This window comes from Cyanistes caeruleus, chromosome 5, assembly GCF_971803275.1.
Source record: "Cyanistes caeruleus chromosome 5, bCyaCae1.hap1.1, whole genome shotgun sequence".
NCBI classification, from domain to species: Eukaryota; Metazoa; Chordata; class Aves; order Passeriformes; family Paridae; genus Cyanistes; species Cyanistes caeruleus.
Window position 1 is genome coordinate 27,128,896 of NC_141705.1, and position 134,423 is coordinate 27,263,318.

General features: G+C 41.4%; 1 protein-coding gene across 3 annotated transcripts; it reads left to right on the forward strand.

Moving 5' to 3' along the window:
* Positions 1–31,374: 31,374 nt before the first annotated feature.
* On the forward strand, positions 31,375–85,693 carry KIT (KIT proto-oncogene, receptor tyrosine kinase). 3 transcript variants are annotated; one of them, XM_086888440.1, is made up of 21 exons: positions 31,375–31,571; positions 49,580–49,819; positions 53,398–53,676; positions 56,163–56,299; positions 58,974–59,133; positions 61,954–62,143; positions 62,814–62,929; positions 68,114–68,228; positions 69,400–69,593; positions 70,683–70,789; positions 70,882–71,008; positions 71,267–71,371; positions 71,456–71,566; positions 73,207–73,357; positions 75,147–75,235; positions 75,590–75,717; positions 77,614–77,736; positions 81,330–81,441; positions 81,535–81,634; positions 82,276–82,381; positions 83,492–85,693. In XM_086888440.1, exons 1-21 carry the CDS (start codon positions 31,490–31,492, stop codon positions 83,615–83,617), a joined length of 2,898 nt encoding a protein of 965 aa, XP_086744566.1. In that variant the 5' UTR covers positions 31,375–31,489; the 3' UTR covers positions 83,618–85,693. The 3 variants fall into 3 exon arrangements, with proteins under 3 accessions (XP_086744566.1, XP_086744567.1, XP_086744565.1); XM_086888441.1 differs by lacking the exon at positions 31,375–31,571 and adding an exon at positions 46,947–47,137; XM_086888439.1 differs by lacking the exon at positions 31,375–31,571 and adding an exon at positions 47,218–47,532.
* Positions 85,694–134,423: the final 48,730 nt, after the last annotated feature.

Consider the following 134,423-nt stretch of genomic DNA (forward strand, 5'->3'; position numbering starts at 1 on the left):
CTTCAATGGTCTTTGAGCCAAAGAACCCTCCAGACTTTGGGGTTTAGGTAAAGAAAGGTATCCCTGTATTGATGCTCTAAATAAGCGAGGCTGCTCTTTTTGGTTAGTTATTCCATCATTGACAAAGACTTTCTTGCCAACAAAATGTTGAGCTTTCCTTTTTGCCTGTATTATTTTAAAAAGCAAATGCAGGATACACTGGGAAGCTGACACTGTCACTTAGTCACAACAGGCTCATTTTAAAAACCTTAGCAAATTTGCTTCCTTACTCCAATCAGATAGGGCATTAGAGGATGAAAATTCACTTTTAATTCCCATTCCAAATTGTTCATTGTCACTTTCCTCTCATTTGTCCTTGTGCCAGTGTTGTCATCTTACTTAAATAACTTAATTCTTTAATGACTACCTGGTGATTAGCCATTTAACAGATTTATACAGAGCGATCGTAACTCTGTATTCTAGTCTAAACCACCCACGCTCTTTTTTTTTTGTTCTGGTGAAATGAGAGCTCTACTTCTCCGTTCTTTTTAATGACCCTTTTTTGCCCTTCTTCCACCTGGAATTCACACTTTTGAGTATGAGCTTGTACAGAGTAGATGGGGTTCTAACAGTCCCTTTGTGGCATGTGCACACCTCCCAGCTACAAGAAACACCAAGATGATGTACTTCACAATTATGTCTTTATTTTCATGACTGCATTACATTGATTGATTGATTGATATCATCCTGTGATTGCTTAAATACCCAGGACCGTTTTTCTGTCTCTTTACCCTGAAAGTTTTGTTTTCTCATGGCCGGGCATTTAATCAGGAATGACATGAGGTGTAAGCACACAGTGTGCAGTCAGTGAATTAGATCCTTTCACACACATCACCTGCCAGTAATCTAAGTCTTGAGAGTTGAACCCAGCCTCAGAAGAAGCTCACCATGGAATATGGTGTTTCTGTATTGCGGCTTCATCTCTCACAAAGATCAAACACAGTTTCCATTTCCTGGAGATGCACATGGAGGAATCATACACACAACAGAAGAAAGTTTCTGTGATGTTCTTCCGGACACTGCAGTGGTGTTTCCTGATGCTTTTTTTTTTTTTTTGGATTGCACAGCAAGTGTTGTCTGGGGTGCTTCTTTGCAAGTTTTCCTCAATTATTTTGGCTCCTACTGTGCTAGACACGTAGCTCCACCAGAAGAACATCCATCTCTTGCACTTGCAAGCATCCTTTTCCAGTGAAAACCTCCTGTCCATCTAGCTTTGAGTAGTCTTGTCCCTCACCTGTAGCTTTGGGTCCTAATATGAGTCCAAGAGGAGTTTCTTTCATGACTGAAAAATACCTGATATGGGAAACTGTAGAGGTCAAGCAGGTTTCACTTAACTTTCTCAAGGGGAATTGCAAACTCATGGGAAGAACCAGAATCCCTTTCCTCAGAATGCTCTATCAAGCCACGTGTACCTAGACAGGTTTCAACACAAGACCATGAAGAACTGAACAGGATGTAGTATCAGGGTCTGCTGGTTAATTTAGAAGTTGTGCTTACATTCAACCTGCCATTGTGGAAGCCTGTGGGGGACTTTGTAGATGAATTCTATCCTTAGACTAAGAAACAGGAGGAGGTTCTTGACTGCAAGACACTAGCAATGAGGACACTGTTTGTGTGGATGTCTCTAAGTCCTGCTGCCTCAGAGAGGCTTCCTCTGTTCACGGAGGTTGACCAAGTGCCTCATTTACTTTGGGAGTGATCACATTGTTTGAAAACCCCATGCATGTAGCTTCTGCATGCTGTGCCTGTTAAAATCCCATGGCAGTGCCCCAGGGGCTGCAAGTGATAGATACTTGGTTGCTTAAATATGTTTGAGAAGATTTCTTGTTATCATCCTCCCTTGCTCCTGCTGTTTTGCTACCATGTTCTTAAGACACAAGATGTCTCAGTTCTTAAAAATTTAAGGAAACCGTTATTAAACTTTGGAAAATGTCCAGCATTGCTTCTATGAATGTTATTTAGAACAAACCTTGGGAATCCAGTCCAGTCCTAGTGTAAGTCAAGGGAAAGTCAGATCTAGCTGATGTACCAATGCAAAAACAAGATGGCAACTTGTAGTTAATGGCACACATGGTGAAGGTTGCAAAACATTGATGAAAAAGATAAGCTTGAGTTTCTTCAGCATAAATCTCAGTAAATGACAATCTAGGCAGCCACAGTCCAAAGTACAAATCTCAAATGAATAGCTGCTGTTTTTTATAATATCTTTTATTTAGCCAGCCATTAAATGGACAGTAATGACAAAACAGAAATGATAATGCCTTCCACCTGAAGCAATGGCGAGCTTTAGCTAATGATAATGAATTTGATGGGAAGGCATTTTGAAAGGAGGTTGTGGATGGAAAGGCCCATCTATGGGGTCTAGAGTACCTTCCAGATCAGAAATGGAAAGAAATCAGAAATCTAGAAAAATCCACTGGTTTGGATTTTATGTGATCAGATGTAGATGGCTACAGTGAAAACACCCATGGCTGAGCTGGTTGCTGGAAGAAAAGAATTTTGGGTATACAATTTTAAAAAATATTTAAGCAGATGTATACAATGTTTCTGATTAATTACTCCTAAAAATCCCTTATTTCCCCAGTTGACTCTTAGGGGTTCCTAGACTGGTGTCCAGAGGGAACAAACACACCTGTACTGTAGATGTAAAAACACGTGTGATCAGCTCAACCTGGTGCCTGCAGCTGAATAACCTGAAAGAGTTATTGCTGTTCTACAGGCAATCTGTGCTGTCTGCTTAGTGAATAGTATGACCACAGGACGTGTGCAAGCTCCTTCCACTGTTTCTGCTTCTCCTGCCAAAGGACTGCTGAGCTACAAGTCATCACGTACCATGACCTAATTTATTAGTGCATTGTATCCAACACACTTTTCCATCACTCATTAAGGCAGTAATGTAAATTTTGCATTGGGGCAAAAGGAACAGACAATATGGGAAAGGCAAAAAGTTCAAATTCTGCTTGAAATCAAACCAGATCAACAGTATTTTGCATTTAAGACGTGCGTTTTTTAAAAGGATCTCATGCTTTTTTAAAACAGCATATTAGGTGCAATTTAACTGAAGGAAGCTGAGGTTAAAGATGTGTTTCCACAGTATGTCAGATTGAGTACTGCATGGAGAGGAACTGGGGTCACAGAAGCATGTTCCTGGGTTGTGGTGTCAGTGCAAATCCACCATAAAACTTGCAGGGAAGGATCAAGTTACTCTCCTGCAGCAGAAATGACAGAAATAGTTACACTCTTCAGCAGGCCGCTGTCAGCTGTTACACTGAAGTCCAAAAACACAAGTATCACAACTTGTGACACTTGTAGTGCCTCTCTCCTTAAAGCAGAAGAGCGAAAAAGAACACACATAAAAAGCAATGCCATGAAGTGCTAATGGGAAAAGCAACTCACCGCAAGAGAAATCCATATGGAAAATACTGTCTACAGCTGAGCAAGGATCCAAATGGTACCTACACATACCTGATCTGGGCACATCTGGGGTAAAGGAAGCTACTATACTGTGAATAAAGCTAAGGGAAAACAAAAGTTTTTGTTTCTCATTTGTGACAGATGCAGCAGGTACTGAAAGAGACTTGTCTTTGAGCATGTAGTCTCCTTTCCTTCCCTCGTTTTCCTTTTCCCCTGGATTTCCACCACATTTCATGGTATATTTCTTCAAACCACAGTGATATTGGAGAAGTGCCCCTTGAATCTTTAAGTGTAGAAAGAGAAGTGGGATTTTTCCTACAGGTGGGATGGCACCACCTGAAAGTCAGACCACCAGTTAGAAGAGAGATGCTGCCCTTGCAAGAGCAACATTGCCAGGGAGTCATGGCCAAACTCGCTTCAGATGGTGAAAAAACAGGTCTCCTATCAGCTGAACACCACTTGCTTACTTGTCAGGAAAAAACCAGCAGCAGAAGCAGGTGCGTGCAAACAGTGAGTATGGTGCCAAATCTTACCACAAAAAAAATAAAAATAAAAAAAATTATAAAAATCCACATACTGTGAGAAAAAACGTTTGCTATAAAGAAACAGAAAAAAGAGGTGGTGTTGAGAGGATGCTATCTTTGCATCACTGGTACCAGCAAAGCAGTGACATGTTTTTGACCACCGGTGTGCTAGGTTACACAGGACAAACACTACCTATTCCCAGTGCTACGGAGACATGAGGACCAGACTCCAGCAGCCTTTACCCCAGAAGGAGGGGTTCACTCACATGCCCATAGGCAGGACTGAGGACCCACCTGGGGTACTTCTCCAGTTGTTGCATCAGCCCCAGAAGGTGAGAATGACCTCATTTTCTGTGCTGTATGTGCTGAGGAAGCAACCCCCAAACTGAGGGGTCACAAATAATCAGCTAAAAAATGACAAGCAAACACTGATCTACCAGGAGCTATAAAATTAGGGCTCCTGTTTGTTATCCTCTTCTTTTCTATTCTTTGAGGATTACTGTATATGCACAGCCCATATCTGAGCTTTTATCTACAGCCATTAGGACTGGAACTTTTTTAATGAAGGCTGAGATTCTCACATAATGACAAGAGCTGTGGAAAGCATCAAATATCATGAGACATGTGAAAAACATCTTAAGTTGGCAGTACTGCACATAAAAAGAAACAGCTCTTGTCTTACAGAGCTACAGTCTAAACACAAGACAAAGAGTAGTGGAAAGTAGCAGTACCACAGTTTTACAGAGACAGCAAGATTAAGGAAAAATTTGTCAAAGGGGAAACTGAGGAAAAATCTGACATGGCTGTTTTTAGAGCCCTGGTTATAGGGATACATTTCTTCTTCAACATACAGCCTTAATTTTCATGGGGAAAATAAAATATTTTGCATGTTGCCAGAGGATTATGTTTTCCTTCCTAAAACAGGCAAATTAGGCTATTGTTGTGACAAATCATACTAACATATTGCTTCAGCAGGCCGTAAGCTTTGCAAATAGAATTTGCTGTGCTACGGCATATTTGTATTTTTAAGTGAAATGAATAAAAACAATGTTATGGCACCCAGAGAAAACGATTTTGAAATATATTCAGTGAGGATTTCTCGGATTATTTGTGCAAGTGTATGTATGTGTGCAAAAGCAAACAAAATCTCATCCCCTGCAGTTCCTCAAAGCATCAGGAAAGTGACAGACTGTGACACCTCTCCTTGCATTGCTCTGCAGAATATTATCGCAGCACTGACCACGGAATTTCATGTAGTAAACAAATTTTACCCATCAAAGTGACGGCATCAGTTTTACTGCAGGGTTAATTTGCTTCTGTTTGACAGATTATTTTAATCAGAAACCTAGCCAGTTCTCAGCTGTAGCTTATTTTGACAGTCAATGCCAACAAAGTGTTCCTTCAAGTTGTGGGCACATTGATTATGGTGGTTTTGAGATGAACTAAAGCTATATGCTCTTGTTCTCTATTATTTAATGAGTCATTGAAATTAATAACTGCCATCTTCTTATCTTGCATTACAGTTGAGAAACACATTGGTTGTAGCCAAAAATAAGTTGAAAAGCTGGTTGTTTTGTTAATGGATCTGCTGCACTTGTGCACTGTACATTTGTCACTCAGTTCCCAGAATTTTACTGTCCTTGTGTTCTTTAAAAATTTCCCAGTATCCAGAGGCTATTTCATAAATACTAGATCATAGATAATTTCAAGTAATAGAAGTGTATACATCGGTGCTAGTATTAACATAATTCAATTAATCATATTTAAATCTATTTGCTGGTATTTGCATGAAATAATGAATTGATTAACACGGCAGCATATGCCTTACTCATAAATTATTGACTTAAAAATAAAAGCAATACTAAAGTGAGACTTTGAAGCTTTAATTCAGTAAAAATGTCTGAGCATTTTATTGAGCAATGATCTTACAATAAAACTATTGAATCGAACACAACCTAGCAGTAATTATACTGCAGCCCTTCGTGGCACTTGTCATTCTGGCTTTTGTTGCACTCTGACCCTCTTCCACTTAAGCTTTTATTTTAAACATCAAATGATGAGTGTGTGAACTAAAACTGCATAACAGTCACTTTGTGCTGCTTACCTTGTTCACACTGAAAAATTGCCTCTTAGCGTATGGGGTGACTGTGTCAGAGCCTGTGCTGTGGTGTACGAAATGCAGGGAATCTCCACTCCACCAGAAGCTTGGCCTGGGTGACACTAAGTCTGCTTTGATGGGTTCATTCAGGGGAACTCGATATTTTGAAACAGCCCACTGCCATATCATTCCTTGAAGCACTATCCTTCATGAGTAGGACTCAAGGCTCTACTCTAGAGTCTGATAAAAGCATGTAGAGAGAGACTTTCAAAAATGATGGAGCACTTTTAAGTCCTTACTGAAGTTGGTTTTGTCTTTCTTTTTACATTTACTGGGTCAGTACTTCTGAAAACTGTCTCCTCAGTTGCCATAGAAAAGCACCATAAAAAATGCCCCACAGGTAAAGATAAGTTCATACCAGTGTTCACCTGCCCTCTCAATTTGTGCAGCCCATACCTATTCCCTCCTCCCTGTCCCTGTACACACAGCAATACTCTGGTCAGCCAGGAAATCTCATTGCTACAAGCAGGCCAAAGATCTCACTTTCCTCAAATTGTGAATCTGATTGATTTTCCTTTCAGTGTCTACTGATAACAAACCTTAAAGAACATTGCTATTGTCATAGTTGCCTCAACAAGAGAAGATGCAGGGGAGATGCAATAACAACCTTCAGATATGTGAGAAGTAGATGGGAAGAGGACAGAGCAAACTCTTCCTCTCCTCCCAGGTGGACAGAGCAAGAGTTTATGGTTTGAAGAGAAACAGGAATGATTTATGTTAGGCAATAGGAAAACTGTTCTCAGTGATGAAGTGTTAGAATACATTGCTGAAGGAGGCAAGGGATCCCTAAGTGTGTGCTTGGACAATTTACCACTGGTAAATTGTTTAGGGAGAGATATAAGTGTCTAGCACAGAAGAATGGTATAAATGTCCTTTCAGCTTCTTTCCAAGCACTGGTGTCCAGTGGAAGACAGCTTTCATCCTTAGACTCTCCTGAGGTTCCACTACAAGTTAATGTCAAAATGGACGTGATTCACTTTCATCACCTTCAATCAAATTCATTTTACTGAGGTGCCACTACTGATGGCTACAGCAAGCAGCAGCAATGGTGGCAGAGAACATGACATGTGGGAAAGGAGGTGGCTGCAAGAATTTTTACAGGCCCCCCAGCTTCTCCTTGCCTATGGACAACCTGCTCCTTCCACAGCACCTCTGCACTCTATATCGCACCTCCTGCACACCCAAGTGCAGGATCATGACCACTGCCCTGGCTCTAGGCCTTTAACGCAGCCACTCTGCTTCCCATTTTGGTGGGCACTCTGCTACTTTGTCACTGACTTCCATAGACACTGGACGAGGAATCTAGTGGATGTCATCACCTCTGTGGTCTGAAAGACAGAGAAATGCTTTCTGCAGTGGACCATCCCAGCCCTCTGAGGCAGCATGTATGGCACCAGAACCATTTTTCACTCCACTTTACAGCTGGGGAGACCTCAGCACTTCTTCAGCTGATGGCATTGGCACAGCCTCACGGACAGTGCCAGCTGGCAGCCAGGCACCCAGTCCTTTCCTGACTGTGCTTTCCCACACCTGCAGCATCAATGCTAACATTTTTCCATGTTAGACTGCAGGTTGGATGTTTTCATCTTCAAGATGTCCTGGTTCTGGCAGTGAAAGTAGCTTAGACTGGGCTGGTGTAGTGGCTGTTGTCAGATGTCTCCACGCTGTGTGCTGAAATGACATCTCGTCATCACACGCAGACAGGAAGCAGCAAGCAGGCGAGAAAGAAAATACAACAGAAAGTATTTCTCTCTCTGCCAAGGGAACAGTCCGTGCACAAAATCCTGGCTGCTAAAAAGGTAGACAGCAGTGTCAGTAAATGATAGCTTTGGATTTTTAGTGCTATCTTCTTACCTGAATTTTTATTGCATATCTATTAACTAACAACATGTGGTTGAATGCAAATGTCATGTGAATATTTTTCTAGGTTTCCCCCACTTTGTTTTTCTAAACCCTATAATATTTCTACTTCTATTTAGGCATCTAGGTTTTAGTGTACCTCTATCACATTGGAAGTACATTGTAGCTTTTCTCTGTTTTTCAACAGATACATTGTTAAAAAAATAGATACATAAAAAAAAAATCACTCCTTTTTTTACTTTACAAGTGAAATAAAAATTCTCCTCCATTTATGTTTCACCCCTGGATCTAAATTCACACATTCCTCTTCTGCTCTTAAAAAAAAAAAAATTCCATAAATTTATTTTGTGGCAGTTGTAGTAAACTGTAGCACTTTAGAGAAGACCTTCTGTGTTTTCTTTTACCATGGATCCTGTTCCCAGTAAGATTTATGCAGAGGATAAAAAGAAAATCACACTAGGTTTTTTTTGTTAAAATTTCCCTCAGTTTTTAAGCACTAAAGTGTTCATAGCCTGGAAACTTCTGAGAAATGAAAATCTCATGAGTTTTATCCAATTTACAGCCTTCCAAAAAATGCTGGCATTTTTCTTGAAGCAGCCACTTTTGAAAATAAAAAAAAAAAATCTACGTAAAACTCCATTTTCCTGATGAAAAAGACTTGGAAGTTATGCTTTCACATGCTTATCCAGCTCCTCAGGCACATTAGAAAATTACTCCCTTTAGAGAGAAACGCTGAGGGTTTGGGACAGGAATAAGCAATCCCATTGCAGAACACACTCAGTGTGCTGGGGGTCAAGATTTTTCTCTGAGGAATGCTTTGTGGTGTCATGTTGCTGTCTTCTCTATCTCTACTCTGTATCTCCCTCATTTTATTTCAAGATTTATTTGAAGATGATGTTTTAGTCCCAGATATATATATATATATATATAAAATTATTTTATTTTATTTTTTGTGTAATGTGGGCATGCATCTCTTTCAGTTCCAGCCAAAAGACAGAAAATGTCATTTTGTTTAACACAGAGACATTCAGACATGGTGAACACCCTAAGCTAGTGTTTGACCAGGGAATATATCTGCAGCAGCCACTGTGCAGCACAGCAAGAGTGAACTGCAAAGCAAATCAGTGCTGGTGCAGAGGACCCATGTTTGTGATATGCAAGTTTTTGAAGGACTTATTTCAGACTAGCTGTAGTAGTACCATCCCTTTTGCGGATGGAACAGCGCTCCTGATCTGCAGCGTTTGGTTTAGGTTAATCCCAGAAGAACCCGGCTTGTGTTTTCTTGCTTTTTCACAAAGCATGCTAAACTGAGACATGCAGTTGAAAAGAACACTCCTGATCCAAATAGAAACACTAGTGAAGATTCATCCTCAGCTGCCCTGGGTTATACCTCAATGCAGAACTACTGGGGCCACCAGAGGATTCTGGTGGCTAGAGTAGATCATTTTATTCATTTGAGTGACCCTGGTAAAAAGCCCTTTCTCTTCCAAATTAAGCTGTGCTCCTCTTCCTAGAGCTCATTAATGCACATGCTCTGGACGTATAGCTCTGTTAATGGCTGCTTTCTTATGTAAGGAAAGATACTCAGCAAACAGTGTTTTTTCCCCATCTCCAATCTCCAGGGATACCCATGGGAAGCTGATATGAGGTAGGTGCCCAAGCACCTTTGTAGATCTCAGACATGAACCCTTTGGCTGGTGTTAGGTGGTGGCAGGCAGTGGTTAGAGAACTAGAGATGTAACCACCCTAAACCTGGGCTTTTCACACCCATGAAAAGTAAAATAAACTCCACATCTCCCAGCTTCATGGTGGCAACTCTCAGTCATGGAGCAGCACCTTTTTAGACTGTGGTTACTTGATCCTTTGTGTCCATCTGACTGTGGTTGCATTTCATGGAGTCACCCACAGGAAACAAAGGTATCAGCTAGTGAAAACTCTCAGCTGAGACTGAGGGATGATTGCTACACCCACCAGTGAATTAAATACGAATGCAATAAGACTAATTTCATTCCACATAGGAAAGACTACACAGGATGAACTAGAATTCATCTACTTTTCTCAATTTACAGGTCTGGTGAGTTTGAATCAATATAAACCAAACATCTCTATGAATGCATGAACACAGGCTTTCTCCCATCCTCTTCAGTGAGAGTGTGTTCATGCTAATTTCCTCTTTCTCTGGCAGTGGGGAAATGCAGCTATTCTGCCACAAATTAAATGAATCCTTCACAGATAAGATAGTCATTGCAGCTTCCTGCATAGAGCCCAAAATTTTCATCCTGTTTAATAATCAGACACTGTAAAATGGCATTTTAAATGTATTCACAGCTTTCAAACATCTGGTGCATACTGCTGCTGTGCAGCAGACAACTAACTTTTATTTATTTTGTAGCATAATGCCACAGACTATTTAAGAGAGAATATAAGAGAAAGAACATCCCAAAGAAAGGCTTATTGGTGAACTTACCTGCCACTGCCCTTCACTCATTTGTTGAAACAGTATTTGTATATTTGCATAACCTGAGCTGCTCAGCAGCAAAGCCATTGCTATCCTACTATCATTAGTTTTTGCATCATTTATGCAAATATCCATTTGCATGGGTAAGCAATATTGGTCTTACCTTTTCCTGTGTTTCAAAATTATTGGCAGAGGAGAGAAGGTTTTGCCAGAAGTGTTTAGTCTTTTTGAACCCTTTCTATAGGTTTTGGCAATTTCAGTATTTCTTTAAACTTTACAGCCTCAATCTAAACATGAAATTTCTGATGATGTAGAGTTTCTAACCATGTCATCTCCCTTTAATGACTTGTCTCCAGAAATGGTCAGCCTCATTACAAAAATATATTTTAGTTTGACAAGGTTTGTTTTCCATAAACCAGTTTTGACTTGAAACAGCTTTCCTTCTATTCTTAAAATCAAGTCCTAAACTCACAATTCAACATTCTGGTTTGCTTCCAAATAGTTCTGATATGCTTGTAATATGCAAGCTTCCTGCTACAAGTTTTTAAAATACTGACATGCTATTGACTTTCTTCCAGTCTTCTGGACACTGCTGGAAGTTTTCTGGTATGCTGAAAATCACCATTTTTGCTCCTTGGTTAGCTGTCTTAAAAACCACAGGTGCAGGTTATCCAGACCTGCTGATTCAAAATGTTTAATCTCTGTAGCTGCTGTTCAACATCATCTAGATCCATGCTTGGAATGACAGTCTACAGAGGGAGCTGTGATATAATCAGATTTCAAGTAGCACAAATTTGCACACACACTGGCCCAAAAGGCTTTACCAGAGGCAGCCCTGTTTCAAGATAAAAGGCTTAGTGTTATTTCTGAGAGCTTAGACTGGGCTGGTACACTGACCACTGACCTACAGAATATATATATATATATATATATATATATATATATATATATATATATACATCTCAAAATCTAGCTAGTCTTTCATTTTTAAAAATAAGTAAGGCTTTTGCTGTAAGAGCTGAAAATAAATCTTGTGAACACAAAATGGTTGCGTGCCTGAAACGAAAGGAAGCCTTGGACAACTACTTGGAGAAGCCAGAAGTATTTTTCTGTCATAAAATGTGAACTATGATGGTGAGGGACATTAACCCTTATCTCAGCATGTATAATCAACTTGCTCTGGAAGAGGAAAACCTACTTGACCTCTGTCAGAGTATTATTAAGAACTTTTGTGGCAGTACTTTCCATGAAGATAAACCATGTAAGAGTTATGTCCCCAAAGTACCCTGTCTCCCCATACACATTCTCCAGCTGCCTACTGGCAAAGCAGTGACTTTGAGCAGACACAGCTGAACAATTTCAAATGTCTTGATTTGGAGAGGGTACCTCACTGTCATGAACTGTTTTTGATGGTGGTGTGCTCTCACCTTCTCTCTCTCTGTTTGCCTTGGCGGGTTGTCCTAGCTCTGGCCAAGACAGTGCTGATTTTTGCAGCAGGCAGGAGGGGGCATAGGTAGGAGCTGGAGGTTATTCTCTAGCACCTCATCCATTTTCTGGGGACAGGGGACAGGGTACCTGGTGGAAGGAGCAGTCACTTATTGTCAGGGGTGAGAACTCACTTATGAACCGTTCATTTCTTGTACACGTTTTTATTAGTATTGTTGCTGTAACTCTTTATTTTCTTATCTCATTGCTGTTTCCAGTAAATTTTTCTTATCTCAACCCAAGATCTTTACCTTTTGTGCCTCCAATTCCCCTTTTCATCCCACCACAGGAGGCGGGGAAAAGGGAGCAAGTGAGCAGTGCATGGTTTGGAGTGTGTCAGTGGGAACACTAAACTGGGAAGCGCCGCTCCTAAATCAGAATGCAGTTGTATTTTCCTACGAGAGAATGTAGGAAATTGCACATGGCTGTCTTTGCCTCTCCAGGGGCCAGACCTCTATTTCCAACATAAGACAGGAGTCGGCACATGTCCAGAACAAGACATGTCCAGGTTTCTAGAGGGAGGTAAACACACTAACAATCCAGCTATCACCTCACTTCCACCACAAACACACACACACTGTTTTATTTGCAAACAAATACAGGAGGTTAGAAAGTATATGGGTTTAAACACTACTCTAGACAGTCAACACTTTGATGACAACACAGTTTATGATAAGAAAAAAAAAAGATGGCTCTGGGTCACAGTTCAGGCAGTGCTAAATCTTAGATACTGTTGATGCTTTTCTAGTTTAATGTGGTTTACCTCAAATGCTTAACGCTGGGCATTATGAGCTGTGTACAACCCCTCCCCAGAATGACTCCTTTTAACATTCAAGACAAGACATCTGACTTAGAAATTTCCCAGCATGCAGGTCTTTGGCACAGTGTTTGCCTTTGAAGTGAAAGAAAACTGCAGCTGACAGGGAATGCTTTGAAGAAACAGTTTCTCATGAGAAAATGTGGATTCATAAACATGGAAAATTTTCATGGAAACACATGAGGCAAGAAAATAGCTTAGAGTGAGGATACATTCTGGGGTACAGAGAGACTCCCACAATGGTTGAAGTGTTGGCTGGGATGGGAGGGATGAGTGTCTTTCAGGTAGTATTCTCAAGTGTATCTCAGGCTGTAAATATGCTCAGTCAGAGTCAGTGCAGTCAAATACTCATGTAGTGCTTGAAAATGGCAGCTAAAGTATCAGCTGGAAAGTTTTCCAGACACAGAATTGGATTTAGGTGTTGCTGATCAGCAGTGGGTAAATTTGTGGGTCTCACAACTGAAGTCTAGTGAGGGTACTACTGGGTGTTTCCCATGGATAAGTTGTTGTCCCCATGCTCTCTAGAGAAATTTGCCAAATTGTCAAAGAAATATTTGTTACCTGCAACAAAGCAGCAATGCATTCCTTGTCCATCTTTGCAAGTCATTCAATCACACATCATATCAAAAAGGCTGCCTATTATGGAGCTGAAGACCATCAACCAGAATCAGTGGAACATGATTAAGGTGTTCACGGAAAGACCTACAAATTAACAGCACCAAAGATGTCATGGAAAGCAAGGTGGCAAGAAGTGTCTTTGGATTTTGTCCTGCTCATCAAAACAAGCTTCTCCTCCAGCCAGGCAGCTGTCACACATGCTGGATCAGCCCATCAGCTGCACACTTGTAGCCATAGAGGTGGCTGAGCCCCAGAAGCACAGCCAGGACTGCATCAGAGCAAGTGAAACTATTTGAGAGTCTAGCAGACAGCTGAATGACCTCTGTAGCTGAGTTTGGTTCTGTTCTGCCTGCCCTGGGTGCAGACACAGCTAGTGTGTGACTGCCCTCAGCAAGCTGGCAAGCCCACAGGCATCTGTGTAATGAGATCCTTCTGATAAATGCCAGAGCCATGGAAAAGTCCATCTGCAAAGCTCTCCGCCAAGCCTTGTATCAATGAAAACCAAAATAGGAAGCACCCAAGGCTGCACATTTGTGGAATCTCAATTAGAACAAGTCTTAGACTTCACAAAACAGGCATAAAGCATTTTGGTAACTTTTCTCACGGTTGGCTTTTATTCACATGAAATCTCACTGCTGAACAAACTTCAAACGGGTACTAATAAATATCTGTCCACATTTGAAAATCCATTGGTCACAGCAAACTCTCATTTCCTGAGACATGTCTATTCCCTGAGATGTTCATCCCTACGACATTCCCTGCAACATCCCTAATCTAAGCAGCCTGAGTTGGCTCACAGTGAGGTTTCCAGGTGGGCAGAGGAGGTGAATGCAGCTTCACGTCCAGCCCCACCAAACTTGTCCTAGATCTCAATGATGGGCTCTCAGACAAGCTTAAATCACTGAGCTACTTCTAAAGGTCAAAAAGGCAGTCCCCAGACTCAGGAAGAGCTGACCCTTTTACTCTCTGGGCCTTACAATACAAGGGCAAATGTATTGTCCTCCTGACAGCTTCCTTTCCTCTTTTTTTTTTTTTTCCCTAAGAAGATGTTTGTTTAAGAATACAGTTTGTTTTCTCACCTCCCAAGACAGGGCAATTAGCCTTCTCTAGGTAAAGCCTCTTTAATTGGAAGCAGTTAACATCAATCACTGTAAAGCTGTTGGAAGGCACCTGGCCTTTACCTGGCATTGGGAATGTCCATCCTGTTACAGCCTGTGCCAGACTGGAGTGCTCACAATCCACATAACCTCTTGCCTTACTTGTTTACATAACAGAATAATTCTGAAAATATTTCAAAGATGAAAAATATCCCTTTTATTTGCTCAAGCTGTGACTACTGTGCTGCATTCCCTGTCCAAAACAATGACACCTGAAAATGCATATCTAATTTGATATACGTTGAAAATAAAGTGTATTTAACCACAAAGATATATGTGTCTGAAGGTATACTTGCTACTGGAAGATTATCTGAGCCTTACTGCCACAGGCTCCAGAAATGCAGAAAATGCTCAACAGTCCAGTGATATAATACTGATTAATAATAACTGCATTTCTAAAGTACCTTTAACCGATTTCAAAGGGGGTTCCTGCCAAGGCTCTTTTTTTGAAAATTAGGGCTCCTCTTCCATCATGAAGACTGGAATAGAGGGGAGCATTTCTAAACACTTGACACCCTATGCATAAAACATCTATTTATACTAATAATAAATGGTATAAAAAAAATTGTATGCAATTAAAATGGGATCAAGCAAAGGAGTCCGATGTAGTAGATTTTGAAGCAGCAAGGAAAATTAATGAAAAAAAGCTGTGTGTCTGTCAGAGAGCTGAAGACACTCCAAACAACAGAATCCTGGCAAGCCTAGAACTCCCAAGGGGTCAGGCAATATTGATCTGGCCGAATTTCATCATATAGAAAACCAAACTGTGCTTGAACAGTTACAGCGCCTATAGCATTTTCTAAGATGACTTGAGTTCTCATGTCTGGGCCACAGCTCTATGAACAAAGATTTACTGTGTTTTGGAAAGTTTTTCCCATGGAGGACGAAAGGCTTTTTGGTTGTGAAAACTTTATAGAGGTCTGGTTTGGTTATGCTAAAGGCTCACATTTTTCAAATTGCATAGCAATTTTTATGGCCAAGTTATTATAAATTAATTTTAAGAGCAAGACTTTTCAAGGCACTGTATCAAATGTTGTTGCTGTTTTTAATTTAAATTACCCCTACCATGTTTTTTTTCAGTTGCTAATTTATCAAAAGAATTAAGAGCCAAGAAAGAAAAGCTATCAGGTTTCTCAAGCAAGATTTGATCTTTATGAGAAAATGCATGCATAAGTTTCATTCTTATTAAACACTTGCAAGCATCCAAAGATAATGAAAATTAGGCTATGTCTTCCTGATTTCAAATGTGTAACTCAGAGGCGAAAGGCACTTTGAGGAGGTATCACAGAGAGACTGGGTCTGTGAGCTTGACATTAATCGTATTTTTCATGTCATGCTTCACGCCTGCTGTATTGCTACATTATCTGCATTATGCAGTAAGCCTCAGTCATAAACAAATATATCTGAAAATCTGTATTGTGAAGGTTCAAGAATGTCTTGAAGACATAGTTCATACTGCAACACATTGAAAACTGCTGGTAATTGCAGGGAACATTTTGAACTTTTTGGTAATTTCACTTTCCCCCCACCTTTTCCTTGGTAATCCCTTCCCTTTGATTGAAACTTAATATTTCAGAGATGCCTGCAAAAAACATTCTGCAAAACCATATTATGAAGTTTTCCTACCGAACTAGGTCTGCTGGAGACATGCAACATACACAGAGGGAAAGCTGAAATACAATCTGAATCCAAATAAAAAAGATAGTGCCTGAAGAAGCTGTGAATGTCAGCAGGACCTCCCCCAGCACATTATGATGTTTGAATCAGAAGTTCAGTGCCTTTTCCAGAGAAGTGGAGGAGAAAGGTAACTTTAAATTTCTTTAGGAATATTTCTGGAGGAATTAGATGCTGCAGAATCAAGCTGCTCCAGATGTATGATCTCTTAACTGACAGGAAAATACAGGAATTTGGAAGTTAATCAAGCTTTTCTCAGGTCCTGTATTATGCTGGGCTTGGGGCTTGCTGCCTTGCTGACGAGACCCAGGGGGCCAGAGGTCAGCCTTGAATAGCACCACAGCTATCTACCAGAGCTGAAGCTCCAAGAAGGGCTTTTGGAAAGAGTCTCTCCTCACTTTTTCCTATCTAGGAATTATGAAAAGGCTTTCAAAATGTGGCCTTTTTTTGAGCAGGAGCTATTAGAAAAATGAGGGAAGACCCTACATGGTTCACATGTACAAAGTATTGCCACCTTCCCATGTATGCATCTCCATCACTGGCAGCAGCCGCCGCTGAGAGACACTGTAAAACTGAAATCAATTCGAGCAACTGAGATACAAGAAAGGTGCCTGCCCACAGGCTCCACTATTACATCTGGAGAAAAAGATGCAATTATTAGCTTCTTTTATTCCAACCTTTCACCAGGGGTATCAAAGGCCAGGACAAATGATCAGCAAGTCATCTACAGGACAGCACTGCTTTCCAAGCTTGAGTGAGCTTGCAGCAGCTCTTTGCAGGGTCACCAAACCTGGCAGAAACTCAGCTGTTTATGCTAATATTTGGGGTTGCAGCAGGATCCCCACGGGGAAGCTCCCTCAGCTCTGTCATACGATAGTAACAATGAAACAAAAGCTGCTGTAGTGCATCAGCGAGAATAGCAGCTGCTACGAGAGTGATTTTAATAATCTGACATCAGTTTTAGTAAACTTGGTCTGTCTAATGTGACCAGTGGGATTTTATAGAGGTTAAAACCTTCTCACAGAAAACTGCAGCCTTGGGTTTTGCTTGCAATTAAAAAAAGTGGGACCAGTGTAATATTTTTCTTATTAACAGCCTCCTAAACACATGAGCAAAAATTGCACCAGATACAGGTCTGTATAAATATGATTGTAATTTATATTATGACAATAAATTGGTTTTGGTTCTTTTCATCCAATTTGTATGTTACCACTTTAAAATGTGTGTTATTAATATGCAACTTAATCTTTAGCACATTATTCATAAGATTTAAACACAATGCATGCTCTCTTAAGTTTGGTTATATCTTATGTGACATTTATATTTACTTTCCTTTTTTCCTATGCTGATAAGTTAAAGATGCCCTCAAGCATTTTTAGTTTATATCTCTGTATTTGTTTCCATGGAATAACACATTTCATGTTGCACAGAAATACGATTATCTGGAGACTGGCTTTTTGTTTCTTTTTATCTTGCAGATATCAATGAAACCAAATCTCTCTGTTTCTCTTCTAGGTTAATAAAAAAAAAATAATTCTCTTCCCATTAATGAACATTATTAGTGATGTTTTCAGTTTCCCAATTTAATAGTCACCTCCTGTGTTGACAACTCTTTCTTTCTTCACAGAACAAGGGCACAAAGCATCTCATATAGGGAGAGCCTATGACAGATTGCCCCTTCACTAATGGGGGCTCCAGATATATGACTGAAACATTTACATCAGAAATGGATTGCCTAGACCTAAATTTTTCCCACTTCAAAGCCTGAGGGTGACCAGATCAATTCACAAATACATCTTTCTTCTTTCATTTCCTTACTGTGTCATGATCATGTGAAAGTCTTAAAGGGTTAGATCAGAAATAATTAGGAAATTTTTATTTATAATGGAGTATAGAAGCCAAAGGAAAAAAAAAATGTAAAGAAAAGATGAAAGAGACCAAAAGGAAACTGGGGGAAGTCCCAGTAAGTCTGCTTAATAGATAGGAAACAGGTCAAACAAAGAAGGCAATTTGTGTGTGTCTGGGACAGATTTCCTAGGGTTAGCAGAGATGCAGATTTCCTTGGCATATTAGAAAAAGCAGGATTTACTTTCTTCTACTTGGATGTTCACAGTCTGGATGGGGAACAGTCTCCCACATTCAGCTCAGTGTAGCATCCCACCCTGAACACCTGCAGGGATGTTCCTAATTATCAAAAGTTGAAATAACTGCTCACCACTTTGAGCTTTCAAAAGTTGTTATTGCCAATGAGGCAGTGTGACAGGAGAAGGGGCTGGAAAGGTGGATGGAAGGGTAGGAATGAGAAAGGATAGGCTGGAAACAACAGCAAAAAAACCCAATCACAATAACAAGAGGTAGTGGGTGGAAGAGAGAAATTCATAGCTCCTAACCATCAGTGACATGAAAGTCTGAGCTTGGGTCATGCCCCACCATGGAGCATGGCTCTCCATGGCAGATGTGGGAAAAGACATCTTCCTGCAGCAGGAGCTGTGGAGACCCAGTGCAATGCAAGAGGGAGCTGAATGACCTTGTGAGTATTAAAGGTAGAGATCTAAGACCGTAGTTTTAGGCTTTGAATAGCTGATGCTTTCTGCAGCTAACCAAGCGCACTCATATGCCTCTCATTTGGCTTAAAGCAGGACTTTAATCAACACTGACATCAGAGTTCCAGATAGCACAGCCTTCCCCTGGGTCACAGGTAATGCTCCAGTTCTTTATTACCCTCTGGGAGAGGAATCTTACACTTAGTCTTCGTGGACATCAAGGACTAAGAATCATTCTGAAGACAATGCATCTCCAGGGGCTGCAATTCTGTCCTGAGCCATCAGTGGCTAAGAAATCTGCATTATTTCTTGAGGATTTCAGTTAAATGCAGTTTAACCTTTCTGTGCCAGCTGGGTGTAAAAATGGCAGTGCTGGTTTCTTCTGCAAGAGCCACTGGTCAAACGCTATTTCTACATCTAGAAAATTTTTAAAAAAAGTTGCTTTCAAAAACTTCATATTTTGCCATGGGCTTTATTCTCAGGGAACAAAGATATGTTTGAAGAAATGGCAAAGGTATATATAGCATATGTATATATATATATGTGCAGTGTGTGGCTCTGTAAAGGTACACTGTAATGGAATATAGGCCTAGCATGTAGTTGGAGCATTGGTCTATTTACAAACCTAATATTCTAGAAGGAAAAAATACTTGCTGCGTATTTTCTGCATATTGTTTCCATGTGTAAAACTGAATGTCACTTCTGTGCTAGTTCTCTTGGTTTATGCTCCTAATCACAGCATCATCTGGGTCCAAATTTTTTGCTGAAATAATGATGTCAAGGAGGAGTCGATACACAGCTCTCAGAAACGTGGTCATGCTTGCAAATGCTGCTGGGACAGCAAAATTGTTTTTGGTATTGCTGCTTCTGTTCAGAATACTGGAACAAGCTCTAGTGGGAAATCACTTTATTTTGGTGCAAGCAGCGATTCTTCATGAGGGTTTGCCAGGATTTCTTTAGAAATAAAAGCCCTCTTCTAGAGCAGACAAAGACTTTGCAGTTGATTTTTTTTTCTTTTTTGGCAGAGATGTCTTACAATTCCACGTTGTATTTGCATGTCTTGACTCTAATGACATTCTAGTTAAAAGTAAAAACATTTCTTGTTGCCTGGTTTGATTTAGCGCAGAAATTAGATACAGTTTGTTTAAAAAAGAACTTTTAATTGTGGCTCAAAATAGAGTGAAATGGCATAAAAACTGATGTCACGGTCCAAAAATACTATTCTATTTTGAACATCTAAACGATGTCTGGTCTTATAAACGTTCAGATTATCATAAAAGTAAAAGAGGATCAGAAGAAAACTGAAAGTGCTCTTTTATAGATTGGGCAAAATCTGTAATTTGCGTAACAAAAAGATGCCCTCTGAAGATATGCTTGCTGTTAAAACTGAGATACTGTTGTATACTTGTCTAAAAAGGAGTTAGCAAACATTTTCCTTTTTATCCAGCTGCAGTCAATCAAATAGTGCAAGCAGGCTATGAATGAATATGAATTAAAGTTGTTTACGGGAAATGTAACGTGTAAGCTGAGCATTTTCAGAAACACTATACCTGAGGTCTACCAGCAACTTGTGCACAAATAGTTTGTTTCCACGGTCCTTTCAACACTGCCAATGCTGTTTAATGTAGTGACATCAGTGATGTAACATTTATGTCACAAACTGGGGGCATCAGCAAGGGCTAGTACCCCTTGCAAAGGGTGTTATATATAGTGTATATGTGTCCACTTTGTCACATGGACAAGGGACAAGTAGCCCTAATCCACTGCTCCCAGCCTGCCAGAGAGCTGGCACAGGTGAGAGAGCTCTGGGTGTAAGTTGGAGCACACTCAAGAGCTAGTGCCAGGAGGAAATCCCTTTTTGAAACATGAGATTGCAGAGTTTCCTGAGTTCAGACCCTTGCTGCCACTGCAGGAAAGGTAATCCCATACTTTCTCTGACTGCTTGGGGAGCCATCTCCACCCCCTCACCTTCTCTTGCCCCAAAGTGCATACTGCTTGATGATGCTCCACAACTGTGCAGTGGATTCAGTGCAGATGAACTCAGAGCATTCTCTGTCTGTCCTTTAGTTTGTCTGTGAAAAAGGAGATGCAATTTATCTCAAACATCTTCTGTAGAAGGAAATTAAATCTATATGAAACCACAGCCTAGCTAAAGGAACTGAGAACAGAGGCAGTGGCCAGAATTTGCCAGTGCTAGGAAACAACAAAGACCTAGAATACAACTGCTGGGGCTGCAGTCTGCAATGCTCCTCATTGACAGTGATGTAAATTTAATCAACCCTGTCCTCTACCTCCCTTTTTGTGTCACAGTAATACTTCAGCTCAGCTAGTTCCCCGCCTAAATCCACAACGTGGCCCCACAGAGCTCTGCCTAGCACAGTGGAGGGGACATAGCCAAGTAAGTCACAGACAAGCAGCTTACTGACACCCAGCTACACCCTGTCTCACTGGGTTACCAGCACTCCTAGAGAATTGTGACAGTGTGCACCTGAGGAGGATTTTACCCACAAATAGAGTTGCTAGGCTTGCTGCCTCAATCAGGACATTCTCTTCAATCCACATCACTGTTAATGGAAGGACAACTGATCAGGAAAGGTACTTTGGGAAGGACAGTGGGATGTTTCGGTGGGAGAGGGCATCTGCAACCGGCAGTCTTTGTGCTGTGCATAGATGCACAGAAAGCAGAGCAGCTTCAGAGAGGGGTATGTATCACCTGGCTGAAGAAGCCCTCTGGAAATGCCACAGGGTATACTGGAAATGAATGTAGCACACTGCAGATGCTCAAAAACTGTTCTGGGAGACTAATGCCTACATTGCCCTCACCAGCTACAGAACACAAAGAAGGTCAGCACATTTCATAGCTGGATACAGCGTGGCACGCCAGAAACTTCACCAAATTTCTCCAGTGAGGCAGGGCAAATGGGGTCAGAAATCACACTGCCATTTGGCTGCTGCAGGTTCCCTCTTTTCCCCCTGAGCTAGGGGACTTGCAGACCTGTTTTAAGACTGTGCTGGTCACAGCTGAAAAGAGCAAAGGGGTATGAAATGTAGCTGGTAGTGATAAAGATCTGGTCAGATCTGTGCTTGCAGTGAGTCTCTGTGTCCAAATATTTTGTTAGTTTTGCTTTGGATTTATTTACAGGTAAAACTCATTGATTATATCTTCCCACCTATTGTTTTTTAGACATTTAAAGGAAATGCCTGTTAACCTTTGAGACTAAACAGCAACTTCCACATAATTTCAGCTACCTAAAAATTAGATACCTGCTGTCCACTACCTAAACCAGCTGTCCCCATTCCCTTTGAGGAGGAGAAAGACATCTTCAGAGGACAGTTCATCTCACCTGCAACAGGTTGGGTGACTGCCACCCCAGAGGTGCCTGCATTTCTGCACTAGATAGAGACAGCAGCTAGCTGTCAAGCTTAGACACAGGTGAATCTCAGCCTCAGCTGCCTTGTTTCAATAGAGATCCTGTCTTCATTAAGTAAATAAGAGAAGCAAAACTCAATGAGCTTTTAATCAATGACATTTTATCTGCTGTAGCAGACCACAGAGCAATATGACATGAATACAAAAAGAATGTGATGCTGAATTGATTTTTGCCTTTTTTTCTTTTATATATTTTCAATATTCTTTATGCATGTATTTGTTACTCTGTAGCCTATCATAGTATTCATAGCTAGCATTTTACCTACTCTATTAGACAGAAAGACAACATAAATTTCCCAGTGGCTCCAAGCTGTGGGTCCAGTGTTAGATTATCAGGGTAGCCAAGGCTGAAGCTAACTGAGACACATTTTCATAAACAAAGATTAGTTCCTGTCTAAAAGAAAGGGGAATCCAAAGAGGGATGAACTGGGGGGAATTACCTCACCACTTATGTCTCTAATTGGAGATTTTTTGCAGTTATACTAATGTGCTAAACATATAAAAATTGTATATGCTTTATACTACAGGTGCGTCTTCGGCATTTTCCATCCGGTGAATTGTGTACCTAAGGATCCTTATAAAGGCAACCCCTTGTTATCACCTAACTGTCTGGCTCAGGATTTTAGTAGACCAGCAAAAAGACATCAGATGGACAGTTGATTTGCTGTTCCAGGACCCTGTTATTGCTTTGAACACAGGCTGCAGTTTTCTCTTGTTTCAGCGACTGATAGTATAACTTGGGTTAGTTAGCCAAACTAACCCCAGGGCTGTGATGTGCTACCTGGATATACCCAGTGTTTGTTTGCAGGATTTCTGAAGTGATTGGAAGGGAACTTGACATATTAATGTTCTTCCAGGCTTTAAAGGGTCAAAATGACACATCCTTGATCATATGATTATGTTAGAGAAACTGAGAAATCATCTGCTAAAGAAGATGAAAGAAAACTTCTAAATATCGTTTACATATTGTGCATGTTTCTGCTTATCAGCTGAACAGAGGCTGTGCAGTGATGATTATTAACATGGCATCAAAGTTCTACAGATAAAAATGCCCCAAGACTTAACCACAGGTTGAGACTCTGACTCAGATTCAGCTAACAGCACCTCTTAAATTTGCCTTTGAAAGGAGCTACCCTACCGTGTTATTTTGATTTCTTGTCACTGTCATAAATCCAGTGCATGTTGTCATAGACTGTTGAGTGGGCATTGGCCACAGCCACATCCTAATTGCTATACTAATTTCATCTGCAAAGCTCCAAACCAAATGATCCGCTTCTGACACAGGAACTCGAGCAAAATCTGGGAGGCAATTGCTGCCTGCTCTCTGAGGTGTAGCAAGAAAAGCAAGCTGCTCCTGGGCTGACATCTGTGTTAACAATGGGCCATATGCAGGCTGTACAGAGAGAGCTGGTAACACACCCGAGATCATGCATTTCACAGATTGTACCTATTACTGACACCTTGTATAACTTTTAATACAAGGATAAATGGAGGCAGCAGCCACTCGGACTGGGCACAAAACAACCAACCAGCCAACCTGAGGCAAGGGAAACAGCTCTGAGATAACCAAAACAACCACTCCCAGGAGCTGACTGCTGCCTTCCATTGTTTCAAGACCCTGGCTATATAGGTGTGCACCTACAATGGGGAAATCACCTGTAAGTACCTTCACACCTGGCTTCAGATAGAGGCATTATGGCATTTACCCTGGTACTTTGGCTCCCATAGAAAAAAGTGTTTGCTTGTATGACATGCTACCTTTAGCAGCAAGCCAGTGTAATTTCCTTCTCATTGCTTCTTCTCACTGCTTCTCCCCCCCCAGCTTGGCAGTAGACCTGTTCACACAGCCACACAGTAAACCAGATCACAAACTAGATTAGGGTGAAAAGTAGCCTTTTCTGTGGTTCCTCAAAATATCTGTGCCAGCAAAACAAAGAGCTAGCAAGTTGAAGTGCCTCAAAGGGGACAGAAATAGGGCAAGAAGGGTCAGGAACTTCCTAAGCCCATTTCAAAGCCAGTTTCTCACAAACCAATGTAACAAACGCAGGCCTGGATGACACAGGAGTAGTTTGGGATGGACACAGACACAGAAACCATGTTATCAGCTGTGAAAACCCAGTCCCAGCAGATGCACCTTCCCTCACAAGAAAGGCCTAGAGGGGTAATGGGCTCAAAGGATGCAAAGTTGACATTTACATTTGCATTATTTCCAACAAGGAGCAGATGGCAAAGGGATGCTCTATAATTTCCATCTGAACCCTAAAGAATCCATAATCTCCATTTTAGTTGGGCACTTTCAGGTCTTAAATCAGTGCTGTGTGCTGCCAGGTGACAACAGCTCCCTCCTCAAAGGCAGCTGTCTTTCAGCAGGGGATGGCTGTACAAGCAGTTAATTAGGAACCCTGACTTTCAGATATAAATTACTGTAAGATTTATAACAGCCAAAAGCAAAATCACAGCTTTTCCACTGCAGCCACAAAAAGCTGGTGAGTTCTGAAAATGCAACTTAGTACAGATGCTGGAGGTCACTTCCTAATGGGTGAGCATGGGAACCTGTACACAATTTGTAGCCTGGCATGGTGTCCACAACAGGGGTCAGGGGTTTTCCAGCAATGCTCTTGAATTCAGAAGCAGAAACAACACACAATGACCATAAACATAGCATGACAAAAACAGATATGGTCCTTAGATTTTTATTTTTTTTTGCACTAATGAAGTTGTTTATATTGCATATCAGACAGATTTGTAGGGAAAAATGTTTAGAAACATCTAGGTAAATTTCACACCTAAGTAATCATCTTTTTAATATAAGCTCCCTAAAAGAACCAAGATAAAATAGGAAAAGATCACAGAAAACATATCCTGAAACTCATTTGTCTGAATTTGAGAATACTGAACTGATACAGTGAATAAAATTAAACCCAGAAGAGGAGGAGAAAAAATGATGAGTAGCCATCCTATTTAATAGAATATCCAAACTCACAGGTCTTCTAAATCAAGATGATTTCATTAGTACAAACAAGCTTTACAATACCTGTCTCACAGGGACAAATACCATTTTTACTGCTCAGCATCTTCACTTACTGTATTTTTCCTTCTGGTTATCCAGACAAACTAAGTCATCAAAATGGAAATTTAGCAAGATGCAATCTCTTGGTGCAGGCCTTTCCAGTTGTTGGGCAGCAAGCATTCACTGTGGAGGAAAGGGTCTACCAAAGCTCACTTATGCTACATAACGGGCTGCTGACTGTAATTGCCATCTCATTGCACCATCCCATTTTGAAAACTCTCATCAAAAGGACTGAAAAACCTTCTACAGGTGAAAAAAGAGAGGCCTGGATGATAAATGGGATGGGCATGACCTTCTTAATGAGGAGGCATTTTTGACAACCCTTAACTCTTCTTGTGTATGTCTACCAACACTGTGCATTATGTGGTTTATAATATATACTGCATTCCCAAATACACAGAGCTGAAAAAAAAGTAAAAATACCTCAAAGCTTCTGACAGTACAAGATAGCTGTAGGAAAATGAAATAAGACTGATAGGAAAATAATCTCTCAGAGACTTTTGCTTACCAAGAACTGTGAAGCCAGATAGTAATGAAAGCCTAAAGACATACATACCTGCTTTGTGGTCCCCTAAGACACCACAGCACTGCCTTGATAAGGAGCACCTACTCCAGAGAGAGGGGCAACAGCATTTAAAGCATTTAAATTTAATAGGCATTACTCAAAAAGGTTGCAGGATCAGAAGTGAGAGGCAAAGTTGGCTCTGTGGATGCTTCATCCATCTGTAGCAAGCTGCAAGTCCAGCTTTCCCAGTGATGGGAGTTACCCTCTCAAAGATGGAGATGCTAACTAATAAGTGTCTTGCTCTCTAATTAGTTCAGCTGCCCATGGTCATCCTGAGAATTGAACAAAACTGAGCAGAAACTGAGACAAGCTTTGTGGAGAGACAGCCAAGAAGACCAGGCTTCTGGGTCTTTCTATGAAAAATAGTAAATGGGTCACATGTGCAGTCTGTTGACTATTCTAAGAATTGTCTTCTCTCAAATAAATACCTGCTTTTAAGGTGAAAATTTCTGCTTTTAAGGCCAAACACTGATATCCTTGTTCCAGACAAGGTGGTAGCATTGTGACAAATCTACCTTGCTTTGTACAAGGAGGCAGGCAGAGTGGGCACTGCAGATGGGGCCAGGATAGAGCAGGAGGCTCATATGATGCTCTTCTGACAAAGGCTGAAGGCTCCACAACAGACATGTGAGAGCAGCACTAACAGGGGGAGGCTGCTTGCCCATAAAGTACAAACCAAGTTATTAACAAATTTTAAAGCTGAATATGGGGGAACCGAAATATTTCTTCAAACTACACAAAGCTATAAACAAAATGGTACCAAAAGAGCTTTGAAGATACCTTGCAAAGCTAAAAAGGAGCCAAGTAATTTATGATACACCTAAAGAATGCTGAATTAAAATAGGTTAAAGAAAGATACTTTGAGAGGCAAGGTGACAAACAAGACAGGATAAAAAAATCCAAGCTTTTTAGTTCATCTACTCAGGGAACACAGGCAAGAGAAACACCCTCTTCTCCACAACATACTTTTGACATATATTATCTCAATCAAGGAAGTTCCCTTGCTTTTGTTTTAGTTTTCTTCTTATTTGATCCTCAGATTTATAAGAAAATAGTGCAATTTAGCAAATATGTCAAAGGAGTCAACTGGATCTCATGTGGCTTTAATCACCTCAGAGAAAAATGCCTGACAAGCCCCTCTCTAGCCATTTATTTAGATCGCAGATATGGCAAAGTACTGTAAGAAAAAACAGAAGAACTCTTTATAAACTGCAAAGCAAAGTTAGTTCTTGTCACGAGATTCAGAGCCTGGATATGTTTTCAGCAACCAAGGCATTAATATCCTGCTGGGAGCAGGCAGAGAGGGCAAGGATGAGGCTCTCTGGGTCTGCAGCCCGAAGCTGCCGTATACGTGACGGCCAGGGAAGAACGGGTTAGGGCAGCAAGCTGGGAAAGGAGAATGCATTTGAGGAAGCCACATCAGCTGTTTCTCCACAATTATTTTGATATGCTCAACTCATGAAAAGAAAACCCAGCAACAACCCAGCAACAAAATTAAGTAAGACAAAACAACACTTGAAAAGACCTAGGTTGCTGCACGGAGTCAATTCTCAGCAGTGGCCTGTGCAAATAAAGCTGCAAGCGATAAAGGCAAGAACTACACTTGGCAGTTCATAAAGACAAATCCCTTTTCTCAGTAAGATTGCAGGCTATAAACTGACAAAAAAATGCTATCAAGAAGATTAGAGCCTTTATTTTCCACTTAGGCTTAGACTGATAAAACAGTTTTTACAATAGTGTGCTATGCATGTGATAATACAAGATGTCTTCAAAAACAGCATATATTTCAAGCTCCCATGATGACTATATCTAGGCTCTTGACATTCAATGCTGGAAAAATCTTTAATTAACTAGGATGGCAATGCTGGTCTAAGATCACAGGCACAATGGGATTTAGTGAGTATTCTACACAATTGGATTAAAAGGGAATAAAGCACACCTCTCACTTTAGTAATATTGAATGGGTTCAGTTTGAAGATTCATATTCCAGGGAGAATGAGATAAAGGTGTGTCCACTTCATCTGAATTTATTTTTGTGTCATCCCCCTAAAAAAAGCAGACATTTTGTCAGTTAAACTGCATGAAGACATTATAATCCTGCTACCTACAGATGAAGTCTTAAGACATACGCCTATCAAATGCTACCAGTTTTCTCCACTTACCCATCCTAACACATCAGCGTGAAGAGCAGAAGACTAGAGATTAATTAAAAAAATTAAATTGGGAGGTCCCAAAATCTCAAGGTTTCTAGAAAACAGGTCCAGCTGGATTATTACTTTCCTGTACTAAGAGTTTTGACCAGCAAACTTCCCACCCTATTTATTTATTTATTTATATTAATAAAACAAGAAGCTGAGAAAATTCACAGCTACAGTTTTGTTGATTAGGATCAAGATACAGCAGAGTGCTGAGTAAATATTTTTGCACAGTGGTCATATGATATTCCTAACAGCCACTCTTCAGAAATGCTGCTTTAGATGAATGCACAAGGCGGAAATTTAACCACTTTTTACTTTTAAAAAGCTTAACAAACTTTTGTGCCCCTGATTAGATAGGTTTTACAATAACATTGGTAAATCAATATGTGTTTCAAACTCATAATTTCTCAAAGCCTTCAGGAATCACAGAGGAGTTAATTCTGGAGCTGTCTGGCTTGCTGGGGCTGTCAGTTTATAGGAAAGAGCCATGCTCCAGCCTAAAGTCTGTCAATGTGCAATTTAGAAAAAGGAAAGTACAACCTTATAGAAAAAGTTGTTATCATGGGTTATCAGGAAGGATTCTAGCCAGCATTCATTGGCTGTATCAGGAGAGTATTTTCTTCTCTTCTCAATAGATACATTTTGTCATAGATAAAATAGATTCTAAGATTATTTATGCTGTAAAAAAGGTTTTCATAGCTCTGACAAATAAATTGTTTGAAACCATCAAACTCGCTAACTTTCAAATGCATTTCCATTTAGATACAGAAATGATAAGTCCTTCATTAGAGCACCATTTTTTTGGTGACATTAGGTTAATCTTACCAATATTATTGATCTATTCAATGTTTACTTCAGCAAGCAGTCCCATGGATGTCTAAAAGCAATCTTTTGAATTGACTATGCAAAAGGAGCTCATCCACAAATGTTAAGCTTTCAGGCTTTCAAGCTGAAGTGAACTTTTCAAATATAATTTCATGTATTTCTCCAAGCTTATCATTCTTATCTCCAAATCTGTATCGTGTCCAAAGTCTGTAGATCTCTCTTGTCTCTTTCTTCATTCCACACTCCCCCAAATGTGGACCTTCTGCAAGTTGTCTCTGGCAGATGATGAGGAGACATGGCATTACCTGTCCTAACGTACTGCCACAGTACCACAGTGACAGCTGAAGAGAGGAACACGTCAGGCTGGCTGCAAAGCCAAAGAAGAATTTTCTGGTTTATTCTCACATATTTTGGACAAAGGTAGGAAAAAGACCTCAGAGAAACCTCCACTGCTTAAGAAGCTTTCTTTTGCTTCTATAATGCAAACAAGATACAGACAAGAGAATTTACAGCAGTCAGTGCAATACACTGGAAAGGGCAACTGCATTTATCATTATAATTATTAAAAATAAATGAAGGGGCAAGGTTAAAAGCAATTCACCTTTGTTTCCCACTTACTGTTTCTATTTATAGTCAGTCAAAACACGTGGAGAATACTGTTGCCACTTTGATTTTGAAGTCTAACATTGAGCTAATGCTCGTGAAAATGAGGCATATGATCAGAGCCACGCGGAGTTCGGCTTCATGTGATCCGGGATGTGCAGGACCTAAAGGCAGGCCACTAACTGAAAGAGCACTAATCAAGGAGAGCAGGGAAAAACCTGCCACAATAACAACATCACATGTTCCCTGATAATGCTTTAGTAAAAACCTCTTATAGTATACTGTGCCCTGCCTTTGCATCTAAGAAATTAAACACTCCAAGTGTTTACATAAAAAAAATTCCATCTCACTTTTTTTCTCCTACAGAAATAAAATCTAGAGACATCTGGAAAATGGGGAGGGGGACACTAATAAATTAAGTATTTCAGTTATTTTTTCCTCCCTAGGATTAATTTGATGAGGCTAGCACCTAGTAAAAAAATATGATTTTAAAACGTTATTTTATTTTGTAATTGTTGGTGTGCTAACAAAAAAGTATTCCATTTTGCAGCAGAGGAAGGATTCACCTATCAAAAGAGACTGGCTGTCAGAGATGAAAGAGAGTAAAGAAATGGAGAGAGCCATTTTAAACATATAAGACAAGACTTTCATCTCATGCTGGACCATGTGGGACAGCACTATTAACCTTGTGAAAAAATCTGACAGGAGTGAAAAAGAAAGGAAGATGAAGAAAAAAAAAGAAGGAATATGTTACTTTCAATAATTTTTCTGATCTGTACTGACACATTTCAAGAAGTCTACATTTATGCTTTTCCAGGAGTGAAACTTTTGCTATATGTCCTCTACATCTTTCTGTACCGTTGTTATGGGTTTTATGACAGTTTGTGTGTTCTTCACCCTGTTCAGGAGCTGCCTGTGGACACCTTGGGCAGAGCATGGCTGGTGAATGCATGAATGACCCCTTTGCCTGGGTCACCTGTATACCTTTCTTTCACCTCAGCAGCGTGTGCCACTGACTGCCAAGGCAGTGTTAAACATTACATAACATACACAATGTTAGACATTTGTGTAATTTGTGTAATTTCTGCCTGCAGAGCAGCTCCGCTCCAGTTCTGCAGCTACAGAAGTGAGTACTCCCAGATCCTCCTCAGTGGTCTCATCGGTGCTCAAAAAACTCCCTCTGTGGGATTCCACAGCCCCTTTTCGCAGTGCATTTCTAGTCTAAATCCTCCTTGCTCTTTGCAATTGCCTTTCTTACATTTAAGCGATTTTTTTTTTTCCTGAGAACTAAATGGATAACTTTTTATCTTGCCCTTGAGGGACACGAAAAACAATCGCTCACAATCCTTTTCTTAAGGACCCTTTCCATGTTTAAGCTCCCTGTCAGTTTTCTCTTTTCCATACCAAACCAGCCACTTCTTTCAAGTCTTCGCTTTGTGCCACAGCATACACTAACTCTCACTCGAGGTGCTCCGGCCCTTAATAGGTGGTGGCCCACAGTGGGCTCAGTCGATCTCAGCCGTGCAAGCCAGGGCGGAGGCGGTACCTTTGGTGCCTCCAGAATCTGCCGTAACACCTCCAGGAGCGATCAGTGAGGATTTCAAAGCTAGGCAAATGGCTTTGTCCCTGCCCTTTAAGGGATGCTCTCTCCGTTTCCAGCTCCCGTGCCCAGCCCGGCCGCTCCCCCCCCCCCACCTTTCTCCGGTCCACGTTCCACTTGTGCATAGGCAGCCCCGATCCCTGGGGTGCTCGGCATGGCAGAATGCTGCCCGTGAGCAAGGCGAGCTCTCCCGCACGACGCCACGGAGCGCACATTCAGTCACTGGGCTCCGTCCTTTTTTAATTAGATCATTCTGTGGAAAGGCTTTACTGCGAGCCCGGCCGAGGCGCCCCGGGGCGCTGCCCTCCCCCGGGGGCGGGGGAGCCGCTCACCTGCGCCCATCCCCGCGGCGGCGGGGCGGGGGCTGGGGCGGGGCCGCCTCTACTCCGCTCCCTCCCGCGGGGGCTCGGGCATCTCCGCGCCGGGCGCTGCGAGCGGCAGCCGCGCCGGGATGGAGGGCGCGATCCTCGCCCGGGAGCCGGCGCACACCGTGCTGCTGCTGCTGCTGCTGCTGCTGAGCCTCTTCCCCGCAGGTGGGAGCCGCGGGCGCGGGCGGGCGCGGAGCCCCGCGGGGCCGGGGTCGGCGCGGGCGGCGGCGGGGAAAACTTCGGAGCTGGCGGCCCCTTGCCCGGGGCAGCGCCGCGCCGGGGCTCGGGCGGCAGCATCGCGCCCGGCATCGCCCCGCGCTGCCCTTGCGGGACGCCCCGCCGGGGGAAATAAAGTCCTTTGTTTCCCGTGCGCGGCTATCCGGGGCTGGGAGAAGGGCCGGCAGGGAACCCCTCCACCCCCCTCCGCCTCCCCGGCCGGGCTGTTTTGACAATAAACTATCCGGGGATCAGTACAAAATGTCCCCGCCGTTAAGTGCTCGTTGAACAATGGGCAGGAACGAGCGGCCGGTCAGGTGTGGAGCGCTGCGCGGCGGGGTGCAGCCGGCCCCGGCGGGCAGGTGCGGCACCCAGCCCGGCTGGCCGCGGGACAGGGCAGCAGGGCTGCTCTGTTCGCCACTGACGGACCTGCGCCGTGAAGAAGAGGGGCGATAGGTGCCTTTCAGGCCCTCGGGGGCGTGGGTCAGCTGGTGCGAAAACTTTGGTGTGTTGTAGGTTCCCTTCCACTGGTTTTTGAGAAGGGGGTTTACTTGCTTGACCTCACAGCCCTGGAGCATAGGTGTGATGGTTTTAAATACTGCATCTGGCTGCAGGGCTGGGCAACTTCGCACATGGCTTTCAGAGCCGCCGTGCACCTCCTTGCACGGTTTGTAGGTTTAGGAGGCGTTTGGCGATGCCCAGGGGAAGGTGCTGGAAGGAGGTCGCTGATAGACTTGGGGACGAATTTGGCCCTGGGCACTGAAGTCTGAAAGGAGATAACGCGAAAGGTTCTTTCGCTGCTTATCTAAGGACGAGCTGAGGATCCAGGGAAGCGATGCACAGCGATAGGTGTTTAACGTCTGCTGCCACCACCAGAGAGGAGCCTTGCAGAGCACCCTGCCTGACACAGACTGGAGGGGCTTCTACCAGCCTCTGTCCGTGGGGGCAAATACCACTGAAACATCAGAAAACCAGCAATAGTGACGATTTACGCTTCCTCGTGGTAAAACACTTTAGTTTAGGATGAGCTAATGGTTTGTTTAGGTAACTTTTTGTGTTTGCTGCCTTTTGTTTATTGGTAATTTGAGTGTGGTGTCTGGTCATTTGGGCTTCTCTATTTAGAAGTACCCACATAAGGCTGCAAAATGCCGTGGCCACAGGAGTGGGAAAGTCTCCTACCAATGAGTTATTCCTAGAAAGAAATTTTAAAAATGTTGAAATGATTAATACCTGCCAATTTTCTTTACTTCATGTATTTATTGTCTGCAATTTAAGGTTATCCTTTATCATACAGTTAGACTGTTCTTAAGGGAAGCTTGGGAAACAGGTCACACTGGCAGCATGTCCTGGAAGACAAAGGTGCAGTTCCAGAGTTCTGGAGAAGCAAGGAGGAAACCTTTCTCATGATCCTTATTCTCCATCTGGGTTTATACACTTACTTGTGGGAGACTTCAGGGACACATCAGACAAAAACTTGTGTGAACAAAACCACACCGTGTTGTAAGAAATAACTTGCTGCTGCAAAAGACAGCTGTCCTTGGGTATGTATGTGCATCATCTGTGTATCACACAGATGTAGGAGTATTCTGGGCTAGTTTTGTGGTGCTGGGGGAGGTATCAGCGTGATGGTTTGAGTCCTGGCAGCAGCATAGGAACATCAGAAGTGACAGGACAGAGCTGACGTGCTGTTCTGGATTGCTCCAGAGCTAGTTTGACCCTGAGCTACTTTTGGTTTTGCCTCAGTGTAGACACTTGGCTGGGATGATCTCCCACAGTCCATGTTGAGACCTATCCTGTTTATCACTATGCAGATTTATAATAAGTATCTTTTTTTGGCTGTTGATCAAGAGCTTCTTCCTTTGGTTGCAAACCAGGAAGGAGGATGTAGAAAACAGCTTAATGTTGCTTCTCAAAGGGTAAACCATTCATCTTTTCTGTACATAGTCCCTTCCTACTTTTTGTTTTTCTTGCAAACTAGCCTGCTTCTATCCTTCTTTCCATTTGGGACTTGCCTTGTCCTCATTTTGATGCAATATTCTGATCTTTTTTCTCTGCTTCTCCTGTCCTCCCTCAAGGCTCACTTTGTCCCCCACCATCCAGTACTCTGGCAGAGTCTCTTGCATTTCCATCCTGTGGTCATGGAAGACTGGACATGGTTCCTTTCAGCCTCCATCCATCAATTTTATTTTTTTTTTCCAATCAGCTACAGAGTAATAGGAGACTCTCCCTGTGCCCAGAGGGAAGAATGTCTGTTTTCATGATGCTCCCTGCTACCTGTCAGCCATGAGGGAGGAAGCTTGAAGGAGGAAGATTGAATTTGATGAGGATTCTGATTGCTGTCATTCAATCACTGCCTTGACCCCCCTCAAGCCATCTGAGTATCCTGTCCTCCCTACTCCTGTTTCCATCTCTGCTCTCTCCTTCTCCTTCTCTTCCCTCCCCTGTGGCAGTGCAGAGTCTCCTGTGCAGAAATGTGGCCTAAGGCCATTGCCAGGAGCAGAATGGAAATGTCAAAGATTGCTCAATATTCAACTCTTTTTCCTTACTCTCCCTGCAAGTGCGTAAGTGATTTTTGTTCGGGCTTTATAATAAAGAATGTGACAAATTTGGCAAGAAGTGAGGCTGCCATTTACATCCTGTTGAAATACCATTCACAGAGACTGAAGGCATTTCCATGTGCTTATTTTGCCAGAGAGAGCCTCTTGTCAACAGATGACTGCAGCTGTAGTGCTGTTGGGTTGAATTGGCTCTCTGTGGGTTTTCCATCTCCCCTCAGCTCTCCCAGTGATTGTCCAAACAGTAACTCTGCTCTGCAGGTGCCTGAATTAAGCGAAGGATCCTGAGTCACCTCCAGAAGGGACGTGCTGCACCAGGATACAGGTGGAATTGGAAGGGATATGTCTTTAGCACATGTAAACATGAGCTAGGACAGATCTTGGGAGAAACATCTGAGTCATATTCCATTCAGTAGGAGGTTCTCCTAGTGAAGCTTGTCCTTTTCACTCTCTGGTCTGTTCTGAGAGACTTCTGGTATCTTTATAGTATTTGGATTTCTGTCTGAACTACAGTTTGTTGTTACTGCAAGCTATTAGATTTTTAAGGCATATCTGGAGCTGCCAAACTGAATACCAAACACTAGGCATTTGTAGTTTGAAGGACAGCTGCTTTCTAGTCTGAACAGTAAACAACCTGATGGAATCTGAAGGTAAGGAACAACAAATTCTGGATAAAACAAGAACCACACAGCATCAAAGAGTTTAAACAACATATATGTTTATCTACAATACACACTGACTGATATAATCACGTATCAGTCTTGTAGAAGAGAGGCAGTAATTGCTCAAGGTTAAGCCACTTTTCAGCTTTTATTTTTTTTCTCTGTCCATGAAGATGAATAACATTGCAGAGATCAAGTGTTCCACATTGTCTTGGTCTATGGATGTGACACATGATTTTACAGATGTTGTTTTCTTTTTCATCTAGTACAAACATCTTCCAGGATTTTGGCTCATTTCCTTAAGTCTCTTTCAGCTGTTCAGAGAATGGCTAGAGGAAATGAGGTCTGATATCCTAATGCATTGCATTTATTGTAAGTACCCTCTCACTTGAAGTACAAAGCTTTACCTTTTTAAATTTTCCGAATGTCTTTCTGACTGTTCCCGTGCGCAAGAAACAACTTGCAGATGTTTCTGGCCCGTAGAAACTCAGCTTCCCTAGTTGGGGCTTCTCAGCTGTAGCAGAGCTTAAGGTGTTCATTTTAACTTTAGGCAGAAAGGAAGAGCTGATACTGTGGAGTCTAAGGAAAGTGTGTTATATCTTTTGGTCATTTATTTAAAAAAATCAGAAGAGAATGCACACAGAAATGAGACCTTGACATAAAAGGTCAAAATCTCCTAAATTACCATTATTCTTCTATATTACTGTATTCTTTAGTATCATGCTTGGTTTTTCAGTGACTTTTAGGAAACTAGAAGATTTTTTTTTTCCAATTTTTTCCAATAGGACCCTGTTTGACAATGAATCCTGCAAACAGTCATAAATGAATGTAATTTTACGTGTGTGAGCAGTCTCCTTGGCTGGCTGCCAAACCTAATGACAACTGAAGTGTATTGTTTGTCCACTGGCCAAGATTGCTGCCGTTAGTGATAAAAGCGTAAGGAGAGTGTAAACATCTGTGTTTGAGGGGAGAATGTGACTCCTGTTTTCTAGGGGATACCAATTAGAAAGCTCAGTAAATGTTATTCTCTCAGTGGATTTCCTCTTGGGGATTATATTGATTTATTCTGAAAACACAGGTTTTTAGATTTAATGGATTTTTAATGATATTTTTCATGTTGCAAAATATTTATTTTTTTTTTTTACAGCATGTAAGGCTCTTCACTTTAACAATAAAGAGGCATGTAAATAACAGAAATGTTTCTAATGTTGCTACCATGCTATGCAACTTCTGAGCTGCTCCATAGGGATCATTTCTGGAAACTGAACTAAAATGAAGCATCACTGAGTAGCATTAGGAGCTACAAGTGGTTTTTGTCACCGGGAGGGCTGACTGCATTAAAAGATCTATAATTTTAAATGTCATCTTGGCAGTTGAATCTGTGATCATGTAACACAATCAAATATCTGATTTGGAGAAGAATTCTCCAAATACCTGACATGGAGAAGAATTCTCTGGTCAGCTAGGTGCAGGCAGTTACAAATCTAAATCATGAAGAGGATGCATGAGCTGATATAAGTTAAGAGATGAAAACTGTAGCAGGCAAATGTGAAAAGCAGAGGGATGCATCTCTTACAGGTTCTTTGGAAGCATGGCAAATGCCAGGTTACTCCTATATCTCCTATCTTTTCCTATCAGTCATTGTGTTAAGCTAGGCAGTGCTCCTCTGCTCCTACTGGGGTCACACCATGCTCCTGGTGAGGGGCCAGAAGGCTGGAGCAAGTCTCCTGTGAAGACAGGCTGAGAGAGCTGGGGCTCAGTCTGGAGAAGAGAAGGCCAGAGTGGATTTGTTTTAGAGAAAGGCACTGTGCAAAAGCCACGCAGCAAAAATAAATCAAGCTTGTTGGTTATAATGTGTCATTCAGAGCCTGCATGCTTTGAAGGGGTGGAAAATCCCAGTGAGCTGTGCAATAGAAATGTTTTGGGTGTTCATATGCCTAGGCTGTTCAGAACTAACCAGATTCCTGCTGATGGGTATGGTGAGATTTAAAACTTGCACTTGGCTCTCTTACTTAATCTGTTTTTTGTTCAGGAGTTAATGGCTGCACTGGCTGTCATACGTTGAAGGTTTTGTCTGTGGGCCTCAGGACTGGAAACTTCATTCTTTCCTGAATGAAATCTGACTTTCTCATGCATTCATCTTCTTCCTGCAGCTGGGTTTCTAAGAGACATGGCAAGCCTTAGGGAGCTCCCACAGAACTCTGTGAGTAAGGCTGGAGGAGACCTGCAGAGGTCTGGTCTGTCCCCAGCTTTCCTTTGTAGTCAGATGGAGCAGATCTCCCCACTCAGACTTTTGTTCCAACCTGCTCTAAGGCAGATTTGTGCTGCAGACTCTTCCCACCTGTTCTTTCTTGTAAATAGTTATTAAAGGTCAGAAGCTGCTTCTGATACCTAATCTCCCTTGCTGGTTGCTTAATTCCATCCTTTTATTCTCTTGGTCCTTTGGATATAAGTAACTACTCATCACCATCCTTTTTATAATATTTTGCACATCAACAATATAAACCCTTCAGCTTCACTTTTTTATGATGCACCTTTTCCAACATTTTCTGGAGTGTCTTCTGTAACTCCTTGCCCTCCTGCTCTTCTCAGCCCTCTCAGACTTGTTTCCATTTCCTCCAGAGATGATGTGTAAAATTGACATCTGACTGCAGATGAGAAATGCAGTGTTTCCAGGTTCAATAAAATAGTTACCTCCCCCTGTACTATGTGCTTCAATTTGATTCAAAGCATTGTAAATCTGATTTTAATCATGATTTAAATCAGCCAACAGTAAGCCTCATTTTAACTGTTTTGCATTTGTACTTAATCATTTTGCAAAGAAAGGTTTAACCTCCTTTATTACCATTGAGATAGAGTTTTAATTAAATATAGCCTTTGCAGTTAATGTTATACTTACTTTGATTAATCACTGTGCCTGTATTTAAGCAATTATGTGGCTTGTTATATATACACTGATCCTGATTCTTCATGTGTATGTTTTAGTATGAAAATAGAAAATGTTGGCATTTCTTGTATTAGATAATTGATTTTTACTGATGGTTTGCATTGATTACAATGAAGGAAACAAGAATTCTGAAATGTTCTTCCGTTGGATAAAAAATAGCACCACATAGAAGCCAGCCAATTCAGAAGAAAAAACTCATTGAGAAATGTTTTGAAATAAAGAATTAATGCCTGAAAGGCCTATCTGTAGTCAAGACTGATGGCTTCTAATCACTGTGGTACAAAAATTTTAGAACTAGTCCATGTCATTCTCTCCTTGTTCTTAGAGTAGCAATGGAAATAAACATTGATGGGTTTTTTTTTCAGCTCCAAATCAGTAGCTCCTCTTTGAATGGACTAGTTGAGTTGTACTGAATGAACTGAAATAAAGAAAATATTTTATCTGAACCTGGTAGGGAACTCCAGATGCCAAAGGCTGGTTTATTGCTACAGCACAACCTGCCTAAAGGTGATCTGGGACTGATTTTAATTAATCCAGTAGTTATCTTTAAAATGTTGACAGCAAATGTACAGCTTGAATAAATTTTTGCTTTTATTTTTATAATGATTAGAGGAGCTGTAAGTTTAAATTTACGTTGTTGTGTTTTCAAAATCACTGCTGAGTATTTTCACCTTTTAAAAGGAAAATGTGCATTTTTAAAATCTGTGGTTTTACTTGTCATGTAATATTTCATTATGCAGCTTAATATAGGGTATTTTTACCTGAAATGGTTCTGTTTGTATGCCTTATATACAAGTCTGTGCTAGGACCCCATCCTGAGGCATTCATTTTCTGCTGCTCAGTGGCTGCTTGATTATCTTTCTCACTTTTGATGCTTGTTTGCTATTGTCTATGTCATGGAATGCTTTCTATGTCTGGATGAGCATAACTTTTGAACTTTGGAAAGGAATTATGTTATCTTCCACAAAATAAAAGCTTCCTCCCAGTAGTGTTGGTTTTAATACAAGTTGTTAAAGTTTCCTATTCCATAGCATGTCTGACTTCCAGGTATTATACATAAAATTGCTGACTTTGCAGTAGTATTAATGTTATCATACCTAGGATTTGAGGTATGCAGCACAATAAAAGAGGTCAAATGGAAGGAGCAGAAGTAAGCCCTGTGCTTCTGGTCTCTTCCTATAAGCTAGGTATATTCAGAAGAGATGCTGAAATGGGATTCTCTGTTTAAGCAGGCACTCAGGCTACACTCACATTAAGTAGTCCTCTGTGTATCTCTCCTGGAGCAGGAAGGAGGACTGCTTTTCACTAAGCAGTTACCTATATATATACCTATATATATATATATATATGCAATGTATATGCAATTTCTGATAAGGCTTATAAGTAAACTAGAAAATAAAGTACAACTGAAGAACCAAAACTAGAAGTCAGAATTCTGTGATACTGGAGACAAAGCTCAACAGCTTAGTTATTTATCTCACTGTCAGAAGACTGGGGAAAATGAGGCTGAATTGTCAGAAGTGCATCCAGGTCTCTGTATTGAAAGCACTTCCATCTAAGACAACATCAGTGACAGATGCTGCTGGGTGTTGGTGTGATTGTCTGAGGTGAAATTTTTCACCTGAGGGTGTTCTGAAAAATGTGCCAATGACTGCCCCTGAAGCTGTCCTAGTCATAGTCTGAGAAGGTATATGCAAAGATATTTATCTAATAATACTGGGTACCTCACTAGAAAACAATTTTCTAGTTTGGTATTGTCTGTAAAACAATGCTTTTACAATAATTTGTTACCTACATCTTAATAGAAAAGTTTAAGTGTTATTTAGACAAGGGAAATCCAGCTTCTTGCGGGCTTATCAAAAATCTCTGAATAGGTACACTTAATTTATATGGACAAATGTGGAAATAGCCTAAAACCTGTCTCTTAAATGTATCCTGTGCCATGTGCCTGCATGACATGATGCAATGACTTGTATTTTGGTAACACAGCTCTATAAACACTCAATCTCATTATTAAACCTGGAATTTTTCTCATTAATCTGTCAGTTCTTTCAGTGAAGGAAAAGAGAATACAGAGTATTTTGGACATAAAAGACAGTGGTCTCTTTTCTGCAAAATTTGGTGAACATGTTAATCTGAAAGTCTTGTTTATTGCTGTAATCTTCTAGGAAAATGTACTGAACTAAATATCGAGAGAAAGTAAAAAGCAGTGTTCCTCTTTGTGGTATTTAATGTGGTCCATCATACGAGCAGCGATAACATAATTATGCAATTATTGGTATATTTTCCCCTCTGGAGGCCTTATGTAGATGATTACCAGTGCACCTTTTAATGAAATTGCTACTATTTGATAAAATTACTGCCAAGACTTGAAATAATTAGAATTCGCATTGACAAAAGTCTTATATCTCCTTCCTCAGTTGAGCCTTTTCCAAATAGGCATTAATTCAGATTGCAAAATGATTTACTGTTCTTCAGTTTTCTCATTTCTCTTCATTAAAATTACCTTTTCACTGCATTTCAGAAAACATGCTTTCAAGCCTATGTTGCTCATTACAAGGAATGTTCATTCAAAATGGAAGTTGAAAGACACTGCACCTTTTAATGTAAATGTCAGCAAAGAGAAGCGAGAAGAAAGAGCCATTAAAAGAATAGATGGGGAGCATGACAGCTGAATATGAATACACTATGCATTAATGTGCTTTTTCATTCCTTCTAATCATTCTCCATACTTACTTCATAATTTGTTTATTTATGTGTCTAACGGCTGACAAAACTAACTGTGGGAACAGCTGGTTAATAAGTAATTTTGGAAATTAGTGGAAGAAGGAAATAATTCAGTAAGAGTAAGAATCAGTCTAAATGTTATAAATCTCAATACTGACAAGTGCTGTGGCATATAGTTGCTCTTTTTTTTTTACTTTTTGCATATCTACTTGTGTGTGTACATACATATATATTTAGCTGTACTCTGTATATTTCTCTTTGAATAAGAAGTATCAGGTAGTTGTTGTAAGCACAGACCATTCTAGTTTTTAAAAAAACCAAACAACCTGGCAGGTCAGTCATGCATTGGGTTTGGTTTTATTTGTTAATACATTGCCTGTAGATTCCTTCCATGGTGGGAAGTTCAGGTATAAGAGACCATAGCACATCAATGTCATATAATGAAATTAATTAATCACCTAGTGTAGGTTGTCACACCTAGTGCTTCAAGACAAGTGACTGGGCTACTGTAGTGCACATGATATTCCTTCAAAAAACAAACCCCAAAACAACAGAAAAAGCCCCAAAGTTGTGACTTCTCAAAAAAGGAGGTTTCAGGGAGGTGCTGTACTCAGCCTTGGAAAGAAACATAGTGTTTGATCCTGCTGTAGACATTTAGTATGTGTGCTAAACCAGAATTATATTCAGCTACATGTCTGTCTTTGACAAATGGCTCTATTTGCAGAGTGAGGGATGCCTGTCAGAAAGGGCAAGCTGTTCAGCAGGCAGGAGCAATAGCCTGTTTGCATGGCTGGATTTTCCTCACCCCCAGCAAGGGAAATAAAGCCAGTGGGGAAGAGGAAGGCATGTCTCTGGCAGGTGTAGTTACTTCCCTCAGCCCCTGGCCTTGAGGGAGTGTTGCACTTGCATGCATAGGGCAGCTCTTGCATGGTTTTGGAGGTCTTGTGAGGAGCCTGCTCTGCTAAATCTGCTTCTGAAGCGAAGTGCTGTTCGCTATATCACTAATTAGTGTGACAAGACCCCCTGCAGGAGGATCTGCTGGCTTCCACCCACAAGCCAGGGATTGTCCCAGGTGCTCACGGTTATTGTGCCTGAAGATTGTGTGCATGTTTCTCTTGGAGAGTCAGATGTACAGGGTCTACAGAGCTGGCTGGATTTGTCTTCTTGCTACCTGATACTGGCTCTTCCTGATTCACCACATCTTGTTCTGAGGGGTGCATAACCTCTCTCTCCAGGTATAGCTGGGTGTCCCCTCAGTCTTCTGAGCTCTTTTCTCTGCAAGTGCCTCTTACTTGTTCTGTGAAGCGCCCTGCTGGGGCGTGAGGTGTGTCATGAGGCAGGTCCATGTCGGTGCAACCCCAGACTGTGGAGCTGAAAGGTTACCCTGGGGCCTCACTGCAAAGGGGGGGTGCCTCCCAGCCACAGCCTCTCTAGTTCCTCATGCTCATGCCTCCACAGATGATAAAGACAGCCTTTGTTTTAACCTCCTGCCACTTCCTCTCTTGGGTTTGCCATGGGTGGGAATCAGCTGGCTGGTTCCACACTTGCTCTTTGTGTGGGAGATCTTCCTTTCTCCTTGATGCTGTTGGCAGATGGAGTCAGCTCGGCTGTGCCTTTGAGTGCTGTGCTGGTGAGCTCCCGCCTCCTGCTCTCCACAGTGCCCTTCCTCTGCCCCCTTCCCTTTTGGGGTGAGGGGGCAAGCAGGGCTGGGTGGGAAGGCAGGGGGTTGCCTTCATGCAGCTGGGTAAAAGTCAAAGCGCTCATTAATCCTCTACGCTGGTCTTCTGCTTAGTAATATATAGCTTCCAAGAATCCAAAACTTCAGAGTGAGCACAAGCTAGTGAGCTCTTCATTTCTGCTTGGAAAACATGGCATTGGAGAGTCTGTTGGTCAGCAGATAGCACTGACCCTGGGAGATGGGTTAGAAACAAACCGCTTAGTTCTGCAGGGAAGAATAATCAGCCTAGACTTAAGTATGTGCCCACTGACAGATAATTTTTCAGTCTCTGAAAAGAAGTTGGGGCAGAGGAGACAATCAGCAAGGATTTGTCTTTCAGATATGCTGAGAGTCCATGATGCTCGCAGGGACAATCGCGTGTTGGGTATTACTTGGTCTATGTCTTTGAGGAAGACACTAGTGTGGGTGTTGGTGTGGATGGATTCTTTTGCTAGCCACCTTTTGTCCCACAGCCTGGCTGAAATGGGATCTCAAGTAGCTTTCAGATCAAATAATTTAAAACTGACATTTGCCACTGCTAAACTTTTCATCTAGCATAAGGGAGACTGTCTGTTTAGTGAAGTGGAACAAAACAAGTAAGCATATGATAGCATCTCTTCTTTGAAAAATCTGTGAGATTTTATACATCAGAGTAAATTCAAGTTGTTTCAGTGCAATTAACTTGCAAGTTTGACACTTTATATTTTTCCTTGGGGCATGAAATGGCAGGACAAAGAAAATGTAATTGAAAGGATCTCACATTTGTGTCCATCATAGCGAATGTCAACTGTCATAGTGGCTTTAGCAAATAAAACACAGAGTTGGAAAGGTGATATTCCTCAATTAGACCTGTGTGTAAATACTCAAGAGAAGATTGAGCAGGCTTCTGGCTAGGGCCTCTGCACTTGTATAAAAGAGATGGTTTTGCTCTTCTTTCAGACCTGCAGGGGACTTGTGTGTCTGAAAACACATTCACTTTTTCCAGCAGTGCTGGATGTGCTGAAAGAGGATATTACTTCCCTGCAAGCCATGTCTTGCTGATATCCCTGGACCATTGCATCTACAGCAGTGCCACTACTTTAACTGATAAAGCATATCTCTTGTTTCTGCTCTCTTATGTTGTTGTAGATGAAAAGCCACGGTGAGTGAGGTCTGTGTGATAGCCCTTGAAATGAAGCCAGTGCCCAGAATGCATAGGCACTGAAAACAAAAATAGTCTCTCCAATTGTATCCAATTCCCACAATCTTACACAAAAGTTGTGGACATTTTGTCACTTGAAGTTTAGCTCCTCTGTGCATTTATGATAGAAAAACGTTAACTGCTTTAGAAATCATGGTCAGGATCAGGTCGTGGTCAGGTCACTGTTTTTGTTGTGCCATGTTTGTACAGATTAAATGATGATGACTATGAAGGTTATGGACAACTGCAAGGGGAAAAGGCAGAAACTCAGAAAAGCTTGCCATTCCCTTTCAATGTGTCCCAGCCCTCGGGGAGGCAAGGTGAGGGGTTTGCCCTTGCTGAGCAGCAGTGAACCTGTTGGCAGGACACTGCCGGTCTCGTGGGCCTGGCAGAGAGGTTGGTGCTGGGTGTCAGCAGGTTGTGACCATGCTGTGAAGCCACAGTGTGCCTCTGCCCTGGGAGAGGTTTGACACAACTTGAAAGTGGAAGGGCGTGGGATAAGGCACAGGGTTTTTTGTTTTATTTTCCTTTGGAAGCAATCTGTTGTGTTATAGAGCTGCCACAAACTTCTCGTTCCTTTTAATGAAATAAGAGTTCAAAGAGGAAGCAGCTACAGAGAGACTAACCTGTTGGCCTAAGGTTGTGCAGGAAATCTGTGGCAGAACTGGGAATAAAATACACAGTGCTTGACTCTTCGTCTTATTCCATGGCAGTCCCACATCCTTCATTTGCTTGGCAGCTGGAGATGGCTTCCAGTTGCTTGCAAGCTTGATGTGGACTTGCCCCTGATGTGCTGTTCTATGCTATAGCAGTGTTGTCTGAGGCTGAAAAACTCCAGCATAAACTGTATTTTTTTCTCAGGATGGTTCACTCCTTAGCCAGAGCTTTTGTTGTTCGCACATCCCTTAATTGTTACAGGAGCATTCTGCTGTCCTTAATCACATCCCTGCAATTTGACCTGCATTTCCTATCAGTATTATCTAGAGCTGTTTGATTTTCTAATTCCTCCAGCCTGGTTTTCCAGATGTTACTTCTGCATGCAGAATTCACAACTGCTGTACTCCTCCTCTTTCCTACCTCTCCCTCCATTTTTAATATATTCTCTTTTTCAGTTACACAGCCTTGTTCTCAAGTGATCCCAGCATTGTAGTTTGTAACTCAAGCTTGTTATGTTACAAGGAGAAGTTAGGGTCGTGGAAGTGAAGCTCTTCAGCTGTAGGACTCAAATTTAGTACATCCAAAATGGAGCTTGGTCTGTCCAACTCTGAGCTTACTAGTTTGTTTTAGTTTTTGTTTTGTTTTTTTTTGAACTTGTAACTTATTTGCCATTATCAGTGTATTTTTGTTAGCACATAACTACCCCCTCTAGTTACCCTTGAGGACAACTCGAGAGGGTCATCCAGAATCCTCGTGTGGTACTCTGGCTGTGCAGTGTGTGGGGAATGTTGAATGCATCACAGTGGGATCCACAGTCTGTGATCAATAGTGGGATCATCTGCCCCACTTGAGACCACAGACTCGTTTGGGCAGAAGACAGGTTTTCTCTCTTCTCCTTGCCCTGAGTTGTTCCCATGGTCAGGTGGGCTTCACTGAGGTGGGGACACTCAGCTGAATATTGAAGTAGTACTCCATCTCCTTTTCAAAGGTGTAAAGAGGTGGCGAGAAGGTAGAGGCATGCCCAGGTGTGGGGTAGATAACAAAGTAAGGATGCATACCCACACCTGGAAAACTTCAGTGGGGACATAGCAGTGGGTTCCTCCATCCCATTGCTCAGAAAGTTTACAGTCCTGCTAATGACTGGTAAAGCCATGATCCCACCTGGACCGCACACAGAGCTCGGGGAGGAGACAGCAGACATTGTGTCCCGCAGGGCTGGCACTTGGAGATCCCTTTCTATCTTTAGCATAGATACTGCCAACACAGCTGATTCCTGAATTATGAGTCTTGGTGTCGTGGCTGTGATTACATGGTTGATGTTACTGGAGTCCCCAGGAGCAATAGTGGGCCTGGAAAGAGCCCTGTCACTCGGGTGCCATACAAATGGAGCAGTCTCAGACATGAGCCTGAGAAAAGATGAGGAGAGAGCAGATGGACACATGCTATGGGGATTAGTGCACTGGATTACAAGTTGTTAGTTAAACGCTCAGATTTCTGTCACTTAATTATTCCTCCAAAAAGAAGATACAAAGTCATTCTCATCTTTCTAAAACCATTTTAATTTTCTTTTTAAAGACAGATGATGTTTTGGTGCACGATACAAAGCAAATCTAATAGTCATTGTGTTTACAACCGGTTGTCCCTATGCTATCATAGTTTTTTTGAAGAGACATAATTTTCAGAAAGCAAGAGAAAAAAACCCTTTACACTTTGGGAATCCTTATCACAAGACATTATTCAATTTGTAAATTGTTTTGCTGAGAATTCATAGGCTGCGTAAAAGGAATCATAATAAAATAATCTCAAAATATGAGTGATTCTTCACTACATTGTGTTTGTTTCCTCATTTTATTTTTCCAGCTCTGCTACATAACCTATTTCTTGTGCCTCTGGACAGCTCAGGCTTTGCTGTGTTGTTTACTACCTTTAAAAACTTGCCAATAACTTGCTAGATAGTCCTGTAGTAAGTGTTGCAAAAATCTGAACTCCTAACCAGAATGGATAGGATGAGACCTAGGGGAAGGAGTAGGTAAGAGTCATAAACGTTCCTTAAAAATATAAAATTATGTTTTTCTAATCTTTCCAACAATTATTTTTTGTGGGATGATTTCTTATCTGTTCAGTCATGTGAATTTATGTAGGGGATTGATTAGTGGAACTCACGGAAAATTTGTGGTAGTGCTGGAAAAACAGACACTGGTGGACTTGTCTCTTGGGTTTAGCACTGGTAAGTCTTCTGAGGGAGACGGGGAGACGAAGGGCTTCCTCCAAAACCCAGACCACGAACAAAGTAATTAGCCTCTGCAGGTGGTCTAACCATCCTTTGCTTCCTACTTTGTGGTGGATTTGTCAGGAAGAGGGGCAGTTACCTGACCTGGTCTTAATCCAGTGTATACTTTAAGAACAACTAAAGCTGTGAGATGAGTGAATTAAGTCTGGAGTGTATAACCTCATCCCAACTAATTATCCGATTGTTTTTCCTGAACGTCTGTTGTTATCTGTGTGGGTAGGGATATTCAGCCTCTGAATGGAGCTGCAGAGTGTTTTCTCATGCAAGTGGTGTTGAGTTTTGAGAAATGTTCTCCCCTTGGCTCAGACATGACTGTTACACATCCAGTCCAGCTGTGCTGTGCATCAGAGGGACGTGGCAGTAAGTATTTGTAGGACTTCTGAGCTGGCCTTCAGAAGGGGAAGGGTTTGTTACTGCAGAACCTGTCAGCATTTACACACAACACAGCCATATGTATGGTTTGACAAATCCACAGGTAGCAGGTCCATTATGACATGAATCTTCACACTACTGCCTCTAATGGGTCCCTTTTCCTCTGTAAACCTGTTGGTGATCCCCTGCACTTGACCTTCCCACACCCCTGTGCCCTAGGGTTGGGTGCTTGGCTTTGGGAAGGAGGGGAAGCCTGGTGTCTGTCTGCAGGACTTCACAGGCCGGTTTTGTCTGGGCACTTTGGAGCCTGCACTTAGCCCGTGTGTCATTACTGAGTTGGGTAAATACCCAGGAGGGAAGTGGAGGGAGCAGTTCAGCAAGCCAGGCTGGCTTGGCATTTTCTGAGGGGCAAGTAAATGAGTTGTTTCTCTGTGTAGCTCTGGACACTTGGAATGAAGCCACCTCTTGCTGCAGCTGAGGCTGCTGCCGAAAGAGGGGGAGCAGAGCTCGGGCCAGCAGGCTGGTGTGCTCATCCCTGCTGCCTGCATCGTGCCAGGGCTTGGGAGCTGGGGCCAGGCCACAGCAGCACATGGCCTTGTGCTGGTGAAGAAGGGCTGCCCTGGGAGTGATGAGGGCACACACTGGTGTTTGCTCCATGGCAGGGTCTGTGGGGCCTGCCCAGGACTGTGCTCCTTGGAACAGTGAGCAGTGGGGGCCGTCCCAGTCCAGCTGTGTGTGCACCTCCCTGACAGGGCCCAAGCTGAGACCGTGCTGGCTGCAGGCATGGAGTGATGCTAGTAAAGGTTGTCCACATCTTCTGCTTTCTCAATCCTCCCTGACTCATTTGTTAAGCTAGTGCTAGGATAGCTATACCACACCACACTTCTGCTCTTTCATGCTGATCATGTAATTTGTCACTTGAACTGCCCTGTGGTCTGTGGGAAGCAAGCAGAGTAGTCTTCCAAAGAGATCCCCATGAAGGACCTGTGTGATTGCTCAGGAGCCCTTCTTAGAGGTCTTTGCCTGGGTTTGAATATCAGAGGTCTTCTTGCCTCAACCCTGCTGTCAGGAACCTTTTTGCCCAGAGCAAAGGATTTTTCCAGCTTTCCTGTTTACCATGCTGGCTGGGACTTGTTCTTCTGAGACCTTGGACTTTCACCCTTCTTGTTTGAACTATTGTACCACAGCTCAGACACAAACCTGCACTTCGAGGTAGCGGATTTGAAATTAAAAGTTGAGGTTTTTTTGCTTTTTTCTGGCAATTTTTATTTCTAGGATGATTGTTTATGCATTCAATTGTGGAAGCATATATGCAGGATTAATGGACCTCATGTGGAAAATTGCTTGGTGACACTGGAAGAACGAGTGCCAGTTGAGTTTAACACTGACAATTCTAATTCCAAGGAGGGCTCCTTTCAGTCTACGAACAAACAAAGTAATTAGCCTCTGCAGGTGGTCTAACCATCCTTTGCTTCCTACTCTGTGGTGGATTTGTCAGGAAGAGGGGCAGTTACCTGACCTGGTCTTAATCCAGTGTATACTTTAAGAACGACTAAAGCTGTGAGATGAGTGAATTAAGTCTGGAGTGTATAACCTCATCCCAACTAATTATCCGATTGTTTTTCCTGAACGTCTGTTGTTATCTGTGTGGGTAGGGATATTCAGCCTCTGAATGGAGCTGCAGAGTGTGTTTTTGCATACAAGTAGTATTTTCACTGGCATGACTCTCTACTACACACGGATGTCGTACACTCTTGTGCAACTCTGTGACATGAGCGAACAGCACAGTTATTGTAAGCTAAGGATTACTCGTAGCACTGGAGAGCTACTCTGAAAGGGGAAGGGTTTGTTACTGCAAGATCACCTCAATATTTGCATATGTTCTTCTTATGTTCAAGTAGGTCCGAAACAAGTGAGAATTTCTCTGTAGTTTGGACTGTGAACTCCATTTTTGTAGGTTCACTAGGACTTTAAAATCATGGGTATGCTAACTCAGCAACCCCCTGATTGGCTTGCCCAAAGAGTAGAGCCAAGGAAAGTGATCTTTTCTCTGTGTAGACAGTTGGGAAGTGGTTGGGAACTGTGAACTGGAGCTGCTAATTTTAAAGAGGTTTATTTTGTGAGAACATTTAAAATGTTGTGTTAGGGCATGTTCAGTGAAAAAGAAGCTAAATGGTCAATTAGAGCAGCTTTGCAAGGTTGGTGCCGCAGCAAAACTAATTTGATAGCGTTGGGATGGAAACTTGAAGAATATTGTGCATGATTTTTCTTTTTTAAATGTATGAAATGTTGAATTGGCACTTCAGGTAAAGAAACAAGCAAGTGTGGAAAGCATGTACTGATGCCTTCATTAAACTGGACACTTCTAATTCAAGAGTATGAGTGGATCATCTGAATACATGAGAGAGCAGTTATAAAAAGATAACTGTTGAGCAAGGAAACTTTAGTTCTTGGCAACATACTGAGTGAATGACAAAGAATGATTAAAAGTGCTGCCATGTAGGATCAGACTCATATGTTCTTGAATTTAATTTTTAAATAGCTTGGGTCTGTTCCCATTCAAAAGCCAAAACATTGCAGAAAGTGGTGCATCTGAAATTTCAGTTTCAAAAGGTTTTTTAGAGGCCAGTTTCCACCTGCACTGGTTATTTTCTCTGTGTGCCAAAGGTCTTACAAGCAAAAAGGTGTCTACAGAATTACACAGTGCTATTGCAGCTTAATTTTTTTAAAGAAATAATTAATAAATTAAAGTATTAGTTGCACATCTACAGCTATAAATAACAATTTTGCTGCAGAAAAAAAAGAGTGTTGTATTGACAGACTTTCTATTTTGTGCTTTTGTTTTTCCAGGTGGTGCACTGTCCCACGTAGAGTCCTTACGGGTTGTGAATAAAGGGGATGAATTAAGGCTGACGTGCAATGAGGAGGGACCTGTGACTTGGAGTTTCCAGAACTCGGACCCATTGGCAAAAGCAAAGAGTTCCAATGGGAAAGAGTGGTACACCAAAAATGCAACAGTCAGAGACATAGGCAGATACACATGCAGAAGCGAAGGGAGTATTGTCTCCTCTTACTATGTTTTTGTAAAAGGTAAGTATCAATGAAGGCATTATTTTTCTTCCCCCCCCGCCATCTCCACTCCCAAAATAAAAGGATAATAAATGTCAGAGGATGGAATGAATGTGAAGTACAGCGGGAGAACACAACCTGATAGAAGAAATCTTCTTCCCTGTCCAGTAGGAAGAAACTTCATTCTCTACTTTTCTTGCAATGGCCTTTGTCAGCAGTGCAAAGCTCTGGATGAGTTCCTCTTTACATACACATTAATTTTGTGGTGAAGTTTATCCAAGCTCCCTTTCTAGATGCTACCTAAGTGACCTTATTCTGTTGTATGAGTCAGTTATGCAGTGAAGAAGCAAGAAATATGTAGAAATGTCTTTTTAATTCTATGCCATCCATCAGTGTGGAGTCATGTAAAGTTTGGTCCTGAGCTTTTAATTTACTGAGGCAGTCAGCCTAAAGGATTTGGTCTTTTGAGACTGTGCTTCCAGGCCTAAGCCAGCAAACAGCAATGATTCCTCTGCCTTCAGCTTCTGATCTACCTTGTGACTGATCAGAAATGTCTCGGACAGGGAAAAAAGTGCTTCTTCTCTGACACATTTCTCAATCCTTTATTACTCTTGTTTGTGCAGTGTTTTCTTCACATTTCTTCTCTTCTGATGTATGTCTATATCAGCTGCCCCCAAGCTCACAGTTTACCATGCCTGGCATTCCATTTACTTTCTGAGGAAAACAGTTATTTTGCTTGTCCTTCACATAGCTCTGGTGGTCTTCCTAACCTGCTGATGGAAAAAGGTCCTACGGCATCCACTTTCTTGAAGACAGCATTCCTTGACCAACAGGGGTTGTCTCAAAGAGCCCCCCCTGAACCCTGCTAGTCCTTTGAGAATTACTGCAAGGTTGTTCTCCAAGACAGGGATAGAAGCACAAAGAATCACACCACAGTGAAGCTTATTTTCTTCAAGGAAGATGTCTGGCATAGTGGCCACACAATTTAGAGTGTTTCTTTAACTGCTCCTGAGTTCTCCAAATAGCCATGCAGCTACCGTGGTTAAGTTTTCTTGACTGTTTTCCTCTGAGACTATGACTAAGGGAAATCCAACATGTATTTTACCTAAATGTGGGAAACAATCTTGACTTTACCTACCATGATTTTTTTCCTGAAGGTCATGGTAATTATCCCAGACAGCTATGATCATGGAGATGTTTTCACCTTCCATTACATGAGTGGCTCCTTCACCTCAGGATAGCAGGCAGCTCTCCTTATCATCCTTACCAAAGCATCAGGGAAGTTCTATGGCCCTCAGGCAACTCATTTTTATTTTTTTTTTGTCTCAGTTGTTAAAAACATGCCATCTTAACTTTGACAAGTTCTTGTCAGTGAAATAAGTATGGTTGTGAAGTTGACCATCATTTTGCATCAGGTGTGGTTTAATGACATCTTACATCACCTGTAAGATGCTGCCATATACTCTGCTGCTTGTGGGTTGCTACAAACACCCCATGATAATTTTCTGCTTATAAAGGTGGGAGTGAAGAGACAGCAGGACCAAGAACCTAGATCCTTCATAGTGCCTCCTAAAATGGTGCCATCTGTTAATATCTTATGTTCTTCTGAACCTAGTAAATCCAAATTTCTTCTGTTTTTGTGACCAAGGATGACACAGTGTTGACTGATTGAGGATGTGTACCTGCTTCAACCTTCTGTTTTGGCAGAAATTATCTGTGTTGTATCTACAAAAGCATTTTTTTCCTAATCCAAGCAAGCTGAGTTCAGACTCCTGCATAAGAGAGAAAAATCTCTTGATTTGAATCTCAAGTCTTTTCAGAGGGAAACACTGATAAGCACTGCCATCCATATCTTGTGTTGAAAACCTGTGGTGTGCCCTGAAGGCAAGTGCAACCCAAGATGTCCATGGGGTAGAAGGCCATGAAGGGAAGAACATGACCATGAGCAGCCTTGTTTGTATCTGGATTCTCTATAGGAAGTCTTTTCATGTCTTCTCATTGCACTATTTTGTTCCAGATGGGGATTGAAGATGCAAGGGGAGCACCTCAGCAATTCTGCTTGCTCCAGTCAAGGCCTGCTGTGCAATTTCAGCTGTTAGTGAAACAGGTCTTTGTTGCTGCTATTTTCAAAAATTTTTTTGTTTTGTTTTGTAGTTGAGGGGAATCATGCTTTCTACCTAATGAAGATATCTTGGTTCTGTCCGTACTGGAACAAGAGGGACTGAGTAGAAAGCAATCAGTTATATCTGTTAGCAGGGACATTTAGAATAGCACTTGTAATCCATTTCTTCCTGCTCAGAGTGACAGCTAGTCATAGCATTTCTTTTAAGATCTCTATGTGCAAAGCGCCACATTTAGGTTCTGTTCAGAAATTATTTACTTTTTTTTTGTTTCTTAGTAGTCTCCATCCTCTAATTCTAGACTGAAGCTTCAAAACCTGTAGTTTGTGGGGGCTTCTTGGGTGGTAATATCAAATTCAGCTAAAGCTACACCCTCACTCTAAGCTAGAAACCAGCCAGTAACTTCTCTGTTCAGTGATGAAGAACCCCTGATGTAGCAAATTGCTTACATAAACATCCAAAGCTTCATTTTCAGCCTGGTACTTCTTGTCTTAAACCAAATGCACATTGTCCATCATCTTAAAGAAGTTCTCTCAGTCTTCCTTGGTAAGCCATGGTTTGTTGATCTCTAATCATTCAAGTTGTAAGCATGTTTGCAAAAAAGAAAGAAAACTTTTCTCTCAGTTTTTGTTTTTTCTTATTCATTCTACTCTGTAGAGAGGGCAGATGGAATCTGAAATAAACTTTTACAGAGTGTTTGTCATCACACATTCCTTTATTTTTGTGTTTGCCAGCTTCTTAGCATTTCAAGGTCATGACATATCATGGGTTTCAACTTTGCTTGTAGAAGTGTTTAAAGTACTATAAGTTTGTGTGCCGTAAGGTTGGCTGAGATGAAATGCTATAGGAAAGTTACCTTATGAAAGATTGCATGATGATTTTTCAATCAGATATGCTGTTTGTATGCCCAGTTTTTCTTCTAAGGAGGCTAAAAATAATCTCTGCTTTCAGGGAGCGGAGAGAAAGAGAGAAGTTGTTTGCTGCTTCCTCTGGTAGCAATGTGTGTTCATTTAGATTATGTATTTTACAGAAGTGAAAACCATAATTTAGGTGCTTTTCAACTTCCATTTGCTCATAAATTTCTTTCAAATCCTCCTGTGGGCATGGAACCTTACAGCCCTGCCACTAGCTAAAAGCAAATTACTTCTAGTGGTCTGTGGAAATCTGTTTACTGTTGTGGGGATATTTTGGACCTAAACAAGGCAAAAAATGCCCTCCATCTCCAAATAGAAAAGCAGTAAGTTTATTTTTAGTGCACATGATTCTTCAGTGTATCTGACATTGAATGCTACAGCACGTCTTCTGTTGTGCTGCTCTTTTAGGACAAAATTTAATGTCTCTTGGTAAACATGAATTGGGCAACACTCAATTTCACTGGCTGAAAGTAAAACTTCCTTTGAGAAGTGCCCAATTGTAGAGTTAGGGTAATCAGAAGTTCCCATGCCAGTTTGTCTGACAGATCTTTGTGTTTCTTCACAGATCCAAATGTGCTCTTCCTTGTTGATTCTCTGATCTATGGAAAAGAAGACAGTGACATCCTGCTGGTGTGCCCACTAACAGATCCAAATGTTACGAATTTCACACTGAAAAGATGTGATGGGAAACGTCTCCCCAGAAATATGACGTTCATTCCCAATCCCCAGAAAGGCATTGTTATAAAGAACGTACAGAGGTCGTTCAAGGGCTGCTACCAGTGCTTGGCCAAGCACAATGGAGTCGAGAAGATATCAGAGAAGATTTTCCTGAATGTGAGACCAGGTAACACTGGATTTTTGCCTTCTTGTAGAGAACCTCATTCCCAGGAGGTGTAGAGAAGGGCTGTGAAACCTCATTGCTGTCCAAAGGAAAGTGGCGAGCTTAGAAAGCTTGTTTTGGGCAAGTCGTGTCAGGGCACAGACTGATCTCGTGGCACTTAGCTTGTGGCTGTGCTCAGAAGGTTTGGCCATGATGATTTATTTTCTGTACCTGGTGATTTCCAGGCATTTTTTTCATCACTATAAGAAATGTGGGTTATGCTGTTAAATTCTGAGGACAAACCAGCACCCTGAGGTTTGTACAGGTTTGTGCAGGTAAAATTATTTTGGTGCCTGACTCCTATATTTGTTGCCCACAAGTGACAGTAGAAGGAGATGATGGATGGCATTGAAGAAGAGGGATTTGGTGGAGAGGCAGAGCTTGTGGAAGGAGAAGGTCTTTACTTTCACATTATTGAATGAAGATGGTCACAACAGCACAGACAATGATGAGGAATGCATTGTGGCTGAACTGCTACATGCAGCACTACACTTGGCAAACCTGTTGGTGATCCCCTGCACTTGACCTTCCCACACCCCTGTGCCCTAGGGTTGGGTGCTTGGCTTTGGGAAGGAGGGGAAGCCTGGTGTCTGTCTGCAGGACTTCACAGGCCGGTTTTGTCTGGGCACTTTGGAGCCTGCACTTAGCCCGTGTGTCATTACTGAGTTGGGTAAATACCCAGGAGGGAAGTGGAGGGAGCAGTTCAGCAAGCCAGGCTGGCTTGGCATTTTCTGAGGGGCAAGTAAATGAGTTGTTTCTCTGTGTAGCTCTGGACACTTGGAATGAAGCCACCTCTTGCTGCAGCTGAGGCTGCTGCCGAAAGAGGGGGAGCAGAGCTCGGGCCAGCAGGCTGGTGTGCTCATCCCTGCTGCCTGCATCGTGCCAGGGCTTGGGAGCTGGGGCCAGGCCACAGCAGCACATGGCCTTGTGCTGGTGAAGAAGGGCTGCCCTGGGAGTGATGAGGGCACACGCTGGTGTTTGCTCCATGGCAGGGTCTGTGGGACCTGCCCATTCTCCTTGGAGGTCGGGCAGGAGGCTGAGGAGTGAGGACTATCTCAAGTGTGGAGTTTGCTGTGGCAAGTTTAAGACTTTTTTCCTGATGATCTGGAAATTCGGGATTGTCACTCTTAGTATTGTGATTACTGTGCTGTAGTGTTCAGTCCTTACTGAGTTCATCAGGTAAAACTCACACTTTCTCCTTGGCTCAGCATTTAAATGGGTTGGAGACCCTTTGGTGGGTAATGTTTTTGTAGTTATATCTGTACAACAGGGAGCTATGCAGGAGTACTCAGACACGTAACAGCTATGATAGCATTGGGAGTATTCATGTACAGCCCTTCTCAAAACAATGAGGGCTTTATGGACTTAGGGCTCTCTTTTGGATGTCCAGAGATGTTTCTGGCAGTTGAGAACACAGAATGGGTTCTGCACTGGCATCCTCCTGTCATTTGGGTACTGCAGTATGCTGAGGGGGATTTTTGTGTGAGCCTTTATGTGTGAAGAGAGCAAACATGTTTCTTTGTTCTCTTCTGTAGCTCCTTACAGCGACATGAGGAAAACATTGTTAATGTACAAATGTCTCAGAAGCACGGGGCTTTCCTAAGTTTTGTACAATTTACCTAAGAAAACTACAAAAGTTGTGTCAGAAGCAGAATCTGGAAGACCTTATCTGGTGCATGCTGCATTCAGAGTTTGTCTTCCTGTGTAAAAGCCCTAGTGGGAAGTTAACTGGAGTATAATAAAAGAGGAAAATTTGAAGAAAGGATGAAGAAAAACAAACCACAAAGGGAACAGAGGAAGAGCTGAAGAGCTTTGCAGAGGCAGGAGACACATAGTCCTCAGATACACCTGACTGTTGGCAAGAGACATCTTGAAGCAGAGCAGGGTACAGCTACCCCATGTCTGCATGTCACCACCTGCTTCTTGGGTGACAAACTGAGCCATCACTGCAAGCAGAGGTCATGGTGCTTTTGGGCACAGGCATGCAGAAGTCCTTGAGATGTACCTCTCCTTCCTGGGCAGTCCATCAGGAGCTTTTCAAGGACCTGTCAGACAGTACTTTCTGTTGGCTGTAATGTTTTGTAATTAAAATCTGTAGTTATTGCTGGGCTTCTGTTCTTCAGTGACTGATCTTCACCATGTTTTCAGTTCCAGAGTGCTACTTTTTAATCACTGTTACAAAATGAATCATCTTATTGATGGTTCAACGCCATTCGAGTTTCTTTATGCAAGTTGCTATGCTCTAACAACTATTATCAAGTGTAATTTGAAGTGAGGTTGAAGCAGAAATGTGCTTGTTGTAAAGGAACAACCATGTAATATGTTAAAAAATTTGAATACATCTTAGAGCCTTGATTTTATTGGAAAGTTAATTAATGACTGTTGATTTTTATCCCCCCTGGAAGAGCTGAGACTAATGAAAAGTAATAAACTTCTAAATTGTTTTCCAGTTCACAAAACTCTTCCTGTCATCACCTTATCAAAAAGCTATGAGCTTCTCAAAGAAGGAGAAGAATTTGAAGTTACATGCATAATCACGGATGTGGATAGCAGTGTACAAGCTAGTTGGGCTTCTCACAAGAGTGGGGTAAGTTCCTTTAATTGTATCATGTGTATCAGCACAGTACACAGACTCTCTGCAGACATTCTCATGCATGTCTTGGGTACCTGATGTTGTGTTGATTTGGATTTGCTGCATTTACAAAGATTCAGTATCCCACAGACTGGGGAGAGGGCAACAACTGTCCTGTGCACATGAGGATGGCTGGGAGGAAAAGCATCTGCATGGGCTTCTCTTCCCAAAAAGAAGTTAAAGTTCGGCTCTTCAATGTGAAGTTTAGGTGACCTCTGTTGGGCTTCCTAAATATGGAAGCGTGGAGTGCCTACACATCACATTGCAATCAATGGGAGCTGCAAATATCAACACATGGACTGCAAATTACATATTCTAGTTGTTATCATTAACAGTAAAATACCTTCTAATTAGCATGGGGTTGTGTGTGACAGGAATAGTAGTAAGCATTCGCAGGAATGATTAATTCATTTAAATTGCATGGTGTGCCTCACTAACTGGAAAAGCTCTGAAAAATGAACCAGTGAACTGGCTTCTGTCTGCCAGTGATAGATGAAGTTAGTGACTGGCATCACCAAATTAAATTATCGAGAGGCTCAGTGCTCCAGGAGTTTGATACAGGCAGCACAGATATTCTGCAGAAAAGGGGGCAGAGAGATCCCCTTCCCTGGTGAGCCAGTGTGCTGCCAGCTCTGTTTTTGAAAGGAGTAGCAGACATTGGGCTGTTTTTGAGAATGTTCCTTGATCTTCTAAGTATACCCTGAAATTTAAATTAATTAAAAGCTCTTGTGAAGACTTTTTAGTAACTCTACCATATACTCTCCCATGCTAATTGTCTGATCTTTTACAGCTAATGGTAGTGACCAGAATACATAATTCTCAGCCCATGTACATGGAAGAAAAGACTCCTGTGATATTTGGATAAATCACATCTCCTCGGGCACCTAACAAACAGGAGTCCTGTTCCCTGGGGCTGGGCATGCTGTGCTTAGCTAATCCACCAGCTCTGGCAAAGCTGTTCTTGCTAAGTGCTCACTGCTCCAGAAATCCCACCCTGCAGCTCTAAGCGTGTTGAAGGTTCAAGTGACGTGAAGGTGGCTTGGGACATGCAGAGCTGCTTTTGTTCCTGTGCAGGACCTTCATCTGAGAATTTAATTTCTTGTCTCATTCCCCTTCCTTTCCTGTGTTACAGATTGACGAAATTGAGGCCTTCCCTTCATTTTTTTTGTGCTTTATAACTTTTTTATTTAATGTGTAAAAGCCACAAAGATAGTATTTTCCCAAGAAGCTTGACTTTTCTGTCCTGTCTGGTAAATAGTAGGAGCTGATCTCTTTGAAATAATGACTATCAAAATAAATTTTGTATTGAAAGAGAACACATAAATTTCATATTTAAGTAGATGCAGAATTACATTTTGTCCTGAATAGATGAGAGGAAAAAAAAAAAAAAATGCTTTTTCCATGTATGCCTGAAGTTACCACTTAGGAAAATTAGGAGACTGGCTATTAGCAAGCACATCCATAGTAAATATACTTCTCTTGTGATTATTGTAAGTCAGAAGGAATCAAAATTGCATTGAGAAGCTTTAATTTGCCTAGAAGCTCTTGGAACACCCAAGAATTGCAATAATTCAGTTAGAAAATCATAACAAGTCCCGGTCTGCCTTTGGTTTAATCAGTGCAAATTTTATCATTCTTTCCAACCATACCAAACGTTCTCACAGAGACTAAATCAACATCTCAAAGCATTTATTTTTTCTATGCATATGTATGGAATCATGACATATTTAAGAGAATGAAGTTTTCAGTTTCCTTTAATAAATTTGGATTGCTATGGACCAAGAATCAGAGTGGGTACCAGAGGGAGGATGCTGTGTATAGCCTGCTGCCAGCAGGGCTCTCTGTAGCATGCCTGCCATCAGGAGATGCACTGGCCTTGGAACATAGAGTAACACTTTTAAAATGAAGCCCCAGGACCTTTAATTCTTTCTAGTAATTTGCTGGGAAGCATTGCAACCATTAGAGAGCTGGTGAACTTCAGGCACCGTTTGAGGGGTGAACCACACTTCTGATATGCAGTGACTTCATACCAGAGCTCCAGCTTCTGAGCATTAGGAAAGTCAGGACCCAGTGGTCATTTTGCATCAAGCCCTACAGTTAGAAGTGCTGTTTGTGGAAATAAAACCTTCAGCTGGTTACTCACCCTCTCACCAATACTCACCTTAGTACTGGAAACCTAGATTGAATGAGCTAGGTCTGACCTTGAGCACAACAGCCTTGCCATCAGGTAATGGGAGCATTTGAAGAAGCTAGGGGTCTAGTTCTTTGGCCTGGGCTGGTCTCCTCCATTTGGCTCTCTTGGGGCAGGTGAGCACAGCCCCAAATTCACCCCACCCCCACCCCACATCCTTACACATTCTTGCCTTAGAAGAGATCTTGAGGAGTAAAAAGAAAAGAGGAAGGGGAGGGGATAGGACTTAGGAGAGGACATTATCTCCCAAAGGCAGCTGATCACACACTTGTTTTGCATGGCGAGATTCTAGTGACAGGTTTGTCGTGCTGGCTTACTATTCCGGTTTAAAGTTATGAATATTAATACAGCAAAGTTATAATTACTTCTATTTTTAATTTATCTAGGAAAGATGATGCATACACAGTGTTTTAGATGTTAATTGTTTTTTACCGACAGATTGTTACAAGCAAAAGCAGAAATTTGGGTGATTATGGATACGAAAGGAAATTAACATTGAACATCCGTTCAGTGGGAGTTAATGATTCTGGAGAATTCACATGCCAAGCAGAAAACCCTTTCGGAAGAACCAATGCCACAGTAACCTTGAAAGCTCTAGGTAAATACTTCTTGTAGAATTCTTAACATTTCTAAGAGCAGGAGATGAAAAGTGAGAACACTGGGGAGTCTTCCCTTCCTTCTCTCTCCTTTTTCCCAAACCTCAGCAAGTAAAGTTGGTTTTCTGTAAAGGTTATTGCTGACTGCTGCCATATGGGATGGCTCAGGAAGTTGTGATGTGTATGAGTGCTTTAATTTCTATAATAACCCTTTGCTTGTTATTGGAAAGTGATACCAGAACAACCACCCAACAGTGTTTCTGTCCCAGTGTTTGTCTCATCCTTCCTAGTTTTATCTAAAATTTAAGCAGGTTTTAACAAAGCAACTAATTTACCTTCTTCTGGTACTGTCCCTATGCTTAAGTGACTTGGCAGCACAAGTGCAAAGCACATCTTCAATAGCTGCCTTCCAAGCATGGGGAATTTCAGTGACACTGTTTCTTATGCAGAAGCTGTATTTGTACCTCTCTTTAAAATAATGCTGTGAGCAGCATCGTGGTGCCCATAGACAGCATGAAATTGTTCCGGAGGTCACCCCCTTGTTCAACCCACTATCCATCACTTCTACATGTTTTGGATCATGTCCCTAAACAGTGAGCAAAGTCCCTTCCTCCTCTTGTTTAATAACAGACGTGTTTCGAGTCTGCTGTATATTAACTTGGGTGACACACAGTGCCTTTTGCATTTTAAAGCTGCTGAAACCTGCTCATTTGATAAATTGAGAACAATTAAGGACATGTTGGTATAGTTAATAAGATCATTCTGGTCTGTGTAGTTGCTACAATCGTTTCAGTTCCATTCAAGGGCGTAGTAACTGAGGGAAGTGTAGCCCTGGATTCTTTTTTTTCCTTTTCAAATCCGTTTTTCTGTTGCACAGACACGCACTCCAGCCGCACTGCTTGTTTTGCTTTCCCTGGTAACGTAAAGAAAACAGAAGTGTTTGACCTGTGTGGGTCATATCTTCAGCAAACAGGCAGAGGTTTGAGTGCCCTTAACCTTGCTGTGCTGGTTGAGGGGGTAGGGCTCACAATGACAGGGATGTTCTCCTCATTTTTTTACAGGAGAGACTACATTCATATGTAAAAGAGTGAAACAGTGTGAAGTATGAAAGAAAATCTTCTCCCCAAGGGGATCAATGTGAAAGCTTTTATTATAAGATGAGGGAAGTTCTTCACCACAGAAATTCTTAGTACTACTACATATGCAAATGTAGCTTTAAAAAGGATTGACTTTGGAAAGTCTGGAGTTTAAAGTAAAGTATGGCATTATAAAAAGTAGGAAATAAATTTATTTTTTTTAGTAAAATACCAAGTTTGTATTTAATGAAAAATGCCAGAGAAAAGGTGGAATCTTTCCTTCCTGAGATAGTTTTCTCTCTCCATCCTCTCAAATTTGACTTAAATAAGCTCCAACTTTTGGATACCTTTCACCATTTATTGTCAAACTGGCTATATTTACCTGAACTGTACCAGCTCAGCTCCCAGGGTCCTGGGAAGTGGTGCATGGTGTTTACATAGAGAGAGATCTGGGATTACAGTCACTCGGCTTTAACATTAGCCAAAAGTTTTACAAAAAATGTGTAGTTTTTGTAAAATTCCTAATTACTTTTTCTATCAGTTGATTTATCTAACAATAGAAGGTACTAGAACTGCATTACAGGGACTGATAGCATTTTAATAAAATTTTATTTGAAGGGAGTTTGGTCTGATTTTGAATATAGCTTGTATAGGGAATGCTGTGTTTGTACAGAAACTGAAAAAGGCACTGCAAAGAAACTGCAAACCTTAAGTTTCTAGATTTAAAAATTTTTCCTCATTTCTAATGATGGAGACCATTTTAGAGCATACCTGCCTGCTGTGAATTTACTTCATCCTTTCTTCTTCAAAGCATCTGTCAAGTGCTCTGGCAGATCCATATGCTTTCACCAAGCCCCACTGGCTCTGGATTTCCCAAGCTCGTGTGCCCAGCTGGCCACAGCAGTTTGATTAGTAGAAAGTGGGAAGAAGAAGGGATCTGAGATTGACTTTAGGTCTAAATTCAAGCTCTCAGTAAATGCATTTCCTTGTAATTGCAATCTGCCTGTCAAACTGATAATTCCCTTATGAATTTCTGTAATTGGACTGAAAAACTTGTCTTTTTAAAGTGAATCCTCAATCTGATGAGTTTATTAATGAAATTAAAACCACTACAGCAAGGATGTTGTTAGACATGATATTTTGGAACGGAACTGTGCAGTGATAAATGGTATCTGCCAAATGAAAGATTAAGACCCAGCAGCAGATGTACAGAAATGCCTTAGTTTAAGATGATTGGTATCCAGGCCTGTGGACTTAGCACATTTTTCTTTAATTACAGCTTTTAATAGCTTCATTTGTAATGTTGTTCTTAATTACACTCGACAAAGAAACCTTTAATACTCTAGAATACTGTAATAAATTATTTTAGTTTGCTTTTTTTTTGTAATGTTTCTTTCACACCAGACAGCGAGTCGAACTTTCGGAAAAATAGAAATACTTGAGTAGAATCAAACACATGCTTGCATTTTTCCAAAAGCATATAGAAGGTATTTGTCACCAGAAGGTGGAATTATTTATGCTGAGGCACTCAAGGCTGCTTTCAGTCCTATGCCCCATGCTATATGTAGCTAGTAGCCTTGGTTTTGGCAGGTGAAGGTTTAAGTTCTGCTTTGCAGATAAGGTTTCCTGTTTCACAGTTGGATGTTTGATCACTGATTATCTTGACGTTGTCTAAGTGTGGTTAGAGTACTCACAATCTTCTAAATGGTCCTGAAATTGTTTTTCTTCTCCTCTTACGACCATCAGCTAAAGGATTTGTCCGTTTGCTTGCAACAATGAATACCACAATAGATATAAATGCAGGACAAAATGGAAACTTAACAGTTGAATATGAGGCATATCCAAAACCAAAGGAGGAAGTCTGGATGTACATGAATGAAACATTACAGAATTCCTCAGACCATGATGTCAAGTTCAAGACTGTGGGTAATAACAGGTAATATGCATGGCTGTAGGTGTTGATTTCACTTTGGAACAGCAGACTAGAGGATGCTCTGGGAAGAGGAAAGGGGGAATGGTGAGAAAATTGTGACTAAAAGATGTAGTACATGTGACTTGCCATAGTAGCTGGTGCAGAGTCTGCTGACCTACATTTGGAATAGCGTCGAGCTAACCACACCATCTGAGACCAGCTTACTCATGACTCACCTAAATTCCTGTCCAATAAGCAAAAAAGATAATTAAGGTTGGTTGTGTGCAGAAACTCCCTTCACTGCCACAGCAGACCCCAGTGCTCTGGATAAAAGCTTATGCTTTTTTTTTCTGCTGGCTACTGTTCTCTTCTGATTGCTTGTCTTCCAAAAATCCAGTGAAGCACCCAGAACATGTGGCCTCGGTTGTGAGTCTGGGTTCCCTCCCCAGTGAGAAGAGGAGCAGGTGGTGATGCGTGCATGGTCTGAGCCTGATGCTCAGCTGCCACCCAGGCACACATCTGGGTGTTAGAAATGGCAAAACTTCTGGATGTTGGAAGTGCAGTGGTAATAATAATGTAAGATAACAGTGCATGGACGATGTCTGCAGAAAATTCCCTCCTTATTTTCCATGCAGCAATTGCCTGTTCAGAGCAAGTTGTGTGTCTTAGTAATGCTTAATTTTTTTCTTTACAGTTACACAAGTGAACTTCACCTTACACGATTAAAAGGAACAGAAGGAGGCATTTACACATTTTTTGTGTCCAACTCTGATGCCAGCTCCTCTGTAACATTTAATGTCTATGTGAAAAGTAAGTAAAGTGAACAGTCTGAAATATTTCATTATCACAGTCATTGTATTTTATACAACATAATGTATGCACAAGATGTCACAGTGTGGTTCAGCATATGAGAGGCTTTCTGAAGTGAAGCGCATGCTGGAAAACTAAATGTCAAGATATAAAAGTGCAGAGTACTCACACAAATCCACCTACTATCCAACATGACCTTATATTCCAGTGAACGTATTCCAGAGATTACCAGAGAGCAGCTAGGTTGTTTATACAGAAAAAAACCTGTAGCACCTGGAAACATGATCCCAAAAATAAGTATGTATCACAAACCTTTTATAATTTGAGGTGGAGCAGATTACACAGGGATTATAATTTGCATTTTTGGCAACCAAGTCAAGCTTTTAATTGTCCTTAATTTGTTTGAATTGGATGAAGAGTTTGAAAGCTTGTCAGGAGAATTACTCACATTTAGATGCCTCTTGGCATCTAAATTCTTCTGTATAATGGTATAAATCACCATTGTTTTAGAGAAATCTGCATAGCTTCACAAATGCGTGTGTTGTCGTCTTTGGGACATGCTTGTTAAGAAAGAGCGCTGGCCTCAGTTCCAAATAGCGTTCTTCAAGACAAAACTTCAAAATGAATTCAATGAAACCTTCAGAAAACCCTGTCCACAGTGGAACCATCTTAGAGCGTTTCATGTGCTCAGCAGACAAATATTGGCTGCTGCTAAGGGAAAGCTTAAAGAAAATTAAGCCAAGAGGGCCGTTGAGCCCAGCAAGAGGAACTGTATCGACAGTAAGTGAACATGCTGCAAATGCTGTTCCGTGCTGCTGCTATGCTTTAGCAGCAATGTCTCCTTTTTCAGACATAGTTTTATGCAGAGGACTGTCGAGACTTCCAGAAATGCATCAAGTCCTCGCTGTTAATTTCTGAATTCTTCTCATTTATCATTGAAGATCAACATTTGTAGCATCTCTATTAGCAATGACATAGCTTGAATATACAAACGTCACTTGGGCTCTTTTCAGAACATGGTATTTCTTCCTTCATCAGAGAATGTTGACACTTGCCTTGTGCCTTCTATGTTTTCTAGCTCTGATTTCTAAGATAAGGGCATTGCTGAGATCAGATGTCCTTTGTCTCAGTGAGTGAGCGTGGGTCACAGTCATGAGGGATAATTCTAGTGTTTAATGGAGCAAAATGTTGAGCCAGAAGTTTAATTTCTCTGAAGGAATAGGAGAAATTGCAGGCTGCCTACAGTCTGGGCACAAGAACTAAAAAAAAACCACTGTCTCACAGTTTTGGTATCATCAGGTGTCAGTTCTCAATGCAGATCTCCATGTTGCTGCTTTTGGGGCATGTGCTACTTAATAAACGATAAAAAATCTCTGTGGATCATGGTTAGGAAACCAGACTGGAAAGAAAATAGAGAAACAAAAAGGAAAAGGCAAGATGGAGCATAGACACTTTTTTTCTTCTGAATGGCCTGTCCATAGAAGCAGCAGTATTCAAGTCTGTTTCCTTCTTTCTTCAAATACTGGTCTTGTAAGTAGCAAATCAGTCTTGGGATGCTGTGAGGACACTTCAGCAGTCTCACAGAGCCCACATTATCTTGCACTGTGGCCCTGGGTGGATTGCAGCCATTCCTGAAGCAATTTGATTTGATGCACTTGGCTAAAAAAGTTTCTTTTGGCATTTTGGCTAAGCTCCTATAAACATTTTTTTCATTTTGAAAAAAAGAGACTAATAGATTGGTCTTTCTAGGGTTTGTTTTTAACAAAAACAACCCTTAGAAAAGGGGTTTTCACTGGCTTGTAAAATGCTCATTTAGCTGTGAAACACAAACTGCATGACAACAATACCATATTACTCGACATAGCAGAGTAACTGCCAAAGGTGAGTCATGTCTGGGTGGGTCAGATCCTGATCTAATGGCATGTCCTCACCTGACATTGTCAGGGATTTTGCATAAATTGCTTAGACGTAGCTCGTGATGTTTACATGTCTGGCTTGGGCATGTAATCAGCAGAAAATAACCAAACAGGTAAAACAGGATTCATAATCAGGAGAATGAATGTCTTCACGTAAACAAATATCAATTCTGAAGCATTTGCTGAAAGACATGAAAAACTCAGTGCAGAAGTACATGCTTTGGATTTAAACATATTTAGCAATTGCATATGCTAATCTGAAACAATACTAAATTGCTTTTAAAATAGTGTAGTAATTCATAATAAATGTATAGAGGTAAGCAGCTCTAAAATTAGAAGCCAAAAAGAAAACTAAAGCTTGACAAGCAGCATTCTGTACTCAGTTACAATTAAGAAACTGTAGAAATCTCCAGAGTGGCAAGGTACAGTGTATCCAGCAATTAGCAGAGGAATCTTCCAACTAGTAACTGAATTTATTAGCAAAATAATATCTCAGCTTCATTATAGTCAACAAAACATTATCTGTGCAGTTGGGGCTCCTGTTGAAAAGACAAAACTGGTCACGGTATTACAGATCCCATGAAGCCAAGCTCAGCTGTTTTCCTATCATTGGACTATGCAGTGAACAATAAGGAATCACCATGATATTGTAAAAAGATTTGTTCCAATCCAGAAAATGTAGCCCCAGCAGAAAAAAACTCTCTCTTTGTTTGGGATGACTGACAATACCTATTAAGTGTTACTTTTTAGACACTTACTTTGTTAACAATGAAGAAAGGGAAACTGGCAATAGAAAGCAATTAAACACAGAATTTCATTATACAGAACATTGAATTAAAATAGGAGTGACCTCTTACTAAGTCATCTTTGATATATTCAGAATCAACATTAATAAAAGCTGAAAAGCAATTAATAAACTTAGTGAAATTAGAAGTTTCAGACATTTAATGACTGATTACAGAAGGCAGTATGTATATATGCTGAGCAATGTAACAAAATGTGAAATATTTAAGGGGTTGAAGTCAGAACAATTAGCAACATCTAGTCCTTAGGAGTCTGTGTGATAGCAGGAGAGGTAATTAGGCAGTGCAAGTCATAAAATCTAGTGTAATACAATCCCTTTTAAAAACAGCTTAGCATCTGTTTGCAAAAGCCAGTCCATCTTTGCATCCCCTGAAGTAGCTACACTGGTGGCTAAGGAAGGTGCTCTGGCTGCCAGAAAGGGGTGCAGGTGCTGGGACACGTGCATGGCCTGAGCTGGCAGAGGAGCAGCCAGCGGGGATGGCAGTAGCAGCCGTCTCAGTCCCCTTGGGTAGTGGCGTGGGGGGCTCTTTGCTGCCTCAAGTGAAATGCATCCCTTGACACCATCCCAACCCGGAGGCCTGGGAGCCCTCAGTGCTGGTGGGGAAAGGCTGATGGTGCTAATTGCCACGTCAAAGTGCTTCACCAGGCACATGGCAGGCAGAGCTGCTCTTAGGTCAGCGCTTCTCAGAGGCTGCAGCAGCTCAGCTTCCCGTGGCACCAAGGCTGGGCCACCTGCCTGGGCTGCATACCCTGTCTTCTCCTTCCAGTCTTGCAGAATGAGTCCATGTGGGCTCGTGGCCACACAGACAGGCTTTTATTGCACTAGGCTTTTGCAGTGGGAAGAGCCTAACTAATATGGGCATTTTTGTTTCCCTCACTCAGCTTCAGATGTCACGTGCAGACCAACTCTGGCACAGTATTTTTTCCAGGGCTTAATGCACAGATGCCTCTTATATTTGATTTCTCAGTTCTCTCATTTCTTGAGGTACATGGTGCTGTAATGTTGCCTAAAATGCAGCATATACCTAAACAAATAGCACATGGGTTGTAGTGTAGCTAATTACAATTTCACAATCCAGCCATTTTGATTGGAATTTCAGAAACGTGAATTACATGTATTCCGTGAGCATTGAGGCTGGGTGAGATGCTGTGTGCTCTCAGAAAGTTCCTCACCAAATGAGTAATGCTGAAAATCAGTCTCAACATTTTGCAACAATGTTTGGTTCTTGGTGTTTTGCATAAAACACACCATGCGGATTTAGAAATGAAAGAACATTCGGTTCCTGTAACATGAGTCACGAGGAGGTGGTATGTGATTGAGGGTATACGTGTGCTTTGTTGACTCTAATTTAATCAGTGAGTAGAATATTCATTAAAAACTAACGCTGTGCAGTCTTCATACATGAGTTTTTTTTCTGAAATATATTTTCCCACTGCAGTCTATACAGCTTCACTACTTTTTAGAATTAGGAGTTCACCTTACATTTCTGTAAAGCTGTATTAACTGATAATGGGCTCTTGTATGTATCAGGTGAGCAGCATCATTGCAATAGCCTTTCATAGTTTCTTCCATTAACTTCTGTTAAGGTGATTTTTGCAAGGAAGCTAAGGTTGTTAAGGGAAGTAAGGTCACTAATTCCGGTTTCATTGGGAAAACACCTTGCTGTGTTGGTGGTACTCTAGGCTGAAGCCTATGACACTGGATTAATGACTCTGAAGTCCACCTGACTGCACTGGTTTCTGGCTATACTTGAAACACCTAAACCAACTGCAGGACTAACTCCTGTGCAGGATGTGACAGAAGGCATTGGCTGGATGAATTGCTTTCTAAACTACCCGAGCAATCACAAATTCTCATTTGGAAAGCTAGTACGTTCAGCCAGTTTTGGCTTCCTCTGCCTGCAGTGGTTTAGAGAATTAGGCAGTTGGGTGGTTCAGTACCCTAGAGGGATGTATGTCCTCTGTCAGGAGGTCTGCACTGGTTGCCTTGCATTGTAGTTCCTTTCCTGGCTGCAGTGGTAATACTGAATACACAGGCAGATGTAAGAGGGATGTGGTTTGACAGATGTAGTACACTTTTAACTGGGAAGAAACTGTCCTTTTTACAGATGGGTAAAGTCATGCTGTGCAGGAATGGAAACTTTACTGTTCCAAGCACACACTTCTTCGCGTTGTTTAAGCTCTTAGCTTTGCTGGTTTAGGATCTTTCATCAAATACTCAGGGGAGATGAGGTATTCTTCTAACGTCCAGCCCGAGCATTCAGTGTAAGAACTAATATTTTCACAGGTGTTTGATTTTTGAAGGACACCAGTTCAGACCCAGACATCCTTGAACATAAGAAGGTCTTGTTCACCTGAGTGATTCCATGGATTATGAGGTGCACAGGTTGCTGGTGTGAAGAGCAAATAGCAGTGTAAATTCTGTGTTCCCCTAATGGATGACTATTGCTTTTCTTTATTGCAGCAAAACCTGAGATTCTCACACTGGATATGCTTAGCAATGGTGTTCTCCAGTGCATAGCAGCTGGATTCCCAGCCCCTACCATATACTGGTATTTTTGCCCGGGAACTGAGCAGAGGTAAGTTAAGTAAACAAGAGTCTCCAAAGGTTATTTTAGGTGCAACACATCCAATTGCTAATTACAAATTAAGAGCATGAAATGACTTGGTAATAGTTGCATTCAAATGTTACATGGTGGTTTTCATCCTTTCTGGCATTGCATTATTGGCAGTAGTTTGTGAGAAGGCAGGAATACTTTTAATTTTTCTCCTCTGTATTCTGTCCTTGAAAGGGGAATAACCAACACTTCCTGCTGTGTAAAAGTAAAAGCCAAAGTTTCTGCTGCAAGCTAACTATGGACTATATCAGCCTGGCCCAAATGACACATGTTCTATATGCAATTTCACAGAATGGCAATCACACAATCACTTGCGAATATGGCTGTTACAATTTGTTTTATTGTGTAATGAAGTAATCTTTCCAGACATAATGTAATTAGGTTTCTCTTCACATGAAACATATGACAAGTAAACAAGTCCAGTGTTTTATGAATGAAGCCGAATGTTTTTAAAACCAGGTGTTTATAAGAAGATTGTAGAGTTTCACTGTGAAGTGAGTGAGCATTTGTGAAGCAAATTTTAAGATTTTGTTTGACTTCCCCCATGGTGATAGATATATTAGCAAGCAATGGGTCTCCTTCCCACTTCAGTAATTTTTTTTATGTCTAAAATAATTGTTATTTCCTTAATGGTTTCAAATAGTAGCTTTTAAAGATCTTAAATGTGTGCTCATGCAGTACATATGTGATATATGAAGGAGAAGCAACATCTTGAGAGCAAAGAACTGGCTATTTTCTGACTGCATATAAGCTTAATGGTGTTTATGCATATCATGGACTTCTGTGCTGTAATAAGATGATGCTCGGGGAACATTAATAGACCACAGCTGCTTGACAATGGAATTGAAAATGCATGTTGAATGGTATAGATCCCATAGAGTAGTTACAGACCTGTAGGTATGTCTAACCAGAAGCAAATGCAAAGACATCGTGGTCTCCAGTTGGGCCAGGCCAGGTGTATGTATCCATTTCTCCCACTACGTACAAAGACCATGAGACACCATGAGTAGGCTGTTTCAGGGTTAAGATCTTCAGCTGAATCCCTTTGTAGACCACAGTTGTTCAGTTCTCTGTTGGTGTGGAATTCCAGGTAGCAATCCATTGCAGGTGACTGTTCATATTGTTTCTCCAGGTGCTTTGATTCCCCAACAATATCCCCCATGGATGTCAAAATTGGTTACACAAATTCATCAGCACCATCATTTGAGCGAATCCTGGTTGAAAGCACCATTAACGCCAGCATGTTCAGGAGCACCGGCACCGTGTGCTGTGAGGCCTCCAGCAATGGGGACAGGAGCTCTGCTTTCTTCAACTTTTCTATTAAAGGTAACTTCCACAAAACATGGGTGGTGTTTGGCTCTCTCTGGAAAAGGATTTTAAGTGGTTTTGCTGTACGAAAGTTTACAGTACCGTGGCTGAGCACATGTTAGCATACTATGTTGCATGTTCTGCCTGTCAGTCTTGCTTTAATTTTTCAATTGACTGTTGTGGTGCTGTCTTTTTATGGCATCTGTTCTGTGCTGCAGTAGGTAGGTGGGTTTCTTCTGTCTGTACAGCACAGAGGAAAACCACCTACAGCATCACCCTGGCTTTCCCTCTCTCTGTCCCTTTTGTTTTCCTGTCATTCTCTGTTTTGACTATTTAGGCCATCACTTGTTTTTCCAAAGAAAGATTGCATTTTATTTTAGGTTTTTACAATGTCTCAGGAAAAAATGTAGTCCCCAACTTGCCTGGAGCCTAAGTGTCCTGCTGCTATAAAAGAAGTAGCAACAACAACATACTGCAAAAGGGCTTATGAGTTTTGTAGTGGTATTTGTAGGTTTGTGGGGGAGAAGAAAAACCCACTAGAACATAGAGGATTTGAAATGTGTTTGTAAAGCTGTGCTCTTCTTTACAAAACCAAATGTTGTTCTTCTTTTTTTTTCCCCTGTTACACCCAGATATAACATACAAACAAATACACCAGATTTGGGGCAGATGGGTTGTAGTAGAACAGTGACATTTCTTCACTATTTGGCACGACCTCTCCTTGTAAAGACTGTGCTGTGGTGATCATACTTAGGTGGGGGGCAAAGGGGAAGAGAAGAAACTGTGACTTCAGATAAAAGCCTCTTTCTTTAATCTAACTTGACTGAGATCATGCACACTCCTTGCATTAACTGATCTTGGTGCCAAACCTCCTGAATTAATGAAGCTGAGAATCCAAAGGCATCAAACTACATGGTTTCTGTGCCAGCTCCATTTCCTACAGCTCATTCAGGAAAGGCGTTCTGATACACCTGGAGCACATCTGGGAAAGTCAAAACCCCAAACTGTATTTCACAAAGAAGAACCAAGGAGAAGTTTTCACCTGGATCTTTTTAATTTCATTTTTTTGTTCAGTACTTCTAGGAGAATTTTCTTGTTTCTTTCCAGAGCAAATCCGTACACATACCCTTTTCACCCCGTTACTGACTGCATTTGGAGTTGCTGCAGGACTGATGTGCATCGTAGTCATGATCCTGGTGTACATATATTTGCAGGTAAAATCAGAGGCCCCTTTGCCTGAATTTAAAAAGCATGTGAGCTTCTTGTGGAGCCTTCGGTTGTAACAGCCATTCTCTTTCTTTTCCAGAAACCCAAGTATGAAGTTCAGTGGAAAGTTGTTGAAGAAATAAATGGAAACAACTATGTTTACATAGATCCAATGCAACTTCCTTATGATAACAAATGGGAATTTCCTAGAAACCGTTTGAGTTTTGGTTAGTTTAGATTCATTTGATTTCTTCCGCAAGGTGGAACCTTCAGGTCTCATATGAGACTTTGGTCAAACACAGCAGAGTTTTGTCACAAAGATGTTGTGCAATAATGCAGATAGTGATAATTGCTCATTCTTGCTTTGGGACAAAAGGCAAGCAGGCGTGTCTGCAATAGCTTCCTTGATATAATAAAATAAAATGTTGAGCCCTACAGGAGGAAGTACTCAAAGTTGTTACAGAGTATTTTGTTTGCTTTATTAGGTAAAACCCTTGGCGCTGGAGCTTTTGGGAAAGTTGTTGAAGCCACTGCTTATGGTTTATTTAAGTCTGATGCTGCTATGACAGTAGCAGTAAAGATGCTGAAAAGTAAGTTGCTGTGGTATACTATTGGTTTTCTCTCTTCCATCTGGTTGGTGTGTCATGTACTGAACACTGTGCTTTGCCTTGCAGCAAGTGCCCATTTAACAGAGAGAGAAGCCTTGATGTCAGAGCTTAAAGTGCTGAGTTACCTTGGAAACCACATTAATATTGTGAATCTGCTTGGAGCTTGCACTATCGGAGGTGGGCTTATCTGCAGATTATTGATTATTTCTGTTCTTTTTATATTGCCAGGAGGATGAACTTTGTGAAGAATCATCCAAGATGCAGCTCTAAGTATAGAAATCGTAAATAGAAATCTTAAAATCTTACATTTCATGCTTAGAAAGGTTGCAGATCATCGTGATTATCACCTGTGATTTACTGAATCTAGATTTTAGGCTCATCATAAAAACAGTAGTAAGACCACAGTAGCTGCAGCTAAACAGGAAGGTTGCTTTTATTCTCTTTCATGTGAACCATTGGGTCCTTGCTTCTTGAGAGATGACAGAATGTACAATATAAATTTTTACCTCCACCACACTGTTCCTCATTAAGGAGAACTGGTTCCTTGTTGGTATCCAAGGTGAAGTCAACAGGCTTGTCTTGTACAGTCTTCCAGCCTTCTGGTTAAACTGCAAATGTATCTGTTAAGGCAGCTCCACTAAAGGTACAAATTCTAAGCAGCAGAAAGTTGAGAAAAGTAATTTTCCAAATAAAGTATTGCGCAACCCTGATGTTTCACATTTAGTATTAACTTAATAAGTTTGTTTTCTTTCATAATAAAAGCTATAAAACCTCCCAAAGTGTTAGTAGAGAGTGATAGAAACCTGTATTTTTATTTGCATGCATTTTAATATGAAAGATGATATTACTTCTTACGTGTTCTACAAAGGAGCTTGTACAAATTCATAGCTTTAGACAAAGGCAAAACGTTTCTCACAATTAATGATTTAAAAATAGGATGAAACAAGTTTGTTCAAACAGCCAACTAAGTTGACTCACTGGCCCGAGTTCATGTCTCTCTCAGTGGAAAAAATGTGGTGCCTGTAAAGAAAATCATACCACAAACACTTCTTTTGCTATTGTGAAAGCTGTAATTTTTAACTGCAGAAAAATGGAGATAAACCAGTGAGGTTAACAAACGATGGCACAGAGTAAACTTGGAATGAAATAACACGCAGTGTAATTACATATTCAAGGTCCGTAGCTGGAGTCATTCACTCAAAAGACATATATTTGATCTATAAACATCCATGCTGAAGATGACTTGATTCCCTTTTCTGATTTCATTTTAATATTCTGAGACCTTGTGCAGTGTAGTTTTCTGCTGCAGCAGACTGTTCTGTTTGAACGATTTTTCCTATTATACTGCAGAGTATAACACTCTACATCATTTCCAAAACATTACTGAAGGAGTGTGAAGCTCTACTGTAAACAGAAGTGAATCAAAAGGATTAATGTTTGAAGCTTGAATTACTCGTAACGTTTGGAACAAATAACTTCCTTCAGGAAGTGAGCAAAATCAAACAGATGTGTCTGGCCAGAAACATTATCGCATGAAGAAAGAGAAAAAGACCTATTTGTCTAATTTTTGTACAATGCAATGCTATTGAGGGGCAGAACATTAATTGGGACACAGCTTTAGCTGGACCATGGTTGTTCATCTGTGAAAGGGAAGATGCTGGGTTACTTTTCTGTAACTTTTCAAGTCTAGACAGTGCTAGGCAGTGTGATTTTTTAATAGTCCAGCCTGTGTGTGCTTCACTGAATGCTAGCTTTATGCAAGGTTTTCTGCTTTAAACAATACTCACCAGCTTTCTAAACCTTACATGCATCTGCAGGTCCCACTCTGGTCATTACAGAATATTGCTGTTACGGTGATCTTTTAAATTTTCTGAGACGGAAACGAGATTCATTTATTTGTCCAAAACATGAAGAACACGCAGATGCCGCTGTTTATGAGAACCTTTTGCATCAGTCGGAGCCTGCAGCGTAAGTATGACCTGCTGAAATGTATTTGTGTTTTCAGAAGATTGGGAAGGAGGAGAAATCAAAGTTTATTAGGGATAAGAGGTGTGGAGAAACATTTAATGCAGCAGGCTTTGAAGATTCTCTGCTGCACAAGAAAACAATTTAATGAAGAGGGTATTTGTTCAAGGGGTGGTTTGTTCTAACAGTGTCATTATATACAGAGTGGATTGTATGCACTCTTTGCTTTATTCTTTATCAAATTTTCTGCAGTTATTTCATGCATCTCCTTGCCTCCAGTCTTTGTACATGTTTGTGTTTATTGTTATTCAACTTTGGTAGTGCTTATTTAGCAGCTCGAATGACAATTTTCTCAGTGTCAGGCTGTTAGTACCCTGAGTTCTCCCAAATTCCTGCCTTCAGAAAAGACTTTTTACAAAATCTAACCAGTGTCTTAAAATGTCAGCAGCAGGCTGCTACTGACAGCTCACTGCATTTTGTGGTGAAACAACCTGTGTCATGACTCTGAGATTGCTCTTGTACTTGGTTCATCTGTATATTTTTAACTGCTGTGTTTTATATATCATCCCAGAGTTCTTTCCAAGGGCGTTTCCAAGCAGATTTCCTTCCGTTTGTGAAGGGAGAGACAGCTTACCAAAATCTACTATTAGGATACCTGCCCATTCTAAATTTTAATCTTTTTATTGCCCCAGTGGGCCTATTACTTTGTGTTGGCAGTCAGGAAAGAAGCAGGCAGACCTAAGGAGCTGGAAAAGTTCTTCATCCCAGCACAGTACTGGTGAAGCTGCTTGAGCCATGGCAATAAATGGGTAGCTGGTGGTGCCCCAGAGAGGTTGGGACCATGGGGGTGATGGGCATAAGGCTGTGATTTGCCATTGGAGGTGTGCCCTCTGTTCAGTGAAGGGATCTTGCTGTTTAAGCATATTAAGTTATTGTAAATTGAGTTTACAAATTGCAAATTGTAAATTGAATTACTGACAGCAGAGTACTTACAAAATTCTCATGTTAGTATTTACTGCTCCTGAACGTGTCAGATGTGTTTCTGGTGGTAACTAAAGCTGTTGGTGATCTCATTGCTCCTTCTCATGTTAACTCTGTGGCTGCATTTATTGCTCTTAAACTAAGCAGATGTTTCAGGCTAAGGAAGTATATGAATTTAATGGCAATGAAAAGAAAAATGCCAAAGTACATCCATCATTTCTAAAGGTGCCTAACTGTATATTTATAAACCATATAGTATGAAAATCTGTACATTTAAATTATATATAGCAATAAGAAAATTTAAACTTAAAAGAATGTAGCAGATGGCTGTCCCAAGCCTCGGCTGATTTTTTGAAATACATATGAATCCCCTGTGGAACTTGGGAATTTCTGAATTTAACATTTTTTACCATTTCTCTTCTGCATTTCAATTGCCAGTTGAGCTGCTGAAATATTCTGGTAGAAGTTGGCCTAAGCAGAAAAAGGAAGCACTAGCAGATCCTGTGAAACATCTGGATGTTAATTTATAGAGACTGAAGTCTGTATAAACAGTATTCATGTGAATGGTTTTGTTTGCTCACCTGAGCCAAACTCCAAATTTTGAGGTGTACCATTAACTGTACCAACAAATCTCTCTTTCTGTATGTCATTTCCTCATTTTTTTTCACACACCCATGAATTTCCAATCAACTGATCATTTGTAAAGCAATTATTCAGAACTGATTGTTGGCCTGATGTTGGCTTTTTGTTTGGATAACCTTTGAGACCTTTTTCACTAAACTATGTTTCTTTTGTTCTGCTGCCTCTACAGTGATGTTGCCAATGAGTACATGGACATGAAACCAGGAGTGTCATATGCAGTCCCACCAAAGGCTGACAAAAAACGACCTGTGAAGTCTGGTGAGTTCAGTGACAAGAAATTCTGTTGGCTGATGGGAGTGCAGGAAGACAGGCTTCATGGACTTGTTCAGTTTTAGCATATTTGTCTTTGTGAAAGGGGACACTTAAAACTCAGTAATTGATGTGAGAAGGCTTTGAAGAAGAAAAATATGCTAAATTACATTGTCTTATATTTCTTCAGACTTAAATGGAGTATCAGGATTATTTTTTACTTTCTGGTGATGGGCTATTTATGTGATTCTAGACTGGTACTTACTAAAACTACTGTTTTGTTTAATGTCAAAACAATTCTATGTGATTTCTACATGATTACATTTGCTTAACTCGAAAGCTGTTGTTGTTTATATTGTGTAGGATCCTACACTGATCAGGATGTTACCCTTGCTATGCCGGAAGATGATGAACTTGCTTTAGATGTAGAAGATCTGCTAAGCTTTTCTTACCAGGTGGCAAAGGGCATGAGCTTCCTTGCCTCCAAAAACGTAAGTTTTTTTTCAGAGATGGACAGAATCGGTAGATTTTTGTCACTTTCAATGTGCACATTAGAACTTGCTTTTGCGCTCGTTTTTTTTTTTTTCTCCCACTGTTCCTTCTTCCAAACCAAACCATTAGCTTCCCTTTAGTTTATTTTTCATCTAGCAACACATTCAAAACAGGCCTGACATGCAGACATATCATAGTACAGATGATACACAGATCCACCACACTCCTGCATCCTTCAATGTTAAGGACATCCAATGCTTAGCACACACATTCCGTATTTCTTCTGTTTTCCTACAGAAGCCCCAGATCCATTATGTATTATTCCTGGTGACTTTTTCTTTATAGTCTTTCCATTTTTACAGACAGAGTGGCATTAAATAGCAAAGGCAGTAAAGAATGTAATATCAGCTCACCTTGAGGATGGGAAGTAATGTGCAGTATAGCTCTGGCAGTGCCATGTTAACACCTGTATCACAGAATTGAATTGCATGCACTATTATGTTGCTGGTCCTCTTCAGCTGTTGTATACTTACACTTTTTTTGGCTTCAGCAGTTAAATTAGTTAAGGCAGAGTGCTGTGGGCTGATGGATAAGGTGCCTCAGATTTCCTCACATCCTTGAGGCTGGTCCTTGAAGACAGCACACAGAGTCACAAGACAGAGCTTCCTCCCTTGGACAAAGTCTCTATTCAATGCAAACTGCACTGATTCTGGAGGAACAAGGCAGAGTCATGCTGGCTCTTGGCCATTCCTTTGCCCTGCTGCTTCAGTGCTGTATGACAGCTTTACATATGCAAAGTGAAGCATGCATTGTATTCAGTGGTGAACAAGAGTCTACCAAAACAGTGAACTATTAAAAATTGTTCCTCGTGTAAGCATGCTAAAGGGACAGAGATTAAATTACTTGTGCAATCTTCAGTTACTTTCTCAGCTTGAGAAATAACTTTTCATAACTTCTGATATTTTAGGTCATTTTTTTGGTTAGAAATTCCAAAAGTTCTGTATTTCAAGGAAAAAAGAAAAACTGAACTGCCTTCAGTTATTTTTCAGACAGCTGTGGTCTGCGTGTTAAATCCCACCAGTAAACCTGAAGCTTAATACTCTTCAGATGAAAACAGAAAGAATTTTGTTAGAGAATCACCTCCATTCTCTAACAAACACACATGGGCTCCACAGTTTTATACAAAGAAACACAGCTGCTGGAAAACTCAGGCATCCTTCTGGAACTGCAGTTACCACTGCATGCCCACTTCTAAAATAAAAACTGGAATATAAGGTGGTTAAGTCACTGAATGCATGACCTTCCATTGAAAGATACTGGCATGTGAGAATTTCCACTATTTAAAAATATTTAAGTCTGCTTAAGTTCTTGTAGGTACTTAATAATTCAGCTTTTCCAGAGGAGTATTTCTGCTATAGGGTTCAGTTTCTGTGTTCATGTGCTTTGAAGTTGTTACCATAATTTCCCCTATTTTCAGTGCTTTTCTATGAATGACAATAGTTACTTAATAGAATATTTGGAATATTTTGGATACAAACCACATTTTCCTCTATTTGTCTTCTATTAGGAAATAAGCCAGTGATGATTTTGATAAATCAGAAAAAAAGTATATCAAATTTTAGCTGAGAATTTGAAACACTGCAAAATTCAATGACTGCAACTGGTATTTTCTAAAATAAATGCATGGATAACCTTATTAATGTAATTATTGTAAAGATAAAACAGCAGAATGTTTACTCATCTGGGTAAGCTTATTAGCACATGGCTTCATTGTGATTTACAGCTTGCCTTAAAATGCATGATATAGTAAGTTACACAGCTAAGTAAACACATAACCAAGCAATAGCCTGTTAGGGATATTATCAACTAATTTTGTTTGTTTGTCTGTTATTTAGTGCATTCATAGGGATCTGGCTGCAAGAAATATTCTTCTAACTCATGGTCGAATTACAAAAATCTGTGACTTTGGCCTGGCAAGAGATATAAGGAATGACTCAAATTACGTGGTCAAAGGAAATGTAAGTACACATGATACTCTATACACTTGTTTTAAGTTAAGCGAGTTCCTATTGTCTTGACATGCAAAGAAAAGTCTTTCTTAGTTAGATGGAAATCTGGATTTTCCAGTCCTGGTGTATGTATATCCATGTTGGCTAGGAGGGGAAATTTCTGACATAAACGTGTGTGCTGACAAAATCCTCCTTTTATACTTGTCATACTGGAAAATATGTGCTCATATGCGTGTTGTAGTGGAAGAGATGTTTTTACTGCACCTGTATAATGTCCAGTCTTCTTATTTTACATGAATGTACTCAAAGTTACTTCTCTGTAAGTAATTGCTAGGTTATTCATGGGAATACTCTGGTATCCCAGTTCTAAATTTTGGTATTAGGAAACTTTGTTCCTGGGCATTGCACTATTTGTCCATTACTGAAATAGCTTATTTTAAAAATATCTAAATAATCAGGGGTTTGCAGCTTACCTTCTTCTGTAAGGGGCCACTCAGACAAAGAAACTGAAGTGTGGAATTTACTGATTAGACCATCAATGGGAGGCAAAAACATCTTGGTTTTCTCTGATTCCTTATAAACTTCCTAACCTCATGTATGTAACAAACATAAACAAACACAGTCTTAGCTTGCAGCTGTAGTTCAAACCCTGTAGCAGGGTTGGAGCAAGACACTATATTTTGATGAGGAAAGTTTAAAACCTCCCATATAGAAGAGTACCAATCTCACGAGTACCTATTAAACCTCTGGAGAGGTACAAAGGTGCTTTGAAGTGATGCAGATTACCTTGGCAGCACTTGCAGTCCCCTTTAAAGTGCCAGTGCAGTAAAAAGAGCCCTACTACAAAAGAAAATTGAGCTCTCTGTGGTTAAGCTGGAGAAGTGTTTATGAAGTATAGGTGTTTTGCATCTCAAACTGGTTTATGCTGCCTGGCTTAGTGTTTCAAGTCTGTGTCAGACGGGTGCAGCCAGCTGCTGCCTTCAGAGTACATTTGCTTTCACTTGCACTGTTTTTCAAAGGAAAGGATCCCTGTTCAGCAAGGTAGCCCTTCTCCCCAGTTCAGCTGATGGCTCCATGATCTTAATGGTGAGGTCATTAGTTAGGGGCTTGACAGCACATGAACTGAAGTTTACCTGTCCTGGCTTTGCAGGCTGATAAAGAGAGAAAACCTCACACCCTATTATCTCTCACCAAATGGGTTTGCCACCGTGGTGGTTTTTGTCCTAAATGCTAAACTTCCACAGCCACTCAGTTAACTTCAGTCTATCCATGGTACCTCAGGTATCTGACATAACTGCTGCTGTGCTGTCACCCAGCAGACCTTGATGTCTCAGGTACCTACAGCATCCTTATTTTAGGCTATGGGAAGGAGAGGTTTGTTGGTTTTCTTCAAAACAATGTCACTACCAGCCACTGGTTGCCTAGAAGTTGAGGTTAGGGAGCAATAGGAGCTGAAATAATTAATGAATGGCTGCTGTGAAAAAATACTGACTAGTGTGTAGTGTCACCAAGCTACTTCCAGGGTCAGGTCAAGAGCTGCCTGATCATAAAGGGTCCTGGGAGTAGGAGGTTTAGACCAGCAGCTTAGGAGGGAAGCGTGTAGTTGAGTTTTATTTGTCTACGTTGTCCTTTAAATTTCCTGAGTTAATAGAATCACAGAATCATAGAATGATTTGGGTTGGAAGGGATCTTAAAAGATCATCTAGTCCAACCCCCCTGCCATGGGCAAGGACATCTTTCACTAGATCAGGCTGCTTAGAGCACCATCCAACCTGACCTTGAAAGTCTCCAGCGTTTGAAATGTTGCCCAGATGAAGTATCCACAACCTCTCCAGACTACCTGTTCCAATGTCTCACCATCCTCATCATATTTTTTTTTCCTTGTTTCCAATCTAAATCTGTGCCCTTTCAGTTTAAAACCACTGCTCCTTGTTCAGTCATCACAGGCCCCAGTAAAAGGCCTCTCTCCATCTCTATATATGTTAAAAGGCTGCAGTGAGGTCTCCCTTCTCTTCTCCAGATTGAATAACCCCAGCTGTCTCAAACTTTCTTCACATGAGATGTGTTCAAGCCCTCTGATCATTGGAAGAAAGAGGTCTGGTTTCTTCCAAAGCAGGACAAATGTTTAGGACAGAGGCCTGATTGGCTTCTACAATCAGACAAGGAAGGAACAAACCAGGGACAGGAAGGTGAAAGCAAATGCAAACTCTTCCTGTGTCCTTTTTTCTGATCCAGTTTGCATTCATAAGGGATGTTTCTATTCCCACACAAACTTACGAAAAATCACAGAATCATAGAATTGTTCAGGTGGTAAAAGACCTTTGCGATCATTCACTCCAGTTGCTAACCCAGCACTACCAAGTCCCCTAAACAATTTATCAAAGCCCCACATCTGTATGTCTTTTAAATATGTAGATGGATGGTGACTTCATCACTTCCCCAGGCAGCCTGTTCCAATGCTTGACAGCCCTTTTGATAAAGAATTTTTCCTAATACCTAATCCAAACCTCCTCTGACACAATTCAAAGCCATTTTCTGTGGTCCTGTCACTTGTGTAGAAGAGACAGATGCCCACCTTGCTACAGCCTCCTTTTGGGTAGTTGCAGAGAGCACCAAGGTCCCTCCTAGCCTCCTTTTCTTTGGGATAAACAACCCCAGCTCCCTCAGTTGCTCCCTGTAGGGCTTTATGTTCCAGATTCTTAATTTCCTTCTTTGCCCTTCTTGGAAACACTCCAGCACCTGAATGTCAGTGTTGTAGTGAGGGGCCCAGAACTGGACACAGGATTTGAGGTGCAGCCTCCCCAGTGCCGAGTACAGGGGGACAATCCCTGCCCTGCTCCTGCTGGCCACACTATTGCTGACACAGGCCAGGTGCCATTGGCCTTCTTGGCCACCTGGGCACTGCTGGCTCATGTTCAGCTGCTGTCACCAGCACCCCCAAGTGCTCAGCTGGGCAGCTTTCCAGACACTCTTCCCCCAGACTGTAGCACTGCAGGGGATTGTTGGGACCTAAGGGCAGGTTCCAACACTTGGCCTTATTGAACCTCATACAACTGGCTTGGCTCATCAATCCTGTTTGTCCAGATCCCTCTGCAGAGCCTTCCTGACCTCCAGCAGATCTACACTTCTGCTCAGAATATATATATTAGTGTATATTACTTTTATATGGATTTAAATTTTTCTGCTGATAGACTGAGAAGCTAATGCTTATTGACTAAAGCCTTGAGACACCTCGACTATGTGCCTGTGTCAGCCAGTCCACCAAAGTAGACTTGCTTACATGCTTAAGGAACTGTGCCATGATCACTTTTATTACTGTCCACTGACTTTCTGATATCCTTTATTAACTAGACAGCAGTCAAACAGTATTCAGAAAATCAGAGTGCAAGGAACTGTGTAAGCTTGGTAGACCCATAGAAAGATGGATCACTAGCAGTGCAGCACTTGGAGACTCTGTAATGCTAAAAGTTTAATTTTTGGTTAGATACTTCTTGATTTTAAAAGTATTTAATGTACATAAAGAGCAGAACAAGTTATTTTACCTTGTCGTTTCTGTATGCCTTATGTGCATTGTGTTAATTTATTCCCTCTTCCCTGGAAAGGCTCGTCTTCCTGTGAAGTGGATGGCACCTGAAAGTATTTTCAATTGTGTCTACACCTTTGAGAGTGATGTCTGGTCTTACGGGATATTGCTTTGGGAGCTCTTTTCTTTAGGTAAGTTCCTTCAAGGACTGTACTTCGTATCTGTTTTGTTTTGGGGTTTACTGTAGATGCAGAAATCATGTTGCTCACCTGCTCTCTCAACAGGAAGCAGCCCCTACCCAGGGATACCTGTGGACTCCAAGTTCTATAAAATGATCAAAGAGGGATATAGGATGTTCAGCCCTGAGTGTGCACCGCCTGAAATGTAAGCGAGCAACCAGCACCTCCAGTCATCCAAACGTCAGTAAAGATGCACAGGAAGGGAAGCAGAAGCTTCTTGCACTAAGGCTCATTGCACTGCCCCATTGTAATTTTTTAAAAGTTCTTGTCATGTTTTAAATAATTCACATACTCTAACTAGCAGAATACATGCCTGTGTTGTTATATGCAATGAAATGCGCTCATGCCTTCTTGCCATCTGATCGCTTTGTCATGGCACCTGCTCTCTTGTCAATAAATTATTGACAGATCACAGAACATAATTAAACATTTTTACTTTAGATAAAGAAGCCAGTGAGATGTATCACCAGACTGTGCAGCATCTGCATTTGTGCTGTACTTCCTGACAACAAGAGGACTGGCTACTGATCTTCTTTATGAGACATTCGTAATTCACTGTTTTGTAAATGGATTGGCATTTAACAAGCTGTCAAAGAACACTGTGTCCAGAGCCCTCCATTAGTAGTGAGTGCTCTGTTGTCACAAACACAGGTGTTGGCAGCACCATTCCTGTTCGTAAAGTCATTTAAAGAAGATGCGACACCTTTGTTTCAAATAATGATGCAGGATAGATAAGAACTCTAAAGATTTCTTCATGAGCAGTACTTAATTTTGGTATCTTTACAGGTATGACATAATGAAGAGTTGCTGGGATGCTGATCCTTTACAGAGACCCACATTTAAACAAATTGTACAGATGATAGAGCAGCAGCTTTCAGATAATGCCCCCCGGGTGAGTTACGGATTGAGCGGTTTCAAGCACGTTATACTAGAGCTGTGAGAAGGAAAGAGCCCAGGCACTGCACTTCTACTTTTACTTCTGTAGCTTTGCAGCATCAGTCTGGGTAGTAGGAATCATGTTTGGGCTTTTCCATTGGACCGTAGCAATCTAAGCCCATACCCAAAATTTACCATCTACAGAACATGGTTTGCGTTACGGATGTTTCTCACTCACAATAAGACCTGCCACAACAAGTTTGATGTTGCAAAGTGCAACGGTACTGCATAAATTCATTTCATCCTAAACGATGAAAAATTCTGTTAATCTGGGAAATAAAAGAAAGTATAAATAGTTTTTATTAGGAAAGCTGCTGGATGAAGGGGTGGAGGCTTTGGTGCTCCTGTGTTTCTTCTCACTTGCCTCCCCTAATTCCATTTACATAACCTTGGAGGTATGTTGTGACAAATGGTATGTGCTGCTTTTTCAACCATTCCACAGTGAAAGCTTATTCTGAGCAGGCAACTGGACAAAACAGTCCAAAGGAAAACTGGAGGCACATCCTAAACTTGGATTTTTCTCTTTCCGTTACTTTGTGTGTTACTAGGGTTTACAAAACTGCATTTAAACCTTATTTAAAAATAAAGCTTCCTTTTACCTTCTGGATGCCTCGTTTGGGCAGAGAGTACATGGCTTCCTGACAATTTGAGAAAAGAGGAAACTGAAAGCTGCTGGTGTTCGATTGCATCCTGTAACATATTTTTGGCAGGTGCAGGCATTACTAAAACAAAAGCAAGAATCAGAAGGAATTATTAGTGAGGTTTATTGGGGAGCTTAGTAATAACCTGAGCAATTTTATTTTTTTTGTGCTCAGCTGAAATTTGGCATGCAGTTGGAAGCTACAGTGTTTTTAGTAACTGAGATTGAGCTTCATGACTCTTTAAAATAGCAGCTAAGACAAAGACCTTTTGAAACTGTTTTGATTTGCAAAGAAGCTCCTGAGCTGGAACCCTTCCACAGCAGTGTGTAGTACATAGTGGGAAAAGGCTAAGAAAGGAATGCTCTCCAAGAATGTGTGAAGGGAGCAGTCTGCAGAGTGTTGACATCAATCTTTGGCTTCTGCAGGTTTATGCCAACTTCTCAGCCCCACCTTCCAGTCAAGGAAATGCTCCAGATCACTCGGTGAGGATTAACTCGGTGGGCAGCAGTGCTTCATCGACTCAGCCTCTCCTGGTACGCGAAGATGCTTGAGTGGCATGTGAAGAGGAGGAGATCGGATGTGTTAGCTGTTTGTATTGTGCAGGGGCTGAGAGAGGGATGACTTCAATAATTTCTCTTTCTTCTACTCACTACTACTACTGTGTAGCTGAAACGTTGTTGTAATACTGTCCTTTACCATGCACTGTTATACATAAAGTTAATCCGCTGAGCACGGTTACAGGCATCATTTCAGTGTTAATTGAAGCTGTATATATTTCGCTGTATTGTGTGTATTTGCAGTAGAGAGCCAGATGTGAAGGAAAAAAAAACAACTAACAAAAGAAATCCTAAGCCAGAGTGTGGAATTAGATGACTGTAGATCAAACCAAATCTGCAGTGATTCTTCTCTGGATCTGTGCCTGGAACACAGTCATTTTCTAGTTAATCTTGTTTTTCTGAATTTACAAAATAAACAAGTATTAAGTTAATGGTTTTGTAAACCCCTTTCCACATCCAGCCAAGCCTGAGAGGCTTTCCCAGGCAGGTATCATAGGTTGGAGGCCAGTGAGGGTGCTGTATTTACCTGGTAAAAAGCTCTGGGGCTTAAAGCAGAGGTGACGGGAGGAAAAGCATGGATTTTCATTTTGATTTCCCACCTGCACTGTCACCCTTACAGAGCAGTTGCACAGTTTCCATGGATATATGCACTGCTTCCCACCAGTGCATTCCCTGCCAGGATGAAGCTGCCCATTGCTGGGTTTCACTCCACCATGGAGCCTGAACTGCTCCTGTGGTCCTCTGCCTGGGGTGCCCAAAGACTTTGACCTTTGCTTTGTTAATAGTTGCATCTAAAGGTGTTCACCAAAGATAGGTGGGCCCTGCCAGACTGGTCAAAAAAGAGGAGGAAGGCTGATTCCAGTAAACTGTGTGTCTGGAGAAGGGGCTGTTTAACGAGTCATCTTATCTAAGGGAGAGCAGGGAAAAATAATGCTCTCCTGGGGGCCCTTTCTTTATCTTGTCCTACCCAGGTGAATCTTTCCCACAGGTAGTCTTGGATAGTGCTAACTGGAAAGGGCTATTTTTCTCCACCCCAAGTTGTTTCTGTGGTAGTCCAGAGATGATAATGAAGAAGAATCTAACTGAGAAAAATTTATGCCAAATTTATAAATGGCATAAAAGAAAGAATCTTTTCATCCTTCTTTGACAGACGTGAAGCTTTGGGGTCAGCATCTGCTGAGCTCAAGGTGGTGCTTAAAAGTGTTTTCTAACCCCTTTTCTTCCCACCAGGAGCACTGGTTCTTTTCTTCCTTTGTTTCTGACCCCTAAAAATAAGTAAAGGCATTGAGAGAAGCATTTCTCGGAGGCAGAGTCCTACTTGAGTACCTCTTTATTTACAATGCACTTAAGCACTCTGTAACTTTTACTTTACCAGGATTTTGGTTGAGTTTACATGCAATTGAAATGTGTAACTAACTGCCCAAATACAAGGTAATTGTAAGTACACACGCTGGTAATACATTTTTGGTTACATTGAATACCGCGCTCCTTCTATGACTGTGCATTTGGTTTATTGTTACAGGAATCCGTCTTTCAGAGTTAAATAAAAAATTAGCCATTTGCACTGAACTTACTTAGGCTGTTGCACCTTTCCAAAGTTAGCCATTTGTTTGGATGCACTCTTATGCATACTAGTTGTTGAGCATTTTCAGTTTAATGCTATAAGAGCTCTTTTGTAACGTGTTGGCTTTTGGAGGAACTGTAGACAAACTAGTTGTTATAGATGTCTCGGTACTTTACAGACACTTAGCTGAAAGAGGTTTGGGGTTTTTTGTTCTTGAAATTTATATTTTTATAATTTGGGGGGGTTTGAAACTTCTTTTGCAATGGCTTGGTGTTTTGAATGGGTTTATTCATTGTTTTTGTAAATATGGAAATGTAGCAATAATGTCCTTTTGACTATTCTCAGTCCTTGAGTCTCAAAAATATTTTTTTATATATATATATATGCAAAAACTATATGTATAAATATGTAAGTGTTTGAAAGTTTATGAAACACTTATGGATATGTTGCTCAGTTGTAGAATTGCAGTTAAGAAAAGTTCAAATAAATCTGTAAATATGTTCAAATGCTACCAATGTGTATTATGTTAAGATGGAATATTTTCATGTCTTACTAAATTCCTGGGTTGAAGCAAAATCTTGGTGTCTGGCCACACACAGATCAAGTCTGGCATTCTGAAACCTTTTTGCAAATACATGGAAAAAAAATGTCATTTGCTATATAAGTTCTTTACCTGTGAATATGTGGGACAAATACTTGAAAATTTCAATGCAGCTTTGTTCTGAAAGAAAATTATAGTTAGAAGATTGATCATGTAGACTGTTGCTGCAGTTTATGTGTAATGAACAGTATTTAAAATGAAGATGTCCTGACGTTTAGGGTATGGTTGCAGAGGCAGTTGGAGCTGTAGTGATGCTGAATATTCCCCCTTCTTGAAACAGATGTACATGCTCTTGGCCCCTGTCTCAGACTGGCACGAGAGCTGTGCTGGACTGGCCAAGTGCAGCACTGCTGGGAGGCAGCAGAAGATATACCTGGGGCTGCTGCTGTGGGAGGGGGGTCATAAAAGCTTCCCTTGCTTGAGCAGGTGCTCTCTGTCTCAGTGGAAGACCCTCTGATGTAGTTACTCCAGGTTTGAAATCTGTGACCCCCCTGCTCACACTTGTTCCTGTGCTGCCTAAGGGTTTGCATGGTTGGTGTGTGATTTAATAGTAGTTTAGAGCCTATAAGGCTCTAGAATTACCGTACTAAAACCCCTAATAACTTTCATGAGAGACAGACCTCAACTGTTTTGGTCCTTAGACATTCCTGTACTGTCAGCAGACCACCTTGAAAAGCTCCCCTCCTTCAGCTTCCTTTGTAAAACAGCTTCCCTGTTTTTTTCTTTTTTCTTCCACACAGATCTTCACTTTGCTTGTTAAAACTAATTAAGGAAATTATAACCTAGTTTTGTCAGGAGCCACGAAGTGCAAGTTTTGCTACAATTGGCATTGTCACTGTTTTTAATAATGCTTCAGAAGATACCAAGATGGTGTCTGATATGGAACCATTTTTTTTCTATCTTGTCCACCCCCACATTCAAGCAGAGTAGAGTTCATACTGAGGGATTCCTGCAGCTGAATTGTACAAATAATTTGTGAATTCTCATTTAGCATAGCCAAAGGAGCTATTTTATGTATTTATTTGGTTAGCACATCATTAATTTTATTTCCCTGAAATGTTTCCCATTCTGAAACACCCTAGGATATGCATCTCCATTTTCTGAAAAAAATCTTGCTCCTATTTCCTTATTACAAGGCTCACAGTGGTTACCACCTCCATTCCTGCTCATGGTCAAACATCCCATTTCCTTCTGAATTATTTTATTGTGCCAGTTCTAAGCAATAGCCTTCATGGAGAAGCACATATTGACATTTAATAATGTATTTTATCTGTCCTTCAAAGCATTATTGTACCCAGCTATAAAAAGCAGCCAGCACCATGTTATCAGCATGGACCATTGAGATCATGGATCATCATGGACCAAGTGTCTGAAGGGAGAATGCAGCAGATTGGTTCAAGCTCTTCACAATCAGTGACAGGACCAGAGGCACTGGGCACAAATGGAAATGTATAAGCGTCCCTCAACATCAGGAAACACCTTTTTTTTACTGTAAGGGTGCCTAAACACTAGCACAGATTGTCCCAGAGATTGTGAGGTCTCTGTGCTTGAAGATAATCAAAAACCATGTGGACATGGTCCTGGGCAAGGGGCTTTAGGTGTCCCTCTTTCAGCAGGGGAGTTGGGCCAGATCACCTGCCTTCCAGCTTCAACCCTTCTGTGATTTTGCAATCAGCCAAGGGCACTTTGGAGAATCTCAGCTGTAACATGCACTTGGCCAGAAGTAGAAAAGAAAATCCTCCCATTATGCTGAACATTAGAGAGTGACTTGTCCTCTGTTGCCTTTACTAGCTAGAAAAGAAAATACTTGTAGGCTCTGTGGGAGAGAAGAGGAAAGAGCATGGAAACACTGGGGTATACGTGGAGTTAGTATATATATATATATAATCAGTATATAATCAGTATCATATGCATCACCACCACATTTTCCTCGTTTCTGGTTCTTTAGGTCTCTACATACATCTTTGGGAAGGCAAATGGAGACATAATATTCCTGGGCTAAGTCATCAGGGAATGACCATTCACACCCTGGACCAAAATGTTCACACTGATCACTGGAGAAGCTGGACAACAGCATCATTAATTCTAGTGTGTTGGAGGCTGAAACCCAGAGTGAAATGTTTCCCCCCTTCCCCTATATGGATTAGGGAACATCCTACTTGTCCTGTAGAGAGGTCTGAGTCTCAATAGAGGAGAAGGAAAACTTGCACAGACTTTTTAGCTTCTGATTGTATTAAGTTGTAACAAAAATGTGATAATCTATTCCGCAGTTCATTTGTGGCTTCCAGAAACTTCTGTAACTGAGTAATGGTTAAAGATGACCTTCAATTGCCATGTTCCTGTGCACTAATTTCTTAGAAGATTATGCTGTAGCTAGTAATTTTCTGTCCAGAAATTGCTCTGAAGCTATGTTTCCTGAAAGGTCATCCATATTTCTTAAATTGATTATCATTCACTCTTCTTGGTGAGGATCATTATCTGTCAATTGCCAGCCAGGCAGCAGAGATTATTTACTAGCAGCAGCAGCTCCAGCCACTTGATTTTTTTGTCAGTGCCCTAGAAATCATTTTAGCTAGGTTGTGACAGGCAGCAGAAAGCAGCATACCCCAAAGGGCCTGCTGGGCTCTGAGTGTGCGCTCCCCACGAAGCGCCGTCAGCAACATCAGATAAGGGCTTTGCACGGCACATTTAGCGTTATCCAGCCATCAGGTCCCCACACGGGAAGGCACAGCATGCAGCTTCCCTTACAGACCAGTAAACATCACTGTGTGGCACAAGTTACCCCCAGGACTTTCTCTAGCTGCAGAAAGTGCAAAATTTCTACATTTTGAGATGCAGGATCGCCAGTGGCTGGCTGCTTTCTGCGAGTTGTACTGCACGAATTTTTGACTTGTTCAAGTACCATTACTGGGCAGGGGGGCTTGCTCTTAATGTGTGGCTGTGGTTGGAGCTGGTGTGGCCACCAGAACCCTTCTCTATGGCCTGAAGGGTGCCCGCTTAGAGAGAGAGCTCCTCTCCTCCCCTCCAGGGGGGTTACCCAGCAACAGAGCCTTTCCATGCTTGTGCTGCATGTGCTGTTACTGCCAAGGCGCGTGTCCTTCTGGTACTTTTCCATTCGATAATCAAATAGCAGGTTCATAACCCACAGTTCAAAAAATGAAACTAAACAATGTTGAAGCATTAATATTTTAAAATTAAATCAGTTCCTCACAGCGGTGCAATAAAAAAGGGCGATTGCAACCTTACAGATGCTGGTTTTGGCATTTTCTCTTTGGAGTTAAAATAACAAAGCTGATTCAAACTTATTTATGAGATGAAAGCATATTTGTATTTTCCCCTTCAGCCATTTTTCATTCAAAAGTTGTTTGCATTTTTCACCTTTTGGTGGGACTAAACACTAGCTGGTTACTTCCAGAAATCAGCACTATTTGAAATTTCCCACGTTCTTACGTAATATATTTTGGGTTTTAGGTCACTCTGGTCGATAGGGTGTCTCTGAGCCAAAGGGAAGGACTTGGACTAGAAACAACAGATCAAAAGTGGCAAATGCTGCTCCAAAAGCACTAAGTAAGTTTCACAGCCCCTGCTGTCTGAGGACAGCCTGAAGTTGCTGCATTGTTAAGAGAAGCAGAAGCCAGTCAAGCCTCCTGGGCTGGATACCAGCACATGGGCAAGCCTGGCTGCAGCAGACAAAGAAATATTGGCTTTATCCCTTCAGAAGTCAGGCCTGTAAAGGATTCCTTTCTAGTCCTGGTGTTAGCAAAGCTTCTCTTTTGAGAGAAGAGGTAGAAATGACTGGTGAAATACATTTTAGCTGTTCAGTCTGAAAACACACTAAAAATGGTAGTGGTGGGGAATTAAGTGTATTTTACAATGCCTTCTTTTTTAATAATGAAAATAAATGTTTGTAGAGGATGTCTGTCAGCATTCTTTGAAGAATAATATATTGAAGAAATAAATTAAGTAGGATAAAATCAAACAGCTTTACCACAAGTAGTTATCTAAATTTTGAAGTTTTGTTTTTTCCTTTTAGAGCTTCTAGCATTTTGGGGCACAGAGAAAATATAAAAACAAAAGCTGTACTGTCAACCCAGGAAATTGATAGAACACAAGGACTATAATTACCTTTCAGAAATTTATTGTTAAACTACGGGAGACTTCAGAGCCAGGGAATACCTGAGCCTGGTGATGGGGAGTCGCCATTCAGAAGTAGAGCACTGGGTTACAGAGAGGTAGCTCCCCCAGCAGCCAGAGGACATGGCTGACCAGTGCCTTGCTGCATCCCATCCAGCCATCAACTATCAGCTCCTGAGAGATTTCCTAGCAGGCAATCTTGAGTGGCAGCAGTTCTTTTGAGTTTCACATGTAAGGCTGCAGGAAAAAGAACCAAGCCAATTTGATGAGTGGAAGAAAGCAATTTTTTTAAATAAAAAACTTTTTTTTTTCAAAATTTCTCCATTGACTGCAAGCAGTGTTGCACTGTCTGCACTCTGCTGTGTGGCTCCTGGGAGGCACTAACAGGACCAAGGCAGCAAGAGCAGTGGGATTCACCACAGGAATGTGCATCCCCACCAATGTTCACCAGACATCTTCTCTGTGTAGTCACAAATGGCACTTCTAGGGTCAAGAAGAACATCTGCACTGTGTCCCCTTGCAAATTGGCCCCTTGCAGAGAAGCCACCAGCACTTGACAGGGGGCAGGAATTTCTCTAGCACTGAGAGGGGTTAACCGAGATGATTTACTTCCCAGGTAGTCTCTGTTATTCTGCCAGTTAATCCCAGCAGGAAGAAAATTATCTGCTTCCTTACAGCCTCTGCCCCAAGAGCTGGAATGAAAAAAATATACTTTAGGATATTTTATCCTTCTTTGTTTTCAGTAGTTTTCTTTGTGTAGTTGGGTTTTTTTGTTTGGTTGGTGTTCTGTGTGCGTTTTTTGTTTTGTTTTTTGGTTGGTTGTTTGGTTTGGTTTGGTTTTTTCATTGCTCCTTTAAAAAGTTGCTTTGTCACTCTCAGCTCTTGTTGGGTTAAATATTTTTGATTTTAGTGTGAAGGAGTACCATAGCGGGGCAGATCCTGGCTTTAGGCAAACTGCCCAAGGTGTCTCTCCGGCAGGAGGAGGCTCAGCTCTTCCTTTGGGACGCATGTGTTGGGAAGGGCTGCAGCTGCAGCAAGCGCTGTCCCGCAGGCAAGCACACTGCCAGGGCAGTGCTGTGTGACCCAAGCGCCTCTGGCCTCTTCTTCGAACGGCTGCAGGAACAAATCTCCTTTTAATCATCTTTGTAAGCTCCTGTTGCAATTACATAGGATGCTGAGGCCGTGTGACAGTCATGTGTGCCGATCACCACCCCGGCACTTTTCCAATCACAAGTAATAAATTGATCCACCTCCTTGGGATCAGAGCGGTGCTGACAGCTCTGCCCTGAGCAATGCCTGTGTGAACACACACGTGACAGTGGTTTGGACCTGCTCTTGTCATTTGTTCAAAGCAGAGAGCATTCCCCCCTGAATGGAAGGAGGGGAGGGAAGAGAGAGCTGAAGAAGATCCATGTTTTTGTCATGTTTTTCATGGCAGGAAAATAATTCAGACTGAAAACATACCTGCTTCATTACACTTTGCCCTTAGTCCACAGTTAGAGAGAGAAAAATTAGGGTTTTGATAGCAGGTAAAAGTATTTTGCATTATACGTTACAGGATCATTAGTAATGTAGTTACAAAAGACGAAGGAAATATCTGTTAACCAGCTGGAAAATAAGAGTTTCAATGCTTTCATTTACCATCTAGTAACAGGACAGTCCAAGGAACCACTTATATGACAAGAGAAATATTTTCAGAAATAAAATCACCAAGGATATTTTCTGGCCTGATGCCCACACGTCTTCTAGAGCAACACACGCGGCTGGTGTCACCAGCCCAGAGAGCGCGTGCAGATTCATCATCTTTTCAAGATTTTTTCTTCTGATATCAAAAGCCTCCCAGAAACAGAGTCTGATTTATGTCCAAGCCCATGGATGTGCACAAATTAAAACTGTGGACAAGTATCTGCACACCTTGCCTGCCTACCCAAGCCTTCTCTTTCCAGTCAAGAACAGATAGGAAGAACTTGTAGTTTTATACTTGTGTGCAGTTCTAGAGCAAAGATGGCACAGAGAGCCATGGGCTCCGCTTGTGCTGTGCTATGAGATCATAAATGATGAGCTATCTAGATTGTTGGGCACCCAAATTATAATCTTGGTTTTAATAATTGTGGTTACATACAAGCCTAACTGCAGCAATATCTGCAAATATGGTTAAAGCTGATCTACAGCATATCAGCTGGAGAAGGAAATGTATCTGCTTTTTTACACAAGAAGCTTGAACAAAAACTGGTTTTGTTTCTCCTCCGTGACAAAAAAACAGCCTCTGGGGCTCAGTGGAAGTTTTAGAAAACAGGCTAAAACCATCTTTCCTACACTGGAGCATTATTAGCCTCTGGGATGTTTTTTCCTCCAGTGAAAACTAAAGAGATCAACCACCAAGTAAATAGTTATTTTAAATTAAGAAGAGTAATTTTTCTGGTGGCAGATTAAACATGAATTGCCCACTAGCACGCATTTTTCTAGGTTCAAATTCATATCAAAATATGAAATTGCTCAATGCATCAAACAGCAGGGAGGCGGCAGGAAAGCCAAGCTTTCTGATGTCAGAGCTGACTGGCTGGGCTGAGCCTCTCAGGGAGCAGTTGTACTTACTACAGGTGAAATCCAGTGTAGCTGGAGGTCATTCCTTCAGTGGGGAGGCCAGGAAAGACTTTTTTCAATCTTGCGTGAAAGAGGAAGGCAAGACAGCGGCAGTTTGCAGGAGTGAAGGAGCCGTGCAGGTAAGGCTGAATTGTAAAAGCCATACTGACAATGTGGTGTCACACACCCAACAAAGACCTCAAACATGGCGAGATCCAGCCTCAAAGCTGATCATCTGTAGAGACTACATCTGTTTCCCTGGAAAATGATTTCTGGTATTTAGCATTGCAGTCTTGGACAACAGCCCCATCAGCTGCTTCAGAGGAGGTTTGAAACAAGTGTTCCATCACCTGCACCTCGGGCACAGCAGCCTCATGGCAGGGATTTATCTTCTTAACCCAAAGCAGTGACCGATATTTGGTACTCTGCACCACAAGGCTGGATATTTCTTCTAATTTTCCGTCCTTCCCAGTGTCATGGTGAAGATTTGTGATGAATCTCTTCCACTAAATTTTCTTTTTAGGAGCCTGAAAGTAAGAAAAGCCTTCTTCAAAAGAAAATGAGTCAAATATTTTCCTGCTTCCCTGAGCCATGTTGTGCAGGCTTGATGCAGCTGGTAATGAGGTTCCAGGTCATTTCTTATTTTGGGTACCATCTGCTGCAATGGGAAGTAACAACCAAGTGTATTTTATAAACACCATATGATTATGGTTCATTTTGTCTAATAATGTCCAAAACCTCTTTCCTGACTAAGTATATGCTGAACTTGAAAAGACCATTCCTGAACATCCATAAAGCTCCAGAAAGTCTATCACTTCCAAGCAGACAGACCCAATATATTTCTTTTGAAATAGATGTTAGCATTTTACCCCAAGTGCAGAAAGTGAGCTCTACAGGGCTGCTGTGACAGCCAGTTCTACATCTATGCATCATGACTTATGCATATTATGCATATTATGACATGACTATGCATGACAGACTAACCATGGAGACTTTACAAGAACAAGAAATACTTTGGAATTTGCATTATTCTTTCACCTATCCTTTGGGCAGCATTTTTAATCTTGCTGTCAAGAGGCCTTTTGTCGTGAAAAAAAAATCTGATTATTTTTGACAAGTCTGTCAAGAAAACTATTTTACTAAGTGCCTGCAGATGCAACTTGCTAAGCTAAGTTTGCTTCTGAGGATACTCATTGTTATGAGGATAGCTCCTGCCAAAGCATCCTCTTCTTTACGTCCTTAGCAGTGCTTTCCAGCACCCACCTGTAGTCCTTGTGCAGCTGCTCCTCTCCTCCGTGCCTGCCACAGAAGTATGTGGGAAGAGGTATACAGAGAGGCTAAAAGTAGATAGACTAAATGTGTGGAAGGCATGGATTCTGTGCTATTTTGTCCACGCAATCTGAGCAAGCTCCTGAAATGGTCTGGCACAGGCACTGCTGTCAGACATCCAGCTCCCTTGGGAGTCACTCCACAGGGCTGATGGCACCCAGCTCTACTGCCTGGAAAAGTTGCTCCCAGGACAGGGAGAGAGAGCAGTTTGGGGTAATTGCACAGCTAATTTTGTCTGGAAGGAAAAAAATTCTTCCTGCCAGAGAAATAGTTTAACTACTGGCAGCAACATAGTATGTGCCTTCCAGTTTTGTTTGTTCTTCAGCTGTAATTAATTTACTCCTTTGTAAAATTCTACATCATGAATTATGTAATATATTAAATAAGGCCAGGTCTAATACTGATGCTTGTGCCATTCCATTAAGGGCTTTATTGAAACAGAGGTAGCTGCCACTGTGTTTTGTTTAAAGAAGGTTTCAGTTCATGCTCACGCACTATACAAACCAGCATCTGGTCCTTCAGCAGGTAGGATTTTGTGCTGTGTGGTATGAAGAACCAGCTGAAATGAAGAATTATCATCACTCTTGCCTCCCAGTTTGCTCCTTAATCTGAATTTGCCTGTTGTTCGGGGAGCAGAGACCTGTGGCTGTGATTGGAGGCAGATCACTCAAGGAATATTTTTAACCATATTAATTGTATTCTCAGATTCAAAATCAGATAGATAATGACTGAAAAATTACCCCTTAAATGAGATGGTTAATAACCACATAGATTGCATCTACTTTTTCTTTTATTTAAGCTTATCTCCCAAGATTTAGCATTTTTATTGCAATCTTTCCCATGTTCTCAGTGGACTGGGCAGAGGCAGCACAAGGAGGAGATAATGCCACCAGGCTGGGACAGATGTCCACAGGAGAAGGGGTGACAGTGTCTCCCCATTGCTTCCCACGTGAAATGTGTGGAATCATTTCTGGGCACTGACCTCTTCCACACTGAGCACAGATTCTCTTTTTGATGTTCTTATCTTTAGTCTGCATGCCATGACCAGCTGTACCTTATAGGATGTTTTCTTCTGCTTTTCCAGCCCAAGTTCCTGTTTAGAAGCAGATCTTAAGTAATCTATCACTAACCAGATTGGCCACTTCTTTCTTCTATTTTCCTCTTCAGTGCAATATTGCCTTGCATTTATTTCAATGTCTTATTTACAAAGCTAACCATAGAAAAGATAATTCTCCCTCTTTCAGTCTCAGACATTACTTCATCTAATTGCAGCACCCTAAATGAGGATCTGATATGTGGGATTGGGTACCAGGGAGCATTTACACTTCTGGCTACATCAGGTCACAACTTGCTTTCCAATTGCCTCCTACCTCAGGCCTGGCCAGAATGAAATGTGAACAAGGGAAAAGACAGTGTACAGATTTCACATCAGTGAAAAAATCACAGAATGACCAGGTTGGAAGAGACCTTCAAGATCATCATGTCCCACCCAGCCTTGACACCTCAACTAAGCCATGGCACCGAGTGCCACATCCAGTCTTTTTTAAACACATCCAGGGACGTGACTCCACCACCTCCCCACGCAGACCATTCCAGTACTTTATTCACCCTTTCTGTAAAAAACCTTTTCCTAATATCCAACATATATTTCCCTTGGCACAGCTTGAGACTGTGTCCTCTCATTCTGTCAGCTGCTCCTTGGAGAAAGAGACTGACCCCACCTGCCTACAACCACCCTTCAGGAAGCTGTACAGAGTGAAATAAAGCAGTTTATTGTTTAATAAAAAGTAGCTGGCAAAACCAAGAAAAGGAGTTTTCAGAACTCAATTAAAATATCAGCAGTCCATGACGAGATCTGATTTCCAAATAGCCTACTCTTTGGGGCAGCAGTGCCTGTAGGAAGAAGCTTCACCAGGTGACATCTAGCCATGCTGTCCCTTGGCATGAGAGTGGATGCCCTCTCTGTCCATGCTTTGCCCACCAGCAGCATGCTCTCCTTGATGCTCTTGCTGCACGGCATCACACCAGAGGTGGGAAAGCTCCTTCTGCAGAGAATTGAATTTGGAGTGTTAAAGGATACCTATGCAGTTAGTAAGAAAGCTGGTCTGCACAGACCTGTGAACTGGGACCTTCACGAAGCTTTGGTCATGTTTGTACTGGCAAAGGGCAACAAACCAAAATGGAAAAGCCAGTAGGTTGAGACAAAGGATGACAATCACTTACTATTGCCATCATGGGCAAAGAAGACTAGATGTGGAGTTGTGGTTTAGTGTGATCTTGGCATTGCTGGTTTAATAGCTGGACTAGATAGTCTTAAGAGTCTTTTTCAATCTTAATGACTCTATGAGTCTATGAAGTTGGTGGAAACAGGCAGTTCAAAGTTTCATTTCCTTCATAAGTTTTGCTCTTTTAGTATTTTTTTTTTTTTACTATTTTTTTATCCCTAGATGTATGTTGGATTGGTTCCATTTGGGAGGCCAGGTTTTTGCATAGTCTGTTACTTTCCAAAGCATCACCCACCCAAACAGGTTTTCAAATGCATTTGAGCCTAGCCAAGATCACAGCTTTTATTTATTAACTTTTACTTAGTTATTTATTTACTTATATGTATTTATTTTCCTTTATTTATGTATCCATTTATTTATTTACCTTTATTTATTTAACAAAATGGGCACATACTTTAAAAAAATACATAAAATACTGTTGGAGCATAGAAGCAGAATCAACATTTAAAAACCAGGTTTGAAAGACAGCACATGTTTTTGCATGTGTGCATGTGTGAATGGATCCTCTCTGGGTGCCTATTTTGTCTGGTTTAGAAGGGTGTGATGCTAATTGCAGCGTGCTGAGTTCTTTGAACATGGGCTTTGTGTGTGGATTTCCCCCTCCTGAGTATAAGACTATTTAGGCTGCATGTATTTTTAAAGTAAAATTAGATATCTGTGGAAGGTTTACAGTAATTCACTTTCAATTTAGGGCTGTTTTTTTGAACCAGAACAAATAGCTGAGCATCTGTTACCCTGAAAATGTTACAAAATGAAGTCACCAGGCAAAAATCAAGCATCTCTGAAAATGATTATTTTGGCTACATAATCAAGCAAGCAATTACTGCATTATCTACAAAGTATGATCATACATTATTAATACATTTTCAGAGAAAAAAGGTTTCAGTAAATGCAGTTTTTCTGGCTTTTATGATACTCAAGACCCAGACATAATTCTAGCTGGCTGAAAATACTTCATTGCTTTTTCATTTCCCAGTTTAAGGTGCAGTTTGGTTGGACATGAGAGACAGTAAGGAGGGAGCAGGAAGAACCGAAGGATATGGACATTTGTGTAAGTGATTACAGACATCCTTCCTATGTGTCATGCATATCCAAAGCCAGAGAGCAAATTTTCCAGTGGAAAAGGATTTCATAAATGCAAACAGTATAGTGTGCTGTGCTATATACAGGACTTTGTATTTACATCTTCAGATATACAACGGGGAAGGCATTTTTCACTGAGCACTGGAGTTTCATGTGATACAGAGAGAACATTTTCAGAGCTGGGAGAGGAGCCCAAGAGAAGTGCTCCCTGACCTTTGATGCTCTAGGCTGCCATGGCTTTACAAGCTAATTCCCATCTTCAAAAGCATCTTAAAGCGGCATTAATTTTAGTTAATTTTGGCTGTCTGAATGTTAGGCATCCTAGCCAAGCTCCTGCCCCAATTTATTTCTGCAGCCAGCAGAGAGACCGTTTCACCTGTCTTGGGTGCTTACCCTGTGACAGGATGAGTCACTCAAGCTTACAAAGAAAGCATTTATACTGCTGAGGCTGTGGGAGGCGAATCCGTTAAACATTAACAGTTTCAGTCAGTTTGTAAATGACTTTTGGAAATGGAATTAGCTTTCCAATTGACTTGGGGAAGCGAGTGTTACCTCAGCCCTGACATGACCTAGCAGTGCATTCTTCTTATTGAGCTGCATGCCCTAACCTAATGTCACCAGCTAGAACAGAAAGATTCACAACCTGGTTTTGGACAGATTCTCTCTGGATCCTGCTCTAATTCCTTTCTGAAAAGATGTCTGAAAGTGTATCCTGAAATATCACCAGGAAATACTTTTGCCTTATGGACAAATAGCCCAATTTGCTTGGGAACTCATCTGTCAAGACTGCTTTAAAGATAAACGTGAGACCTAGCTGGGAAAGATCTGCTCAGAACTTGTGCTAGTGCCAGGAAGTCTTCTAGAAGGAAGTTTGTATTGAGGGGTGCGTGTGTGTGTGTGTATGTGTGTGTGTGTGTGAAAACATTGGCAGGCAGGCATCACAGTAATTAGTTATACAAATTACCACTAATGGGTGACAACACCGAACACCATGGGATAAATTTATCCTTGGCATGAAGAGGAGTAATTAATCCTAAACGCACCCTTGTGATATAGGTAAGTATTACTATTACCCCAGTTTGACAGACGCAGAGAGGTGATGTTTTGCCCTTGGCAATTCAGCTTTCCAGAAGACTAAGATAATTTATGATGGAGGATTACGTTATGCTCTTTAGATGACATTTCTTATACCAATGCAACACTATCTCATAAAGAAATGCATGGGGTAGTCAGAGATTTTGGAAGCTGATTTACAGCCAGAAAAATCAGCAAGCAGGTTCACGATGGGGTGATCTGGAAAACCTCTAAATACACAACACGGCAGTGTTTATGCTGGCACACATGCGTCAGTAAGGAAAATTTGCTTTTCAGCAATGGAAACTTTCTGAGTGTCTTTTTTCCTTTGAAAATTCACACTTTTGGTACGTAAACAACAGCTCTGCTCAGCTTTTGAGGTTCTCTACGAAATGGTCCCTGATTGGGCTATAGGCTTTTCCCTGCAGCATGCAAATCTCCCTAATGCAGTGCTTGAGCCTGTTCCCCTCCCCAGTTTATTTGCTGGTAGAGACTCGATGGCCATCAGCTCAGAGAGTTCTGCTGCACACTGGTAAGTTTCCCAAGCAAAGGAACATTTTAAAGTCACGCCTTCAAAGATGTGCTATCCATAGCATGAGGAGACTTAAACCGTATACCATATGTTTAGCATATAAAGGTTTCAACACATAGCAAGCTACAGCTGGACAGACAGATTGCATGTTGAATTTCTTCTACACTGATCTGTAAAGCCCACAAGCTATTTGCATTTCCTGTGTGTTTTCGTTCAGTGCAAATAATTTTGATAATAAAAATCAAAATCTACTAGGACACAGAAATGTCGCCTTCTTGACTGAGAATGAAGCTTCGGAACAAACAACAACAAGCAATCTAGATTGGCTGGAATTTAAGCAATACTTTTGGTATATGTTTCTAATGCTAGGATGTTAGGGAAACAGAAAGCATCTCATTACAAGACAAAAGCACAATCAGACTGAATTATGGCTGCACGATGTTTATACTTCATTACACAGGAAAAATATTAAAACCATCTCTATTTCTTATGCCTACTTCAGCTTTCAATGGTTCTGAGTCAATGATTTTATTCCTTAAATTTTGCACTTCCTCAAATTTTAAAAATAAATAAAATGTTTAAAGTACAAATTTCTGGTTTTTTTTCTCAGAGGACTGTTGCTTGGGACCATTCTGAGACTCTCAGAGGAAAGCAGTATTAGAATATTTTCTTAATTTTGAAACTCCATGTACAGGACACCATTTTTTTTTAATTAATGTGCATTAGTAGAAAATGTCTTACCAAAAGTTATTTTGGACACCCCAAAAGACATCTCATCATAACATTCTCACAAGTACATACCCTTATGTGAAGTAAATGATCACCTTCATCTATAATGCGAAAAAGTTTTAAGTTAGTCTTTGGAGAAATCTTAGGAGCTGCAAGCATTTAGGTAAGTATTAAAATATATTAAAATAAAATAACTCCTTTAAACATATAGGCATCCTAACAACCTGAACCCTGGCATTAAATACTGGGACAAAAACATCCCCTTGCCTGTAGGCTCTCCTCTCTTCTCAGAAGGGCAGGGTGATGAGCAGCACAGTTCAGGCTGGGGCAGATGGGAGTGATGAACAAGTGCCCGGGACTATTGAAGCTGCCGCCTGCTGGCCCCGTGGTTGCCAGCAGGAGTGCCTGGACTGGCCACAGTCTCCCGTGAGGAGCGAGGCAGGAACTGGTGCCTAGAGACCACATCAGGCTTCACAGATAGAGCTATTCCTTCAGCTTCTCCTTAAATAAGCTGGAAACCAGGCTTTACGTGCCAGGAATGAGCTCCTGACAGAAAGCACTCAGGCTTTCCCCATCTCCAGCTGGGGTGTCACTGCCAACTGCTTTCCAGAGCAAATCAAAGAGCCCTGTGTTGAGAGCCTGAGCACCAAAAGGTAGCCCAGCTTTGGCTTCTGTGATCTGCTCTCTGAGCTCGCTTAAATCACAGGGGATGGCGCCACTAGAGTGCCCTTATGTCCCTCTCTGAGTCTCTGTGGTCCATATATGGGACGTTTTGCAGCCTGCAATATCAAAGACTCCAAAAATGTTTTTTCATCCATGGTCAGAAAATGCCAGGATGCGAATCACTCGAATGTCTTCAGAAACCCTTGGGAGCACAATAATGTAGAGATATGGCTTCTCTCATGGAGGCAGTGGTTGCCACTCCAGTAAAGTTTGAGCTGTGTTGTGCAGTGAGGATAGAATAAAAGTTTAAAATGTGCAGTAAAGAGAATTACAAAAGATTTCAGTCTGAGAAAAAACAGCGTAGAAATCGGACTGTCTCTTCTCAAAGTTATATCCCTCCACTGAGAAAATCACCACTACACTCCTTCGAGTGTATTTGTGCACTTACACACACGTGTCCACAAGGAGAGAGGAAGAGAAACCCCCCAAACAGGCGGTTTCAGCTTAGCCCCATTGCAAAACGTAGGTGGTTTATAATATTTTTGTCCGGGTGGGAAGGAAGCAAACGGCCCTTGCTGGGAAGGCGGTGGGGGCTGCCCGTGCCGTGGGCCGCAGATGCTCAGGAAGCCAAGCGCTGGAGCAGCTTCTGCATAGGAAGCGCTGCCCTCCCCGAGCGCCCCTGCCCAGAGCTGCCCACCAACCCCCAGAGCTTATCTAAGGTACGGCGGCTTCCTCGTGGCCCTCTGGCTCTGTGGAAACCTGCTGCTGTTTCTTGCATAACAAGGCGGTTGCATAAGGGGATCTTAAGAAAGGATCAAATAATTAACAGTGAATAACTGCCACCGCGTGTTTTGACAATCTGAACCCGGACAATAGTTAGGGGCGAAATAAAGCAGCATGGGAGAATCTGTTTCCTGAAACGGTGCACGGGCTGGTTTAAATCCAATGTCAGTTTTTCCAGCTAAAGACTCAGCCTTAATTAGTCTAGACCAAACCAGCTGGGGCTTAATCATTAGCCTATTTATCTAATGTTGGTCATCTTTCACAAGTCCAAGGAAAAAACACAGATCCTTGCTCTTGTGACCTCTTCCACATCTTCTGGATTTTAGCCCAGCACGGCCTGATGTGCCCCCGTGTCATCCCTCACCACGGGACCAAAGTGATGCTTAGCTGGTCCACTGTGAATTATTGCACTAAAGGTAGGCAGCCATGACTTGCTCAAGTACAACTTTCTACTAGAAAAGAGATACAGAAACTTGCCCAGAGATGGGATAAATGGCATTAGGAGAGTCTTCTCCCACTGAAGTAGCTGCAGACAAGAAAGAGCTCCCCTGTAGCTGCTAAGAGCATGTATGAACACAGGGGACATCTCACAGAAAACCTGACTTTGCAGGTGAAGTACCATGGAGGGATGAGCAAGCAAAGATTCTCTCTGAGTCCCCACCCAGATGACAGAACTGGAGACAATTTTTTTTTTTTTTGTTCACTGTTGTATCACCATATCCTAACTTCTGTAAGAGAGAGAATAATATCCCCAAACTTTGTGAAATTAGGCAGAGGAATTTACCAGGCAGTCACAGAACAGTTAAAAACTAGAATAGATAACAAGCTGGAAATTAGATACCTCATACATGGGCATTCTTAAAGACCTGTCCACTGTCACATTACAGCAACTTTTATTTGCAAACTAAAAAAAAGTTCCTCACTGAAGAAAGCAGTCTAAGTCCTTGGACAAGGAGCTTCAGCTCACACTTCTTGATAAGCACTGCCAGCTTGCAATACCAAAGAGAAACACTCTTTTCTGCTGATGAATTCCATGTCTTTGGATGGGATAGTCAATGAAGTCTACTGATAGGAGCTTCAAATGGCACTACCTGGGAACTCAAGTATCAGTCAAGAGCCTCCTGACCTGGTAATTGTGTCACCTATAACATTTAGTACCTGAAGCTCTGGGAAAGGATAAGCACAGATTTGGGAGCCTTCTTCAGCCTTTTGTCAAGGGTAGGGAGAACTCTATCAAAAACTAATGCAGGATACTGCCCTTGCCTCAGTGCAAGGTGGCAGACATGTGCCAAGGTGCTGAGCAGGATGAGTATTCCTCCCTTGGTATCCTAAGGCAATGCTCAGGCATATAAAGAAAATCATCTGTTATTATTCATCATCCATAATAAAATGGTATTAAGTCAAATCTGCTATTAACTCTTTAGTGGCTGGACTTAGATTCTTCCAGCATGAGTTACACACTAATGCAAAATGCATTATGCTTTTATGGTAAAATACCACTAACTGCACCAAGAGCTTAATTAAACTGGAGAGAAAAAAAAAATAAAGAGGCTTTTAGAATGAATTATTCAGAAGGTCATTAAGAATCAGGCACACATGAGAAGCATGATACTTAGAAATCCTAAATGTAAACATGCATTCCTGGATTAATATGAGATTAAGAAGATAAAGAGAAGTTGTGTTGCTACTAACTATTGCTAAACAGCAGAGTTAGCCTGCATGCCTTAAGAATTGAGAACATTTCTGGTGCAGAGGACTAAGGGTGAGATGGATGCTCTAAGGGGAGCAGTATCAGACCTGAGAAGGCTCCCTCATTTTGTGCTGGCCACTTGGGTCTCCTTTTGTCATGGACCTCCTTGTCCCTGCTTCAAATAGCACAAATAGCACAGTGACTGCAAATACATCCTGACTCTACTGACACCAAATCACCGAGTGCCATGATCCCTGGGCACCACCTGGCAGAGCTGTTGTGGGGTGTAAGCAGCCACTGCCTGCCTTTGCCAGCCACTGATTCCCTGGATGTGCACACCCAGATGTTCACGCAGCCCAGTGCCACTGACTGCTCCTCAGTGGAGGAAATCAAAGCACATGGAGCCCAGGTTTTCTTGGGGGAGGCAAAAAAAGTGGCAGTAGCCTTCCTGCTGCCTTGGCTCCAGCGTGGGCATGACTCTAACAATGGGGTCATTCTTCTTTCTTCCCACTCATGTCTCTGCTCTCAGAGCTGATTTTGACCAAAGCTGAGCAACTTAACTCCACACCAGCCCCCATCCCAGGGTGTGTGAGTCACCTCCTGAGCTGTCAGATGTATGAGAAGTCTCAAACACATGTGCTTTTTCTCTGAGAAGACTTTGCTTGATGAATGCTGTGGTGATCAGCAGATCCACCAAGACAGGCCCTTGTGGTATTTTCTGAACACTGAATGCTTTCTTTGTCTCCCATTATGAAGCTACAGTGCAGCCACTGGTATTTTCAGCTACACAGTTGCCATTTTTCACTTTGAAGAAACAACAAATGCATGAATTAATGTGAGATTTCTGGGCCTGAGTCTTATAGTTAGCAAGTCTCCACTGGGGCAATGAAAAATGAGGCTATAGTATATATAAATTATACTTATGGTCCCTTTATACAGTCAGAAAGAAATCAAAAGGTAGATGAACATTAGGCTCCCAGTCTAGATTACATCTGTTTAAGTCAAGGGGACCAAAGGAGTTTGCAGTGATAAAACATGGTGCTTGTTTCTGGCTCTGTGAAACCCTTTGTTTTATGCTGTCTTGAGGTGCAGCCTGCAGATCATTTTAAGATCTGTGATAGAGGGGGAATAGGAATAATGCTATATTACCATCCCAGCCTAGAGCTGTGCTCTCTTACTCCTCCCTCTCCATGCTTTATAGAAGGATTTGATAATGCAAATTCTTGAATGCAATTTCTCTTCATTATTAACCAGCTGAAAAAAATTTATTCCTTTACCTTAAAAGTAACTCCCTTGTATTTCCATACAGAGAAATGGCTACTGTGGAGATGAAAAGACCATGCTTTCCTCAATCCAGCTCAAATATTTGAAAACAAATACTGCAAAATCATTCACCTGAATTCTTCTGAACAGTATGGATTTCAGGTTGAAGAGCAAATAGAGAACAAGGCTTGGGGATGCTGTGTCCCAGTGAGGTCGTTCAAAATGATGTTTTTCAAGTTCAAGGATCTATGTCAAACCTCTGCCACAGTGAAGGGACATTCTTGTCAGGCAACTGCTGTCATGAGATGTTTGCTGTGACCCTCCCTCTTAAATGGATTGACATGGGCTCTTCTTCAGCCTGGATTTGGCTAGGATAAAGACCAGAGGGATAAATTTCTAGGGGAAGTGTGGGAATTCCAAACACAGAAAGCTCTCAAGATCTTGTAAATGAAAGTTTAGATATAGATATGGACACAGGGTTTAACCTGAGACCTTGGAGAAAGCTTCCAGACCTAGAATCATAAGAAAGAATGTGAGTTTAAATAGAAAGACATTAGGTTAAGTTGTAAGAAGTTTTAAGGTTTTAAAGTTAGGATATAGAAGTAATTATAAAAGTAATGAGAAGTTTAAGGTATAAAAAGTAGTTTTGTGTGCCACTATATGATTGGTTAAAAAGATCCGCACTGCAGCAGAGATGTATAAAAAAAAATAATTAGTTATTGGTGTGAAAGCAGAAACATTCTTTTGTGGCATTAGTTTATTGGCTAAATAACCTTTAAAATATCTTGTGACCTGTAGTCTTGTGACCACTGACCAGGAATATCTGGTGCATAAGGTGAAGATGTATTTGCTTCTTCATGAGACTGTAGAAGAAAAATAATAAATCATGCTTTGAAATGTCTTTAAGTGGTCCTGTCTCTCCCACAAAATCCTGATGGAGAAGCTTGAACCCAGTATGAACCACACTGGCTGGGCATCTGCTGCTGTGGAGCTGACAGGCTCTGACTGCGCATCCTGCACAGAGTGAGCCACAGAAGCCAGCTGGACAGGCCAAGCTGCACTGGGGTGAGCATGGGCACGCAGTGATAGGGAGGGTTTATGGGAGGCATTTCAGTGGCTGCTGACTGGGCTTCTCCCAGGTGAGCTGGAGGAGGGACAGTAGGGCACTGGCAAGCACTTTCTAGATTTGCAAGAGGAAATGGTGGATGAGGCAAAAGGGGACTGAGCTCCCCTAAAGCTACCACCCCCCCCAGTCCTCACTTTGCATGAACAAAGTGGTTGCTTTGGCCCACCAAGGTGACCTGCACCTCAGAGCAATTTTTGAAAAGGCTGTCTCCTCTGCCAGCCTCCCTGTGTGCTGCCCAACCACTCCTCCATCAGCTCTTGCTGCCTCCCACCTCGCCCCACACACTGCCAAATGCATCCCACTTTTACAGAGTTCCCCCCTCAGATTCTCCGGCAGGAAGAACTGCTGATTCACACACACCACCCTGATCCTCAAAAGCATTTCCTCCATGCCATGAACAGCCAGGAAACTCACACAGACAATTTTAGGAGCATTCTGACATCTCAGGTACCACTGGCTTTTACTCATCTTAATTTAGAAACCTTTGCCTAGTGTGGTAGATACCCTCAGTCTGTGCAATGCTTTTGCCTTAATCTTTGTGACCATAGTCTTCAGCCTTCATGGTCTAGCAAGGGCAGGGCACAAAGCACTCCATGAAAATATGCCCCAGGATTTATTTTTTGAAGGGCAGAGTTATCTACATACCCTGCTATTGTGGCTTTAGGTGCAGATGTCTCACAAATGTGCAGAATTTTTTCACTCTTCCTCCAAAAGAAAAAAAGAAAGTGACACGACATGTGCTGTGTGCCAGGGTTTGTTTTACAGGAGAGGATAGGATATGTGCCAGGACAAGGTGTCACCATTTAACTTACTTTCCTGAATATTCAGATGAAGCTGGTGGCACATCAGCTCCCTGCTTGCTCTTGGCATCGAGCTGTCCTGCTCGGTAGCTCCCCATCTCCTGCTCGTTGGCTGCCGAGTTGTCTAAGCTCATTTGTCCCCTCAAGACGGTGTGAGCCACACTCTCACTCTTTTTTCTGTTGAGATGTGAAATCTTAAAATGAGATCTTAATAGAGTTAAAAAAATCTGTTAGCTATTCTTTGTCACTTGTGTCTACTGCTAGCATGGCACAGTAGTTATACCGAGGCTTCTATGCCTCCTTACACTACCAGCTATCTCAGTGGCTGTGGGGCTGATGGAGTGTGATGGAAGAAGTGTTGAGATTTGGTTCCTGAAAGAGAGTTTTGGTTGTTCTTATGGGAAGACAATCAGTTCAGCTTGCAGGCAAAGTGAGATGGACTTACCTCACTCTTCCAAAGTGTCTTTCTGGTGATGAGTTAGTCGTGTCATGCAGAGCAGTGGATGCTGAGTGCACTTGAACACAACTGAGTGTGGTGTAATTGTCTCTAAACTGTTTGGGTGTGCCTCATAACAGCCACAGCTGCACAGGTGATGAAGCAGAAAGTTAATCAGAGAGAGGTGGAAGTGTTGGTGGAAGTGAGAATACTGATCTGCTGGAGGGCAGGAATGATTTGCAGAGGCATCTGGACAGGTTGGATTGATGGACTGAGGTGGATGGTATGAGGTTCAACAAGGCCAAGTGTCGGGTCAGTCTTGGGGCAGAGTGGCTGGGAGGCTGCCCACCAGAAAAGTACCTGTGGGTGCTGGTCAGCAGTGGCTGAACATCAGCCAGCGTTGCCCAGGTGTCCAGGAAGGCTCTTCTACCCTCATGTGTGATCTGCAATTCCTTATCTGTTTCCTAACCTGTCCTTAAAATGCTCCAGGATGGCATTTCCACAGCCTCCCACATTAATACTACGGTACTTCACTGAATGGGTAGAAAGCGAAAAAAAAGTTTCCCATTTCATTTGCTTCTGTTTCTCGTTATAATCACAAAACAGCTGGAAAATAGTAGGCTGTTGGTACCTCTTGCAATGATCCTTTATTTGGCTTTTGTTTGCCATTTGACTAAGGTCAGCAAAAAGTCCTCAGTGAAGGAGTACAGTTAAAACCAGTGTGCACATGCAGCTGTACACTCCTCACAACCCAGAGGCAGGGGGCTTGCTACTTTTCAAAATCTGACCTCTGGCTCTGAGTGAAGTTCCTGCCATTCCTGCATTAACTTGTGTGCTTTGGGTTTGCTATTCAGACTGGTGGCCAGTCTGAGACTGCTTTTGGAGAAAAAAAAAAGGTCATATGGCCACTGAACCCCCCCTGTGCAGCAGCAATTCTTGCTCAGCTGACAGGCTGGTGGTGTGCTGGGAGTGCAGAGGAAGGGGGAGAATATCTGGCCACTGGCTGCAGTGCCTGTTCCTCGACTAAAGAGGAAAACTGTGGGGAGCACACTAGCCAAAGGACCTCTGAAGTTGTCAGCTGTCAGGGTGCCTTCAAGGAGCCTGTAGCCAAGGCTTGTCTCCCCACAAACTATCAACAATGTGAATCTAAATAACTTTGAAAGAAATTTTACTTACTTCGCTGTGATCCAGGTCTTATAATACTGAATGTCCTTATTGTTGTTAAATGGACATATGTGATTTCACAGTAAATGGAGACACATCATAAGAATAATGAAAAGGGATGCCAAGTGCATTGCAGAAGAAAAGACAGACACTTCTCTTCCTCCTATTCCAGTATTTATCACTAAATCAGATATATTTGAGTCATGTGAAAGCAACTTGCTGGGCAAGAAGTAGCATCTACAGAGCAATAGCACATGATCCTATACACAGGGTCAACATCACAACACACAAAGAACACCCCCCAGAATACATGTTGATATAATTCTGGCATTTCTGACCTTTCACATGAGTGGCATGAGGCATGAGATTGTCATCTTTATAATGCCATTTAAACATGGCAGTGATGTATGTGAAGGTAAGCTGTCATTTCAAAGCATGAGGGCAATAGGTTTTATTGACTGAGTTTATTTATTTATTATTTATTCATCTTTTTGCAGTAAGGAAAGCAAACAATTCCTCTCTTCCCCCAGACTGTTTAGGGAAGGTGACTCCCTCACTGGAAAATAGCATTCCCAAGCTCATTGAAATTCAACAGTCTTTAAAGCTACTGAAAACAGGTATTAAAAATACAGTTCTTGAATAGCCCCAGTAAAAGCTTATGCTTTGGGCTAGAATGAATTTAGAGACTAAAATCAAGACTTCAAATTTTGGAAGGGTAACAAAAAATCACCTTGAAACATAAGTATCATGTTAATTGGTAATTATGGCATGAAGTCAATGCAGGTGGAACTGGAAACCATAAAAATGCACTAGTAAGTAAATTCACTAATGAGTTCCTTTTTCCCAGGAATTAAAACTCCAAGAAAAAAACAATAGTAACTCATGTGCTAGGAGATTAACAATAAAGTTGATTTTTTTTTTTACATTACTTTTGATGGTGGATATCTACACTTTAGACTCCACTACACACTGGAGTAAATTGATTTTTAATAACCATCTCCTGTTTACCCCCCATTCTTTATATACCCATGTGACAGGAGCATTAAAACAGCAATATCTTGTTATATTCCACCCTCACACTCTGCTGCAGCAGAGCTTGCAGTTGTAGCTGTTTGGGAAGTGCTGCACAAAATTAAGCCTCTGGGCTGTTTGTTGTACACAAGCCTCCCAAAGCTGATACAATAGTTCCAAGCTTGAGAGAGGGAGCCAAGAGGGATATGCAGTGTCTTAATTAATAAATATTTCAGTTCATGTTTACATAGTATACCACTTCACAAATAACACATAAAATATTTTTGAAAAATCTCTGAAATAGAAACCTTCAGGTAGTATGCACTGATGTTTTCTTGATGACAACCTCCTCTTCCTCCTCCTCCTCCCCTCTGCTTAGATCACAGATGTCAAATACAAGATCTTAATGCACTATTTACATACCCGTTCTATAGCACAGAGATGTGGACTTTTCCAGGCACTGAGTTTCTTAGATTCCTGAGTCTCAGACAACATGACCATCCAAGGATCCTGTTCATGTACTTTCCCAGATGACATCCTTCTTACCAGGGGCTGCAGGGCAGGATCTTCCAGGGGATTTTTTGCTGAAGACTTGAGGATGCTGAATGAGCCATCAGGGACAGATGCCTGCATAGGGATTTTGGTAGGACAATTTAAACCTTCTGGGTCTTTTTTGAGTTCCTGAAAGAAAGGAAAGAGAAAAAGGGAAGAGTTGCTGTCTTGGCCCATGATCTGAAGAACCACTTTCAGGTTCATATATGCCACAAGACAGGGTGGAGATTTATAAAAGACACCATGAGGTAGAAACATAGAAAAATCTGTTCTCAACCTTTCTGATCGTGAGTAAGAAATCTGAATCAAAGCCACACAGAAGTCCTAAGCCCTGTCTTGCATATTTCCACAGATTTTTTTTTTTGATGTGTTGATGCTATTAGCTGAAAGAGGAGAAGCACATTAATAGGAGATAGAAAGGCTCTGTTCTACTTGGGACTGGGCCTGTAGTAGAGGTGGTGAACAAGCTGTGTACTACAGCAAAGCTACTGAGCATTTCTGATTCCTGCTTTTCCTCTTCAGAGCATGCCTTGCATTTTTCTATTTTTATAAAACCCTGTTTCAAAAATAGTTGGTTTCCTTCCTGACCAGGACACATAAATGTCATTTATTGGCAATCCTGTATGCTTTACATTTTGTTTCTCTAGACACATTATCATCAAGTGGATGTGTATGCATAGGGTTGCAGGGCAGAGGGAGCATGCTTGTGTTTCTGAGAACCCATTTGTTCAGGTGTCAATACACTCACTTCTCTGGTAACAATACCTACTCATAAATAAAAGACTGCTCACAAATATCTATGCAAACAGCTGCATTAAGGTAGATGAAAAGAGTGTAAGCATGGTTGATTGAATTGCGAATCCCTGGAAAATAGAAAAAGTAGTTTTCTATCAATCAAGCAATTCTGTCCACTCAATACTTTGAGAAGCATGTATTAATGGACATGGCAGTGCTACACAACTTGCCGTCCTGTCACATGCTGCAGTATCAGCAGCCTCTGGCCACCATTTGCTAGCCTGATTTAGCAGTATTCATGCTGCAGGCCATGAGCAAGCTCTGGTACAATCCTACACCAGGTGCTAGCACCAGCTGACCCCTGCCCAGGACCATCCAGGCTCGATTGTTTCATGGTCACAGGAGGATGCACTCACTTGGCCACTTACAGTGTGGTCCTCAGCTTCACAGGGCTGATTTGAAGTAGGGGCTGCTCTCTGGTATGCCAGACTCCCTGTGGTACAACTCCATTTAGCTGCTCAGGGTCACCAAAGTGTTCAAGGTTTGATGCCTCTGTGCAGAACTGGAGCCATCCATTCTGCATGGTCCCTTCACCACCAGCCCAATGGGAACTCCTACAGGGAAGTCCTGATTGTCCTGTTAGGAAGCTCTATGTTTTCTTTAGACGGGAGGACTTGTTCAGTCTGAGCACATATAAACCCCATTATTTTAATTTCCCATACACTGGTCTCAGTCAGAAGTGATCATTAAAACCACTCACCTCAGTTCTTTATCATTGTGGTTATTTTGCACTTTTTGACCCTCAAATGAAGTGCACACAGTGTGCTTGTGTTCATACCCAGCTGTTAGTTGTTGTGCTACCTCTGGGATGGTAAGAGAGTTGAGAAGGAGGATGAGCTGAATGATAGCACCAAGGAGGGCAGTGGGGTGTCACTTTGGTTTTGATTAACTTGCAGAGCAACTCAAGCTTGGTGCCCCGACCCAGAGAGCTGGCAAGCAATTCAAGTTCAGCCAGACAAAAACCGTGCTTAAAATTTGAGAGAAGGGGAAACAAGCTTAGCTGTTCCTTAAACTTGTGTATGTACCTTTGACAGTTTTTAAAGTAAAATTACCATCACAGAATAGACACTATAACTTAAGATCTGTGAAAAGGCAGCATCTACCCTTGGCAGAGCAGAGCAAGTCTGCACCATTCCAACATCAGATTTCTCATTAAAAATCTGACACATACCAAGAAATTTAAGCATCTAAAATGAATATTGTTTACTTGTTTGTAGCATTTTAGGAGCAACAGGGAATTGTTATGGATTCAGTACAATTTGAATTAAAAAGATAGATGAAGCCTCACAGGCCTTTCAGACTGATAGCTAATCCCTGTGAAAAGGGTTATGAAATGAAATGATAGTTTCAGGGCTAGTTCCATTTGCTTACTTAACCCAAAAACCTTGTTAATGCTTATTAAAATGAAATCCAGTGAACAACAGCCTCTCATGTTTATGGGCTGTCAAGTTAATTTCCATAGAGCTGAACTGTCTTCGTTGTCATTGTTGACCAAGGGTTAATTCACTGCAGGAAAAAGTGCAACAAAATACATCTCTTTAATCCCTTTCTTCTTCAAAGATGAAGCAGTAGGAAAGGAAAAGTAACAACTGGGAAAATGTTAAGATCCGGAATTTTTTATATAAACTTGTCAGCCATTCCTGACGTCTTCTGTAATAAACACTCGACAATAAACAGTGAGGACTTTTCTTAAATCTCCATAACATAACAACTTTCAGAGGAAAAAAAAAAACCTGTTCAAAGACTTTTTCTGAATGCATTTGCATTTCCAGGCTTTGTTGTGTTATCTACGTAAAATGATTGTTGCTCTTTCACCATTAACTCCTTACAGAATACTCCTCAGCACCAGAGCAGAGTCCTGTGCTGAGCATATCAGAATTTAGAAACTATGGCATGTAGACTGGTAAAATCCTGACTTTTTGGAAGCTTTGTACCACAGACACCCCAAACTTTGAGAGTCTGCATTTTATTAATTTCTTTCACCCCTGCAGTCTTTTTCTCCAACATTCCTGTACTTTTTACTGGACTGAGGCTCTCCATAAACCAGTATTTACAAAACTCCCGGCATTCCTTATCCATTCCATTGTCCTAGCATTACACACCCAGCCATCCTCCCCCATACCAAATCTCACCATACACCATATAGCCTCAGCCACTGAGTGGTTTCTGTTTTCCAAGTCTATTTCCTACCAAATAAAAGGCAAAGGGCCTCTACACCAACATTTGCTTTTTCTATTATTATTGTCTTGGTTCTAGGACAGGCTGCTAATGCTCTCCCAACTTTTGCACCAAATAAACCAAATGAATGAACGAAACGTTCAGAGGCACAGATGTTTTCAGAATAAGATGGGGCACTTGGTTCACACAATTGTTCTGCCTTTTTTTTTTTTGTTTTCCTGCATGGTTGTTTCCTGTGGAGTGTAGGATATATTAACTTGCAGCCACAGAGCACTTGAAATGCATCTACTGGATCAGCCTAGTGCATCAGTGAAAGATGGCTAACAGTCTTCCTTTTCCTGTGCAGCTGTTGTTTGCAGAAAGGGATAATTTTCAAGTTGATTTATTTACCTTAGCCTTTTTTCCCGCTACTTTTCTTAATCAGTGGTCATCAGCACGCTAATTGTTACTAGTAGCTTTGAAACAATGAGTAAACCTCATTGATACAATTAGGAATTTAACAGAAAAACATCCTTGACATGCAGGTGGAAAGCTAAGGACTTTGTCTTCAGAAATGTTGATATCACAGAGTTCCCAGAAAAAAAACCAAAACAAAACCAAAACACAAAGAGAAACAAAGGTCCATATACTCAGTTAGGGAAAAAGCCCAGGAAGCCCTTATTTTGGTCTTTTAATATAATGGACAAAATTTATGTATGGTTTTCATGGTTTCAGTAAATCCCTATTTGCTGTAAATTATTCCTGCTCTGATTTGACAGTCCAATGTGCTAGGACACAGTGGTCTCCACCAGCAAGGTCCCTGGGCTGCAGAAGGTGGGCTCAGGAATCCCCCAAGCCATTCAGAGAGGGCACAGAAGCCATCAGGCTAGGGTCTCACCATCCTGAGAAGCAGCAGCTGCAAAGACAAAGCTGTCGTTTCACACCTGGTAAAACTTTTTGCCTTCACAGGTCAGGAACACCTGACCTTGTTACTGTATGTAAAACAGCTCACTCGATGGTGTCTCCACCGCAGTACAAAGCTCAGGGGTGTCTCAGGGTCAGACACAGCCCCACATCCCGCCTATACGGGCCCTATTCTCCATCTACTGATGCTTCCTGCAAAGCTCCTCACATTCACCGCTCTGTGTTTTTTAGGGTGTTTTTTTTCTCTTTCTGTCTTACTGGTGGAGGCTGCCTCTCTGTGGCAAGAGCTTGAATGGAAGGTGGCTCTGTAAAATCCCCCTGGCTGTAGCTTGTGAAGTGTGCAAGGGCATCAGTGCACTCTTGGGGCAGTCTTTGTGACCCCCCAACACTGAAAAGCACCTTGGAAACTCCTCATTGTGCTTTGAGGAGCTGAGGGCTTGCACGTTTCCTGGTTATTAACTGGATTGCTCTGCAGTGTCACAGAAATCAGAGAAATCAGAGAAAGTATTGGTTTGGAAGGGACCTTAAATTAGATCGCTCAGTTCCAACCCCCATACCACAGGGAATTTAAAACTGGTAAAAAGGTTTTTTGGCAGCCTGAGACCACAAAACACATTTGTGCTCTGGGGAGGGATGGGGCCTTGTTTCTTCACCCACAGCTGCTCATTTCACTAGCAGAAAATATCAGAAGAAGTAGACCATCAAAGGGCCAGTATTTAGATGTTACAATAGAAACCCACTCCTCCAAATGAACCATTTTTGGCTTTTAACATATGCTGACCCTTAAAGGATTGAATCTGCCTATAAACAGATATGAATCAACTTTCCACCGAAGTGTCTTGCATGGGAAAGTGCCCAGACATCAAGATGAAAGGGTTTCTGAGGAAAGGCACGTGTTCTGACATCTTATCTGTCAGTGCCACACCACTTCTTGACCACTGGCTTCGGGGGCTTCTGGGGAGAGCAGGGTACCATGACCCATGGCTCCCAGCCAGGCCATGCACTCTGTCTCTTGAACACTAATTATCCAATTTCAGACACTGATAATTATTGGGGGTGTGAGAGAGAAGGCTCAGACAAGAAAATTGTATTCCTGCTGCTGTTTTTGAATGTTGCTGGTGTATCATTATTAGCACAATACAGCAACCCAGAGTGCTAGCTTTTCTCACAAGCCAGTTTCTATAATTTTGAGAAGAAAAAATAAATTGGAAGATAAGTTGATTCTCTTCTAATAATGAGTGGTCACTGCTCTGTGGCCCATAGCCTTCTATGCAGAGCTGTCTGCAGCACAGCAGGAGCAAGGACTTGGCAGGAGCCACCAGGGCCCTTTATCTGTTTTCCCCTTTCAGAAGAAGGAAAGCTGCTGTTTTTCCTTTTCCTGTTTCTTTGCTTGGGGAAATCTGTTACGTCCCTCAAGATTTACATCCTGACCTATGTAAATCTTTGAACTGTTCTCTTTAGCATTTCCCTTAGGGAGGCTCCTTGCTGAGAAACAAGGTTTCAGGAGCATGGGATAGCATTATTTATACATCTGACATTAGTAACCTATGATGCAGTATTCATCAAAGAATTGCTTAGGTTTGTCTATGCTACAGGCACACAGTGTTGCTCACAATATGGGGTGATTTTCCTTAATTAAATCTCTTGCAATTCTCTAGAACAACAGCCTGAATATGCTAATGTCTGTCTGATTCCACTTGTTTTTTTTTTAAAATAGGATTCATCCAGAACTGAATATTGGTTTAGGTATATGATATATGATGTATGATTTTTTTTGTATGTTTGTTTTAAAGCAGGGCAGAAATTCCCTATATCTGAGAAAAAATGCAAAAACGAAGCTTTGCTATTAGCCTGTGACCATGGAGGATCTCTACTTCAAGTCCTGTACAGGTTCTACAATCAACAGCAACAGAAAGAAAAAGAAGGGGACTCTTGAGAAAGGGCAGCAAGGATTCCTGCTTACATCTGAAAGTCCTGTGAAAGGAAGGTGCAAGGAAGGGTGAGCTTCAATTAGTAAGGAACTAGGTTTCCTAATTCTGTCAGTAAGCAGTGGAGAAATAATCTCTTTCTGAAAATCTTTTGCTTTGGCACTGTTTTGGTATTTTCTAATAGCATCTTCTTAATTACTCTTGTAGCAGTTATACCTGGTCATCTTGAGGAAGCATTAGATGTCTGGACCACGTTAGTCTTGCCCAACATTGGTCATGCACCACAGTAGAAGCTGCCTGCACCTGCATTTGATGTTGAGGTGCCCATCCTGCCAGAGATTTCGTCAGCTGAGATGCAGTAATCCACCTGGGCAAATCTAGACAACTACTTTAGGCAAGAATAACTGCTTTCCACATTTCATTAACTCTGATAAAGGGCGCTTAGCTGCCCAGCTGGAGTGCAGATATGCCTCAGAGGCACCTAAAGTCAGGATAAGAGTCATCTCTCTCTTATTATGCTGTTGTATACAACAACCACCTGATTGCTGATCCAAGCATTATAAAATCTGAGCCCTTAGTCTGCTGTATTTACTGAAGTTCATTTAAATGCTTGAGCATTGTTTGTTTGCTTAAAAAATGCTGAAGGACACTGCAAAATTCACCAAACAGCTCAAGCTTGCTTGCCACTAAGAGGCAGTGGTAAGCAGAGTGGAGGCAGAGTGCCTCACTGCCAGTATCAATAGTCTATTTTAGATCTACAAAATATGCTACAGCATGGAAGAAGGTTGTGAGAGTCTCCTAGGGCTTGTGTTTATCACCTTGCTGCAGAGTGGCAGCTGAAAACTCCAGAAAAATGGCAGTGAAACATACTTGCAATAATTCTTTATTAGTTTAGTGAGACTCGGGGCTCTGGTTACCCATGTTTATTCAGAAACAATTCAGTGTCTTGATAGAAGGGAGCTCCCACTCTGTGGGGCTGTTGACATTGCTTGAAAGACAAAAGATGGTGTTTCCCATGTGCTGGGCTTTTTACTGAAAATGAGCAGTGATCTGCCACCATATCCTCTCTCTTGCTATCAACCCTGAACCCCGCAGAGAATAAGGGCACAAGACTATAGTCCAGTCATTGCTTCTTTTTCATGGGACTTTTCCATCAGCCAAAGAGCATTTGAACATCTCACATGGCCTAATCAGACTCCCTTGCAGCGTGTGGCTGTGCCCCAGTCTTCAGGTGCAGAGAAAAGAGCAGTCCATACCTTGGGAACACATCCAGAGGAGCAAATTGCCATCCTGGTTGTACCAGCTCAGGTCTCTTTGCAGAGATGAATGACTCTGGAATGAAAATGTGCCTCAGGGAGAAGACATGAAGAGAGATCACTCACTGCTGCTGGTGGCTCTCTAAGGACATCAAATGGACTAAACAGTTTTTGCTTGCAAACCAAATGTGATTCCCAGGAAGCTCTGGCACCCACTGTGGTGAGCTCTTAGTGCCTGGTAGTAACAGCAGACAGATCAAACACAGCCTGACCTCTCGCAGAGGTAGGAACTTGACCACAGAGTGAATGGTGGTTACATTACCACTATAATCCCAGATACTGCTTATGTTTTGGTGGGTATCTTCACCATTAATGCCTGAATAAATCTGTTTACATGAATAGCTTTATCTGTTCTATATAGAAATGCAAGCTATGTTTTCATTATGTCTAGGGCTATATTATTTCTGTAAAGAGTAACACAACTGAACTTTAAACTAGGCTTTAGGGCTTTTTACTAGCTAACACAGTCTCTTAAGGCACTTAAGGTATATTTCTACTTACTTAAAACTAAAACTTGCACTCTTACTTCATGTCTATATGGTTTAATATATTTTAGTTTCTTTCTCTCTCTGAAGAACTCAGAGAGGCTTTTATTTTATGTTCCAACAAATCTCTTCATCTAACCACTGTTGCTGAAAAGAAAAATGTTACACGCACTTCTTTGCTGCACATGAATTGATGGGTTAGTCAAGCCAGCAATAGCAGTAAGACTCCTCAGTGCTACCTGTCTCTATTTTATAGACAAACCCTTTCCTCATGTCAGGCTATGATAGTGGTGTAGATTTTTGGTGATGAATCAGCTCCTTTTTATGACCAAAAGTGCTAGTAATTACTGAAGAATATCCCAGGTAAAAAACCCTATTTTTTACAAGAGAGTTGATGACTGGTGCTGGCCTGTCTGAGTACAGGCATTTTACCCTCCTAAGATCTGCCACTGGATAGGAGGAAGCTGTACTTGAAGACATGAAGGTGAACTACAAACAGGGAAAAGGCAGCATGGGTTCATTGAAAGGCAGTAAGTGCCACACTAATCCAGTATCTTCCTTTGACAAGACAGATGATATTCCTAGCAGATTTGCACTGTTATGGTTTCAGTAAAGCATCCACCATGGTGTCATACAAGAAGCATCAATTAAGAGATGAGCTATATCAGAGCTGTGACCTGCCAAGGCTAAAGGGGAATGAGACACAGGCTACTGGGATGGGGGAAGCACAATACCACAGGGTAGTCACTAGGAAGTCCTTTCAAAGATTGGTCTTTAATTAGTGGTTGCACATTCCAGCAGTGTGGGAAGGCCACTGACAATGCCATCAAGAACTCCAGACTGAGCTTTGTTAAGATGGGAGGTAGACAAGGATTTGGAACTGACCGACAATGTGTCTACAAAAGCATTTGCTGTGCCACCAGTTCCTTCACCAGCCTGCTGGGCAGAGCATTCAGTGCCCATAATCTGCTCTGTCAGATCACTACAGACATTTCATATGCTGATTCAAATACCTTTTCCACTTTGGATACCACAAAAGCTCCCAAGCAAAAGCAGCCAAGAGCTGACTGCTGCTGGCTGAAGAGGTCTCCCAGCCCCTGGCTTGCCTGACAGGTGTGTCTTGGAAGATGGAGAAGGACCTACTGTACTCTTCTTTGAAAGCTGGGAATGCTCAGGTGATCACATATGGCATTACAAGGTCACATCATACATACAGAGAACCAAAGAAGGTCCAAGGCATTTACATGTGTGTATGCCGCATACAATGTGCAGAAATGGAGGTTTTACATTGGTAAATTGCATTTCCCCTCATGTATGTCACAGCACTAAGGAAAGAGTAAGAATGAAAAAAACACACATTGGTTGTGAGGCAAATGAGTGGGGTTTTTTCCTTCTTAAAGTTATCTCCAGTTAATATAATTGTTGATTGCTGGATAGCTAACACAAACAAAAGCTAGACAAATGTTTTATTTAAACAAATTAAGTCTTTTTTGTATAATAGAGAAAGAAACAGATGTTTTATCTTCTGCAGAGAATCTAGCATCTTCCACTCACCACTCACCAGCAATAATAAGTGTAGCTCATACTCTATGAGTAAGAGCCCCCCTTTCCAGTGTCACCATCTGTTCCATATTTCCACTTTTCCCCTAGGACACCCCATTTTGTCCTAGGAACCGGACAAATAGAGCCCCAAAAGACAGCAGGCAGTGCTCTGCTGTGCCTGGATCTGCAGTGTGTGTGCATATATTTATTTACAGTCTGCTCAGTATCTACTTCCTGGTAGACCAAACTGTACCAAGAACAGCTGACTTCATTAGATGACTTGTCTCTCTACAGAGATACTCATTTGGGTCTCTTTCCATCTCCCAATGACTGATTTTCATGGAACATACAGAAATTTCATATCCTTGAAACTGCTAGTTTTCCATCCAACCTGCCTAGCAAGTTCAAAAGTTCCTAGTGGGAGACAGACACACATTATCTTTCTGAGCAAATCAGCCTAAAAATGAACCATCTCAATGGAAATCAAAGGTTGCCCATCTTCTGCTGAGTGATTTTGAAACTCCATGGTTATTTTCATATCCCAAACAAAAGCATGGGTGTTAAATGCCTCTCTTTGTCTAACATGGATATTCACATGTTTAGGGAGCAATAACCCACTTATCATCAGTCCCTTTAAGGTTGTAATTTACATTTGCCTCTGTTCTTGTATAGCAGCTTGTCTGTCATTTATTTCTTCATCACTTCCAAAGCAGATTACTGAAATCTGCTCTAACTGGAGCTGAATATAAAAGGCATCCCTTTGAGGTCCTCTCTGGTGTGGGATAGAGCAGCCTATCTTTTGTGGCTCACATTGGATAACATATACCACCACAAATACAAATGAAATACAGAATCAGTATCCAAGTCCTATGCAGTCGAATCTAACTTTGAAAAAAAGAAACTTTCTGGCTCCAAAGGTTTTTTTTTCTTTTTTTTTTTAATTGCTGATAAACGGACTCAGAACAGACATCTACATAAACACTTTCTGTTGACTTAGAGAAGTATTTTGGTCACAAATCAAAATTGCACTAGAGAAGTACTTCGGTCACAAAGTAAAATTGTGCCTACATTTAGCTGACCTGTTCCTCAGCTAATCTGGCAAATTACACAGTTTCATTCCACCTCTAAAACAGCTGTTATCTTGTATTCAGTGACCTGAAACTTTTAGTAGAAAATGTACATGTTTATACACAATTTACATGTACTACTCCTCCTGATTCAGAGAGCCACCAGTGTCCATAGGCCAGCTGGAACTGAAGATAATATTTCCCATTAGATCCTCTAGTCCTCTTTTTCTGGATGTTTTTAGGGACAGGGCAGATGAACATCTACTAGGGCTAGCTGAGGCATAATTGACTTTATGTATTGCAGAGGATTCAATAAAAGAATCTTTGGTGAGATACATCCCTATATTCCCTCATTTTGTGTTTCTTCATCTTTTCTATCCCAGGGAAGAAACAAATACAGAAAGCTGGATGTGCCATAATTTCTGTACAGGTATAGTGTAGTCCTTTCATGCCGAATTTCTAAAGACTGAAAATAAAAGGAAAAGAAAAGAAGGTAATGCAGAGAACAAAAAGAGGCCTGAGAAACAGTGATAAAATCTTTAAGTCATGGAATGACAACACGTTCAAGGAATTAAGAGTAAATTGAAAGAAATTATGTATGTGAGAACCTCGTTCTTCAGACACTAGATGGCTCTGCAATCCCGAGGAAAGCTTGCCTTGCTGGCTAGATTCCCTTTTACTTTGGGAAATAAATAAAAGCAGCAAAGGAAAGCAATGGTGGTGAGAATGCTTCCAGTCTGTCTTTAATAAAGAGGAGCAACATGGCAACGCAGATCTTCTAGATTAAGGAATTCAATTATGCCAATCTACTTTGATTGTATATTTTTTGTGCTTCATAACAACCTTTTAGATACTTTATTTAAGGTTATTGGATGCAGTTTATAAAGGTATGCATTGCATTGCTACATAAGCAATATAAACTTGGATTACCTAAAATATGTGAGAAAATAGGGTTTAACTACTTGGGCTCCTAACATAAGGATATGGACCTGCTGGAGCCAGAGGAGGGCAAAAAAATGAACAGAGAACTGGAGCATCTCTCTATTAGGGCAGGTTGAGAGAATTTGGATTATTCAAGCTGGAGAGGAGAAGACTCCAAAAAGACCCAGTAGCAGCCTTCCAGTACTTAAAGGAAGCCTACAAGAAAAAATGGAGAGGGACATTGGACAAGAACATGTAGGAACAAGACAAGGGGTAATGGCTTCAAATAGAAAGAGGGCAAGCTTAGATTAGGTATCAGATATCTTAGATTAGATATTAGCTATTAGCTATTAGCTATTAGCTATTAGCTATTAGCTATTAGCTATTAGCTATTAGATATTAGATATTAGATATTAGATATTAGATATTAGATATTAGATATTAGATATTAGATATTAGATAAATTCACTGTGAGGGTGCTGATTCACTGGCACAGGTTGCCCAGAGAAGGTGGATGCCCCATCTGTGGAAGTGTTCAAGGGCAGGACAGCCTGATTTGGTGCAAAATGTCCCTTCTCACAGCAAGGGGGCTGGAACCAGATGATTTTTGAAGTCCCTTGTAATCCAAACCATTCTGTGATTCTGTGATTTTATGGCCATGTGGTTCTTATAGCATGGTTCGTTATAGTACTGGCACATTGAAACAATCTAAGAATCAGTAATTTAATATCAGGTATGGCCAATTTTACAGAAGGACAGTGAGCAAGCAGTCACCAGGAGATCTGAAAGCAGTTTGGGTTTAGGGAACTCAATAACCTGTCTTTGATACAAAATTTTTAAATAACAAACAATGCAAAATAAACATGTTAATTACAAAATAAACATGTTAATTACAAAAAAAAAAAGTGCTTTTTCTTAGTAAGGTTTTTACTTAGAGTTGTAGAAGAAGATCCACTGAAGTCAGAGTTTTCTATAATATGTTATAAAACATCAGTACTCAGAAAAAGCATTATCAGGAAGATAATTTAATTTATAAGGATTTGATTTCACTTGGCAGAAAGTCTGTCCTTATTTTAGCATGCTATATTAAGCTACTAAAAGATTCCTTAGATTTTTGTCACTTTGAACTTACCTTTCTGTATTTTTGTTGGTCTCCTAGTAGGGAACTACACCTTTATCAATCCATCCAAACCACTGTTGCTGGGGAAGGTCACTTTCCTTGTCTTCTGTTCTTCCTTTATCACTTCACTCTGAAAGCTGTCACTGGCTTCCTGTCAATTGGAACATCATATAAATTCTTTATTTTCTAATTTTTAGGGGCTCATCTGCTGTTTTCTTTATGCATCCAAGTTATGAGGAGAAATTATACAACCTTGCATAAATGGCGTATTTTTTAGAAGCTTATTAAAGATCATAATGCAAATATTTGCTAATAACATGAATTACATGCATGAGTGGCACCTGAATTTGTTTTCATACATTGTTATTTACAAATCAAAGTTGTTTCATTGCACTCCTTAGACATCTGGTTGAGAGAGAAACATTTCTTCAGACTGTGAGGTTTGAAATCTCTATGATAACCATATCCCAGTGGAGTTTATCTTGGTTTTATTACTGTTGCCTGATGATTCTGCAATATCTATTAGTGATGACTTAATTAAAAAATTAAAAATTTTGATTCTGTGTATCAGAGTAAAGAAATGTGAAATAAAGGTCCAGGAGGAATCTCTGTGAAGAAGGTGCTTCTGAGAGGGCAGAAGGCACTGGAGGCGAGGCAGGAGATAAGTGTTTGCGGTGGTATGAGGCTCTTACGGCTTCTCCTGAGTCTCTTATGAGTCTCCTTCACACATGTGGATATGTACATTTGAGTGTACAGACTCAGAGATCGAAACCAGTGCCTTTTCCCCGTGGGCTGAACACAGCCTCTCAGACAAGATGAAGGAAAGGCCTTGCTTTACTGCCTTGAGTTCAGATGGTTCAGTATCCTGAAATACCATAGTAATTATTGTGCATGAAAAATAGTCCTGATCTGTAGCAACCCCCGAGGTTTAGTGCGGGGTCTGGAGGCATACGTGAGGGAGAGGCAGCAGAGACCACTTCCTCCTGTGCAAGGCAGAGATAAGGGTAAGGTACAGCTCTGTGTTCACATTTTATGAGAAACATTGCAGTTCATGAGAAAAGTGCAGAAGAGGGAAGCAATAAAAGAGAGAGAATAGAAAAATTAAAGGTGGTTTGATCACGCTGAATTTACCTTGACAAGGAAAAAAATTAAGGTCCAGAGACAGAACAAGAGCTGGCAGCTGGAAGCCAAAGCTACACAGGTCTGATCTCAGTGCTAAATCTAGGGCAATTCTCAGGTGAATTCTCCACCTCTTGTTGACTTCATGTGAGTACTGGACCTCTCCCAGAAACTGCTGAGGCAGGAGCACTCTCAGGAGAAGAAATGGTCATGCTGGAAGAGCATGGAGGTGAGCGTGCTTCATGACAGATCCTTGTTTGTCTGGGCTGTGCCAAGGGATGCTGTGGGTGAGAGGGAGAATGCCAGCAGCCCCCAGAGGCAGATGGCACATCATATCCCACCTGCATGGGTGCATAAGTCCTCACATTGGTCATCCTCTGACTCCATCCAAACACCATTCAGTGAAACCTGAGGTTCTCATACATGTATCAAATCATTATAGCAAAATAATGACCCTCTCTGGCTGGGTAGTACAGCCAGGCTGTTTACAAAAGAGTTGTGGAAGGTCCTTGAGGCATTGCAGTCCCTGCCTCCCACACAGCAGCAGGAGAGCCAGCTGGATGGAGGTTACCTGTCTGACCAAGAACCCAAGCTGGTGTGTGTGGCGGTGGGCTGGCCATCTCCACGCTGCTGCCACAGCGCACAGCGTACTCCATGTGGGGAAGGAGCCTGCGGCCTAACGGGAAAGGGAGCCTCTCCCACAGTCTGGAATAGCTAGTTTAAAAGCAGCTGTTACTAACTGGGCTTTTTCTCCTCTTGGGCTTTTTTTTGAATAAAAACTCTCCAGCAACCCTGCATTTGAGGGCTGAGCCAGCTGCAGATCCAGCTGAAGGCCAAACGGCCGGGACAAACCCCATTCTGTGCTGAGAGCTGAGGGAAAAGAAACGCAGCAGGTTTGTTCCGAGTCAGGCTGTTCAAATAAAGCTGCACGAACTTTCACACTTTATTCTATTTGTTATGATGTTTTGCAAAATGAACCACAGATGTTTTACTTTGTTGAGTTTTTTTATCCCTGGTTGAGTCACCTATTATCCAGGGCACATCTGGGCAGCTCAAACAGGAGTCTCAATGAAGAGGTCTCAGAAAGAAAGTCAGTATTTTATTTGATTTTTAGAAAATCTTCTGCACATACCAAAAAACATAATTAAATAAACATAATTTCTACTAATAACATGGTGTAAAATGTTGGGAAGCAATGGATCCTATTCAAACTTCTGGTGTTTCCCACCACTTAAATTGAATCAACAAGGATGAGTTAGGATTAAATTTTGTCTACAGCTTGCAGCTTTTCTTTAAATATTCTGCTCCGATTACAACATGGGAGTAGAGGAGATTGAAAAGCTTCTGAGAAACATTAGATATTAACTGTTTATCTATTCAGCCCTATTGAGCAAATGGGATCCAATGAAGCAAATCAAACTGGAAATATTATGTAAAATGTTAATATGTTGGAAAATGGTCAAGGACATCTGAAAAATGCCAAATGTCACAGCAGGGCATGGATAAAGCTCTTACTTCTCCCTTTGAAAAGAAAAATCATGTGTTCATTAAGAAAATATGTCAACAGCAATATCCTTTGGGGTTGATACTGATGTGCAGGAAAAAAAGACAAATTATATGGCAGGAACTAATGTAACTCTCAGTCAGTAGTCTGCTGAGTCCTTCCTAGAAAGGAGAATAGAGACCTGGCTGCAGACAACAGTTTGACAGTAGTAGATATCAGTCCATTTGAAACAAATGTTCCCATCCAAACACATCCCCATGATTTTTTACAGAGTGTTTCATTTGGTTCATTGTTCTCAAAGAGTTGTGTAATAATACATTCATATCCTCGGAATACATCTTATAGTTTTAACAGAGCATTGTCCTTGGAAAGTTTTCAAAGTTGTTCTGTATATTTGCAATATCTGTGGCTAGCACACTCAAATCAGTGTGATTCATTTCCTGCCCAGTGGCCACTTGTCATTTCATGTTTCTTTTTTTTTTGGGGCTGTATCTTTACAAATATAATGGAAAAATCACTACTTGCAGGTAATGAAAGTGAAGGAATTAAAAATTAAGACACACAGCAGAGAACGTCAGCCACAGAAATTCATCTGCAAATGCCAGTGCAGACCAGTATTTTATATTAAATAACTGTGGTAAGTGCCTACATGTCTGCAGTTAGAGTCAGTAGTTTGAAATCTGCTAGAGCCTCTGGTTACCTCTAGTGTAAGTTCCTGAGTTGTGAGAAGAAATAAACCAGTCCTTTTAATTGCTTAATAGTTGACATTTCAGTATATTTTTGTTTGGAGTGAATCTGTGTTAATGATGAACCTGAGAGTAGCTCTGTTGGTCAGAGCATGATGCTAATAACACCAAGGTCATAGGTTTACTCTCATACAGGCCATTCACTTAGGAGCTGGACTTGATGATCCCCATGGGTCCCTTCCATTCAGAATATTCTGTGATTCTGTAATTTATGCTTTCTATCTCTAGTCATAGAGATAATTTTTCTTCGAAGGTGCAGTCTCTCTAGAGATTAGGTGTTATCAAGTAGGTAAAGTCTGAGGAGTAGAGATTTACTTGTGACATCTTTCTTGGATCACCATGTCCAGAGTCTGCCAAAAACAGGTCCATGAGAATAAAGTAAACCTTATTATATGCTGGATTTTGTCCCTAAATTTGGCCTATTTTTACTGAAGAAAACATAAAGAAGCCATTGAACTCTTCTAGTCATTCAGGTCAAAGCAGCCACTGCCAAAACAGGAGTCCACAGAAGGCTTTAACTAAAGTATTCATGTATTTCTATGGCTCACATCCTACGTTTGTCCTAGGAAGTGACCTGGCAATGCCAAGGGCATTGGGAGAAAAGGAGCAGAAAGGCAAGAGGTACTAATTAAAACTAAAGATACACTAGCAGTAGACAGTGAAGTGTCACTGCCCTCAGAAGGAGTTAAGTTGACTGGAAAAGCCATATACTTGCAGAAGAACTTTTGGGTACAAAATCTGATCTCTTGTCTATTTGAATTCAGGTAAATCAAGGAAAAAGAGGCAATGTATCTCTGAGAGAATCCAAGGATTATATCTGATCCCTGATTCTATCTTTATATTCTATCCCTTGATTTTATCTTCCTGGGAAGATATGACCTTCAAATAGCATGATTTAGTGTCAAGAACTGTGACTGGTTTAATGTGGAAAGAGAACTTTGTGGTCCTCCTGAAACATGAACAAACAGATAATAGAGGTACTCACATCCCTTAAGTTGGTCCAGGATGTATGAATTTAAACAATCTGCTTAGCACAGCTTCAAACAGAATTTTAAGGCTTCACAAACTTAGTATATGAAAGGTATATTGCCTGGAATGCATTTTTTTAAAGCATGAATAAAAAAGAACCAAAGCCTAGAGAGATGGGAAGTCTACCTTGAAACACCCAAAGCTTGGAAAAACAAGGACAGCAGCCTGCCTGACCTGGACTAGAAGTATGAAGGTGCTAGGTAGCCTCTGCCCAACTTGAATCTTGCTAGCAGAAAGGAGCTCCTACAAGGACTCAAGAAACAAATGCAAATATTCCCCAAAAGAAACCAGATACTTTGCAGGATATTGTAGAAGTCATCCACAACAATAAAGGCTTAGATCAGCTTTTTTATCATTATGACTAGTTTTTAATCTGTTTCTATCCATGGAAAGGGGATGGACTGAAACATCCAGCTTCAGATACTGCAAGGATCAGAGAATCACAGGGTGGGTGAGGCTGGCAGGAGCCTATGGAGATCACCCAGTCTAACTCTTCAGCTCAGGCTATTTTGTCCACAGCCATGCCCAGTCAGGTTTTGAATATCTCCAAAGACGGAGTATCCACATCTCCTGTGGGAAACCTGTGTAAGTGTGCAGTCGCCCTCACAATAAAAGAGTGTTTCCAGTGTTTCAGTTTGTGTTCTCTCCCCACTGGGTACTGCTAAGAAATCCCTGACTGTCTTCTTCACTCCTTCCCCTCAGGTATGTACACACATAGCCAAGATCCCCCCATCCTCTTGTCCAGGCTGAACGAGGAGTCTCAGCTCTCTCAACCTTTTCTCATCTGAGAGATGTTCCAGTTTTTTAATTGTCTTTGTAGCCCCTTTGCAGACTCGCTCTAGTATGCCCATGTGCTTTTTGAACTGGTGAGCCCAGAACTGAACCTAGCACTCCAGATCTGTCTCACCAGTGATGAGTAGAGGGGTAAGATTCCCTCTTCAACCTGCTGGAGACAGTATTCCTGGTACAGTCCAGGAGGTTTCTGAACTTCTAGACTGCAAGAGCACATGCCTATCTCATGTTCAACTTAAGTCCCCAGCCTGTACTTGTGTCTGGGGTTATTCTTCACAAAGTGAAGGACTCTGCATTTCCCCTTGTTGAATTTCATGAAGATCCTGCCAGTCCATTCTTCTGGCCTGTCCAGGTCCCTCTGCATGGCAGCACAATGATCTGGTATATCAACCACTCCACCTGATTAGTACTGCCTTCAAACTTGCTGAGTGTCACTGCGTCCCATGATCTAGGTCATTACTGAAGTTGTTAAACCTGCTATTCTCTATTCATTGCTGTCTTTGGGAGACTAACAGGAGCAGGAGTGCCTGTTAATTAATGCCCTTGCATTAATGGTGCTTCCCTCACAGTGTCTCAGAACAGTCTGAGCCACCTGGACTGTGGACAGACCATCAGTGAGTGGCTTGGAGACAGCCAGCAGCATGAACAGCCCAGGGAAACAGCTGAGAGGGAAGACAAAGGCATGGGGGCTTTGGGCTAGGAGGGAAATGGATGACTCCACCTGAGCTGCTGGAGGACCACCAAAGTCACATATTCAAAGCGGATAAGAAAGCTACCAAGGATTTCCAGGATAAACTGGCAATGAACCAGCTCACAGGTCTTTCAGCTGGTCTTCAGTTTGTGGACCAAGGTCAGTGGAGGGATGCCAGATGCCTGTGAATGGCTCTGGAATTTGCCATATTACTTATATTTTTGTGGTAGTAGTGCCTCAGAAAAGGAAGCAGGTGCTAGCAAGGAAGATGGCTGCAGATCATTATGAGCCTGATGACTCCAGCTCTGTGTCTTGCTGAAAGTCAGCAGTTCTGGAGTGACTCATGACAAAGTGTGAAGGACCAGAAAACAATTTAACTCAGTTTGCAACAGCAACAATTCTGTTTCAAAACTAATGAAATGGTCAGACAGAAGAGGATGAAGCAACACAAATACACATCACTCTCTGAAGTGGATGCTGAGGAAGCATCTGAGTGCATGAAAATCAGTTTTATGGTTAAGTCTGGGTGCATAAATAGCAATTATAGGCTTTTCAATATTGAGTACACATTGCATAAGATTAGGAAACAGTGTAGTCACGAGACTACAACGATTTTCTGGAGACTGAGGGATTCTGACTGGAGCTGAAAACTAGATATCTCATTCCTTAGTGAAGAGGTAAACTCAAACATCCATTTGGACATCATTGCAGCTTCTAGATTTGCAGTAAAGAACTGGAGCAGCATAACACATGGACAAATCCAAACATGATCATTTTTAAAAGTGGTTTGCACAAAATTTGGGTATTTTTCAGTAAAAGCAGTTAAGGGCTTTCAGAAGTTATGGGATAGTCTCACAGAGAACGGTACCTTGCAAAGCAAAATCAGGAAATTATCAAGCTGCCTCCTGACACCAGCATCTTGACTGGCTTTACTTACTGAAGTTCTTGACAAATTAAAACAAGAAATATGATTTTCTCATAGATATTTTCTCATAGATATTCACTATCCAGGCAATCCGCTCCATCACTGGATTTTCCTCCTAATTTGCAGGACCCCACGTGTTGTCTGACCATCTGCATGAGTACCTGCTGTGCATGCAGCTATGTGTATACATACTTCACTTTGCTGCCCTGGCACCTCCAGACTGTGCTGCAGGTGCCACAGAGATTGTGTAAAGCCTGCAAAAGTCTCTCTAACACACCTCACTCTCTGTCTGTTGCAGCAGTCTGGACAAGAATTTGAAAAGGATGTTCTTGCTGTATTACAAGTTTCACCACCAGAGCAAACCTGGGCTGTGTTTACTCTGCTTTTTGCTGTGTGAAAAAAACACTGTTTATCACTGATCTCAGTTGGAGCCATTTGATGGTTTCTTTTTGAGCTCACTTTGCTTCCAATTCAATAAGAACTAAAAATAATAACATGGGTAATCTAATTGCAGATCAGTAGATATCCTGGCTGCTCTCAGTCTCAGAACATGTATCCCACGTACACTGGATGCACACACAGTGCACGAGCTTTCTAGCAGCAGTAGCTTTTCACCTAGGACAAGGGTGACACTTGTGAACCATAAAGCCTATCAATGTTACCCTGCCCAGTTGATATAGTGCAGAGGGCTTTCTTAGAATAAATAACAAATGTTGATATCTGTCTGTGATTGCATACCATGGCCAAAGGAGAAAAAAAATGTGAAAACCCTTAAACGCTCTGAAGAGATCTTGGATAAAAGAAAACAGGAAATCATTTGTAATATTAAAAATAGATTGCTTCCTGGAAGTAACAACCATGATGTTCTTGTTGACTTTTTTTTCATGTTAAATGTCACATACAGAAGCAGAGCCAGTCAGCTCCTGCTCTTATTTCGAATTTTCCTGAAATACAAAATTTGTAAGGTAAATTTTAAACTTTGTTTTGATTCCTTTATATTGATTTTTATACAATATTTTTTTATTTAAAATATTGTATTGTAGGCTGTGATGTGAAAGACTGACTTCAGAGCCCCCAGAGAAGCATCTTAACCTTAAATGTTATAAGTAAGTAGGATCAATATTCTGGACTGTTACCTCAGTTTTCATAGTTGTTGTTGTGGGTAAAAGCTAAATATCAGAGCAGAAAAATTGTTACAAAGATAAATGTTCTGAATAACATTAAATATCCTACTAAAACCCTTGTCACAGGCATTCTGAGTTTCAGTGGCAACTTGAAGCACATTGTACCTTGCTGCCCTGTTGATCCCTGAAATACAGACTAATTCCCCACGAAATTAACTGTTTATACACACTTAAGTTGTGTCCCCGTGTTTTGCCTTGGATAAACAATGGCCAAAGTGGTTTATATGCTCTGGTTGTTTTCCTACTGAAAGGTGATTCCTAAAACAACTTCAATCAAAGCATGTGCAAAGATGAATGATGATTTTCTTCTTCCAAGGCTCTTTCAACCCTCGTTTAAGGTGCCTTTCTTCAGTCAGTCTCAGGTTTACATGAATCAATCCCTGGTTTCTTACCATTAATTGTAATTTTTTATTTGTCAAGAGTGTTTACTTTTACTGTGTAAATATTACACCTCAAGATTAAGTCATTGCCAGCCATCTTGTTAACTGGATAAGCGCAATGCCTAATTTTAAAAGCTTGCAGCTTAATTCTAGGGCAGGTGACTGTTGATGTCATCCAAATGATGATAGGAAAATTAATTTATCCATGTGCGACCCTTATCCTGTAAGTGCTTGGGTGTAGCTTGGTGTTAAAACCTTGTCCCTCCAGGCATATCTCATTTCACCTCTGTCAGCTCCTGGGGCTTGTCCCTGCTGGTTAGGATGTAAAGATGTCTCTGATCAGCCAGAGTGAGCTCCATCCGCGTCACTCTTCTCAGGTAATTTGCGACAAGCGCTCTGTGGAAATAGATAATAAAGGCAAAAGTCAAGGCCTCCAACTACCTAAACCAGTTGGATGACAGAGAGTGAGAAGACACTCTTATACTTTTTATCTTTTCACAAGCCTGATCTCTTCCCAAGATCTGACTATAACATGCAGCTTGGCCAGCTCAACAAGTCATCCTTCACACCACTTATTTTTCATTCCTTTTTACTGTACTCCTCCAGTGTCTCTGGGTAGCAGGGCCAGTTGGGCAGAAACATATCTGCTACCCTGCCTAGTCATCTTTACCTGTTCTCACTTCATTCAGGAGGTGAAGGGCATCATTTTCCCAGGCCAGTTGTCTTCATCCCTGAGCCCACGATTGATAACTTCTCCCCTTACCCATCAGGGAGAGAAAAGGGAATGTTCAAGCATGAAATCAATCTCCATTATCTCCCTGCAAATGTAAGTTGGGTTATTGCAAAACTTCTCTCCTCTTATGCTCCCTTGTAAAATTTTGAAACCTTAATCAAAATAAATCAAGATTACCACTAAGAGTAAAAACACCACAGGAACTAGACTTAGAAAAATGGAAAAAAACCCAGATGATCAGATAAATGCAAGCTAATAGGAGCAGAAGGAGAAGAAATTGTGTTTTACTTAGTGGGGAATGAAGTGTATGGAAATACCTTAAACTGCTTACAGAGCACATCATTCCCTTTAAGGATGGATTCATGGAACATCAACAGCTGATGGAAAAAGAAGATCCTATTTCTTTGGAGAAACTCACCAAATGCTTTGAAAAGCGGCTGCAGCATAGCCTCTAAAACATGAAGCAGAAAAAGACAGAGGACACCTCGGTTCTTTGTAGGTCTTCGTGGAAGGTTCCTACTACCTCTTTCCTCCACCATCTCAGGATCCTGCTTGAGATGGCCTGGAATGGTATGACCTTCTCCAGCACTTCTGTCCAACACATCCCTATGTTATATATCAAATTCCCTGTGACACAACTACATTTGAATGTACTTGAGAATTATGCACCCTGTGATTATTTTCAGGCATCCAGAAACTAGAATGTCTTCCCAAAGTCAAAGCAGAGGAAAATGCTTATCATTAGAACATGGGCAGTCATTATTCAAGGTGATGGTGCTTACAGGTTCCCCTCTCTCTTTTTTTCCTATTTGGAATGGTAGCTTTTAAGTTTTAGGACTGATTTAAGTGCATAATCCTTCCTTTCTTTCTTTCTTTCTTTCTTTCTTTCTTTCTTTCTTTCTTTCTTTCTTTCTTTCTTTCTTTCTTTCTTTCTTTCTTTCTTTCTTTCTTTCTTTCTTTCTTTCTTTCTTTCTTTCTTTCTTTCTTTCTTTCTTTCTTTCTTTCTTTCTTTCTTTCTTTCTTTCTTTCTTTCTTTCTTTCTTTCTTTCTTTCTTTCTTTCTTTCTTTCTTTCTTTCTTTCTTTCTTTCTTTCTTTCTTTCTTTCTTTCTTTCTTTCTTTCTTTCTTTCTTTCTTTCTTTCTTTCTTTCTTTCTTTCTTTCTTTCTTTCTTTCTTTCTTTCTTTCTTTCTTTCTTTCTTTCTTTCTTTCTTTCTTTCTTTCTTTCTTTCTTTCTTTCTTTCATGGTTTTTGCACAATTATCTTGGTATGATGCTGGTGAAGTTACAATACTTCCATTAATTTCAAGGAGCAGAAGCTGACTTTCTTACTATCTTCATTTGCCATTGTGATGGGAAGAAACCTGCTTAACTGATATACTCTCTCACAGAGGAGAAGGAGGTTATAGAAAAGTAAGCAGTAGGAATAATGGTTGTAATGGTAGCAATCAGAAACCAATAAAACACATTTGATGCTGACCTCAATTAACACCAACATGCTCTCTCATTTTAGCAATAATATCAAGTGACTTCTACAATGCAGTTAAAACCCAGAGCTCTGTTTTCAAGGGATGCTGGTGACAGTTTTGTTTTCAAAACAAACAATTAGAGGCCACAAATCAGGATACCAAGTTGAAACGTGGTCTCCTGAGGATCTCATGATCCTGAGCTTGAGCTGTCAGATAAACACAGTACTGCTACAGAGAGAGTCACATTGCTTTTCTCATTCCAGATGATAAACAGGTGTAACCTGCAATTTTAAAATCCTGCCAGGAGCAGAGCAAACATCTACAGCTGGGATGACACAGGCATTCTTCCAGTTTATAAAGTCAGATAAAATGAGATACTCTGTGAGCAGCAGGCTTAACCTTTGAGGTTAGAAAGTTCAAACCAATTTGTTGAGAAAAGCTAAAGGCTTATATTAACAAGTCATAGGAAAGGTCTGGACAAGGAAAGGAGCCTGGACTAACAGTGATATGGTAACTCCTACAATCAAGACCAGTATTCAGAATGTACTGACCTTAGCACTTTGTTCCTTTTTGAAGGAACATTTTGGAAACAAGTCTTCCACTCCTGCTCATGGCTGAATTCTTTGATGCCATTATAGCATGTGTAAACCAGGATCCCTTCAGATGATGCGAGAAGAAAGGGTGAGAACAAGAAACACAATTGATATGCCCCAGCCACTTAAAGGCATCCAGGCTTTAAGTGAGTCAGATTAGAAACGGTTCAAAGCAGCCTTCTCTTCCCAAATACAGTTTGGTCACTGAGTCCTTGGCACCAGCTGATGAATCGTGCTACAGAGTTGCATCGATGCTAATGCTGACAGTTTTACCGACAATTCCTGTTGGTCAACAAATCAAAGAGTACTTATTTACAAGAAACTACCCAGGTACCACAGCAAAAAACCAAGAGATATTCTCCAGGATGACAAAAGGCTTACCCACCTTCTAATAGATTAAATTTGAGCCTGCACCTTTTTTTATGCCTCACCAGCATTTGCAAGGAAGGATATTCCCCACACAGCAGAATTTTTGCTAACATGCCTGTCCTTCCTAGGATAATATCTCACATGACTGGAAAAAGGCTCTCAGAAAAGTCTTGAGCCAAATAAAACTGGCCATGACTTTTCTATGGATAATAACTGCATGTAGGAGCACTAGCACTTCTGAGGATCCATGCACTTTTTCTGAGCTTTCCAAGGAGCTACATATGAAATTACATGTACTGGTCTCCTCCCAGTACCTGAAAGGCAAGAGGGTCCATGTAATGGGATAATGTATATAAGGATGTAACTGTGGCCCTGCCTGGGCTGGCTGTTGCTTTCTACATTGGCTGCAGCAGAAAGCTCACAGAGGTCTGTGCAGAGTCCAAACTTTCCAGGCACAAAGTCCAAGAATGAAGCATCATTAGTGTGAGAGAGTGATGAATAATCCGGCATTAATTGCTAAAATGTTACAGTCATCTGTGGATGGAAAGAGCAGTTTACCCCCAGGCACATGGTGTAAATCTTTGGGATAGTCCTACATGGCCAGAATTTGGACTCAATGATCCATTTTACACTTGTGAATAGCTGTACACTTATTTCCTTAAGACATCCCACTTGTTTCCCAGTTATTCCCAGTTATTCCTGCTGTAGATATTTAGGCCTGTGTAAGTATATTTCCTGTTGTGTGGTTGGGGCATCTAGCTCTTTTTTAGGTTTTAGATGAAAGGATCATCTCCTTTGAGTCAACATATCACCTGGACAGGAGCAGAGAAACTTAAGAGTCAGATGTCATCTATAGTTTGATCCTTTAAGCTTGCTGCTTGATATCTATTAATCATCATAGTCAGAGTGATTATTTCTAATCTAGTATCATATAGACATATTGAATAAAAAATGTAAGAGATTGGACCCCTGGTAGCGCCTAGAAGATCTCATAGGGCTGAGGACCAGCTACCCTAAAACATTTTCTTGGTTTTCTGGGGTTAAAGGATTGAAGTGACTCTGGTCCCTCCAGAAGTTGTAGCTACAGCACACTGAGATGCAAGGTCTCCTCTGTATGATCTTTGAAAAGTCAGTGAAACTGGGAGAGGCCTCTCTCTAGTGACTGGAGAAAAGCAAATGCTACACACACATGGTCAAAAAAGACCAAAAAAGGACAATCCAGGGTACTGCAGACAGTCAGTCTCACTTTAATCCCTGGGAAAATTTTGAAACAAATACTCTTAGAAGATATTTTTTGGCATATAAGGGAATGAAGGTTATTGGTATCGATTAGCATGTACTTAAGAGTGGTAAGTCATGCCGCATCAACCTGTGATAAAATAACTGGCTTTGCAGGTGCTTTTGGTGAGGTTTTGAGGTTGCCACTCACAATGATCTTGTATCCCAAGTAAGAGCTCTACAGTCTGGATGAATAGGTAACTGGAAGGCTGAAAAATTGGTTGAATAATCAGGCTTTGAGGGTTAATGGGTCATCCTCCACTTGGAAGCTGGTAACAAGTGGGGTACCACAGGGATCCTTCTTGTGAACTCTTGTGTTTAGCATCTTTATCAAT

Coding starts and splice junctions, on each gene's coding strand:
- KIT (XM_086888439.1), top strand. CDS start 47,358: ATGAGGGCACACACTGGTGTTTGCTCCATGGCAGGGTCTGTGGGGCCT. Junction 77,737..81,329: donor ATTACGTGGTCAAAGGAAAT/GTAAGTACACAT, acceptor TTCCCTGGAAAG/GCTCGTCTTCCTGTGAAGTG. Junction 81,635..82,275: donor GAGTGTGCACCGCCTGAAAT/GTAAGCGAGCAA, acceptor GTATCTTTACAG/GTATGACATAATGAAGAGTT.